The sequence below is a fragment of the Salminus brasiliensis genome, chromosome 8 (genome assembly GCF_030463535.1).
Source record: "Salminus brasiliensis chromosome 8, fSalBra1.hap2, whole genome shotgun sequence".
Taxonomy (NCBI): Eukaryota; Metazoa; Chordata; class Actinopteri; order Characiformes; family Bryconidae; genus Salminus; species Salminus brasiliensis.
In genome coordinates this window covers 25273330-25416197 of record NC_132885.1, presented here as the reverse complement: position 1 = coordinate 25416197, position 142868 = coordinate 25273330, and the positions used below count along the sequence as shown (strand labels likewise).

The following is a 142868-nucleotide window of genomic DNA, read 5'->3' as shown; positions in this document are numbered from 1 at the left end:
GATGCTAGTGTAAAATCTTGTAATATTAATCTGCCGCTTTAGCCCACATGCTTCTGTCACTTTATGCCAGTTCTCAGCTTGTCCAAAAATGCATGTGTAAAACATGTCCTTTAGGGGCGTCTCAAAGCGAATTCCATGTCCCAACTGTGAGGGGAGCCCAGGAGCTAGAAATGCCTTAACATTAAAAGAATTTCTATTCTTTCTAGAATAGAAATTCTAGAGAACGAATGTTAATGTCCTCAAAGACGAGCATCAGAGACTCCAGTGGATTACAGTCTTAAGAAAGGATCAAAAATAGATCATGCTTAATATAGCAGATATCGGCCCAGTAAAATATGCCTTGGTGGGCCCAGTGCTTATTCTTCAGACTGGATTGGGACACCTTTTACAGTTGAGGGCAGTGATTTGAAGTGGTTTTTGTTCTACTAATATAAAACATAGTAAATCTTTGAATCTTGAATTCTATTTTAAATTCATTCAGATTCAGCAATATTCTTAAAATTGTTTATTTTGTTTAATTATCTTTACTTTTGTGATTTATGTTTCTATACCACCCTATTCTTTCTCATTGTCCAACCACCACTTCCCCCCTTCTTCCTCCTTCTCCCCTCTTTCTTTTAGGATAAGAGCTCTCGTAGTGGAGTCAGTGTTGTGATCTGAAGACGCATCCTGCCTTGTCCTGCATTTTCACCCACTCGCGTCAGAGGATGCATACATTAATATGATTAAGTCAGAGTAATATAGGAGGTAGGCGGGGATTTCTGCAGAACTTGCAGCATTGTCTAGCAGTGGACTGCGCTTGGCCAGTGAGAACAACCTTACCCTTTCAAATTATCATTTTAAAACAGTTTTTCAGTAGATTCATAGATTCCCTGCCTTTTTATAGTTGTTTAAAGATGTTTGGAATGTTTATGTTTTATCTGTTTGCTTTTTTTATCTGTGTTGTTAAGTAGTGCTATGTTTAATACTAAGAATATATAATATGCTTCAACAAGCTACAGTGGCATGCAAAGGTTTGGGCACCCCTGGTTAAAATATTGGTTGCTGTGAATAGTGGATCTCTTAGTCCTAATATTTTAAATAAGATTGTTATTCTTTGTTTGTTTGTTTGTTTGTTTGTTTTTATTTCAATAAAATTTTAAAATAAAAAGGGTCCAAAGAAAAAGCTGGGGTACCCAGTGTGTACAGTATTTAGTAACACTTCTTTAGATGGGAGCTTGTTCAGCTGTTTACTTCTGATGACCCTCACATTAATGCCATATCTGTGCAGGTGTGGCTGCACAGTAGAATAGTGCACTGCTGAGTCTGCTGCACCTTTCTGAAGGTCAGACAGGCGAGTGCTAGACAGATGCTTAGAGGAGACCATGAAATCGGATTGTTGAAACGTGGTGTTTGAGGAGTCTGAGTATGTATATGCCTTTTCTAACAATTATTGTTAGCCACTGCCCTAACAAGCTAATCTTAATCTTAATAAAAAGTTAAAGAGCATAAATCGCTTGCAGTGCCCAAGTTTTATCATGGTTTGCTTTTTATTTATTTAGTTTTTATTATTAATTTTTTTTCTTCTTCGTTTACCTATTCACAGTAACAGCCCAAACATTTGCATTCCACAGTATGACTCAATTTCAGTTTGGGATATCTGTGTTTACAGTAATCTGGCCTGATTGGTGATGGGTTTTCGACACATTCTTGGTGCTGTTTTCTTGTCTACAATATAAATATTAAGGTTAGACTAAGTGCATGCTTGATTGTGCCTTACATTTCTCCTTGTGATGTCCTAACTGTTATTAACTGTATTTGCCTTCTTCAGAAACAAATGTGCTCTTGTGCTTCTTCTCACTCTCTTATAGCAGTGTTTCCCAGCTCTGGTCATGGAGGTACCCTGCCCTGCACATTTATTGCTAGTTGCAGTGGGAGTGTTTTTAAGCAGGGAAACCACTTAAATGTGCAGGGCAGGGAGCCTCCACGACCAAGGGTGAGAATCACTGCCCTATGAGGGTGCTCAAAAGGGTGTGGTCATGTATAACTTTGCTCCAGTTGTTTTCAACGTTTTGTTTGTCTCCATTGTCGTTCTGTCTGTTGCCATTGATTTTTCTTACGCAACAATTTGGCAAAAATACGTTTATTTTTATTTTTTTTGTATAAATACGTTAATGTCCTCTAAAGTGACACATATCTGAATATTTTATGCACAGTTACAGTTTATTTGCTTTAATTAATGTATTGGTGAAAAATAAAACAATCTTAGGTATCTCTTCACTTGGATGGTCCATTGTAGATACCTCGTAAATGCTCACCTGACATTCAACTGAAACTATTAATTTAAAATTAAATGTTGTTTATTGAATGTTACCCTAAAACCCAACCCTTACCTAGGGCTAGATTTATGTGCAGGGTTAAGGTTAGGTTTAGGGTTAGATTTAAGAGCAGGGTTAGGTTTAGGGTTAGATTTAAGAGCAGGGTTAGGTTTAGGGTTAGATTTAAGAGTGGGGTTAGGTTTAGGGTTAGATTTATGTGCAAGGTTAAGGTTAGGTTATGGGTTAGATTTAAGAGTGGGGTTAAGGTTAGGTTTAGGGTCAGATTTAAGAGCAGGGTTATAGGCAGGTTTAGGGTTAGATTTATGTGCAAGGTTAAGGTTAGGTTATGGGTTAGATTTAAGAGTGGGGTTAAGGTTAGGTTTAGGGTCAGATTTAAGAGCAGGGTTATAGGCAGGTTTAGGGTTAGATTTATGTGCAGGGTTAAGGTTAGGTTAAGGGTTAGATTTAAGAGCAGGGTTATAGTTGGGTTTAGGTTTAGATTTAAAGGTACGGTTAAGGTTAGATTTAATGGTAAGGTTTAGATTTAAGGGTTAGGTTGGCCTTAGATTTAAGGGTTAGGTTGGTTTTATGTGTAGGATTACATTCAGTAGACAACTATTTACATTCAACTTAAGAGTTCAAATACATTTAATAGACTTTCAGTTGTGTTGGTTGAATATCAGGTGAGCATCTATGAAGCATCAATAATCGACCATCCAATTGAAGTGATACCTAAAATTGTATGTTTAATTTTTAATAAATAGACATGCTCCAAAATTGACAGGAGAAAATGCTATATTTGCTTTATGTTTGTCAGTAGATGCTTTGTTCACCCATTTTCAATCATCTAAACACATGGACTAGGGGTGTGTACATTCTTCATACAACTGAATATTCCTGATCAGTTTCTCTTGCTCCCTCTGCATTAAAATGAGTAAGAGATTACTGTTTTTAACGTGAGGCAGCTTATGTCCGAGATAACGAGACTGGGGTTTTGTGCCACCTGTGAGGAAGATGGAGGTCAGTTGAATCTGTAACAAATGTAACAAAAGTAACAAAATGCAGCCTGCGTTTCTTCCTCGTGAACGGGGGGACCAGAGAGTTTGCACAAACCCTGTAATAGTCCTCACCTCAATGTTTGCCTCAGTGGTCTCTAACTCTGAAGTTGGATTTGATCTGGTCACAGATGACTTGCGGCTGAAGGTCAGACTGAAATACACTTTGGATTTCCAACAGATTTTGCACAGATTTAGCTTTCAAGCAGACTTTGCTACATATGACATATTTTACATTTATATGTTTTTTTGTGAAAATAATTGATACAATATGTAACAAATAATGAATAAACACATTTTTAAAAAAGCATTTGTCTCTTAAAATGAAAAGGAAGGCTTTTTGTTTAATTCTTTTTAAAGACAGCAAGGGTCATCTGCAGTGGGTTTATGCTGTTCTAGAGAAACGTACTAGGGAGTAGAGAAAACTTCACAAAAAGCTACCACGCTGAATGGTCATGAACACCCTGCCTGAAATGTGAGGCGTTGTTTTACACTAGTTTGGAGACCGTTTTTGGCTTAGAACATATCTTTGAAAATCCATTCATGGCAGTGAGGAACCTGTAGGATGTTATGAGGCCAAACAGTCCATAGGGAAGCTCTCATTTCTCAGATTTGCCACTATTTCATCAACATCACACATAAGACTCAAAAGATATGTGGGGTTCACAAGTCATTTTGGATAGGAGGGTCAGATTTAAGGGTGGGTTTGGGGTTAGATTTAAAGGTAAGGTTAAGGGTGTAGGGTTAGACAGAATGGCAGGATTATATTTAGGGGTTAGGTTTAAGGGTAAGATTAATGTTAGGTTTAGAGTTAATGTTAAGGTTGGGTTTAGGGTTAGATTTAAGGGTAAGGTTGAGTTTAGGGTTAGAGTTAAGGTTGGGTTTAGGGTTAGATTTAATGGTAAGGTTGAGGTTGGGTTTAGGGTTCGATTTAAGGGTAAGGTTAAGGGTGGGTTTAGGGTTGGGTTTAGGGTTAGATTAAGGATAAGGTTAAGGGTGTAGGGTTAGACAGAATGGCAGGATTATATTTAGGGGTTAGGTTTAAGGGTAAGATTAATGTTAGGTTTAGAGTTAATGTTAAGGTTGGGTTTAGGGTTAGATTTAAGGGTAAGGTTAAGGGTGGGTTTAGGGTTGGGTTTAGGGTTAGATTAAGGGTAAGGTTAAGGGTGTAGAGTTAGACAGAATGGCAGGATTATATTTAGGGGTTAGGTTTAAGGGTAAGATTAATGTTAGGTTTAGAGTTAATGTTAAGGTTGGGTTTAGGGTTAGATTTAAGGGTAAGGTTGAGTTTAGGGTTAGAGTTAAGGTTGGGTTTAGGGTTAGATTTAATGGTTGGGTTTAAGGTTAGATTTAATGGTAAGGTTAAGGTTGGGTTTAGGGTTAGATTTAATGGTAAGATTAAGTGTGTAGGGTTAGACCTAAGGGCAGGATTATATTTAGGGCTTAGGGTTAGGTTTAAGGGTAAGATTGATGTAAGGTTTTGGGTTAGATTTAATGGTACGGTTAAGGTTGAGTTTAGGGTTAGATTTAAGGGTAAGATTCGGTTTAGGGTTTAGATTTAAGGTTATGGTTAGATTTAAGGTTTAAGTTTATAAAAGACTCAAAAGCTGTGTGTCGGTTCCTTAGTCATTTTGGATAGTAGTCCTAAATAAAATGTCTGTATTTACATTGTAGGCCTTCGTGAGCCCAGCTCCTGTCCTATCATTACCACTGTATAGAGCCAGTCTGAAGGGCTGTGTTTGAAATCCCAGGGACTGAAATCTTGCATTTAGGTGAGCAATGTTAACCTACAGTGGCCTTGCAGTTCTCCTTGGCTGAGGGCGTGTATGGCTTACAGTATAGGTACAGTAAGAAGCCTCGGTATTTTTAACCGCTTCGCTTCACGGCTCCGTGCGATTGGTCAGCGGTGAGAAACGGGCGGGCCTGAGGGCGGGCCTGAGGGCGGGTCTGAGGGCGGGTCTGAGGGCGGGCCTGAGGGCGGGTCTGAGGGCGGACTACGGGAAAGTGAAAGCGGTTCAATGTCAAGCCTGCTCGAATCGGCAGAATCAGAGGATTGCAACATCCACCGGCGATAAACAACAGCCAGGAGACAGGAGCCAGGCAGCAGGTACAGCTGTCAAATCACATGCAGTTTGGAGCAGCTTGTGTTTAGGAGCGAAAGCGCGGCTTCTGGGTCAGCTCAGGTCATTTTAGCCCGTCTTCCTGGATCTGCTGGTTCTGTGATATTGCAGCTAGCGCTAGCTCGCTCGCTCGCTCGCTGATTAACAACAAGTCCAGCTTGTCTGAAACTGCCTTTGTCTGCTGTACTCTCCCTGTTATGAAGACAGTCAGTGTCAGCACGAGTAAACAACGCCTGCTGTCTCTTATTTTTGCGGTTATTTCAGCGGTGTGAGGCGCTTTAGGCCGATGTTTACAGTGTTTAGACCGCTAGCGCTAACTAGAGCTCGGCTAACGGTGGGCTGAAACCAGTCCGCTAGCTAGCTACTTCTTCTGGATGTACTAGCTTCAGCCGGATATCTTGACCCCTATTTCTATTAATTTATGTGTTTTCTTTTAGGAATCATGAACTCCATCTCTGGCAAAAGTGTGCTGTCTCTGTGCAGACGGACGTCAGGCGCCCTTTGGTCTCTGTCCAGCCCGGCTCCGGCTGCTCTCTCCGCCGGCAGCCCGCTGCTTCTCGGCGCGCTGAGAGATTGCCACTCGGGCGCGAGCACCAGGCCCAGTGTTAGCACCAAAAAGAGGGGCTATGATATCACCAGAAATCCCTACCTTAACAAGGTAAAGACCACACAACGGTCTTGAGGGTCAATATGTGTGTGTGTGTGTGTGTGTGTGTGTGGCAGGTCCAGGGATGCTGATGATGTTGCTGGAGGGCCCGTTTCAGGGGCTAAAACCCTGGTCCTCTGGGTCTCCTGCTTCAGCACACATGCAAGCCAGTGAATCTGATGCTTATTTGAAGGGTTTAAAGCTGTAAAGACTTTTTCATTATTATATATGTGGATATATAATAATAACATGGATATCATCAGTACTTAAAGAACAATATCCAACATGTACATTTCAGTAAATAGAGCTAAAAGTACGTCCTGTTTGACTGGATATAATGCAGCAATTTTTTCATTATAAATCATATATGATAATTATTTGACATCTAACACTACTTGTGTTGATGTTGTCTGGGTGTAAAAATATTGTCTGTATATCTGTACTGGATCTATCCTGAAAACAGCTTTAAGTATCATGGTGCAATTTGCCTTATTGCCCACCCCCCCTTTTTTTTGCAGGACCATGCAAGGGTGCTCTAGGACCACTGTGTTAAAACGTTGGGAAAAGTGTATGAGCTCCGTCATTATGCATGACTGATCGAGTTTTATGTGCTGCTATATAGCCGTCGTATTAGAGTTCCCACTGATAAGGCAAGGCCGAGATCACACCAGGCCTGACAATCACACTTAACCCTGTTCTGCTGAATCCGCACAGTCAGCGTAATGATGTCAGCCGTAATGGCGTTAAACGTTTTACACTCGGAAAGCAGATTCCCGTGAGCTTGCATATACCGTATTGATGTATTGGCCCCTGCAACTCATCCAGAATGCAGCGGCACGGGTCGTCTTCAGTGTCCCTAAATTCAGCCATGTCACTCCACTGCTGCGTTCTCTTCACTGGCTTCCTGTAGCTGCTGCCCGCATCAGATTCAAAACCCTGACACTGGCCTATAAAGCCAGGAACGGACCAGCCCCTCCGTACTTGATGGCAATGGTCAAAAGCCGATCTGCACCAAGAGCCCTTCAAGCTTCAAGTACGGCTCGACTCGACCCGCCATCCCTCAAAATCCACGGAAGACAAGCGTCCAGGCTTTTTTCTGTCCTGGCACCAAAGTGGTGGAACGAGCTTCCCCTGGGTGTCCGAACGGCCGAGTCACTCGCTGTCTTCAAACTCAGACTAAAGACCCACCTCTTCCGAGAGTACTTGGGCGAATAGAGTACTAAGGTCGCCTTATTGTATTGTGTTTAGCAATGTCTAAGCTTAGAGGTATCTTTGTATTATTAGTCTATTCTAACTAGCTAAGGTTTCTTTCTTGGGTAAATAGCAAAGCACTTTGTAAGTCGCTCTGGATAAGAGCGTCTGTTAAATGCCGTAAATGTAAATGTATTGTACTTATTTAATTATTCACTAGTAGTAGGCATTTGCATTATCGTCCCCTGCACTCTTATTTGGAAGGTGGGAAGCTGCATTGCAGGATGTGACTCAGGGGGTTTTAAAGAAATTTGACATGTCATGATTTTTTTTTTTTTTTCTATTCTTAAAAATGCTTTCAGGCACATTCTATATCCTGTTTTTAAACTTTGGAGGCAGGGAAAGTACTGAAACAAAAAGATTCAAAACAAGGATAGTTGGATCAAGTAGAGGTAGAAAGCAGAGAGGGAGTAGGCAGCGTAATAGGGGAGGGAGAGTCACTCACACTTTCCATTGGTCAGAAATAAATAGACTCAACATGTGGTATGTCTTTCCTCTCTACTGGGAGCTTGCCCAGACTTTGAGACAGACGCAAATACTGTTTGAGCACTTAATTTAAACCAGATTATGGGATGACTGTGTGCTTTTGGTCTGTAGACCTGTTTTGCAGTTGTGGTTAACAAAGGTGTGGTCCTGGACTTTGCAGGGCATGGCGTTCACCCTGGAGGAGAGACTTCAGCTGGGTATTCATGGCTTGTTGCCTCCATGCTTCCTCTCCCAGGACGTTCAGGTGCTGCGAGTCATGAAAAGCTACGAGACACGCACCAACCCACTTGACAAGTAATGTCCACCCATCACTGCGGTTTTGAACTCAACTGTTGCACCGTACATATAAACATAAATATGTAATTAATTTGCGTAATCTACTGATTATTTTAATTAGTACTCAAGGTCAAGCAATATAAATGAGCTTGACTAAACAACAAACCATGCATAGACTTTCCAAAATAAGTAAATGAGAAATGATTGCCTTTCAAACATTAAGACTTCATATATCTGTATATAAATACTGTTACAGTAAAAAATAATTAAAGGATTATTGTAATGATTTCTTAGAATGTTGTGCTTAATTAAATAGTTATGGTCTAAACAATGTCCTTCAGAGTGGTCAGATGGAAAATACTCTCGGATGTATAAAGTTCCAGAGTCAGAATTGTTCACAGTGGTGGTGATGGGAACCTGGTTTCTGACCAGTTAAAGCAACATTATGTGAAAATTTGCTACTCTCCCTCTGCAGTTGGAGAGTGTAATTCACTTTTACACCAAATGCTCATCATACTTTAAGCTAACACTAGTGGATAGTTACGTAGTGCAGTATTAGGGTTACAATCAGTGTACTATCATAGTTTTATAGGTAACATTGCTTCAATATGTTGCTTTAAGTGACTCTAAAAGCTGTAGCACAGCAAGTTTTTACACAAAATGGCTATAAATATGTTGTTGAATTCCTGAATCTTTTTTTTTTAATTGATGTCATCTGCCATTATTACATATAAAAACTCATAAGTCCTGTGTCGTTCCACTAGTCATGTTGTATGGCAAATAAAGTGAGATAATTGCATTGTAGACCTCCTATCTCCACCACTGTAAAGAAATTTGATTGGGTAGGTTTCTCAGCAGTGCACCATTTCACACCAAACAAAACTGAATAACACTGACAAACAGCGAACCAATTGTTGTAATTCCCATTTAAAATATACAAATTATCAACAAACCACTGCGGATTAGAGAGAAATTTGAATTTTGCATATATATATATATATATATATATATATATATATATATATATATATATATATATATATATATATATATATATATCATATTATACAGATTTCCCCCCTTTATTCCCACTCTCTTCCTTTGGTTCTCTTTGTTTCTCTTGCTCTCTGTCTCTCTCTCGCAGATATATCTTGTTGATGACCCTGCAGGACAGGAATGAGAAGCTCTTTTATCGAGTGTTGACCTCTGATATCGAAGAGTTCATGCCTATAGTTTACACTCCCACTGTGGGCCTGGCCTGCCAGCAGTATGGTCTGGCATTCAGGAGACCACGGTCAGACACATTCAAATCATACTAATGCACTTCAAAACACTTTAAAACTACACTTTATATTACCAAACACATTTTCATATAAACAAAAATGCACTGAAATTTAGTTCCCATGTTTTTCTTTCAGAGGACTTTTTATCACTATTCATGATAAGGGCCACATTGCCACCATGCTGAACTCATGGCCAGAAGATAACATCAAGGTGTGTTTATGCTTAATCTTATGAACAGAGCACAAAAACACTCCGAAATGTGGGTGCCGTGTGTTTTTGGGATGTTTAATATCTTGTTTATTTGTATGGTGCATCATTAGGCCATTGTGGTGACTGATGGCGAGAGGATCCTGGGACTGGGAGACCTGGGCAGTTATGGAATGGGGATTCCAGTGGGAAAGCTGGCTCTCTACACAGCCTGTGGAGGAGTGCGCCCTCAGCAGTGCCTGCCTGTACTGCTGGACGTGGGCACTGATAATGAGGTTTGCCATGCTCTTGGGTTCAATATGGTATTGGTCCAGTCTCAGCTAAAAATGTTTGGTAAGGCTGTCTTAAGGTCCTGTTCACACTTCTTAATCATCATTGCGAACTGATTGTGGATTAGCACCCAGTTACAGAGTATTTGAACTAGAGAGATATTGGATTTTGTTTTCCCCACTGTATGTCATGTCCATGTACCCCAATCGCCTTATTCAGCTATGCAAAGATCAACACAGTATGACTTTCTAAAAGCTTCTTTAATGCTGAGTGTAAACAGGGCCTTAGTCAGTGAGTAAGGATTACGATACTGGTAGAATTCCTATACTGGTAGGTTAATGCTGTCTCTACAGAGCCCAGCAGAATGTGCCTGTTTTGATGAACCTTTTATTTTTTTATATTTTCTGATCAGACTCTCCTGAATGATCCTTTGTACATTGGTCTGAAACACAAAAGAGTGAGGGGAAAAGAATATGACGACCTCATTGATGAGTTCATGCAGGCCGTCACAGACAAGTAAGTATCAAGTGCATCACAGTAATAAAGCGATAATGTTCAATGAATGATTAACCTTGCTCTCTTTCACAGGTATGGGATGAACTGTCTGATTCAGTTTGAGGACTTTGCCAACAGCAATGCTTTCCGCATTCTTAACAAGTACCGCAACCGTTACTGCACTTTCAACGATGACATCCAAGGTAGATATAGTGCCAGAGTTTAACAAAAGACAGAGCTCAGAATTCAGTGACCTTCCCACTAAAAATATCTAATATTTCTCTTTTTTAGGCACAGCATCAGTGGCTGTTGCTGGTATACTTGCTGCTCTGAAGATCACCAAAAATAAACTGTCTGACCACAAGTTTGTGTTCCAGGGAGCAGGAGAGGTACTGTTTACACCAAATGCCATGTGTTTATTTACTGGGGTGTTGTTCTTTAGCACACCTTAGAATGTGCTAAAAAAATGCTGTCTGAGAGTGCTTGTTGCCGTTTAATTGGTTATTATCAATCATGTGATCAGGCTGCTTTGGGCATTGCTCATCTGCTCATCATGGCCATGGCTAAGGAGGGAGTGCCACATGCGGAAGCTGTCAAGAGGATCTGGATGGTGGACTCTAAAGGGCTTATTGTCAAGGTAACAATTACCCTCTAACTACCATGCGGGCGTGCTTATGCTATCATCATTATGCTAAAATGTGGATGTCCTCCTACACTATTCCAGGAAATGGCTATTCATGGAGGTTTGATTAAGGTCTAACACATAAGTGCACCAGGATATTCTATGCACTCCTCCACAATCTCAAAGTAGCTGTTAAAATTGCCATTGCAAGAGAAATGGTGCCTTGTGATTTGTGCAGCATGTTAAACACTGGTTTTGTCATGTGATCTTCAGGGCAGAAGTCACCTCAACCATGAGAAGGAAGAGTTTGCCCATGATCACCCTCACATAAAGACCCTGGAGGAGGTGGTGGAGACCATCAGACCTACAGCTGTCATTGGTAATTAGCAATTCATTCGCACTTAACCCAGCATATAATATTATAATATAATATTGTGGTATTTTGTGGTAAGTAGGAAAACACAATACACACAAATGTGTATTTACTACATTTTAACATCACATTCACCACACTGATGAATATTGAACATTAGATTAGCGGCATAAATCATCATAAATGTACTTTTATGTTAGTATCTAACATTAGCTATATTATTGTGTTCTATTGCACTGCAAAAGTACAGTATAAAGTAATAAGGTTTGGTTGCTGATCTTCTCTGTTAAGTCACTGTAGGCATTTGTTCACTTCCACCAGCAGCTCATCTAAATTACTGAAATGAAGTACTGATTAGATTAATTAGGTATTGGTACAGAGTCATCAATATTCAGTACAGTTTTTGTCATCAATATTCTTTTGTGCAGGTGTGGCTGCCATTGGAGGAGCTTTTACAGAGAAGATCATCAAGAACATGGCCTCCTTCAATGAGAGGCCCATCATCTTTGCCCTTAGCAATCCCACCAGCAAAGCAGAGTGCACAGCAGAGCAGTGTTACAAACTCACAGAGGTAATGTACATCTTGCAGAAATCACACTTCATTAAAAAAATAAATAAAAAGTGCTCTAACATTGAGTGCCAGGTTCTAAAATGTAACAACAAGTAAAACCTGAAATTTATCCTGATCCCGTATGTCCATAGCAGTGTCATCTGCTAATTCTCATAGCTATTAGACAGTTGTTTCAGTGGTTCACTGGGGCTACACGATATTAGAAAGGACTGACATTGTGATTTATTAAAAAAAACACAGGAATTTTCACCTGATTTCTCCAGAAGTCAGTGTTTCAACATGTCATGATAAGCATCATGATAATGATGCATTCTGTGTATTCAAGATCAATAAACAATATTGGGCAGATTTAGTCAAGTTGTAAAGTTTTTTTTACTTTACTTGCAGCACTGAAATCATTCAAATCACTTTGTTTTTTGGTTTATTAACACAGGGTCGTGGAATCTTTGCCAGTGGTAGTCCCTTCCAGAAAGTCACTCTTGCAGATGGGCGCACCTTCTACCCAGGCCAGGGCAACAATGCTTATGTGTTCCCTGGAGTAGCACTGGGAGTCATCGCCTGTGGAGTGCGTCACATATCAGATGACATTTTCCTCACCACAGCAGAGGTAAACATTGTGATTACACAGTGATAAGTTTACTGCAGAAGAGATGTGATATACAGGAAAAGCTCATAAATTAAGCCACCTAAATCTTAATTTTATGATTGTTTTAATGTAGATATTTCAGTTCTTGATGCGTCTTAGAATAAAATAAAAGAGTAAAAACAATGTTTAGTTGGGGAGGGCCTAGGACCCATTAAACCAGATCATTTTGCCAGCAGCACCCCACGTGAGCAGACAGCTCTCGCAGTGTCAAGAACATTCCTTAAAGAGCACTGATTCTAATACTGGGTAGGGCCTCCATTCTTAGTGCCATGGATTCCATGGATTCCTTTGAGATTCCTTTACTCATTACATGCTTGTAATGGGTACATTGTGGCCGTTGAAGGGAAGGACATGGTCATCAACAACACTCAAATAAGCTGTGGCGTTTGTACCAAGAAACGATTGAGTGGTATTAACAGTCCCAGAGTGTGCCAAGAAAACACTCCCCACATTATTACACCGCCTCCATCAGCCTGGACTGTAGACACAAGGCAGGTTGGGTCAGTGGGTGCATGCCGGTGGCACCAAATTCTGACCCTACCATATGTGTGCCTCAGCAGAAATTTACATTTATCAACCAGGCTTCATTTTCCCAGTCTGTCCACTTTGATGAGTATGTGCCCACTGCACCCTCAGGTGTCTGTTCTTGACTGACAGAATTGGAAGCCAACATGGTCTTCTACTGTAGTTGCCCATCCAGCTTTTTGTCCAGCCTGGCCATTCTTCATTGACCCTTTCTCACAATCAAGGCATTTCCATCTGCAGAACTGCCACTCACTGGATGTTTCTTTCCTTATTACACCATTCTGAATAAACTCTAGAGACTGCTGTGCTGAAAATACAAAGAGATCAGCAGTTCCAGAAATGCTTAAACCAGCCCATTTGGCACCAACAATCACCTGAGATCACATTTTCCCTCCACATTCTGATGACGTGAACGCTACCGGAAACTGCTGGACTAAATCTGTTTGAGTTTATGCATTGCCCTGCTTCCATACAAATGGCTGAGTAGACAGTTGCATGAATAGGTGTACAGGTGTGCCTGGTAAAATACTTGTGTACTGGTGAAACAACATATTTACAGCAGCTTTACTACTTGCAGCATTCACTGCAGTATGTGTTTCTGGCAAAGCTTCAAGACTATGAGAACTAAGCTCTGCTGCCCTCAAGCTGTCTCCCAGAAAAAGTAATGTCACATTGGAAAATATAAGTTACACCGCAAATGATTTTAATGCATTTGCATATACAGCTCCAGAAAAAAATAAAAGACAGTTTCTTTAGTTTTATTATTTATAGACAGTGTGTTTACAATGGGACATAACCATTTGCGCCGTATTTTATAAACCATGGACAACATTTCCCCTAAATTCCAAATAAAACATATTGCAATTTAAAGCATTTATTTGCAGAAATGCCAACTGCTCAAAAACAACTGTTTAGTAAATGATTATAATGCAAAGAAGTTATTATTCAAATGTAAACAACAAACACAGTGCCAATATTTGAACTTTGAAAACATTCAGAAATCACTATGGTGAAATAACCTTGACTGCCAATCACAGTCATTGATGTATTGGCAGGCTCTCCAGTAGTCTTTCACACTGGTGTTTGGTGACATGTCATTCATAATCTGCAAATTCAGGTAACTCGGATTTGTTTGATGAAATGTCTGGAATAAAACTTCCAGAAGTAGTGATGACATCCACCACATATCTATCCACAACACTAACTTATCATAATGATAAATATTGCCCAATACTCTCTTAGTTTAGCCATTTTTGTAAATAATGCCATTCTAATAAAGGTGGTGGAATTGTGATTAACAGTGGTTGATATTTTGTGTCTCAGGCAATCTCAGACATGGTTACAGAGGAGCACCTGGCTGAGGGAAGATTGTACCCTCCCCTTAGTACCATCAGAGAAGTGTCCTTCAAGATCGCTGTGAAGGTTAGTGACTGAAGTTACCTGTAACTTAACTCTGTTTAATTTAAATGTTGGACATACATGTTGTCATAGATGGCATAACCCAATCTGTACCTGCAAGATTGCTTGGGCCCAGCTTGCTTGGACCCAACTAGCACTGGTCAATTTGAACCGATAATGCCCACAACGCCGACCACAGCTACGGACTATAATGCTGTGATGGAGACACAGTCCGCAAAAAGGGAGAGAAAACTACTTTAGATCTACTATATCTACTAACTCCTATTAAACAACAAGAGGAACAGGCATTTCTCATTTTGAAAAACAGTAGTAGTACGTGAAATCTTGTGAGCTAGTTGAAAGAACAAAGCTCGGTTCTAGATTTCTCTTAAATTCCATCATCTGCACACCTGATGTAGTATAATTAAGCACTGATTTGCCAAACCAGGTGTTGTATGTTAACTAGAGTACCAGGAGGAGAGCTTCGGAGATGTTTTACTGCACAGAGTGATGTTAAACCACTACTGTTTGTATGAATGTTTACTGCCCAGATAAGGACAAGGTTGGCAAGTATTTTTGCAGAGCACCGGGTGGTCATTTGTGGCATGTTTTTCCAAGTTTAGTAAACTGCTCAGGATACAATGTGATCAGTACAGAATCTTATTTCCTAAACCGTCCTTCAGCATCCCTCCCTTTCTTTCTCTTTTTCCAGATTGTGGACTATGCGTATAAGCAGGGTGTTGCCTCGTGGTATCCAGAACCCAAGGACAAGGAAGCCTTTGTGTTGTCTAATGTCTACAGTCCTGACTATGATTCCTTTACACTGGACTCATACACATGGCCCGTAGATGCCATGAAGGTCCAGGACGTGTAGCTGCTTTAGCCTCTTTAGCCTCTTTCTCCGCTCTCTGATACCCACATATCAGCACATGTCTCATGCCTCTGTTTTTCCTCTACTATGCTTTTACAGGTCATAATTGTTTTGCCTTTGCATTCAGCTCCCATGCGTTTTTCTATGATTAGTCTTTTGACAACGCTAAAAGTAGAACCACCCACTCTACAGACATCTCCCCTGCTCGCAGATGCCAAAGAGTCTGTCTATGCGAGTTTGCTGAAGCTGAAGATAGCTGTCAGTCAGCGGCATTATTTTCTAGCCTTCTGGTCAAAAGAAGGGCAGCATTCTGTCCCTTAAATTAAAGAAATGTTAAAAAAAAAAAGTTTTTAAACAGGAATGGGACAAGTTTTATGCCACTCCATGATTTACTCCCCTTTCTTTTTGTTTTGCACGTGTGCACACTGACTATTTATTTTTAATAAGCTCCCTCTCTTCTATTAAGCACTCCTTTGTTTGCAGTCCCCAAGCACTGACTCCCACTGACCCCATTGAAGGGAGGGAATTATTTTTGTACAATTATTGCTTAAAGCAGCAGGCTGGATGCCTGTAAGGAGTTGGATGTTTCCATCCAGAGGGAATTGTTGTGTTTTTAAGGTAGTGTTATATAGGTAGTGGGTTTAGTTATGCTGTGTGATTTTGTAAGAAGGGCCTTCTGTATTGGCATATCCGGATTTTGCCAAAGGATGTCTTGTCAGATATATTACACTCCAATAGCCGTCAATATTGTGTTTCTCCTCAGAAGGTCACTATTTGTATATGAAGTACCACCTTGGTCGTAAGCAGATAAGTAACCAATGTGTTTGTGCTCAGCGTGACCTGAAGAATCATTGCTATCTATTATCATTAATGAACATGCTCTGCTTATGAGTAATGCACTACGGAGGAATTCTATTTTCAGATACTCAAGGAAGGGAAAATGACTGTTTTGAATAAACAATGAAACCAAATCTGTTGTCTGTACAAGTAGTGATTGAGATTGTCTGGAAAGGGATGAGGGAACTTCACCCAAATCCATAAGTTCAGGAGCTTGTGACAATGTGGAAGCTCTGAGCTGGTTTCTCTCTTACAGCGATCATATCTTTTACACCACAACACATACTACTAGCTGTGCCCTTTACTTACGTACAGCACACGATTAAGACATTTTCAGTATGACTAATTAATAACTACATGGCCAACTCTCAATACATGTTGTGAAGCTTTGCAGTAAAGTTCTGCCTTGGGGTGTTGTGTTCACAAGCAACTGTTTAACAAGTTAGTTCGACAAATCACTTCCCTGCTAGAGCTGCCCCGGTAACTGTAAGTGCTGTTACTGTAAAGTAAACATTTCCAGGAGCAGGACATCGTCTGTTACACGACTTCTTGTCTGCGTCTGGAAGCAGTGTCAAAACAAGAACAGTTAATCACAAGATTTATGAGCTGGGTTTCCATAGCTGAGCAGCTGCACAATAAGACAAGGGTTGGCTGGATCATGCTTTGGGCTTGTGTTGCAGCCAGTGGCATGGGGAAATTGTAGAGTTCTTCACTTGTAGAGGAGGAAAATGGGCTGAATTAAATACCAGCAAATTCTGGAAGCAGAAATCACACCATCTTTAAAATAAAAATGAAAAGGATGAAAAAAGGATTTTACAAAGATAATGATCCTAAACACCTCAAAATCCACCTCGAGGGCGCAAGCTGGGCGCAGACTTTGCCACGGCCCTGACTCAACTACTTCATTTGGACACTGAGCATGTCTTGGGTGATCGACTGCACCTGGGTTAAGTTGTGCAAATAAGATTTTTTGCCAACCCCCTTCTTTTTTTTAAGCTTATATTGTCACTGTCTAGCAGAAACCTTGTATCTCCATTTTTGCTCCAGTTTTTCACATGTCATGATAAATAGATCAGTATACATGCTCCCAAAAGACCTGGAATTCAATTTTTTACCAATACTCCCATTGAAAGCTGATACAAGACACTGGTTTACCAGCATGGTCAGGCTGGTTATGCTGTATTAGACCAGCTTGGTAATGCTGGCCATGCTGGTAGACCTGCTGAACCATTCAACTCAAAATAAAACTAAATAAATACTCCATGCTGGTCAAGACCTAAGCTGGTCAAACAGCTTAACCAGGCTTATCTGGCCAGGCTGTTTTGCAGCAGGGTGTCTTCTGTAAAAACAAAAAATGTACATTTCTTCACATTTTAGTTTCTCAAATAAAATACAATGACAAATTAAGAAAAGGCACTTTTATCTGCTGTGCCTCCTGATATGTCCTCTAACCACTGCTTAGTGGTTCAGCGTCTCTGGGCTCTGTTATCCAGTGTCTGCCTCTTACTTGTAGCAGAACAGTGCGTGTCTCGTCCTCTGGGTGGCAGTGTTGAGCTGGTGCAGGGTTCTGCCCTTGGCTCTCTGCCTGCCTTCTGCTGCACAGCTCCACCAAGCTCTGCTGTCTGTCAGGCACCTCTACTTTTGGATTGGCCACCTGCAATGTGTGCCCATTTCCAGAGTGGTAAATTATACTGGGGCTTTCTTTAACCACCGCAAGAGCCACACTGCACCCGGAAGATTTTGTCACAAAAACATTTAGCCAATTTCACAATAATGGTGCAAATTGCTCCTACCTCAGAATATGCCGGTGTGCAAAGTGGCCATTTGCACACCAGTGGGACCCTGTTATTTCGGTGACTGCAGACTTAAAGGCTTGATTTCAGCTGGGCTTTCTCTGTAGGACGATCACTAAAATCTACCTGCGACTTCAGTGCCAGGCTAAAGTGATATTCCCAGTCTTCTGTAAAAGCACCTCAGTTCTGAGAAACAACAGATGACTGTCCAGAGTAAATGATCTACACACAGACGTTTCCCATCCAGAACGTCTGGCACAGCCTGCAGAGTAATGTGGAGTCTAGGCTCAGGATATCCTGTAGATACTGTGTGTTTGTGTAGAGATCTTATGCACCTTAAAGATACCAAAGAATATCAAATAATCATGCATATTTGACTATTTTTTATTTATTTTATAGTTATGAATAGAAAGTATGCAACTTTGGTTGGACGACAGAAATGCTCAGATGTTGTTAAGCAAGCTATTTACAACCCTGTTATTTTGCCTCAGCATAAAAAGCACTGGTGAATGGCTAGCGTATATGCAACGGCAAAGCTCACAGAAGGCCGAATACCTTTGTCTTTTATTATATTCTATAATAAAACTATATATTTTACAATAGTTGTAACACAGTAACAAAAACACTGCAATCATGCTGCATTCTTTATACCTCAGAAGTCGGATGTCTGAGCTGGGAATGACGCCACACCGGGTTGACCACACGCCAGTAAAAATATTCCGATAATTGAACACCATTTTAAAACCTTTCCAAAAAAAAAATACTTCGCTAAAGACTTCGGAATCTGACCCCGACTGCTTTCCTGGTCTTTTATGGTGAATCTAACCAAAATACGGCCCACGTTTTATCTCCTAGTTTAGCACTTAACAGTTAACTGATAGCATTGTGCATTATATGGTATTTTACAAATGCATGGAAACATATAGAGGTAGTCCACAGATAGAAGTTGGGCAGTACTGTGTGTGTGTGACTGATTTAATGAGACAACAAATAGACAGAAGTGCTGCTAAACTGTAGCTATAATACTAGCTACTGCTTGTACTACTGCTGATGTGCAGTGCGGCCATCCTGAAATGTGAACTCAGGGTTGGTGAGGCTCTCTGTCTAGTAGGAGGTTGGAAATCCAACCTGAGGGGTTGATCCAGTTGAAATTTTGTACGTGGAGCCCGGCAATTCCGATGTCCCATTTCAAACTCACCGGTAAAATAATACTAACAAATAGCTGGTGCTTTCTCTTCTGATTAGTTTAGCTCCAGCTTGGTTTAGCTGAGGTAGTTCAGTTTGGTTTTGATGGAGGGAAAATGGAGAGAAGAGATGCTAGGTAAAAGCTAGTGTCTGCTAATGTTAGCTTTTAGCTTAGCACGGATCCCTGTTAGCTCCCTCTGGAGTTTCAGCCCCCATATGGGAACACTGGCTCAGGAAAAGCTGAGGTCATGAGGCCTGGTTTGTGTTGCAACCTATATTCATATAACTAGAGTCTGGAGGTGATGTGCTGATCTCCAGTTTCAACAATACCATATTCTCCTTCGGCAGGTTTGACTAGAGCTTTTGCTTGACATTTTGGAGGTAAAATATGATCAAGGATGTTAAGTTGTAGCTTTGGAATCGAAAGCAACAGTGTTTGAGGTTCACAGTGTCACTTCCATGTACCTAAGGCTCATTATTCAGCTATGCCAAGGTAAAGTTACACACAGCTTGACATTGTTGGGCCCCTCTAAAGGCTCTGTGTTTGCATTGGTTTGAAGACTGATTAACTGATTAACTGATTAACCACAATGCGCCTTTATCAAGCAGCGAAAATAAACAAAAACACACCCGGGTAAAAGGTCAAATCAACAATTAACCCCACCAATTATTGACAATCACTAAATAACTCAAGTCCCATTGCACTGATACATGGTCTGGTGGCTGAAAATACTTACCGTCCAGGTCTTCAGTAAAAGTAAAAAGTGCCATAGAATGCATTCGCTAAGTATCTTAAGCTAAGTTGCTGATGTATTAAGAAATAATAAGTATATGACTTTGATTGGGGCAAACATCCCAGGCCTATTTACAACCCTGTTACTTTACCTCAAAATGATGCTGATTTTCTTTTTATGGTGGGCTTGTGAATAATAAGCTCTACCTTTATTGGCTGGTATAAGTGACCAAGACGGCTCACGGGCTCACAGCCATGTAGTGTACCCTAGTTGTTAGTACTGGAACAAGAACACTGTGTTTGTGATTATTAATGCTAATAACTAATGGACTGTTTTACAGCTGTTTTTGTAATGCTGGATGTCCTTGAAGTGAAGAGACGGCAGTGCTTGAGGTAGACTTGAGGTCAGTTTCATGTACTGGACTCTCATTATTCAACTATGCCAAGGAAAATAGTTCTCCACTCACCTTTAAACCTGAGTGTTACTGTTTATATAAAACACTTAGGTAGGCTTAGCCACGCTGGATCCCTCACTACCATCAGCTACATTTAGAAACATAAACAAACTAGTTGGGGGATTTAGATGCATTTCATTGAGTTATTTGGTGAGGTAGCCTTACAGAAGTGAAGGCTATCATGTCTTAGACCTTTTCCCTATTGAACTGTTTATTCGGGTAGCTGAAACTCTTTTAATACTTTGTATTAATTTAAACTTTGACTTCTTCTTGTACCTTTTTTGAAGTATCTTGTCGTAGATCAGGAATCATACACTGTGTGCAGAATTATTAGGCAAATGAGTATTTTGATCACATCATCCTTTTTATGCATGTTGTCCTACTCCAAGCTCTATAGGCTTGAAAGCCAACTACCAATCAAGTAAATCAGGTGATGTGCATCTCTGTAATGAGAAGGGGTGTGGTCTAATGACATCAACACCCTATATAAGGTGTGCTTAATTATTAGGCAACTTCCTTTCCTTTGGCAAAATGGGTCAGAAGAGAGATTTGACGGACTCTGAAAAGTCAACAATTGTGAGATGTCTTGCAGAGGGATGCAGCAGTCTTGAAATTGCCAAACTTTTGAAGCGTGATCACCGAACAATCAAGCGTTTCATGGCAAATAGCCAACAGGGTCGCAAGAAACGTGTTGAAAAAAAAAAGGCTCAAAATAACTGCCCATGAATTTAGGAAAATCAAGCGTGAAGCTGCCAAGATGCCATTTGCCACCAGTTTTGCCATATTTCAGAGCTGCAACGTTACTGGAGTATCAAAAAGCACAAGGTGTGCGATACTCAGGGACATGACCAAGGTAAGGAAGGCTGAAAAACGACCACCTTTGAATAAGAAACATAAGATAAAACATCAAGATTGGGCCAAGAAATATCTTAAGACTGATTTTTCTAAGGTTTTATGGACTAATGAAATGCGAGTGACTCTTGATGGGCCAGATGGATGGGCCCGAGACTGGATCAGTAAAGGGCAGAGAGCTCCACTCCAACTCAGACGCCAGCAAGGTGGATGTGGGGTACTGGTATGGGCTGGTATCATCAAAGATGAACTTGTGGGACCTTTTTGGGTTGAGGATGGAGTGAAGCTCAACTCCCAGACCTACTGCCAGTTTCTGGAAGACACCTTCAAGCAGTGGTACAGAAAGAAGTTGGTATCGTTCAAGAAAAACAGGATTTTCATGCAGGACAATGCTCCATCACATGCATCCAAATACTCCACAGCGTGGCTGGCCAGTAAGGGTGTTCCCCTGATCTGAACCCCATAGAGAACCTGTGGTCCCTCATAAAATGTGAGATCTACAGGGAGGGAAAACAGTCCACCTCTCTGAACAGTGTCTGGGAGGTTGTAGTGTCTGCTGCACGCAACGTTGATCGTAAACAGATCAAGCAACTGACCGAATCTATGGATGGGAGGCTTTTGAGTGTCATCGTAAAGAAAGGTGGCTATATTGGTCAGTGATTTGTTTGTGGTTTTGTTTTTGAATGTCAGAAATGTTTATTTCTAAATTTTGTGTTATATTGGTTTACCTGGTGAAAATAAACAAGTGAGATGGGTATATATTTGTTTTTTATTAAGTTGCCTAATAATTCTGCACAGTAATAGTTACCTGCACAAACAGATATCCTCCTAAGATAGCCAAATAAAAAAAAAAAACCCACTCCAACTTCCAAAAATATAAAATATTAGTCTTTTGGGTTGATTGAGAACATGGTTGTTGTTCAATAATAAAAAGAATCCTCTCAAATACAACTTGCCTAATAATTCTGCACACACTGTATGTTCACCGTTCACCTATCTGGAACACGTTCACCTTCTTGGTGTTGGGAGCTGAACTATAAACATTTCTCAACAGCAGTCATAACAGATAGTAAAGTTTACTGTGATGCAGCCTGAAGTGTGTACAGTTAAAAATTGAGATTTAATAGGATTGTCTAGCAATTGGTAACAAATGGCCAATTGATGGATTCAAACAAAAAAATAATTGCAAGTTCATGTAGTGGTAATGTCATTTTAAAAATATGTTGAAATATAAATGTTGATATGGTGCCTTTCATTATTAGTTTATTAATGATAATATCCTCTGACAGACAAAACACACAGATGTTTTTGCTAGTAGTATTAATTCTGTACAGCAAAGTTGACTAGACCATAAAGCTGGGCAATATGATGGTATTTTATCATATTGTGATTCATTTTGTTATGGTGAGAACAACATGCTTTTCCAAGCATATGGAGGATACTATTAGTGTTTAATAAACACTGATTCGCTAACAGTGGATTCATTACTTTCATTACTAACAGTGTAATTAGACTGGTTTAATTAGATGAAGTTCAGCAGATGTTGAATAAAAATCACTGTATTCAGTACAGGAGAGGATCTGAATAGTAGTTCTGTAATAGTAATCTGGTGCTACTGATGTTTATAGTCTGTGATTACATGTATCATAATATCACGAAAAAAGTCCTGATACAGTATTTTTACCATATCGCACAGCCCTACTAGACTGTTGCTCCTTTTTCAGCAGACTATTCCTCAGAGAAAACCTAGAGCAGGCAGGCATCTCACTGAATCACATCCACTCTACACACTCCATTCGTTTTAGTTTTAGCAGTTTTAGCATCAGTTTTATACCCCAATAAATGTTTCACCAGTTTTATGTCATGATGCTGGATCACGCTATTTCCCAGGACACGTTCCATAAAGATAGTGATTTCAATGCTCAACGGCACTAGATTGAATTCATCCATTAAGGTTTAGTAACAAAATAACATCTATGAACAGGCCACATTAGTGCTGATTCAAATTCTTGATTAGTCACATGGTCATGGCGTCACATAGGACCACCTGTCACACAAAGAAACACCCATTCACAGCAGATTTGGTAAAGGAGCATAACAGATTTATTATTTTGTGCAATGTTAGCTCATTAGTGTCAGTAATACATGGTAAAATCAAAATAAACATGGCGAGTAGGAGGTAATTTGTCTTAGCGCAGTAAATGACATGTACCCTCCCACAGTTACGCAGGAACGTTACACACCGTTTGGTAGGTTAACAGTGAGCACAGATATGATGCACATAATACTTTGGGTTAACATCCATTTGCATCGGTTAATGATCTGCAAAGAATCAACACGTCCAACATTTTATTAAACAATTTCAGTAAACTTCAATGAATATAATCCTCATTCTGCACATTTCAGAAATAGACAGAATGATATTTCTCACCATGACCCTTGTCTTTCAGCTAATGCTACCTTATAATAAATTGTTACTTATTTTCATTGGTAATACTAAGCAGTCCTCTTGTAAAGGATATGTAACAGGCCAACTCGCTGACAAGTTCAGTGACCAGTCATGAAAACTGCTCATCAGAACTGCGAGAACATGGTTAGACAGTGATTGGGAACTGCTGTTTCCTCACGCAAAGACCTCATTTATACCTGGTCCTTTCCTGAAGTGGTCTGAGTGATCAAGTTTAATTGGGTCTTGGGTGAATTTACACTCGCATGTTTATGTGGTTTAGCCTTATCCAGATATAATTCTGATACTCAAGACTCATAAAGTGGCCAGGTAAAAATGGGGTCAAAGACAGTACATTGAAATAATAAGGACAGAACATGAGGTGGAAGCCCAAATGCCACTAACAAAGAACTGTTTTAGAACTTGCATAATATGAAGTACAATAAACAAAGTGTCAATTTTCCCTTTTCTTGCTTCTACTGCACTTCTAACTAGCCACTGAACTGGCTGCTGGATTTACAACCTGTCAAAAAACTTGCTGGAGCCATTACTGCAGCACCTAATCGCAATCAAAAAGATCCAAACAGTCAATCAGTCAACTAATGCTCAAAGATAGAAATAAAAATGACTTTGCAGAAAAACGTAAAGCACTGACATTTGCTTAGCTTCCAGGAGTTCTGAGGAAAAGCTTGATTCCAGTTAAAGCTTATGTCTATAGCAAGCTGGCTGTCCCACACACTTCCACTGCTTCCCTCTACCCCCTACTAGGGATGTCATGATACCAGAAGTTTGGTAGTCGGTCCCAATACCACTCTGGTTCTTTATATCAATTTTGATACCATAACTGTATTAAGAAATTAAATAAACACTTTTTTAACATGACCTTTTTTTAACAGTAGCAAGAATAGGATGGAGCCTTTGGTTAAAGTGTTATCTGTTCTTTAAGTAACAAAAGTACATATGTTTTTTAAGCGGCTAAAAAAAATACATTCAAAACCAAAAAAATCATCTTTATGGTGGCATGGTATTTCTGTTGCAGTGCCCAGCGGGCCAGAAATATGCAAATAATAAGACACAATATTTATATAACAAAAACAGGCATGTACCTTAAGTATTTAAAAAACAGCACACAAAAAAACAGTACCGTGGTATGAAGCCTGTTATGGTACAGTACTGATACAACAGATGCCTGTGATGACCAACATCCCAATGGTAGTGATGTGGGGAAGAAATGCCGTCAACCCACGAAGCCAATTTTGCTCTCTCAGGCTCTGGCTGCTGATGGCAAGCAGCATGACCCAGCAATCGAACCAGCGATTCTCAGGTCACAGTGGCAGCGCTTTAGCTGGACCACTCAGAGCTCGTAGGTGAACTGAGCAAACATTTTTGATGAAACTCGCTGACCGTGAATTCTGTATACAGATCTGGATGTCCGTCTTTGCATCCCAATTCCTGATCATCGAACTCGACTCCCAACGCCATTCCACATGTTTTCGTTGTGGTTACCTTCTTTCTTATTCATTTACCCTACACTACACGAGGCTTTATGCTGGCCATGTCAGTTCTGGACAAATCACAATCTTACGTATCTGCGATGGCTGCGGAACTTCAGTTCCTTTCAGCACTACAGAAAAACAAGTTTCGAGTTTCAAGTTTTTGTATCGACTTGGTACCGAGCTATCAGTTCTCATGACATTCCTACTCATCCCTACAGAGAAAACAGATTTGGTTGTGAATGGTTTGTGTATACACAGTGCACCCCAACATATGTCTGCTTCTGCCCATTTTACTGATGCTCAGGACTATGGAAGGCAAGTAAACTACTGCTTTTTATGGTTTCGCTCTACCATGATACAGTTGTGGTCAGACGTTAATATGCTCTCATCATGGGCATGAATGTCATGGCAATATTGGGCTTTCAGTGATTTTTTTAACCATTTCTTTTCTAGGGCAGAATGCATGGGCTACATACATCTTTGGAATGCACAGGGTGCACAGGTTTTCTAGGGGGTTTCCTCAAATCAACACAGGGTCAAACGTATACATTCACCCACCTAAATTTTAATCTCAGTGGGTGTATGTATAAAAGTTCCTAAAAGTATTTTAACTTGTCATTAATCAACTGGTGGCTTAGGGTTTGTTTGACAGCACTCTTTGGCTTGACCAACACACGGTACAATGGGAAGGTCCAAGGAACTCAGTTCAGACCCTTTACTTTGAAGCAGAGGACTGTAGATAAGTCTCACTTAAACTTCAAAATGGACAGCTTCAAGCTCGACTGAGTTTTGCAGCTGAACCACATGGACAGAAAAGAGGCTATGAGACAAAGATAGAGTTGTTTGGCCAAGGGAGGCATTCAACCCCACGAATACTCTACCAACTCTTAAGCATGGCAATGGTAGCACCATGCTCTGGGGCTGTTTTGCTGCCAATGGAATAATTCTATAGCATAACCTGAAAGCATCATCCAGATGGTTAAAATGTTGGGTGTTCCAACAGGACAATGACCATGTGACCTCAATCTTGTGTCTCAATACTGTGCTCAAAATAAAATATCTTAATGGCTACCAAAAGTGTCTGTAAAAGGTGCAAAGGGACATTTAAAAAGTGCTGCATTTGACCCATCGTTGATAAAAAAGAAAAAATCCCCCAAAAATTTAACCTTGTGCCCCCAAAAAAAAAGTTCATGTAAACGTTTGACCTCAACTGTACATCACAGTTTAGCCAATTAATTATTGTGTAAATTTCTGTACCTGAAGTGCAAAAAAAAAACAACTAATGTTTTATACAAGCAGCCATGGAAACTCTGTCTCCTATTCAGCTAAAAACCACTGCTAAAAAACAGAACAGATGGCGGTTACTGAACGTGTCTTTATTTACCATTTAATGGCAAATAATTGCTTCAACTCTGCCTCTTTGTATGTAAAGAGCATTTACCTTCTGAATTAACCCAAAAATATGGATGGAAATTCGAGCATTGCAAAATCTTCATTGTTGCAGAATAAAAATATTTAATCAGCATCTGTGAAGCACAATGCTTCACATACAGCCCCCTCCTCAGTGTGTACCTTTCAGTCTTTTGCTAGCTCCTTTTCTTTTTCTTCCTGACTGGACAGATGTGAGACAGGATTAGGTCCACCATGTTTTTGATGATGGTGGGGGGGGGATGCAGCAGATGGGGATGGTGGTGGGCAAGCGTCATCTCCCAGGCGTCCAGCATTCGGACGTTGATCCCACGGAACATGGCGCGCAGCACTGCGTCCTGCTGCTGCGAGAACCAGTCGCTATTGAACAAGCTGGACTCTGGGTCCAGCTTCTGAAGGTTGGCTGTGCGGATGACCACCAAAGTGGCTGGCTCGCGGTTCAGGAGCCTCACTACGGCCCTGCGGATGTGCCGTAGTCGCCGGATGTACACCTCCACAGGGAACGTGCTGAAGTGAGACCAGACGCCCACGAGCACCACCGTGTCCGAGCCACCTCGTATCCTGTCCAGCTCGTTAGCTACGTAGTGCATCTCCGAGGAGGACACGGAGGTGAAGCGAATGGGCGGCCCGTGACAGCGGTAGCTCAGCAGTATGCTGTGTCCGGTGTCCACTGCCATGTACGGACCCACATTCTTAGGACTGTGAAGGTTGAACTCCTTCAGTTCTGCAGGAGAGAGATTGGTTCGTCATGAATGGACAAAAAAATGGACAAAAAAATGGACAAAAAGGGTAAGGAAGTAAAAAGTGTTGAACTTACCTGGAACAAAGGCGTTAAGGTACTCAAACCATTGCCGCACAGTGGAGTCTCCAAACATGTAGATAATCTTGCCTTTAAGACACTGCGTTATGGCTGAGGAGTCATTAAACTGGCGCATAACTATCCCACCTAAAGGCCTCCAGGAATCCTGATAGTAATATCCAGCAGGGGTGAATTTATTGCTTTTCATTTTGGGTTGTCCTTTGAGAAAGACACATAGATTAGGCATGAAATGTTATTATAAACTTGTATCAGACATAACATTGTGTAGAGTTTGTAGTTTACAGGTCTGAAGCCACTTTCTGACTTTATTTCAGTTGTAATGAAAAGAATGACTCAACAAATCAGAATATTCTCATAGCAAAGCACATGAAGAACACACTGATAGCAGCACATTGTACAAACTACTATTTAATATAAAACATACCTTTTCTTGCAGGCAAAACAGTCACATTGTCCATCCCTGAGGAATGTATGGGAACTTTGATATTTACACCACTGAAACCAGAAAATAAATACACATATTAAAAAATTTAACATCTCATTCTTGTTTGACAAAAGCAACAAGTTGAGTAAACTGCTAAACATTTGGTAAAATCATGAAATATAACAATAACCAAATCATCTAAAATCTGACATTTTAACAATTCAATTTTTTCCCCTTCTCTCTGAGAAAATTCCATTTTAATCTGGAGTCTTTCGACAAAACAGGTGCCATTTCCTAAAAAACAAACAAACATGTTTTTCCACCTTAGGCATAGAATTTTAATTAACATTATCCCTCCTATTCAGAGACAGAATCGTGGTAAAATGGCCACTGTTCTTAATGTGGTCAATGTTCTGCCCTAGCATGCAATTATGCCAACCAATTTATAATATTTTCTTTGCATCGGCAGCATATAATTATTATTTTAAAACATCAGAACTTGTGTGACAGGGTGGTAAGCCAAACTGAGGGATGCACACAAATCATAAACGAGATGACATCTTATCAACACACAAAATTGATTGATAAAAAGATGATATTGATTGATTAAACATAGTTACATAGTAGCTCACCTCTGGAAGAACTGGGTTTCGTATTTCGTAAGGAGGTTTTTCTTATAGCCACCTTTCGAGTGATTGATTCGGGTGTCGCAACCTAGCATTTTGGGCTTGTAGCAGTACCAGGGCTCTCCCGTTTGCGGGTCAGTGTAGTTGCAGAGGGGTTGCTCTTTCTGGGGCAGGCACAGGTTGCACACAGTGGTCTCGGAGAGGAAACCAGAGCGGAAGAGGCTCTTAAAATAGACCCGATCCGGGTGCTCCTCCCTCAGCCGCTTCAGCACCACCACCGCCTCGCTGGGGTGTACCATAGTAAGCTCCACCTGCACCACTCCGGCCCACAGCAGTGGGAAGAGCACCGTGTAGTTGCCGTCCCGATGGTCATGGACTTGGCCCACAACACCTGCCCCCAGCTCTGGAGAATGCAGACGAGCCACAAGGAAGTCACCCCCATGCTTCTTGGGCTGCCCCATGAAGTTCAGCATGTGGACGTCTACCACCAGGTGACCACCTACCCGCTGCTCCGCTGAGTCCCGGATCACAAAGTAGCTTTGGGCAGGGTCGCTGCTGAGCCGCAGGGGCAGCCCTGGCACCTGGGGGCCAGGCCATGAAATAGAATTGAGGAGATACATCTCTTCTCTGGCCTCCTGGGGTGTGGGCTCCTGGCCCAGGCGGGCGCAATACGTGTGGTTGAGCGCCACTGATAGTAAGGTCTCGGGGGTTTTAAAGGCTGAGTGGATGCTGTTTTGGATCTGGTAGAAGGTGGACATCGTCTGACAGTTCCACTTCTGCAAGCAGAGAGAGAGAGACAGAGGCTGTTGAATATCTCATGGAGTCAAAATGAAGCAGTCACAGATCTGCCCAACAGATTCAGTTGGCACACATAAAACCATCAAGTCCATATAAATGCAGGCTCACACATGACTCAGAACCATTTCAGCAGCATCCATAATTCGCTTACTGAGACATACATGTATCCTAATGCCTTATATTGTGTCTGTCCCCCTCATGCCTCCAAAACATCATTTGCTAAAAATAGAACCAACCCAACATGATCTCTAAGTCTATCCTCTGTTGACTGTTGCCAATGTCGCTTTGCTATCAGGGACAGGGGTCTGAGCAAGCACAGTTGACAATGCTTGCTCTGCCTGGGTAGATGGCTAGCATGTAGGCTGACCGGTGATGCCACAATAGATGTAGTTTGGTGGCTTTACATGTATCCGAGGAGACAGAGAAGTGTTAAGTCCTTACCATCCTAGTGCCAAGAGCATTGCTAGTGCCAGAGGGAGCTATGAACAGTTGGGTTAATTGGCAGTACCAATTTAGGAAAACAAAACAGAAACCTTTGATAAACAAACTTACAAAAGGGGGTCATCCCTTTGAGCTTGGGTCCTCTTAAGGCTGTTCTTAGTGATGTGCCAATACCCTCTCCCCGTTATGGCCGATGTATGTTCTATGTAATGTAAAACTGCATCCAACCACCCATGTTTTGTACTTCATTTAGTCATCAGCATTAAATTCTGACATGCTTCGATCTCATATTAAATCATATGAGAATGGATATCTTCGATACAAGCCTGCATTCAAACATCCCAGTCTGGCACGCAGTTTTCAGAGTAACTGTTCAAACTACTTGATACAGTTTCAGTGTTTTTAGCTACAGCCAGCATTTATCACTTAAAACATGTTTTGCTACTCTTGAATGGGCATTAGTCAAGATTCAAGAAACACAGCTTCTAGCGATGAAGAGGTGGTGAATAAAACAACACTGCAAAAACTCTTCCACCTTTAGATCTGCCTGTCCTTACCAGCCATGAACACGAATTACACCTCTAAAAGCTCTATAATAAAGAATTATGGTCTAATCATGCTCCCCATGCTCTCTATAAACCCTTCTTGGTGTAACGGTGGTGTTTGGTCAGAGCTGACATCAAACGTTCGTATCTGAGGGGTGTGAGAGTGATTTGTGGTGCTGCCCACAACGACATTTAGCTTCTTCCTAGTGGAATTGTAAACCTTTAAACACTCAGAATTTGTCTCACAGCAATTTGCAGCTGTAGATGTTGAAAGATCGAGTAAATTGGCTGTCTCTGTAACGAGTTCTCATTTTGCTAACATGTAATAATTCTCTCCATTTTGGAAGTCAAAAGGTCTTCCCACATTAACTCAGGTACAGGTTCAGATTTGAGCCATTCTAAATACTCAGAGTGACTCATGCACTTGTCCTTAGCACTTAGCTGCACGCTGCACTCACCTCCAGTGATGTGATGTTGCATATGAGCAGAACAAATCCTGATAGTGCCAAGAGAATGAAGATAGGGGCAAATCTGGGCATGTGTCCCTCCATGGCTGGGTCTCTGTGCCATCCTCCGGCACAGCAGCACTGCATTACAGCACGTAATGCCAAGCCATTAGGAAAGACCATAGAGAAGATTCACCACCTGGCAAGAGAAACAGAAAACCAGAAAACTCCTGAATGCGTGTTCACTAGCAGTGTGGCCAACCTACAAATAGGCTAATTCTAGAAAGAAAATGTTTCTATTAGAAAAGGTTTATTAGAAAAATGTATTAACTTTCAGTTGTTTGTAATAACCAATCAAACAAGCACAATTTAAACAGCTCAACACAACTAACAGAACAAGTAGGTTCTCTAAATGTAATAGGTTTGTTGACTCTGATTGACTGCAAGTTAGAAATATGACTAAATCAAGAGAGTTCTCCAAAAACTTCAGAGAGGAGACCACTGTCTTGCATAAACAAGGAAAATGATGCAAAAAGAGCAATGGTACTGATTTTTCATACAGATACAGCTGGAATAGGATGAGGAAGAGAAAGCAATCACTAGTCAGCAGCAGGATGTGGTAGCAGCAAGCACAAGGTTTCAGTCTGCACAGGAAGGCGCATACTGTATGCTAATTGTCTCCATGACCCAAAAGCACAAGAGAGGTCAGCCCAATCTGCTCATAACCACATAAAAAAGCCCCGGGTGTGGCCACATCCAGTCCACACCAACACTATTTCACACTCAACTACATCCAGTCTACATCAACACCATCATCCCTCAGCTACAGTCTGTATTAACACCAACTCTCAGCTACAGTCTGTATCAACACTCAGCTACAGTGTGCATCAACACTCAGCTACAGTGTGCATCAACACTCAGCTACATACAGTCCACACTCAATTAGTCAGCATTCACACTTCACATACAGACCATAAACACCCACACTGGACTATAGTCTGCATCAAGACCAACACCCAGCTACAGTTTGCATCAACACCAACCCTCAGCTACAGTCTGTATCAACCCTCAGCTACAGTCTGCATCAACACCAACCCTCAGCTACAGTCTGTATCAACACCAACCCTCAGCTACAGTCTGTTTTAACACCAACCCTCAGCTACAGTCTGCATCAACACCAACCCTCAGCTACAGTCTGTATCAACACCAACCCTCAGCTACAGTCTGTTTTAACACCAACCCTCAGCTACAGTCTGTTTTAACACCAACCCTCAGCTACAGTCTGCATCAACACCAACCCTCAGCTACAGTCTGTTTTAACACCAACCCTCAGCTACAGTCTGCATCAACACCAACCCTCAGCTACAGTCTGCATCAACACCAACCCTCAGCTACAGTCTGTTTTAACACCAACCCTCAGCTACAGTCTGTTTTAACACCACTCTCAGCTACAGTCTGTATCAACCCTCAGCTACAGTCTGTTTTAACACCAACCCTCAGCTACAGTCTGTTTTAACACCAACCCTCAGCTACAGTCTGTTTTAACACCAACCCTCAGCTACAGTCTGTGTCAACACCAACCCTCAGGTACAGTCTGTTTTAACACCAACCCTCAGCTACAGTCTGCATCAACACCAACCCTCAGCTACAGTCTGTTAACACCAACCCTCAGCTACAGTCTGTCAACACCAACCCTCAGCTACAGTCTGTGTCAACACCAACCCTCAGCTACAGTCTGTATCAACCCTCAGCTACAGTCTGTTTTAACACCAACCCTCAGCTACAGTCTGTGTCAACACCAACCCTCAGCTACAGTCTGTGTCAACACCAACCCTCAGCTACAGTCTGTTTTAACACCAACCCTCAGCTACAGTCTGTGTCAACACCAACCCTCAGCTACAGTCTGTGTCAACACCAACCCTCAGCTACAGTCTGTTTTAACACCAACCCTCAGCTACAGTCTGTGTCAACACCAACCCTCAGCTACAGTCTGTGTCAACACCAACCCTCAGCTACAGTCTGTTTTAACACCAACCCTCAGCTACAGTCTGTATCAACACTCAGCTACAGTCTGTTTTAACACCAACCCTCAGCTACAGTCTGTTTTAACACCAACCCTCAGCTACAGTCTATATCAACACTCAGCTACAGTCTGCATCAACACCAACCCTCAGCTACAGTCTGCATCAACACCAACCCTCAGCTACAGTCTGTTTTAACACCAACCCTCAGCTACAGTCTGCATCAACACCAACCCTCAGCTACAGTCTGTATCAACACCAACCCTCAGCTACAGTCTGTTTTAACACCAACCCTCAGCTACAGTCTGTTTTAACACCAACCCTCAGCTACAGTCTGCATCAACACCAACCCTCAGCTACAGTCTGTTTTAACACCAACCCTCAGCTACAGTCTGCATCAACACCAACCCTCAGCTACAGTCTGCATCAACACCAACCCTCAGCTACAGTCTGTTTTAACACCAACCCTCAGCTACAGTCTGTTTTAACACCACTCTCAGCTACAGTCTGTATCAACCCTCAGCTACAGTCTGTATCAACCCTCAGCTACAGTCTGTTTTAACACCAACCCTCAGCTACAGTCTGTTTTAACACCAACCCTCAGCTACAGTCTGTGTCAACACCAACCCTCAGGTACAGTCTGTTTTAACACCAACCCTCAGCTACAGTCTGCATCAACACCAACCCTCAGCTACAGTCTGTTAACACCAACCCTCAGCTACAGTCTGTCAACACCAACCCTCAGCTACAGTCTGTGTCAACACCAACCCTCAGCTACAGTCTGTATCAACCCTCAGCTACAGTCTGTTTTAACACCAACCCTCAGCTACAGTCTGTGTCAACACCAACCCTCAGCTACAGTCTGTGTCAACACCAACCCTCAGCTACAGTCTGTTTTAACACCAACCCTCAGCTACAGTCTGTGTCAACACCAACCCTCAGCTACAGTCTGTTTTAACACCAACCCTCAGCTACAGTCTGTGTCAACACCAACCCTCAGCTACAGTCTGTGTCAACACCAACCCTCAGCTACAGTCTGTGTCAACACCAACCCTCAGCTACAGTCTGTATCAACACTCAGCTACAGTCTGTTTTAACACCAACCCTCAGCTACAGTCTGTTTTAACACCAACCCTCAGCTACAGTCTGTATCAACACTCAGCTACAGTCTGTTTTAACACCAACCCTCAGCTACAGTCTGTTTTAACACCAACCCTCAGCTACAGTCTGCATCACACACACTCAATCACAGTCAACACCAACACAGCCTCGTGTTACTGTCTGCTCTCCAGACTCGGCTACGACGCTAACGGGGAGCAGCTGATGATGGCTTCCGTTTCTGTCCTGTAGGTCCACAACTGCGTTTCCGCTTGGCTACGTTTCTGAACTGCTGCTCTCAAATCCACGTTCCAGTGGATAAGGAGTGAAATCTGCAGGATCCTCTTCCTCTGCAGGCTGGTTCACACTCACCTTCCACGGGGATCCTCCGAGGAGCGCTGTTACGGGTGTGTCTCATTGCTAGTCGTGTTGTCAGGGATTGCTGCTGTGCTAAACGACAGTAAACACGTCGAGCGGCGTTCAGAGAGCGTCCTGGCGAAGGAAGTATCACCACCCCGCTTCATCTACACACATCGACCTGCACCGAGTCCACGGCCAGGCTGCAGCCATTTCTACTGTCCTCCAACCACTAAAGCTGCTCCTTCCACACGTCCTTACACGCCGCCCACAACTACTCCTGCACGCCCCGGTGAGGCCGAGGAGGGTCCGACTGCAGTCCCACGACAGAGTCTCCCCTCCCCTCAGGAGCAACCCTTAATGTGACGTCAGTGTTGGCGTAGATGAATAAATAAACAAATAAGGACGTAAATGAACATTAAACGACGTCATCGCCGAAAAATAATGTTATATATAGTCATATTTAAATAACCCCAAGATTAAATGGCAATATATTTACATTAAGCTCTCGTTTTTCTAAGCTCTAAAAACGTAAAAGTTAGTGCACCCCTGGTCAAAATTGCTGATACTGTTGATAGTTCAGTGAGAATAAGAAGATCGTCATCATTTCGAGCAAGATTAGTATATAAGAGTATTATTTTTGTTTTGTGCAACTGTAGAGTGATAAAAATGAGAAGAATGAGGAGAAGCATGCAAAGGGTTGGGTACCCCAAGAGATTTGAGCTCCTAGACAGTTTTCCCCAAGGTCTCAGACCTTCCTTAGCTTGTTAGGGCTGTGGCCTGTTCACAGTCATCATTAGGAAAATGATGTCAGGTCCCACCAATCAGCAGCCACGGGTTCCTCTAAGCAGGAGCTCATAGCATGCTTCATAAAGCAGGAGACACAAGTTAACAGGAACATACGAGGTCTAGACGACCAATAAAACTTTCAGAGAGAACTGCTCGTCCCTAGAGAGGCCTATCAAACCCCCCTGTTTAGCAGCAAAAGACCTTCAGGAAGGTTTAGCAGACTCTCGGGTGGTGGTGCACTGTTCTACTGTGCAGCGACATCTGCGCATATATGACCTTAATGGAAGAGTCCGAATGAATCCTAATGGAACATTTCCTGCATCCTCATCAGAAAAGTCACATGTTTTTAACACAACATTGTGCAGGATTTATACCTTAAAACCAGCTGCAAAAATCTTTGTGATGCTCCACTGCCTGTAATAAGGAGAATCACATCTATATCATGGCTACTGCACTATGTAACTTTGGAGACATGGGCAGGAAGACGTTCATGAGCACTGCATAAGCCAGCGCAACCTGAGTCTTAACCGTGGTAAATCCATTAATAATTACCGCACTAGTCCACATGCTTCTTTCACTTTCAGTAACGGTTCTGTATCTCTCAAAGGTCCAGCAATACATGCAAGCATGTCCTTATGTAGGGGAGCCTCAAAGCACGAATTCCACTTCCCGAATGTAGGAGGAGCCCAGGAGCAAGAAATACCCATTCTAACTGAGCGAAGGTAGGTTTGGAGAATTTCATGGAAAGAACACCTTTCCAACTGTTAAGCAAGGGGTGGACTGATCGTACTTTGGCCTTGTGTTGCAGCCAGTGGCACAAGGAACTGGTAGAAGGAAGAATTGGTTCATTCAAACACCAGCAAATCCTGGAAGCAAACATCACACACAGTGTGTAAAATAAGGGCTGAAAGTGAAAAGAGGATGGTGTCTACAGAAGAGTAAAGATCCTCAACAAGGTCCAAAATTAACCACCTCATTAGACGCAAGCTGAAATTTTTGCCATGGGCCTCAAGTTCCCCCAACCTCAACATCAGAAACGAGCAGTGCAGCGAGACGGCCTATGGATTTCACAGAATTAACCGTTTGCATGGAAGCATAGGCGAAAATCCCCAAAAGAAGAAGCTGTAATACTTGGGATTTAGGCCAAAGGGGTTGTTAGGGGTGTAAACACTTTATGAATCAGGTCGTCTTGTTCTCGCTTGACTATTCACAGTGACAGATACACTCCATTTCTAAAGGTTTGTGGACACCCCTTCTAATGAATGCATTCAGCTACTTTAAGTTGCATCCATTGCTGAATAAAGCAGTGCAAATGCGCACACACAGATTCAACCCTGTACAGTATGCCATTATATGTGGCCTTTGTTGTTTTTTTATCATATCAATGTTGGTATTACGTTAAGGTCTGACATGGGAGTTACACCTTCTTACAACCCCCCCCCCCCCAAAAAAAAAGGCAATAAATCATTCCCCTTTAATAAGTAAGGCAATAATATTCTAATACTTCCCCTTAAGAGTCGAAGTTGGCTACAAAATGCACCAAAAAGCTTTCATTACTTTGAGCATTTTTGTTTGTGTGTGTGTGTGTGTGTGTGTGCGCTGAGGCCAGTTTGGAAAGTGCTATAGTTTGTTAGAATGCAATTCTCAAAGCTAGTGCTGGAAAAGCAGATAAAGTCCTTACAGAGTTACGATAAATCAGAATTGTAGCTTCATAAATTAGAGTGAAAATGACCCTTAAAATGACCCTTAAAATGACCCTTAAAATGACCCTTAAAAGATTATGTTGAGAGTCAACACATGACAAACCATTCACAGACTTAAACCCTGACATTTGACTGGCATACCTTTACAGATATTTAGGCATGCAGGTGTTTACATTTGCCATGGAGGTTCTGTTAAACAGGACGTGACGTCTAATGACCCTGTTTTTTAAATCATGTAAAAATACACTCATTTGTCCTCATGAAAACCATCACAGAAATGGTCCACTTCGGCAGTAGTGGTGTGATGCAGCTGCACAGTAGTTTTTGTGGCATGTTTTAAGCGTTGGCCCTATCATCGGGAGATGGCAAGTTGACCCCTAGTGGTGCCAGTGGAGGTTCTGGACCATTTGAACTGGGGGATCTAGGCTGGGACCAGTGACTATGTTAGAGGGGCTAATCACTTTTCACTTCATTGTGCATTGTGGACAATGAGAGACAAAAGTCTTTTATTATATTATTTTATGTAATAATATATATTCTGGATTCTATATAATCTCATGTTTAATATCAATCACAATCAGGGAAATGCCTCATTTAGGGGGCCATATAGCCATGCTTGTTGTTACAGGGACACCATCCGTTGCTGGGAATCCACAATCTGGGTGGGTACAATGCAAGCTAATGTGGATGTCTGTTAGCTGGCAGTTAGCTTTATCCTTCAGGTATGTTGCGCTGTCCATTGATGCTACATTAGCAGCAGTTCAAAAAGGTGGCATGTGTCTCAGATTACTCATGAGTTGGCCTTCAACCTTCCAGCCTGGCAGCGTTGAGGAATAAGGGTAAGCAACTAGTGGATGTGAATGGCAACATTTAACTTTTTTACTAAGGTTAGGTATGTTGCATTTGAAGAACAAGACAAAACAACAAGATGGTAACATGGATGAGTCAGCCCCAAGAGACAGGCACCAGCTGGTTTACGGTGTGTGAACATTGCTGACAGGATATAGAGAGTATGGACATGTGTGAACAAGTGATGCTGAAAGAGAGAACAGTCAGTGGAGCTTGAGCAATTAAAACATATCCTACAGTCTTCCTGTATTGCTCTATTTTATCCCACTTATAATGTTTGAGCATTTCAAAAACAATCATTTGTATTCATTAGATATAGACACAGTTTCATTTTCTGTGTTTTTAAGATGAATGTAAGATAAATGAGATCTGTTCTGATTGAAGGTCCTGTAATCTGTTTTAATAATAAATAAAAAACAACACTCAGACAACAGTCATGAGAACTGCAGATTTAAACAAAAAAAAAGAAAGGAAAAAAAAGAAACTGCAGTGTATGAGTGGGCGGGGCTAAACTATGGTAGGCTGAATAGGCAGAGATATGTAAATAAGATGGTTCTAACAACGTGAGAAACAGTGTTGGTGACTGAAATGGAGCTCAAGAAGCCTCTGGTAGGCAGATAACTACGGTCCAAAGTTGAAGCCTGTCCAATAGGAATGCCTCTCTGCTTTTATTTACTTTCACTCTCACGTTTTGTGAAACACCATCAAGACATTAAAGAGATTAAAGAGTTCAAGAGAAGACAAATGTTTAGAAATAGAAAGCTTCTGACCAAGTTAGTAGTCCATTAGTCGATTTATTTATTTTCTTTTTTTTTTTCCAAAGTAAGATGACTCCATATTTTACAGTAGTGGATGTCAAAAGGTATGAATGGTGAAAAATTACATTAGGACCTGGATGCTCAGTGATATCACGGAGATGATTTATTAAAAACAAAATCTAAAAAAAACAAACAAACAAACAAAAACCCAAAACCTACAAATGCTCAATAAATATTTCCTAAGAAATAGTTTAGAGACATTCCTTAAACAGTATTAGATTTGCTGTGGTTAGCTACAGTTGGTACTATGATGGCAACTTATGGCGTACCTTGAAAAGCATCCCTGCTGCACCAAGCATGTTGGTTTGCTTTTGTTTTTTTTTTAAACAGAATATTTAACAAAAAATTTGACAATCGTATGTAAAATGTTGTGCGTTGATGACGACCATCTTCATGATATCAGTGGTTGAGGGATTAGAATGCTGGCATGAAACAATGACGTGGACTGAATTCTAAAACGGTGACAAGAAAATCACTAAAAAAGAGGAGGGGAGGGGGTTCTGGACTTTATGCTCATTGTGGACTCGGGACCTTTCGGCTCATGGGATGGTACAGACGTGCTAATGGGCTCAAGCCTCTACAGCCTTCTCCTTCGCCTTCAGTTCTTGTTTGTGCCTGGTGAAATAAAGATACAGTTAAAAATAGGTTCAACAGCTTTTATGACCAAATATCGGTTGGAACAGTTAACTTTTAACAGATCAACGTAGTGCTGAATATAAACATCAGGGACGACAGCACATGCTTCTGCAATGATAAAAAATGTGTTCAGAATGATGGGTCATTTAAAGTGTGTGATGCCACAAAAGAACCAAGTTTGGTTCCATTTTATAAAAAAAATAAATAAATGGACATCTGTGAGTTTACATCAAGTAAATGTTCTTCAGACCTTTAGAAGGTTCTTGACACTCACACAATTCTATTGCAAATAGGGTCCACTATGGTCAGAGTGGTTCTTCTATAGAATCAATTTAGCCTCAAAGAACAATCTGAAAAACCTTCTTTATAGGAGTTTAGAGTACACTGACATTTACCGCAGCTTGTTTTTGCTAAAACATGTAAAATGACAACTCTAGCTTCAGCACTGTTCACTGTAAATAAGTGACAAGCAAGTGATAGAGAGACACTGCGCAATGCCGATTTACCTGTTAATGAGCAACTTGCCTAATTTCACTTATTTCACAACGTCTTTGCACAATAATAAGCCACAGATTGATGTTTAAGACTCAGTATTAAACCCCTACAAATAGTAAAAATAATATATGACCAATTTCTAATGCAGCTGTAGCCAACAGTTAACGCGACAGCTTTGGGAGTTGTTTACAGCAGTTACAAACAAACAAACAAACAAAAACACAACAATGAGCGGTTACTGGGCTAAAGGTAAGTAGAGCAAGACTCTGCATAGTGACGCTAGGTAAATATTTAGTCGTTTTCTAGAGCTGGGAACTCACTTCCATATTCGGTAGAGCTGAGATCCACCTGCTCCTCCCACAAAGAAGTTGACAGCAAAGAGATTCCAGTTTTTAGGTATGATGACCAGGGAATACCTGGACCAAATAAGACCTACACACACGGGAGAAAGAAATATGACATGCTTGAATATGTACTTACATTAAATTATTAATATAATAATAAATGCATATATATTAAATACAGGCACACGGATATGCAAATTAGCTGTGTACCTGTGGCGGTCAGTACTGCAGACTGGGACATGCTAAGCTTGTCTGCTGGTCTGGTCAGATCTGCTAGGCCAGCCAGCACCAGACCCTGAGTGAAAACAAAGGGGAAGTATAACCAATACATGGAATTGTTTATGTGGCATTAAGCTTTTTACCAACAATATCACCTTTGGAACGAGCTACTGAACATGATGACTATGCAGCTATTTTTTAAAACAGTTAAAGAACTGATAATGTAGATAAACATATGATATAGATAAATATAGATAAATGTGCAGACGTATGCAAACTTTACAGTTTATCATAACGCTTTTTCTTGATTTTCTAAGTGACAATAAGTAGAAATCCTCTTCAGAGACGCACTTTGCAATGCACAGTTACCGTTTACTTTATTTGTGTGTTTTCTGTAGAGGACCACTTCACTTATTATCACTCAGATGACCAACAAAACATGTCCTTTGAACAGAAGTGCCTAAACCCTTGACCGCAGGACTGTGCCTTTTAAAAGCCAACAGTGCTGGAGTCTTTAAATCTTTAGATCTTCCACTGATAAATGAGAACAAGCACACCCCTTACATTAACAACATGTCAGTCATTAACTCCAATCTTTATTAAGAACCTAATGTTGGTCACATCATTTTGAATCTCTCTGTTTCCTATCCTCTCTTTGTATGAGTGTGAAATTTTCAGAGAGCCTCAGGTGATAGTAGAAGAATGCTGTGAAAACAAGTATGCTGAAGTCATCCATACCCATTTAAACATTGGAGCCCAGAAGAAAACAGTCTTGGGACCTAAAGAGAGAGACAGGAGTATGTTTAAATGTTTAACCTAATCAACACATTCAGTCCAGTATAAAAGCACACCAGCCAGACTGTTAATTAAGACTGCCGTACAAGCCGCTTTGGCCAAGGATGCAGTGTTGGCTTTCGATTTTCTTGTAAACTACTGGCACAAGCAGGAGTGTGTCTGTTTTTTTCTGTGTGATCCATGAAATACAGTTAATGTAGGTATTAGTGTAGTTAGTAACAAGTGTGAGAAATGCATTCAAGGTTTCCCTGCTCTGCAATGACAAGGTGGTATTCATTTATGGATTTATAGGGTAGAAAAGCTAGCTCTGGGTCCGCTGAGCTGTTCCAGACCCAGCTATGGGCAAATGTTAAAATGTGCAGGACAGCTGGTCCTCCAGGACCGGGGTAGGAAACCACTGAGCTAATGCATGGGGCCAATTGTTATCAAACCTCTCTCAGAGTATGAACGCTAATCTTTGGTCAGCTTTCACTGGACAGAATTACCTGAGCTCATGAGACCTGACCTCGGATCAGGCTGGACAGTCTTCATAGATGGATGTGGAGTTATTGAAGGTTGGAAAACCAACACTGCATCAGTGCTGAACTCATCATATTGCTGCTGTTAGGCAAAAACCTTGTGACTCCCAGTTGTTACCATTTGCCACTTTTGTGGACATAATTTGGATCTGGCAGTTGTTCTTTACACTGTGTAAAAATACGGATGCATAGACTAATAGAAATGCTTCAAAATGATGTGGAAAGAATCTGTTTATATTTACTCCCACTGAAAAACATTTTCCTCTCTACTGTAAGTTGCCTATTTGGAGATACCAGTTGTTGTTTTTTTTTGCATGACAATCACGAAATGGAGATAAACAGATGAATAATTCACTCAACATAATGCTTTCCTCTCTTTAAAAAAAGCTGGCTAGTTGGCCAATCTGTAGCCTGGATCCGGTGCTGTCCCATTTTAGGATCTCTCCCACAGGATTTCTGTCCTCTCCACTGGGCAAACTCAGAGAACATCACACACAGGGAGGGGTAACTCCTGCATTCAGCCCTCACAGGCATGCACTGCTAACAGAAGGGTTCAGAGAAACGTACTTGATCAGCAAGCCTGTAGCTAGGTGTTCAAACTGGATCTACGAGTCAAGTAGGACGTGTAACAGAGGTCTGCCCCCCAGACTGTCAGCTTTAGGGAGCATAGGCTCACTTCGCTAGTTGTTAGTTAGCTAACTGTTAGCTAGCATAACTATCTACCTACAGAAGCAAATTCAGTCATCAAACATGTCTCGGCCAGCTGACTGGTTAGGGGGAAATGGTGTAAACATGATTTCATTGCTAATGAATCATTCCTAAACCCATGGACGATGACAGTCGTACTGAAGTCGGCTAGCTAGCGTTAGCTAGTAGCTCTGTTGGTCTGCAGCTCTCCTGGGTGAACTGTTTACCGTCGATGCAGTGCTTCAGGGAACACAAGGTCGATGACAGGGCCACTGAACATATAGCTAGTGCTAGTATTCACATGAGATCCACACATTCAGTTTAGCTGGTGTTTACATTAGTAAGTCAGCTAGCTAGCTAGCTAGTTAACCAGCCTAGCCAACTAAACTCAGCGCGTGAACCAGGTCAGTGAGCGTCAGGGTCAAGAGCTTAGCTATGTGTATGATTCATAATCCACACATGGCATTTAGCTAGATATAGCTAGTAGCTACATTACCTGCAGGGTGGTTGTAGATAGGTCTCAGTTTGGCCGGTAGAATATGCTCGATCCTGTCCAGCACCCTGTGATAGGAGGCTCTCAGTCCCACCAAAGCCATGGCTGCTAGGCTAAATGAACGGCAATGAACAACAACGAGGCGAGGACGGCAGGGTCAAAGGCTTCGAGCTACTCCCCCGAGATGGCTCTTCGAGGCGAGTAATTGTTTACAAAGCGACAACGTTCATAGAAATGACCCCAAACAACATCCACCGCCTTGCCCTCCTTTCGACCTTCCTATGAACGATGTTGGGACTGCCTGTTCATGGGCCGGTAGGGCTGGGAGGAGGAGGAACACGGTAGTGATGTTCGACTCCTGAACGAGTCGGTTTGCTTGAATCGGTTCAATCAAACCGATACACCGAAGTACAACTGAATCTAAAGGTTTGTGTGGATCCCGGTACGCCTTGTTTAGCTACATTCGAGCTCAGGGCTTTCACCTTTAAAGATATTGGAATAGACCGTTTCACATCAAATAATAAAACACCATATTGGTACATATTCCGTTTCTCCCGTTTCTCATTGTAGCTGGCTTCATTTTAATGTAATGTATTTGACCTTTCAAAGTTTTAGTGCATTCATGAGTATATATTGCGATTTATGAGGCCTTCATTATTACCTTTAAGTGGAGTATATGAAAATGAAATTAACCTGTAAATCAGTTATAATTTTAATGGTGCAGCAATTATTATTTGAATCAGAATCGGTTCAGTAAATGTTTTTGAACTTTTGTTTCCTCTCGCCATTGACATGGGGAACTGTCGCAAGGTTACCGCCGTCACCGTGCAGCCCACTTTCTGAGCATCCTATTGGTTCATTGCACCCGACGGCTTGTAAGCAATTGGTCCAGATTTGTTTGTGGGTGGGACTCGATGACCGGTTTTCGGGTACGCTGTAGAAAGTATAGCAGCATATAATAATAATAATAATAATAATAATAATGACAATAATAAAATATATCATAATGATATACACACATAATAATATTATATAGAATAATGTTTACGTTATTTTGGTTATTTACGTAGCTATACTTCTGTATTAATGCGATAATATATGATTACTTTTTATTTATTTATTATTATTTTTATTTTTATTTTCTGTCCATTTTCATGCCGACCCCCCCCCCCCCCCTCAACTCAGAAACAGCAACCTCTGGCTTTTAGGTGCTGAACTACAGGCAAACCCACCTCACGAAGTATTTTGTCAGTACCGAGTTAACGTAGTATTTAAGTTACGGGATTTCACCAAGTATTTTCACGGGATTTTCACAAGTATTTCACCAGGTGCAGAAAGTGTATTATAAAAGTGCTGTGATCAGTGCAACCAACTGCGAGTTGTAGATTTACGAACTACATCTTCTGTGCTGAATTCATTCTTTAAATAATATTTGATATTAACAGTTGGAAATAAATTATAATGGTGTTTTAATTTGCCCACATGGGAGCGCCAAAACACAAAAAAAGTCTATTTAAAAAATGTCTTGCAGAAGTAATTGTATTTCTATTGAATATATAATGTAGATAGTTTAGCTAAAAGTAAGATAATAATAGTAATAAAAGTAATAATAAAAATAGAACTAAGATTTACTCACTATCTACATAAGCCTCTCAAAACCTTTGCAGGCAGGGAGCTTAACCAAACAGTCCCTTCTACCTACCTAACTTATAGGTCCAGCCCACTCTTGAGCTGTGGGGTGACGCCTGGTTGAGTATATATATATATGATAAAAAAGGTTAAATAGAGGATGATCTGAGCAGACCCTTTATATGGATTTATTGCTTTTGCTTGACATGTATAGAATAAGATGTCTGTTTAGGTGGCAGTAAGGGATATAAAAAGAAAGAAAAATCTCAGGTGGTTTTCCAGTAAATAATAATATGGACGTACTAATAGGGAAGGAATGATAGGGGAATAATAATAGGGAAATAATAATAGGGACGCTCATTACGCACCCTGGCCTGTAGATGGCACCAACGCCATTCGCTATTATCTTCCCAGGCCAATTGTCCGTTGTCCAGGGGTCCTTTAAGGTAATTCAGTGGTTTGTACTATTCTAATAGAAGTTACTGCTTTGCAGAATTTCATTTTTGTTGTGATCTCAGCCCGGGGAGAGGCTGAGGAGCCAGCTCCAGCTTCGCCAAGACTGGAGGACCTTGCAAAACTCAGACACACTCACAGACGAGGCGAGTAAAGCATGTTTTATTCACACATAAGTGCACCAATCACCCCAAAACACTACTCTCTAAACCTTCTAACTGAGGCTTGGGTGTGTTTTCTTTTCCGGACACGCTACTGCACACACTGAAGCAGCTACTGGCACCTCTGGTCAATAGCTGCTTCTGTTTCTGCTCCATTGTTCGACATCATGATGAGACAGAGGGAGTGGTAGTCTTGCAGTGACCCTGAAAGATTCTCAGTCTTTGTCTCAGTCTCAAAATCACCTTATGACAAATGACAAAGTGTCAGACTTTAGTCTTTTAAAAGTGTGGCCACGACTCCTTTAGGTTCCTTTATCCTCTACCATCTACCACATGACTTCATCACACCTGGAACAACAAGGACACTTGCTATTAATGGACTTCAGCATTCAACACTAGACCTTCTGGCCTCAGACAGCCAGGATCCAGAACAGGACATCCTGCTCCATCACCCTAAGCACCGGAGATCCCCAAGGGCCGTCTGTGCTCACCCATGACTGTGTTGCCAGAAACCACAGCAATCTAGTTTGCTAATGACACTACAGTTGTTGGGCGCATCTCCAGCAATGATGACACTGAGAGATAGGGCAGCTTGAGTTCTGGTGCCAAAATCTAGGACTTCACAACCTCACAGACAACATCTCCTGGTCTCTGAACACCTCGTCCGTAGTAAATAAGAAGGCTTGACGGTGGCTTTACTCTCCACAGGAGCCCACTGCTTCTACAGAAGCACCACAGTGAGCTTCTGGACCTGCACCACCACTGTCTGGTGAAACATCTCCATTCCACACAGGAAAGCCCTGCAAAGGTCTAGAAAGGTTTTCTTCTGATGACTCCTTCACAAAGCTCGTATTTTACCTCAAAACACTGTGCAAATGCACACATACACACACACTTCATTCCTAATGCCTGTTGAAAAGTACATCCAGTAGAATAGACCTCTCTGAAGCAGATACACAGGAACCTATTGCCACTCTCTAATGTCAGGTGTGGGCTAGAGGGGTATAAAGCCCCAGCACTGAGCTGTGGAGCAGTGGAACTGTGTTCTCTGGAATGATGGAGGTGCTCCATTCAGTAATAGGGATAAGGTGAAGTGGTGACTATCCATCATCCTGACCTCACTAATGCTCTGGTTGCTGAATGCAATCAAATCCTCACAGCAATGCTCCAAAAACTAGTAGAAAGCCTTTCCTGTACAGTAGAACCAGTTACTCAAAAGGAGGATACACTCTTTATTTAATGTACTTGATTTTGGAAGAAATAATGAATAAGCAGGTGTCCCGATACTTTTGTCCAAATAGTGTATACGAGAGAATGAGATTCAGTGTAAATCAATGGTAATGAATGGCATTGTCCTGACAATAAGACTGGAAGGACTTTATATGTATCTGTAGATCTGGTATTACCAGTAAATTCTGTATAATCTAATATTTATATATGAGATTTATGTCATTATTAGGAAAACATCATGAATTTGAGCTTGAATCCCTGGGGAAATGTGGGGCTAAATGGATTGCCATCCATACTTTTTACTAGTACAAATTATATTTAAAAAAATCATATAATAACTGATGATTTTAGGCTAAAACGACCTGCCAGGAAGCTGCATCCAAGCAGTTGGCAGTAATTGACTGAGGGTGTGTGTAAATCCTGCGCTGCCTCTTTAAACGTGTAAGTTACAGAGAGCCGCTTGCGTGTGGAGCTGCGCATACTTGATGGTCTTCAGAGCGCGCTGGAGCCTCACAGCGAGAGCAGCTCGAGTTTCAGCGGCTCAGGGGAGAAGAGGCTGAAGCAGCTGCGCTTAACTACAGCCATATATTTCTGCCTTTTTATTCATTTTAAACGTCCCAATGATGGTCCTTAAGACTGGGGGTCGATAGTTGTGGGGGTGAAGACTTTCTGTGCTTCCCTGCTGTATGTGTGTGTGTGTGTTTACTGCTGCGATCAGACACCGGAGCAGCAAAGAGGCGTTTCAACGGGACATTAACACTGGGTCGATTAAGGTGGATTCACCCTTCTTTTCCTCTCTCTCTCTCTCTCTCTCTCGCTCTCTTTCTCAATGCTGCTTGCCCCAGAAGAAGGGCTCTGAGAGCTGACTAATAATGTCCTGCACTGGAAACTTGATTTGGGATGTAAGGAAGCGCTCCATCGGCTACAACGATCCCAACGCTGTCAGGGCGAACTATTTAGGTAAGACAAAAACACTAATCGAGCAAGTCCGGGTCCGGAGAGTGAAGATCCACCCCAGGGTTTCGTTCCAGCTGCCGTGCGGTGGCTCTGCTCCCGTTCAGCTGCAGCGGAGCCACCTAGACAGCTGGGACGAAATCCCGGAGTGGCTCTCTACTTTCTGGACCTGGATTCCCATGTCGACTGCTATGCGATGTTTTTGGACTGTGTTCGTGCTTGTGGTCGTTTACAAATCACCCTAATGTGTCTTTTGATAGCTTTTGCGATAGTTCTGTGACCGTTTGTTGACAAGAGAGAGAGAGAGAGAGAGAGAGATGGACAGTGAGAGCGACCAACCAACACTAACACACAGCTTTGTTGGGTAGCTAGCATTGTAGCTATAGCTAGCCGTGTTTGGTCCTGTGCTGGGGGCTGCCCTGGTGAAAACAACACAGCTACACGCAGCTTCTCAGAAGTGGGTCCACATGTAGGCTGTTTTGGTTGACTACGAGTAAAGCTAACGTTTGTTTGCCCACCAGAGACCAGCACACCGTGGGGGGCATGGCTATGGCAGGCTAACGTTACACACAGGCTAAGCGTTAGCTTTTGGCAGGGCAGTGGGTTAGCCTGCTGTAATCCAGCTAGAGCTCCAGGAGCACAACAAACTGACGCTCTTAGCGGGGGTCAAAGTCAACCTGAGAAATAGTGTTGGTCAGCAAGACCACTGTCAAGCCAGATGAGGCACGGAAGCTGTCAGTGGTCGGAAATGGACGCTGTGTAAAGTGTTTTGGCTGGCTGGTTTCTGTCTCCATTTTTATCTGCGCCTGTCAGTCCTCCTGAAACGGGCTGGGAGTTAAGAGGGGCTTGAGTTGGTGTCCCTGATGCTGAGTGGGACAGGAACGTCCAGAGATAATAAGTGTGGAATAGGGCTGGGGTTGTTGTCATACTGCCAGCATGGTGTGTTTTTAGATCGCAACTACATGCATGTGTGATAACCTTCCTAAAAAGAAGGAGGACCACATCAGAGTAGCTGTGGAAATGGGGTGAGAGGGTAGAGGAGCTGTAAGATCAGTGTCTGTAAGATCAGTAAACTGTAGAAGTTTAACATGTACCGGATCATGTTGCATAAATAAATTGGATCTGCAGGAAGCAATCAAGAAAAGACCCTAAAAGATCCTGTTTACACCTCACACCTCACTTCATGCGTCCTGGGTAAGGCCTGGCCACGTCAAAAAAGTGCAAGTCTGAACACACCCAAGACCCAAGACAAATCTGATCACTCAAAACCACTTCAGCAGGAGGTCTGAGCTGCATTACAGCCATGTGTTATTCCAGTGTAAACACATTCGTCTCTCAACAACCAAAACACCAGTAATAATTGATGTGCAAAAAGCAAATTTGTATATTCTGTCCCACACAGTAGTTGGATGTCAGTCTGAATATAATTGGGGATGCAATTGACTAAGTGTAAAAGGATGTGGCTAAAATGGTATTGGGATATAATCCAGATACTGAAGTGACCAGGTGTAAATGGGGTCAAAAACACTGGATGTGGGGTAAGTATTATTGTGAAACTGGAAGCAAGAAGGTATATTGGGGTTTTTGTTTTTCCATCAAATCTTAACATGAACAGGCATAACATGAAAACACTGCATCATATGTATGAAATCTGAGTAAAAGAAAAGTTTACTTTCTATCCAGTCAGAACAGTGGGATCTGCTATCCCTGCTAACTCTGCTATTTAGCCATGATCTGGCCATTTGCCTTGTCCTACCTCTAATACACAAGTCTCCACAACCCCATTATCAATTAACATGATCAATGTTCAAACAACATTTATTCTGCAACTTATATAATATGTGTATATATATATAAGTTTTATATATTACACACACAATATACCTATTATTATCTGATTTAAAAAAAAAAAAAAAAAAAAAGTAGGGGAGGTAACCCTAGATCTAGGGACGCACCGATAACACTTTCCATTCCGATATCGATACCAGATTATCAAGCCTATAGTCTGCCGATACAGATACCAACTCTAATTTAAATACTCCATAGATGGCTATAAAGCCTAATATTTGTTGTGTTCCACTTTTTATAGGTTGTACTATTTATATTGTATACTAAATAAGAAATAATAAGCTTGAAAGAGCAGCATTTACTGGTTGAGTAACTGTACATTTGAAAAGTTTCAGAGCTATGAAAAATTAGAAATTGCCACAATGCAGACAGACGTGCAAGTAAGGGAAGCTTGCTAAGAGCTTTTTTAATCATTATTTAAAATTCACATTTTAGAGCAGTAAATGCCTGGTTAGGAACAAAAAGTGCTTATGCAGCGATTTCACATTCAGGTGCATCATGTCTCTGTGCTAAACTTCAATGTGTGGCCTTTAAACAAGCTGCTGAAACTCGACGTTTTCAGAAAAATGCTAACGCTTCATTAAACGTGTGTTTAATGGTAATAACTAATTATGACTGCCTTTTGTTAGTTGTTTGTTTTAAATGTTTGGTTTCAGAACAAAGTATGTAAACAAAAATGTTCCTTGAGAAAAAAAATAAATAAATAATAGGGCTTCTTGGGATCTGTGCTCTCTATTGCCGATACAGACACTGTGTCAGTATCTGCGACGATGCAGATACGGTATCAATTTCTATAGAGGGACCCGTTCTTTAAAGCACAGTTGTTGAAGAAGTAGTTCTTGCTGTTGTAACCAGAGAAATCATGGTGTAAACTGTTGCCATAATCATTAGGCTGTGGTTCTATTATTTCGTGCTTGCTGTGAAAGAAGCATTGCCTATATTTTAAGAAACTTTCATAAGTATAATTTCTCAAGATTTAATAGGTAAATGACGTTAATATGTTAAGAGTGGGTTATCTTTTTATAAATAGCCAAACTCTGAATAAAACCATCTCAGTGCATGTCCCAACATTAAACATTTAACCTTAATTGTAGTTGGTTATATATTTTACATTTGTGGACACTTAGCATTTAGCGTTTTATTAAATAATTTGCTGCATTGAGTTGTTTCTTTTCAGGTAGTAGACAAATATAAGTTTTTATAAGTTTAAAGTTTTTGTAAAATACAGTAATGTTTAAAAGAGGAAACCACTGTCTATCTTAATAACTTCCACCTACCCTGACTGTGACCTGTCCAGCCCTCTGCCTACCCCAAGCACTGCTCTCCACCTGCCTTGGTATCATTATTTTGGCTTTTGTCTACTCTTATAAACTCATTGTAGATTCGGCATACTCTGTAACTTGTCTTGGCCTCTGCCTTTCTGAATGCTGTCCTTGGTCAAGTAGAACGTCTTGGTCAGCTATATCAAAAGGGAGCTCTGAGATCTTGGGGAAACTTGACGGACAGCTTGCCTGAATTTCAGATTTTTTAATCACTCAAGAAGTGCACTGAAATGTTCTGAAAAATTAAATTATGCTTATTACTACTGAGAAAATCTGTTAAATGAATGGATGTGAGAATTGAAATGTTTAGGCCTGTAGTCAGCTTTTTTTGTCTTTTAGCTAAGGTCATCAAACAAAAGCTGTTTTGTTTTTTTCCACACTGTAATGGTTGATGGACAATATTTGGGATATTTAAGCAAGAATTATTGATTTATTTTTTTATAAAATGGAAATGGAAATCACAGCAACTTGATTTTAAGCATGATTAAATAATGCATTTTACTCTGTTGCTGAAAACGAATGGTTCTCTACAAAAGTATTGGGTATCTGAGAAAGTATGTAAAACATATATGTAAAACTGGACAGTAATTTTATTTTTTTTAAATACTAATATTAACATAAGCATTTAAAACACCTACACATAAACAGTGCACTATGTATGAGTGTTGGCTTAACAATATTCAGAAACACTTTACAGTTTCCAATCATTACCTTATCTACTCAGTCCTTCATTACATCAAATATTATATGATTGTCATGATATATCACTTTTTCATGATACTTATTGATATTTATTGGTCTTCGTGATCCCCAAAATGCATCAGTAGCCGCATGTTCGCTATTTAGACACTCTCCCATACCTGGTACAGTCAATGTGCTGCACTTCAGCTGGTTAACCAGGACTAATTACACTGTTTGTAGTGAAATGTGCAGTTAATCAGTGTTATGAGTAAGCACTGAAGATATCCTCAATATGCTTAGAAAAACATATGGTTTATCACAATGCTATAAGATATCATCATATTGCCCACCTCTGGGTGTGTGTGTGTGTGTGTGTATGTGTATGTGTGTGTGTGTGTGTGTGTGTGTGTGTATGTGTGTGTGTATATATATATATATATATATATATATATATATATATATATATATATATATATATATATATATATATATATATATGTAAGAAATCCCATCATTGAGTTATGAGGCAGTTTAGGCCTGCCTGTGTGCACAGTGGGAGGTTGTTTTGATATAATGCTAAACTGACATTTAAAGGAGGTGGTGTCATTTTTACTCCTACTACTAAGGAAACAGTGAAGCCTGCTACCCGCCCTGACGCATCTGTTTCTCGCATAAGCAGCGAGCTTAGACTGTGTTAATTGTTGTCTAACCAATCAGCTAAGGTTTTGCTGTAATGTCAGGCTGCACCTTGTCCACAACTTCTGAGGTCTGGTAGAAGCATTAGCCTAGTTAGTGAGGTAGAAGGGTGGCATATCGTGTGTGTGTGTGTGTGTGTGTGTGTGTGTGTGTGTGTGTGTGTGTGTGTGTGTGTGTGTGCCGTATTTAGCTTGGCTGGGCCGCATGCTGTTAGGGCTGTTGCTGCTAATCGACGGGGAATACACAGAGCAAAACCTAAATTTAGTCCAAGGCCAGTGATTGGTGTGGGACCCTTCCACGCTGAAGTTCTGAAATCAAGTGACTGTGGCAAGCGTTAGCCCAGATTCAATTCTGAATGCACCGATATTACATACCCATCGGTACCCTTCATGAGCTTACAAAAATATTGGAACCCTCCATTTCTAATATTTGGTGAAGCCTCCCCAGATGGGAATAACATGACTATGGCAATTCCTGTAGCACTGAACGTGGTAGGAGAACACTTTTGAGCGATGCTATAGAAGAACCTCTTTTCTTGTCATAAGGAACCATGTCTGTATAGAGATGTGTGATTGAAAAGAACCTGTACACTGAGTGAAGTGTCTTCAGAAGGTTTTCCATTATGAACAATTGTCTTTTATGGAACTAAAAGTTGTTCTTCACCATTTGGAGCACCTTATTTTTTTTTTCCGGATCGTTGTTTAGGCGCCTTGAACCACTCCTCCATGCAGAACCTCCATTTCCGGTTTCTTGATAGTAGCTGCTTTCCAAAGCCTGGGCCGCAGCACAGGTTTGCTGCATTTCTCGGCCGCTACATCATAGAAGGCTGTCCTGAAGTGAAGGACCCTGCGTATGCAGCTTATGTTCGGAGTAATTTGGAGGATGCAACTCCAATGTGGAGTCCTCTACCGATGACTCGTCCTACCTTGGTTGCAGCCTAGGTTTTGGAACGCAGCTATTATTGAAATTTTGCTCAGGGGGAACCTTCTACAGTACACACCACAGATTTTTGCATCGGGTTAAAATGTGTGTTTGGGGTCATCATCTTGCTGATGTTCCACCCACTAACAAATCTCCTGACATTTAGCTTATTATGCTATTAATTCTTTTTTGCAAGACCCCCTGGACCACTAGCAGCAAAGCAGCCCCAAAGCAGCGGTGATACACCACCAGATTTGACAGTGGGCATCAGATGCTTTTCTTTGATTGCTTTTCTTTTACTTATGTCAAATTTCTCAATGATGTGCATGACCAAGTTCAGAGTTTCTCATCTGACCGCCCCCAGACTCCAGTTATTGTAACAATGGCATTGAGGTGCTGCATTCTGTGGTTAGGAAGGCAGTCTTCTTTTGTGGAACTTTTCCAAAATGCTTCTGGTCATGGCGGTGGTGGTGTCTGACGCGGAGTTTTACAATTGGACGACTCCAATTCTCCAAAGAGTCAGCTAAGCTGTGCAGCCTGGAAACTCTGATCTTTGGGTTTCTCCACTTTGCCTTTCTTTCCGTTCTCCTGACGGGTGGCAGGGTGGTGTGTATGGGGAGTACACATAAAAAATCTTAATTGTTCCATGCTTTTAAACTTTGTTTCTTAAACTACTGCCCTGATTGTGCTCGGTGGTATATTGTAATCTGTTCAGGCCCTTCTGGACCTTCTGTCTCAGTTGAGTTGACAGCTCTTTAGTTCTGCCTGTATTGATGGATGATAAAGTTACATATGTGACACATCATATTTCCATCCCATATATAGACCATATATATAGACTAGGAGCAATACAAAGGCACCTATAGTTGTGTATCACATGTTTTTGAAACAATATACTGAAAACTACTATAAAATATTATAAAACTATAGAACACTGCTTTTTAATAGTTACCAGGTTCCCTCTTTATGTTTTATCATAATTTTTTGCCTAGTTTCAAGGAGGGGTTGCCAATAATTCTGGAGTTGACAGTCATGGCTGAGATTGTGGACTTTTATAGATCAACAGCTTCTTGCACTACCTTATGCTTAAATGCTTAGAATGGGGGTAGACAAACTCATATCAGGCCTGTATTGGCAGGAAATGCTGGATGGGACATCAAAAGAAATCAACGAAGTACAACGAATATGATCATCCAGTCCTGTATCTGATCTAGCAGTGAAACGCTGTCTGATGTGATGTTAGCTGTGCCTGTCTTGCTGTTGAGTAATAGTTTGAGAATGATGGTCCACATTTAGACGCTCATCTGGCTGTTGCTCAAGATATCATTAATGTAGTATCAGTGCATCTCTAAGTGTGGAATAAGCCCCTTGTAGCTGATTGACAATACAAAGGCTTCAGCACAAAGACTGCAGGATTACTAACCCTAGGACAGCTTTCAGTTTCCTCTGGTAACTGATGCAATATCTTAGTGTGGGCAGATGCAGCTGGAGAGCTAGACTGCCACCAGTTCTGAACGAGAAATCTGCATCCAGTTCAGAACAGAAAACAGCTCTGAGAAAAGTTGTTGAGTGTGTTGTCAGAAAGGACTTCCACAAATAGTCCATCAGTCACATGAAATTGGAGGAAGCACATTCTGCCACCCCACAAAAATTAATGAACGTAACATTTTTTGCAATTAGAAATCAGCTTAAATCAGTGTATAAAATGTGCTAATTAGTGTTTTAGCAAATTTGTCTGGATCTGTCATCGTCCTTATGCATATTCATGAGAATGTCAAAAAGAGAGATTTATACCTTTTTATTTTTTTTTCCCCCTCCGCAGGCAGGAGAGAATTTGTGCAGCGTCTGAAGCTTGAGGCCATACTCAACGTGCACGATGGCTGTGTGAGTATCAAAAACTCTTTCACCTTGGTTCATAGATCCGAGTCTGCTCACTGATTTCCCCCCTCCAGCAGAGTTTTTCTTCTTTTGAGTTCAGATTGAAACGTCTTAGAGGACGTGTCTCTCTGGGTTTGCCTGATTGTGTGTGTGTGTGTGTGTGTGTGTGTGTGTGTGTGTGGCCTGGAATTCTCTTTTATCTGTTAATGGCTTGAACCTGGAGGCTGATAGACACCAGACTGTGCCTAGCGCTGTCGTGGTCTATACTTGAGCAAACTCAGCCCCAAATGAAAACACATCACCAAGGTGGCCTTACGCCATTTGTTATGTGGTGACGTGTTTTACAAGGTCTTGGTCTGAAATTTAATTAGACTCTAATTTTGATGTATTGCTTGCAGTCAAAGAGATGGCAGTTTGGGCAAATTGTACACTGTACATGTCATTTTCCTATTGTTCTAGAGGAGATGCTGTGTTTAGATCTGATGATCATTATGTTTTATTATATTTACTATTGAGATTTTAACAGAAGCACTATTGGAAGTGGAGCTAACAGAATTGTGGCCTAGCTGGGTGTGCGATATTGCCTTTTTTTTTTTTTTTTTGAGCTTCTTTTGATAACGATAATTAGACAATACTTTTTATTCTTCAAAAGTATTGCATTGTGCTAGCCTGTTATGCGTATTTACTTAAAACTGAAGCATTCAAGTAAAAAATAAATACAAGTAAAAAATCATACTAAAACAGTGCTCTATTTCATGTTATATTGTAATTTAATATGAATGTACTAATATAATTTATATTTCATTTATTTATTTCTTTTATTATATTATAATTAAATTTTTTATGTTTTAAGTTTTATCATTTTTATTTCACTTAAACTGTAAATTACGTGACTGCACTCTCTGACAGTCACATAATCTGACCATGTCTGTCCCTGTCAGAATATGTAACTGCACACAAGTAGAAATCTCTGTACCAACTCACTGAGCTCACAGAATTAGATGGTCACAGATTACGGTCCAGCAGGTCCTTGGCTGGTTTCGGGCTGTAGTGAGCTGCGGACTCCTGAAGTTTTTAATTATCTTCATATTCATTTTCGTTTCACGATTTACGAAGCATAAAATACGCCTCCAAGCTAGTGAGGACGAGCCAGGCCTAGCAACTAAGTCTAATGCCACAGACTGGCAGGGTGTTGGTGTGTGTTTTTTTTAATTTTTTTTATTTTTATTTTTATTTTTTTGGGGTCTCCTAGTGACTCCAGTCATTCCTAGTGGCTGGCTTGTGTTGTGGTGAACATGTAGGCTATGTTAGCACGCTGCATGCACTCCATGCACATGTGAAGTAGTCTATCCTATCAGGCTAACGGGCGCAGTGAATATGTAAACTCTTAAGGCGTGTTTTTGAGTGGTTTCCACAAAGTGAGTGACATTCTCGATAATGTCTATTTGCACATTGTTTTAAAACAACAATTAAGATATCATAGACGGTACATATCGCACACCATATCGCACATGGTTTGGTAATTTTTATCATTAATGTTTAAATAGTCTGACCAGAGGAGGATGGGTCCCCCTTGTGAGTCTTGGTTCCTCACAAGGTTTCTTCCTCCAGCTCTGGGGGAGTTTTTCCTTGCCACTGTCGCTGTTGGCTTGCTCACTGGGGGTCTTTGACCCTTCACGTCTTACGTTATTTCTTCTTTCTTCTTTGTCTCTGTCTTTTATTAATCACTATTTATGTAAAGCTGCTTTGTGACGACAACAGTTGTAAAAAGTGCTATACAAATAAATCTGACTTGACTTGACTTGACACCCTTATTAGCTGGCGTAGCTCTGTGGTCATGAGAATCTGTAGTTACCTTCAGTAACTAATTCATTTACTTTGGTGAATTGTCTTTACCTAGATACATTGTCTCTACATACTTTCTGAAAGTAGTAGCATAATATTAGTTAAGTTTGAATGTACCATTTAACTGGTTATTATCTCAATAATAATTTAAAACACAAAAAAAGTTTTTAATTGTATTTAGTGCTTCACTTAATGCACTAAATGTAATTAAAAAGACTGATTTTGTTGTCCTTGTACAAAAACATGTACTTGTCAGTGTTCTGGAAGTACTGACAACAGCAAAAGTATGTTGCTCTGATAATGTTAACATTTGTCATATTAATAGTAAAATATCGTCCCATTGCTTAACCCTAGCTGTACTTTTGCGTGTATGCACATAATAGTAGCAGATTCTGAAAATTGGTTGTTTCTATCTGCTCTCAGCAAACCGTGCTATTAACTAATACAGATGTAGCGCTGGGCGATATGACCATAGATTAATTTGACAGTTAATTTAACATGTTATCTAGATTATGATTAATGAACGATTGTATAAGATGCTCAAGTTGATCAGTTGGTGCATGTTGCTTCCATGACACAGACTGAACGTAGAGGAGTCACGGGACTGCACGCATGCGGTAGTATGTTTTTTTTTTAGTTTTTTTTTAAGGGTCAGTGCATAACACACATAGTGAGGAAAGTACTATCAGAACTAAAAAAAACTTTTAACAATAAAAGAAAATCAACATAATCCGCACAGGCAAGATTATGTTTGTTAGAAGTTCTGAATGTGGGTTTCTATTAATATTTGATTATTTGCCCAGCCCTATACAGATATTCTAGGTTCCAGCTATATAGACACTTTCATACTTTCATTTTTAAAAGAAGAATTTATGAATTATTCATGTAGGTGCATTTGATTTGTGCACATACATACTTTCACACACAATATTAACTAGCCAGCTGAGCTGCATTTCACTCGGTAGAAGTACTCGTCAGTTTGTGCCAGAATGCCTTTCTGCTTGTAATATCCTCAGACTGTGATGCATCTAATAACTGATTATTTCTGCCACACATATTCCTCATTTTGTGATGCATAAATCGATAAATCACCCTTACAGGCCAGCCTAAACCCAAACCTAGAAGCTCTAGCGGAGTAATCAACTTTAGGCCTGTTACTTATGCCTGATTTCTAAATTTCCTGGCAGTTTTCTGCAGCAAAATAAACGCTTCTAAAAGTTAAAAGTTTCTGTGATCTGTCTGTTATCTTGCACCATTTTCAGAAATAGAAATATGTGAAGAGTAAAAAATAGTGTCTGCAGTGCACTTTCCTTTCCATAAGATGAGTGTGTCTTATCAGCGAGCTGAAGATAATGTTTCGGTTTTCGTTCCATCACATCCTTCCCACATTTAGCACAGCCTGTCTAGCGTCATCAACACGTCAGCCAGGCACAGTGACCGTGTGGTAGAGTGGGACACAAACTAATGAGGGGTCAAACGCAACATTTTTTTTCTCTGTTTCAGTACAAATCAGCTTTTTCTTGTTATATCTATATTTAAAATATTTATATCTAAATTTGAACAGTAATCAGACACCTATGTCTTTAATGACTATTTAAGCTTCAGGCCTTACATGCCTCTGTAAGCAGTTGTTCGTAGAACACAATTTTCAGCAAATCCTAATGAACAGTTGCTCTGTCTTTCATACTTTTTGGCAGAAATCACAGCTTGCAAATGCTTTCTGTAATGGGCTAAAAGTCTTTCAGTTCTTGCGGTTGAATTATTTTCACATCCTTATTTTCACAGGCCTCTAGTTCTAAGATATTCTTGGGTTATCTTGCTGCAAAGCTTGTTAAACCTATATCCACAGATTGTCTGTGATGTTTAGGTCAAGGAATCATGAGGGTCATGCCAAAAGCTTCAGTTTCTTTCTCTACAAGAAGCCAATGGTGGATTTTGGAGTATGGAATGCTAACCCAGGCAATGCTGCACAGTGAAACTGTGCACCACTCTCTTGACTCTGATTCTTGGCAGTCCTGTGGGGCTCAATTTGGCTGTCTTACCAGCTTTTGAACAGTTCTCTCTCTGACCTCCACGACTCCCCTAACTTCCTTTTCTTTTACGTTGTAGAAACCTCAAGCAGAGAATGTTTGGATTTCTTTTTTAAGCCTTTCTCTTCATTGTGAGCGTTTTCGTTTTCAAATTTACTTTCGTTTTCATATCTTTAGACACTTGCTTAGAGGGCCCTTTGGGTGCTGAGTGTTGGCCCAGTTTTGTTAGCAAGGTTTGAGAAGGCAGAAAATGTACAAAGCTTGTCTGAAAATTTAGTCAATGCCATCTGATTTGCTATTTTATATGTGGTATAAAAGCCAGAGTGATTGTTATTTAGGGTTTGCTCTGCTGAAATATTGCTTTATTTTTGATTAGCCACAAAGGCTGTGTTTACTATGTCAATGTTAAAAAGGGCCAAGGGTGCCCAAACTATGGCATAAGACTGCACCAGCCTCCACACGGTGGGGTTAGTTTTAACTTGGCCTTCCCCAAATAAACAATATGAGAATTGTATATGTCCCCATATGAATTCAGGAAAGTTAATACGTCAGGGACGTAAATTTTATTTATTTATATATATATATATATATATATATATATATATATATATATATATATATATATATATATATTGGTTTAAAAGCTCTTTTAAACCAAAATATTTGACTCGAACTACACTGTATTGAATTAAAATCAGTTGGCCAGCTGTTTTGGCACCTGTTACATGTAGCCCCTCTATCTGTTATACAGATGTGCAGGTAGTTTGTAGTTTGTACATGTGTAATTGTCTTTTTTTTTATTTATTTTATTTTAATCCAGAAGTGTACTGGGTGAAGATAAACATGGGGAAATATGAGAGGTAAATGTATTATAGTGGGCTTTTACTAGAGCGACTCGGGTCAAATGGAGCAGTCCAGTGTAATGAAGTTTTCTGTTCTCCCAACACATTTGTAACACCAGAAATGGACCAGGGTACATCAGCCTCTGCAGGTTGAGTTAATGAACTATTGATCGATGCTTCGGTTGACTACTGCATTGTGCTTCACTATATTTCACTACCAGGACGCCATTGTGTGTATTATTGCTTTAGTCCAGGCTACAGAATTGGAAGTGGCACACTGTGGCAGAGTGTGCTATTAAGTTTAGTGTTCTCCATTTAAAAAGTGCCCACGGACGCTTGCGTTTTACTGCAGAGCTTTTCTGTCCTAAGTGAATTCTGTGTGAATTGGCTAGTTCAGCAGCTGTCTGTTTCTCTGTTTTTTTGTTTTTTTTTTGTTTTTTTAGGTTAACACCATATCCTGGAATGACACTGGAGAATACATCTTATCAGGATCTGATGATACCAATTTGGTTATCACAAACCCCTACAACAGAAAGGTAAGTTTAGGCTGAGGGGAAAAAAACCTGGCATTTCTATTTTCCATCTTCAAAACTGCTTTTACATGCTTTTGCAGTTTGCAATTTAGCAACTGTAGCCCATAACAAACAGTAACAATAACTTTACACACATTACTGTGTTGTGATTTACAAAATTATTAATTGAATGTTGATATAATTACCTGCTGTTTTTAAGCTGGTAGTATATTCAGGCTCATGCAGATGGTGTTGCTATAAACACCTGCGGGGTGTGTGACAGGACCGGATTCCTAGATTGAGAAGACGTGGTACAGTGCAGTGAATGTCTCGTTGGATGTGTGGTGATTGGTATGCTGACTCTGCAGGTGTATCGACGCATACGGTAATGCGGGTCTACCAGCAGTGGCAGAAATCCCTTCTGCAGAAGTACCATATGTTCATTGTATGCAGTTCCTTGTGGCATGTTCTTTCAGAAATCGGGTGTGAGGGACCTGCGTTGCCTACTAGAACCAATTCTTGCCTGGAAGCGAAGCGATTTTAATTTACCACCCATGAAACTGGTCCCTGGTGGGTTTTTTTTTCTTTTTTTTTTTTTTTTTCCCTTCTTCTTTTCGGCCACAATACTGGTAAGAATTTAGACTGTAGACTGGGATTTCTGCCACTGCTGATAGACCTGTATGACCGTACCTTCACTGCACTGTGCCACCTCTTCTCAGTCGATCAGTCCTGTCCCACACCCTGGAACTATTTCCTCATGCGGCAACATCTGCAAGAGCCTAAAGCTACTACCCCCCTAAATACTTAAGGTGACTTATTGTTTGTCATCGGACTTACATTTTCATTGTATAATTGGTAGTCATTTGTAAGTCATGTGAGGTCTTTTTATACCAAATTTTACTGAGGTTAAAAGATTTTAGGCCCTCGACTTCATTTTGTGCCCAACATTAACTCCATGGAAGCACAACCTCTGCTGGCATACTGTTTTAATATAGAACACTGAGGTGTTCTGTCACGCATGCTATCTGTTAGCTGGGCAACGTAAGCCAAAAGTCAAGACTGTGCAGCCACTGTGGCTTATCCTGGCTTATAGAGCAATGTTTCATGGAATAAAGCAGGTTCAGATGTAGGGGAAAAAAAAAAAGTGTGTGTGTGTGTGTGTGTGTGTGTGTGTGTGTGTGTGTGTGTGTGTGTGTGTGTAAGCCTTATTAGTATTAGTAGTAAGAATCTGTTTAATAAGAGTGAGGTTCATGATTTGTCAGGCTCGAACATGTTCCTGGTAAGGCTTCATGAAACAAAACCAGCAAGTGCTTACTTGTTCATCACTGAGTAACTGGTGTCAGTAACTGGTGTTCTGGAGCTTCTACAGGGTGTTTGTCAGTATTTGTTATTTAGCTGCTTACTTAGTTATTTAGGTTGTTCCAACCTTTTTAAACCCTAATTGAGCAGTATTGATGGTTGCTGGATTTGTCATAAGTAGCTTATTGCAGCTGAGGCGCAAAACTTTTGTATCTTAAAATGGCAACTTTACAGCTTGAAGGAAAGCGCCTTCTTAATTTCCAATAGAAGTCAATGTAAATAAAAGCTTTGGATTTATTTTTAAGCATTTCTGTTGGCCCATTCATCATGAAGCTTGAACACAACGTGAAGAAAAACAGTCAAACAGTACAAATCAGCCAAAATGGGCATTATTAATTTTTTTTTTTTTTTTTTGGCAAAACTATTAACAATGTTGTATTCCCTAAGAGAGTACCATGAAAATATTATACTTTATTAAACTTTATTAAATAGAGTCAGTAGAATCAGAATGATGCAAACCAAAGACAAAAGTCTTTCATTTTTAATATGGCTGGCGTCCAATAAATATCCCATCCTACTGTTTTTCCATCAGGTTAAAACAACTATTCGTTCTGGTCACCGGGCCAACATCTTCAGTGCAAAATTCATGCCTCTCACCAACGATCAGCAGATTGTGTCCTGCTCAGGAGACGGCATCATCTACTACACCCACACGGAGAAAAGCGCAGACATCAACAGGCAGTGCCAGTTCACCTGCCACTACGGAACTGCTTATGAGGTGTGTAGATTGTGCAAGTAGTGTTAAGGTGCTCGGATTTTCCATAAACATGGGGGGGGAGGTGAAAGCAGCAGAACATGCATAGATATGCATTCGATGTCTTAGTCATTATGATTGTGCATAGTCAGTATTGTCCTACACTTAGAAATCTCTCCCTTCTTATCTTTCCTTTTTCTGTAGATAATGACCGTTCCAAACGACCCCTACACCTTCTTGTCCTGTGGCGAGGACGGCACAGTAAGGTGGTTTGATCTGCGCATGAAGACCAGCTGCACGAAAGAAGACTGTAAAGATGTGAGAAGATCATGACTATGCAGTTTAAATCCCACAAGTTCTCCATATTAACTGTTGCACGAGAATGCGTTCACTTGAGTTCAGGTTCCTTATACAACACCAACTTAATTGTCCAGTCACACGTTCCGTCTGGACCCCGTTTGGAGTTTAGCAGGTCTTACCCTTTTCTTCATAATGCGATGGGTCCCAGGAAGAAAACATCATTAGCTTTGATTTTGGCTGCCAAGCAGCATGTTCAGACACTCTTTAGTCTCTGTGTTGTCCCTATGGCGATTTGCAGCTTTTCTCATTAACTTCTCTCAGGAGGTGCTTCCTGCTCTGATCTGAGATCAGGTCCCCTCGCATAACCCTAATCTTTGTCATCCTGGCTGGAAAAGAACAGCCATGCCTGATCTTCTCTTGTGGGAGGCACTGAAGCATGCTGTACGTTCAGCCTACACCCTCTACTTCACAACTTTCTCTTCCTATGATTATGTGTGAAAGTTGTTAAAGTGAAAGCCTTTTTTGAGCAGAGCGTTTTTTCTAAAGCGGTTGTTTTGGTCAGAAAGTGTAGTTTTCACACCCGCATGCTCTTGGTCTCAAACTCTCACTGTCCGATACATCTTCTGCAAACACGTCACGCTTTCTACACTGGGAATGAGCCTAAGTCACCCCCCATCTCTACACATCAACAAGAAAATCAGTTAGTGCTCTCCCGTACTCCGACTCCAGTGCTGTGCATTATTGATTAGACCGATGTACCGTTTGTGGAGAGGAAAGCACTTGTGTCTTCTTTCTCCCTTACCTTAGTTGAGCACACTCGATGCTGTTAGGGATTTTAGATTGACATATACTTATTTAACCTAACCCCCCTGTTTTTATTTTCACTTGTTTTTGTTCTTTCCTCCCAAAATATCAGGATATTTTGATAAACTGCCGGAGAGCTGCTACCTCGATATCCATTTCTCCTCTGGTGCCCTATTATCTTGCTGTGGGATGTTCAGACAGCTCAGTTCGAATCTACGACAGACGAATGCTTGGCACAAGAGCTACGGGTGAGAACGTCTTGTGCTCTACTAATTACATTCGTCTCTATTACACAGAGTGTATGACCGCAGTGCCATTAATCGATTTTTGAGAACTGGCCCATTTAAGTCAACATCAGTTTCTTAGTACCTGCATGGCATGAATACCAAACTAAAAAGCTAAAAAGTCTTGCTTAAATAATAGGGGTGTATGGGTACACCGGGATTTGGACCTCATGGTTCCAGGTTTCCTTGCCTTAATGTTAAACAGACAGTCTGGCAGGTTACAGTTTGTTACCCCTGAGGTAGTTAATACAGCCTGTTGTGAATTAAACAGTAAAATGTTTCAATGTTAGCATGCCTGATGTTTTCCACACACACACACACACACACACACACACACACACACACACACACACACACACACACACCTCCTACAGCTGTCCAGTGACTTGTCTGCTCCTCCGTGAGTTAAAGCAATTGAGCGTGGCGTGACTTGAAATATAATATTTATTATTATAAGCTAAAGTTTTCTTTTCCTGTACAGCTGCTATTTTAGATACAGGGTTTTTGTGTGACACCCACAATATAATAATTAGAGAGCAGAGACTACATAAGGCTCATTTTGCTTTTGGATGAATTGCTCCCTTTGTCATGTCTTGATAAATTGCTAAAAAATAACATAGCAGAAGCTCCAGGATGTGTCTCTAGCTTTTATTCAGTGCTTGCACAAAGCAAGCTGTAGTTATAGCACTTTATAATTAACTCGGTAGTCACAGTACCAGTAGTTGAACTCAAACTACAGGTGTCAAATGTTACTTTTCTTTTCACAATTGCCTTTTCTTTGACAATATCAAGAGATTACAAGAGGTGGAGCAGTAGATCGCAAACGATATTTCAGGGAGTCTCACAGACATGCGCACACACAAAGGTTAACCCAGTAGTCTTCTGTGATTTGCAGGATGTTCTAGCTGATCTAATAGTCCTCCAGTGAAATGGTGACTGTATATTTGCACTTAGTGTATCATCTGGTTTGAATGGCCTGCAACCACTGTAATGTTCTGTCTGACTTGGTCAATAATGGTAGGCAGTGGCTCTCTCATTAACAATTCTTTAACTTTTGCACTCTGGCACAACACAAATGGTCGACATTGTTTTTGTGAGTTGTCTGAATGAGGTCTGTGGAGCAAATTGGAGCTGCTCTGCCTGTATTTCACTCCGCACCCCCCCCCCCCCCCCCCCAATGTTGAGATATTACCTGAGAGTGGTGGCTGCTGCAATGCATCATGAAAGTTACTGTATTTGAAAATTAAGCTCATGGAGACCTGTAAAGAAACAATATATGGATTTCTTGGGCTGCACTGGAACAATTTGCAGCACTTTTGTAATTCAGTGGCAGAAAACTAAAAAAAAAAATAAGTTTATAAATCAAAACTGCAGTCAGTCGAACTTTTAAAAAATAAAGAAACCACAGAAATGTGTGATGCTATAGAAGAACCAGGTTCACTTCCAAATATTATAAGACATCTGCACCAATGCATTATTTCCTATAACTATTCATCCAACCATTTAGGACCTATATTTAAGAGTAAAAAAAAAAAAGTGTACTTCCATGTTGGTGTTCAGTGGTGGAAATGCTAGTCTTGACCATGGCTGCACAACATTGAACTAACAATGAACTAATTCTTACATGATTCTTTACCAAATGTCACACCACCCTGTTTCTTCTCTACCTCTGTCATCACCTACAGGTAATTACATGGGCAGAGGGACAACAGGCATGTGCGTACGGTTCGTCCCTGCCCACTTGTCCAACAAGTCGTGTCGCGTGACGTCGTTGTGCTACAGTGGAGATGGACAGGAGGTCCTGGTCAGCTACTCCTCTGACTACATCTACCTGTTTGACCCCAAGGACGACCAGGCCCGAGAGCTCAAGGGCCCGTCTGAGGAAAGGAGAGAGGAGGTGAGGAGCATGAGTAGATGTCATTTGGGAGTCTGAAAAGCTGATGAAATGGCATTATCGGAGATGTGCACAGTATCTTCTCACTGATATATTATTTGCAGATAAATGGGGTTACGCCATCAAATCTAGCTCCCTATTTTTAGCACAAGCTCGCACTGACCTATAGGCACAAACAAACAGACAGTTACTCAAACTGAGTGGCAGAACCAATTAAAATCTCCATTTCTGCTTAGGGGACCAAACGTTTCCCACAAAGGTTAAATCTGCATGAGTGTGTGTTCACTGAGAGAACTGCCACTGCTCACTAATCCTGTTATTGGTTTCTTTGCGATGCGCGACCTAATATTTATGCACTTCATGTCAGTTGGACTTATTTCTTGCTGCCACCTTGTTAAGCTAGGATTTGATGTTTGGAAATGTGAGCTGAGTGAAGAGACGTTTTCTGAGCAGAGCCCAGTGAACCCAGCAAAGGATCAGAACACTAGACTGATTTGTTAACGTTTATTGGCGTGTTGTCATGTTATCATATTATTACTTAAAAGGGGTTCTTCAAGGGTTTCTTTTCTCAGCTGTACGGCACTTTGGTCAGCCATGGTTTTTAGATGTGCTCTAGAAATACATTGAAATTGAGTTCTGTAGTAAAAGACAACAGCTCCTTGGACCATGGCTCTATGTAGTACTAAAAGTATCCCTTAGTTCAAGCTAGCCAGTGTTTGGTCAATTGGTCCAGTTTGTCAGTCAGTGAAAAACTGCTGTAGCATGCTTTAGCAATTAGACATCAACTCTGCTTATACTCGCTCCTAAACCTAAAAAGTGTTGAGTGTTTGGGCTAGACTCATAATGTTAAACTCTACCTGGTGTCTGTTGAATATTGTAAAATAATTGAAATGTCTGATTTATCTGCGCTAACAGTGATCCATATCCAATAATGTGTTCCCAATTTGCCTGCATCATCTCTCCCTTTTTCTGTGAAGGCTTTTTTACTAGATATTGACACATTTGCTGTTAGGAGTCACTTGCGTTCAGTCACAAGATCATTGGTAAGGTCCGGTACAAATATCGGATGTTTAGCTCTGGATCACAAACTTTAGCTCATCCCAAAGATCATTAGATGGAGCTTTGTCACTCCAGAGAACACTGTTCGCCCAGTTTAGTGTACAGTGTGTGATAAATAGTGTGAGCTTGTTTGTTTGGTGCTATCTGTTTCAGCCAGAACAAGTGGTTCATTATTGGTCATCATTATATCGACCCCAAACTTTCCTATCATCCCTACATTATATACCAAGGCAAGCTCACCAGACTGTCTTGCAGAGATGAAGCAAACACAGGGAGTTGTCCTAAGTAGTTGGGTTTGGGGGGAAAGCTGCATTGCCATATGTTAACACAGTATATTAGCACAGGCCTACTATGAGTCAGCTCTATGCTGGCCTCCAGGGAAAATGGTGTTGTTGCTTTTTAAACCTCAGTTAGCTGCAAGTGTGTCATACAAATAGGACCCATCTTTCCTCTTTGTCTTGTATTTGCATTTTACTTTTTGTTCTGGGCTGATTGTGGCCCTTAGTTGACGCAGAAGTTCCTAGATGTTTTTTCATGGGTGCAGGAATGGCTTACCACTTATGGTCTGTACAGAGCAGGCCTCTGGAGAGGAGCGATGCATAATGGAAAAGTGCTGGAAAGAGAGACGTAGGGAACCAAATGCTAGAGAGAGGTGGCTAAAATGAGTTAGGTGTGCAAATGAAGCTCTGATCGACTTTTTTTCCTTTGTCTCTGTTGAATCAAGGTGTATCTAAAGCAAATTTTACACCCAAATCTCCTTCTTGCCACTGGATCCTCAGAATTACGAGATCATTAACACGTTGAAATACAAAAACTTTACTACATGCAGCCCTAAGTGGTATTTTCCCAAGATGCGGTTCCCAGTAAACGAGACGTGGCTGCCTCAGCATGAAACCCAAGCAGCTACCTCATTTTATGAACTAACAAATGTTGTGCTTTGCCGGCCATGCTGTGTTACTTTTGCACGAAAGCCACCACGCATGCATATAGGGTATATATATAGATTTTTTTTTTTCTCTGAAGATTTACAAAATGCACTCCCGTTGCGTTTTCAATCCTGAACAAAATTGAAATGCATACTTTTAAAAACTAAAATAAATTGTCTGTTATCTAGTCTTCAGTATCCCTTGCTCACATATGAGCCCTCTAAGTAGTTACTGAGTATTTGTGCTATGCCTAGCCTGATCTGAGCCCGATATGTTTTGTTTTGTTTGTTTGTCTACAGAATACTACTGGTTCATGTCTGAATAATCTCACAGCTGGGCTACATGCAGGCTCACACAATGCATTGAAATGATGTGAACTTTAACAGCACTCTAAAATGTATCCATGTAGAGCGTGCTGGTTTGTTTTGGGTATTTTGTTGAGGTTGGCAGTCTTGTGATGTTGCAACATTGTTTGCGTGCTTGTTATGTGGGTATTTTGAGTCGATAATGGCCTTGTAGCTTTGAGGATCCAGTGGGGTTCAAGAGGAAAATGTACAAAGAACAAAACGTACTGAGCTTGGAACATGGTTGATTCAATATCAGAGTGACTGTGTTTGGGGGCCAATTACTTTTTTCCTTTATCGTGCATTGTGGACAATGAGGGACAAAAATCAGTGTTTAAATATAATTGAATGTTATTTATAGATTTGACTATATTAAATTCTGTGCTCAAAAGCTTCTCATGGTTCATACAAAGAGGTCAACAAATTGCAAAAGAGGAAACTAGGTCCTTTACCTAAGTGGGTCCGACTGGAAAATGTGTTTTTACACTGGTGTGCACCTTTGTGGCTGTGTGTTTGCAGTGGTGAGGTGACTAACACATCATTTAGGGGGGCCACAGAGACTTGCTGTCGCAATATATAGATGAATGTTTTCTTGTTAGCTAGCATTAGTCACATATACAAATTTTAATGAGAATGTAATGCATAATTTATGCACTTATTTATAACAAATGAATGAGCCATAGACAAAAATGTTACCCATGTGTGCAAGCTTTTTCTGTGTTCATGACTTTGTAAATAAATTACCGCTTGCCGTATATTCTAGATAGTCATAATTTAACTCTCTCTGAAACCACTGAGCCTCACGTTCACGTAATAACACCTACAGTATTTACAGAGGGATTTACAGTTAGTATAGTACTAGATGTTGAATAGTACATACAGTAAAGTATGTAAAACTGATAGATACATTCAGACACTATATTCATGGATCAGCAGTTTGGGAATAATGCCAGACGCCACACATTCGGCCCTTTGGAGTGTTCGAACTTTCTTACAGATCAGCGTTCAGTCGTCACGTTTTACTCTTAGGACTTCAACTTCAGTTGCCAGTGGATTACATAGTCAAACCTTATTCAGAATATTTCAAGAGAAAAGGTGTCCCTAAACCTGACTGGCAGTGTTCCTCTGTGGTGTGACTCTTGTATCATGCGACCTTGTGAGCCCTCCCTCAGACTGTTTAGGTTTGACTGAGAGCCACAGAAGAGCTGTTGGCGTTTGTGGATCTAAAAAACAAAAAGAAGGGTAAAATGTGCTGGGTCACTGATCTAGCAAGCCCACCCCCTCTCCCGTCAGCTGCTGCTCCGTGTGTTCAGCAGTGTCCGGATCCCCCACGCTCACATTCTTTTCCAAATAGAGCTGCAGACGCAGACTGTGTTCCACTGCTGGGACAGAAATAGACTTGTAGTGCACAATGGCAGCCAGGGAGAGAGAGAGAGAGAGAGAGAAAGAAACCCTTGGGTCTCTTGCAGTCTCTTCCCTTTTTTTCTGCCCTGGTGCATCAGTGAACACATATGGAAACTTTCTGGAAGTGCCAGATTCATGGCGGTTCCTTTGGCAGAATGGGCAGTACTTAAACGATAGAGCTGCTTCTGTAAGGTTCCTTCTCCAGGAGTAGTTTTATGATAGAATGATCTTTATAATTTCCTGTTATATAGGTGTAGGTAGTTGGTTCTTCAGTAAGGGATTTTGTGTTCAGCTGTGGCTGCTGTAGATTACAAATGACCCTGACCTGAGGGCGGTCGCAGCGCTGGGGGAAGCTGTCAGGACTAAACGTTTGTTAGCTCCGGCATTCGTTAAAACACAAATTCATTCTTTAAATTAAAGCTTAAAATATGGCAAACCCCAAGCACTGGTTCAGCTTTGCTGAAGACAGACATCTGATGAACGCAGCACAAATTCATACAGTGGTTTTCACAGCATCACATTAGTATTGTTTTTTAGGACATTTTGGTACCAGCCATCTTTTTTGTAGATATAGTTTAGTAACCCCTATTTCCAAATCCAACATAATAATAATAATAATAATAACAATAATGTATGTATATATGTATTTTTATTATTTATTTATTTATTTATTTATTTTTTAATAAGTTGACATAGCATGCCAACCCAATGTCAAGTCAAGGACCACTTTTTGAATAATGTTTTTGAAGCAACCAAAGACACAGTGCCAATCACTATGTCTTATAATTAATAAGCCAAACTCAAACCCAGCCCTTCTCTTTCCCTCTGCTCAGCAGTTTCAGCCCTGTTCTTATCAGACCCAGGGTCAGGGCATCCCATATGGATTTGTTAGTGGCTTGTGATGTTATCTGCACCTGGCATTACTATCTCTCGCCTCCCTGGGATGCAGACCCTGCTTTCGAACTCTCCAAGAACACTGTGAAGCTTTTGTCCACTTAATCAAGCAATGTAGGCATTCTGCCTAGTCCTAATTAGTATTTTGCTTGAAAGATCTTTAAAAAAACCCCAAAAAACTAAATCCATCAATGCATTCATTAGCAGTGATTAGCTCCTAGATGCACCTCCCAGGAGAATAGTTTAATCTGTTCTTACATCTTGTTGCTGTCAAAAAAACAACAACATTCAAAAACATTTTTGAGATACAAGGTTTGTGCAACAGTGTACTGCAGGAGTAGGTCTGGCCAATTAAGATCTGTCCCTGCAATTCTTTAGTACGTATGGCACTGTTGGTGGCCTGTTGTTTGAGGTTGGTGACTATGCAATGTTCTGGCAACTTGGTTTTCAGACCTAAGTGTGCTGACTGAAAGCTGATCAGTAAGTAATGTGTTTGTGTGTGACATGTGGCAGGGACAGAGTTGCACTCCCATGTAGGATCCAAATAAGTATCACATTAAGTGTCCTCTAACAGACTACACTCTCTGTGACATTCAGATCAAAACCTCACATGTGCTCAAGGCTGTGTAGAAGGAGCAGGTGAGGTGGACGTGAAAGAAGCGTGGTGGGGTGGAGGCTGTGGTGAGACATTTTTGAAAGGCCTGGAAGAACTCTTGACAGTGATTGACAGTGATTGATGTGTGTTCCCCGCAGCTGAGGCAGCCGCCAGTCAAACGGTTGCGTCTGAGGGGAGACTGGTCAGACACAGGACCCCGCGCCCGCCCTGAGAGCGAGAGAGAGCGAGATGGTAAGACGAGACGCCACATACCCCAGGTCAAAATCCTCACCACCACCCCAAACATTATACACACACAAGCTCAAAGAGAAGGACACACAGATTAATAAACAAACCAAACACCAACTACACCCTTTTTATTGGGACCACTATACTAATACTGGTTAGGGTATCTCTTTGCTCTCAGAACAGCCTCACAAGATGGAAATATTCTCTTGAGATCCTGGTCCATTTAACTTAACATCTTTTTGCATCCTGCAATTTCAGCAGATTTTTCAGGAGTGCTTTCATGCTGCCTGGTGATCTGGTGACTGGAAAGGTCACTGAAGAAGACTGAATCCGTTGTCATGTTTATGAAACCAGTTAATGGAGACGTTTGCTATGTGACATGATGCCTTATCATGCTGGACGTAGCCACTAGAAGATGGGTAAATGTGACCATAAAGGGATGCACATGGTCAGCAATCCTAGTCAGATAAGCTGTGGTGATGTCAAGTGATTGTTGGGTGATATTAACAGGCCCAAAGAAAAGACATTCCCCACTACTTCCTTGGGTTTACGAATTCATGCTGTTGCTTCCAAATTCTGCCCCATCCGTGTGCCTCTGTCCAGTTTTGGTGAGTCTGTGCCCACTGCAGCCTCAGCTTTCTGTTCTTGGCTGACAGAAGTGGAACACAATTTGAGCATTTTTTTCTGCTGTTGCAGCACGAATAAACAAATAAATATTTAAATATGACCTCACTCATCAACATCTGATTAAACCCTAGAGACTGTTGTGCTGGAAATATTCAACCCAGCCTGTCTGGGCCCAACAGTCATGCCACGCAAACAATCATGTGGTTAAAGTGAACATTCCCTTCAACTTTTGTGAGACTTGTGCCACAGTAGCCATCCTGTCAATTTGGACCAGACGAGATGTCCTCAGATGCCCTCTTGCCCTGATAAGCCTTGGGTGCCCACTGTTCTGTCGCAGTTTGTGGCCTTGCCACTTCAGAGCGGTCATAATGTTTTGCCTCATTGGTGTATATTGTTAATGTTTTTGGGGGGTTTTATTTGCTTTTCTTTTTAAGTATTCTTCAGCTTGATGCTTATTATTGCATTACTATTGAATTCTGCACCATTTCAAGCACTACAAACCCACACACCCTGCTTCTCTCTTCTTCATTGCTAATCTCCTCCATATCCCTGATAATGAGTGTATTGCCATGAGTGTCGAAGGACCTTTAATCTCTCTTGGTAGTTCTTCAGAATATCAATAAGGCCTGATCCTTCTAGAAGGAGCTTGTTAGTTAGTGAGAGTCAGGCCTTATGATTCAGAGTGGGATAAGAGAGTGCTCGCCTATATCCCTGCCTCCGGTAGAGCTGTCTCCAGAATGAGAGCATAGATCTGAGGGGTTTTCCTATGGGTAATTCTGACTTCTCAAGAATCTTATGTGGTGCAGTACTGAGATCTTTTTCTCTTTCCTCCAGGAGAACAGAGCCCCAACGTGTCTCTCATGCAAAGGATGTCGGACATGCTGTCGCGTTGGTTCGAGGAGGCCAGCGAGGCCCAGAGCAGCAGAGCTCGTCCACAGACTCGGCCCAGAGGTACCAGGCATATGCTGTCCAGCTTGTATTAGTTCTGGTTATGAAAACACATTCTGGATGACTGGCGACCGGGAAAATGAGACTGCTGGTCTCTATGCTGTTAATCTAAGGGCTTAAATGTTTTTTTTATTTATTTCTGTTGCTGATGAATGTTAAAAAGGCTTGAACTTGAATCAGTTGCTACTTGTTTTTTTATATACTGGGTAGTGATGTTGCTACGTTGCTATTCACTAACCAGGGAAGTAGGCAAGTCTTGTCTTTCACTCATAACTGCAGAAATTAGCAAGAGACTTAGAAGCTGTGAGTAGGGGTGCGCATTATGATGATATTTATTGTTACTATGATTGATTACATACTTTCTCAGAATAAAGTGGGTCTTGGATCCTGTCAGTTCTTAAAGAACACTCCATTACAAAGAGGGCACAGTTGGTCCTGTTTAGTTAGATTTTGTGCAGAGTTTTATTTAGAAATGGTAGTTCAGTGGAACGGTGGAGGTCAAGATGAGATCTGGAAGAGACTGCTGATCATATGCTGGTAATAAAGGCAAATCAAAACCCTCAAATGACTGCCAAGAATCCACCCTCTCAAGAGTGGTGTTGCACCGTTCCACTGTGCAGCTTTGCTTTCCAAGAAAACCTTACCTGTGACCTCGTCGTAGAACTCTGTGTTTGAAGTATGCTACAGAACACATCTACTGGTCACACCTACTGGTTTAGCCAGACCCACTTCCTCCATAGAACCTCTCTTGTCTTGACTACTGTAATAGGGTGGATGTTTTGGGGTTGTGTTGCATGGGTGAAGGGAAGAATCCACAAAATGCACAATCCACAAATATTAAACCATATGTGAAATGATGTCTGTTCCTCCGTAGGTACCGCAGCTCGGCCAGAGGGAGCTGCCGCAGCCTCAGGGAGCCCAACTCAAGAGCCTTCGGGGGCCGAAGGCCCAATGGAGGTGGAAGCAGCTGCCCCTGAACCTCCCAGCACACCTGCCTCCGCTTCAGCCTCTGCAGAGCCTCTCCCGAAATCCATCTCCTCCTCCTCTTCCTCCTCAGGTTCTTCCTCCACTGTGACAGCCCCACCCCCTTCCAGCTCCTCCTCCTTGGAGAGCGCTGCCTCTTCCTCTTCTCTGCTCTCCTCTCCAGACTCTGAGCAGAAGAGCCAGGCTGAGGTTACGCCCACTGGCTCAGCCACGCCCACCCCCTCCACAGAACCTGTCTTGTCTGGTAAGAGTACCGTGATTCACAAAACAGTGATGTTATTGGTCCGTATTGATGATGTGGTGATCATTTGTTTTATGTGCGTTGAGAACAGATGACTGTGTTGAAGTTTGCACTCACAGACATTGAGCTCATCACATAAACATGATAAAACAATGATGTGCTTTTATTTGTTTTTTTTATGGCAAATGAGGAGTGGAGGCTTCATTTATAGAAGAGCTAATGAGCTAATACTACTAACCAGTGGCAGTTTAAATCCCGAGCCATGCCGCTTTGCCATCAGCGGCCGGAGCCCGAGAGAGCACAGTTGCCCAGTTGTTATTGTGTTAAATTTTATTATTGATTTGAATGGCCTTTATATACAAACACTCCTTTTACATCTGGAAAATGGTTGAACCCAGCTGTTTGAACATGTTTGAGTGGTAATCATCTGAGTTGTGATGCAAGCTTCTCAAAATGGTGGTAGTGAGAGAACCAAAAGTATTTTTCAGCAGAGAAAGTAGGGATTGATTATAACTGTGCTCATTTAACCATTTCAAAAAATCTCTGCCTTGCAGCTCAGTATTGTTTGTAAGCATCATCCAACACCTGGTTTGGCTAATATTTTCTTATTGTATTAAAATCAAAAAGTGATGGAATTTAACATGTTTAACATTTACATTTAACATGTATCATGTGTTGCATACAAGCCCCAGGAGAAAGAACTGTTTTCTTTAAACTAGCTCACAAGCCTTTATGAATAAATGAATGATCCTATAGAGATTTGTGTATGTTAGCTGAACTTTTAGTCTCTTTGTTGTGCATGTTAATTAGGAGTGAATCAGTAGGACTGGACTGCTAAGACTGCTAAAAAAACAGCACAATCTATGTTGACAGATCATGAGAAGAAAATTAGGCCACTTGGCTCGTTGAAAAAAGTCTAACAAACCTGCTTCTAACCAGCTAATGACAAACTTGTGTAGCTGTGTTAGCATACCGTGTTTTTGCCTTTACTTTACCCTCACAGTACAGAAAATCTTATTGTGTGTGTTTTATTTAGTTAATTTGCCTTGCTGTATATTCACATAGCCAGTGATGGGCATGCTGGCTCTTTTCAATGGGTTAGATTAACTGGCTCAGTTCATTATTAATTCAGAAAGTCGTTTAGGAGACAAATGACTTGGCTCTTAGTCAAGTTATTGACCATGAATTAGTGAATCAGATTAGCAATATTATCATTTACTTAATATACTTTCTAATGATGCATGCAATACATCAAACTGTCAGTCTGTTACATTAAGAAATGTCTGGCAAGGCCAAACTAATCTGGGACAAAGAAGAAATACTTTGTGTTGCTTTGATAAAAGACAGAAAAAGATGACGGCAGAGCAAAAAAAAGATATTAGGGGTGTTAACTGACTGAAAATGCTGGTCCTAACCTTGTCCAGGTAACCCTTGGATAATGTAGGATTGCTCTATTAACCCCTTAGATTCTGCATGTGCTCGCACTGTAGTTTTTCGAACTCATAACTACATTATTGTCATAATTAGAATCAGTTTCATAGGCCCCAAAATAGAAACCTGTGGGACTCCACAAGATCTGCTAAATCAAACATTTATCAAATGATTCACACTTTCTCCATACAAAAAAAGAGGGAGTTAAAAGGTTATACTAAGTTTGTACATATTACGGTTGTGGCAGAAACTTACCATATAATTAAGTCAGCTTGTGGCTAACTGATTAGATAAGGACACTATAAAGCAAAGCTATTTTTTTTCAATATTGTACTTAGAATATTTCTATAATAAAACCTTACAATACACATTTTCAGCATGTCCTTATTGCGCATCTGTCTAAAGACACCACTATGGTATACAAGTCAATTCTAAATCTTGTAACACAGTAATACAGGATTGTAACAAATTACATCACATCACTGTTTTACCTTTTCATTTTCCAGAGATTATTGGATCCCCAAACAAATCTCAGCTTTTCACATCAGTGTGGAGTCAGTGTTAATCTCAGCCTAGAACGGCATGCTGGAAATTGACTGTTAAAATATAAATCTCTAATTGCTCCTCCCCTTCGTTCTGTGAGTGCCTAAGCTTAATAGATATGTCTTAGTCTAATTTTCCTTTCCACATAATCATATCCGTGAGGATCTAAGAAGAAAAAGCTGCTATTCTACTCTTCCACCGCACAGCTGCTGTGCTTAATCTGCTGTAGACTTAATCTTACTACTAGAGCAGAGCTGTGCAGATTCTCAATTCTGTGTTCTGGTTTAACGTTTGTATCAGTATTATTTTATTTATCTTACGATCTCAGTGCTCAGTGCTTTATTAACATTAATTCAGAATTCAGTTGGCTTTAAACTCTCCTCGGCCCTCTGTCACAGCCTATGATACAAGGTACCACCATTAAACTTGTGACAGGCTCATTGATGTGATCCATGGAGGCCCCAACTTACAATTTTATTTAAAGTATCAACTGCTAACGTCTTGGTGCCAGATACCACAGGACCCCTTCAGAGGCCTTGTGGAGTCCATGCCTCGAATGTTTAGATCAGTATTAGGCAGGTGGTGCTAATGCTATAGCTGAATGGAGTAGATAGCAGACATGGTCCTTAATGGAACCAAAAATAGTTAGAGACAGTAAATCATATAAAGCTTCTTATGTGGCTTTTCATACCTGGTTTGTTGTTGTTTACTTTACGTTTGCTGCCCATTTGCCAGGTGGGAGCATACTATTATTATTGGGATGCATGTTTCTAATAATGTGAGAGGCCTGTGGCAGATGAAGCCACATTCTTTACTTTTCTTGTTGTTGTTGTTGTTGTTGGCTTCTTTAGTTCCGTTGTTTTCTGTTGCATGGCATCTTCACTGTGAATGTCTGTGATTGTGTCTTTGTTGTGATCAGTTCCTTCGTGTGTACTTTTTGTGTTGAAGAGTTTAAGCTGTTTATTGCATGAGTGGTTAATTGTCTTGTGCCATTTGCGGGACATCTTCAAGGCTGCTGCTTCTGTACTCTTATTTTGGATTTTACTGCACACCAGTCCCTCTTGTGTATGATTTCTATCCCACCCCATTGTTTTCCCACCCTTCATACGGCCTCCTCTTTCTTTCTCTGCTCTCCTGTCAGAATATGGCCCCCACAGGTTGCCGGTAAGTTTAGTGTGTAGGCGTTTGCAGAGGCTGCTGCTCTTGGCTGACCCCCCCGGGCAGGGTCTGCGGTCAGCCTCTCGAGCCTCCAGAGCCCCCGGGGCCTCCAGCTCCGAGAGCCCAGCCCAGGGTTCTGCTGCTGAGACCAGTCCCCCAGCAGGTTACTATTCACTTCACTATTAGCCATGAACCCTGCCCTATTCCAGCCCCTTTCCACCTAACTAGGGCTGTCACTGTTCATATAAGGAAGCCGTATGATTTAACTGCTGTAATTATGAATATACACTATATGTAAAAAATGTTTGTGGACACCCCTTCTAATGAATGCATTCATACTTTAGGTTGCACCCATTGCTGATGTAGATGTACACATGCACATGCAAACACACAGCTTGTCTAGTCCCTGTAGAGGAGTATTAGCAATGGAATAGGACTCTCTGGAGCAGATAAACATGAACCTGTTGGCACCATGCCTAATGCCAGGCTTGGGCTAGAGTTTATACTGCCCATTAGCATTGAGCTGTGGAGCAGTAGAACTGTGTTCCCTGGAAGGATGATGCTCCACCCAATATTTTTGAAATGAGTTGGGGGTAAGGTGGGGTGGTGAACATCCAAGCACCTCACTAATGCTCTTGTTGCTGAATGCAATCAAATTCTCACAGCAATGCTCCAGAATCAAGTAGAAAGCAATCCCTGGACAGTACACACAGTTACTCAACAAAAGCAGAAGGTAAAAATGTGTATATATTTGTATATATACACATATGTATATATTTTTCTTTGATTTAGGAAGAAACAATGAAGGTGTCCCAAAACATTTGCCCGTATAGTGTATGATGGCCATGCATATTATTATTATTATGTAGAAAAGCAAAAGAATGAAAATGAAGTACTTATCTGATTAGTGCCAAAGTGATGAACCTACTTTCTCTTAGCACCTGTATGATATTAGTGGCAGTTTGAAAAGATGAGGTGGTGCTTTAGAGGAAGCATCTGCTAACCTTTTACCAGCACTAATGGAGCTAGAGTGTAGGAAATGGCAATGACCAAATTCAGAGAGAAGAAATGGGGGGGGGGGGGGGGGCTGTTCTTGAATGTAAACATGTTTTAAGGTAACATATATAACTTTTACTTTGTATGTTGCAGTTTTACAGTGAATCCTTTAGTAACTGCCAAACCAATGAGCAATTTGATGTTTACCTCATATAGCCTACACGAGTGGTGTCTGTGTAGGTGGGTATACTGGGATTCCCATCTCATTCCACATGATTACATGCTCTCCATGCATAGAATATTATGTAATCAGGACCTAAAGCTGGTCTAAAAGACAAATATATTGGTATAAATTTATTACAGTATATTGCAAGTCAGCGCAGCACACTATTTGACTACACCATAGCTATTGGTGGTGTTATAGTCAGCCTTATGCATGAACATGCTTCACAATCCAGATGCTTCCTACTATACTAGGTAGGCATACAGTAAATGCCATATGTGGTCATGCCTGCATTTACAATAGTATACTCAAATGTAAGCGTTGCCTGTAGTTTGCTGTTCATCAGGATGTCTTGATCATTTAAATGACCAGCTAATCGTTGCAGATGTGTTGAGAAGGTAAATGTTTTTTAATCTAGTAGTTTAGTCAAGTAATAGTGACAGCCCTACACTTAACCCCACCCCCTGCCTGCTTGGTTTCCTCTCATGGCTCTGGTTTGCTGCCTGGCTGTGGCGTTTTTGAGCACTGCTTCTACCCCCCTCACACCAGAAACTTCATGTACACATATGCACTGTGCACACACCACTCAGATCTTTGCATTGGTCACTAGTAGTTGTTCAGACTGTCAGTTGTTGATATTCTTTTTGAATACATCGAACACAGATAAATAAATTGCTGCCCTTTTTGTGAGTCTCTAGGAATTTTCACCCTTTTTTGTGTATGTGTCTATATATGCACTGTTGCATACAAAACATACACATATGTGTATAGACAGTAGACAAAGGAAAGCCCCGTGTGATATTGCTTCAGTGTGCCTTGGCATAGATTTGTAAGTAATTATTACAAAGGATAATCCCTCAGTTGGTGTTTTTATGATGGTGGTCCAGAAGGCTGCCTAACGTGTAGGTCTGTAGCTCTGTGATCATGATGAAAATTCTTGCTATTTTAAGGGGACACACAGTAAATCCCTCGCCTCAGAGGTGATTACACACCATACAGCTGTAAATACACCCCACAGCCGTAATGGCCTACAATGGCATTTTCTTAGGAACACCTGTGAACCTTTTCATTCATGCAATTGTCTAATCAGCCAGTCAGGTGACAGCAGTGCCTAAACCATGGAGATAAAATGGAGCAGCTTCATGAATATGTTTACATCCTCCATCAGAATAAGGAAAAGGTGTGATGATTGTTGGTGCCAGATGAGTCGATTTGAGTATTTCTAGAACTGCTGATCATCTGGAATTTTCAGGACAACAGTCTCTACAGTTTACTCATGCAAAACATCCAGTGAGCAGCAGTTCTGCAAGTGGAAAAGCCTTATTTGTGAGAGGCCAACAGAGAATGGCCAGACAGAACATGGGCTGATGGAAGATGCTTCAGGCAGATGAGCTACAACAGCAGAAGACGGATTTGAGTTCTGCTACTGTCAGCCAAGAACAGAAAACCGAGACTGCAGTGGGCTCATCAAAATGGCACAGTTGAAGACTGGAAACATATAGCCTGGTCTGATGAGTCTTGATTTCTACTGAGGGACACAGATGATTGGACCAATTATTGCCACAAACTGCATACATGAATGGACCTAACCTGCCTTGTGTCAGCAGTCCAGGCTGGTGGAGATGGTATAATGGTGTGGGAAATGTTTTCTTGCCTCAGTTTCGTCCTGGTTATACCAATCAATCACAGCCTATTGGACTATTGTTACTAATCATGTGCATTCCATCATGGCCACAATTTAGCCTTTAGTCTTCTTTCCAACATCTTGTGGAGTTCTTGCCATGCAAATTTGGACCTGTTTTGAGGGCAGAAGCGGACCCCATCCAGTATTATTGTAGCCATCCTCTTCTGTTTTTCCCTGCGTATGGCACTAAAATGCCTCCCTCACTGAAAATGCACTTTCAACTACAGCTTCCACACCTGCTGTCTTTTTCCATAGCTCTAAGAGCAGAGGTCTCCGGTCCTGTTTAAATGCTTGCAAGAAGAACAGCCTTTGTGACTGAAGCTCCTCCTGTCCATTCCCCAATAATGAACCCTCTTTTAAAGCCATGCAGCTCTTTTCCCCTTGCCATCCTAAGCCAGGCAGCCTCCACTTATTTATTCCAGATGTTTAGAGACTGATTTATTCAGCTTTTCTTCACTTTATCTTCTTATCAAGTAGTTAATTTGACTAGCAAAGCCTCGTTTAAAGCCATTATGTATTAATGTGCTCTAAAATCCCTTTTAAGAAAGTCAAGTTTGTTTTGATGGAAGGGACACATAACGGGAAAGCATATTAAGCCTGGAAAAGCTCTGTCAGTGGATGCCTTAAGTGTCTGGGTGTTAGGATTTACTAGTTGTTGAGTGCATTGTTTTTCTGCTGGGCACTCTTTCCCTTTTGGCTGGAACCTGCCTGCATTGCAGTGGGATTGCTGTGTGTGTTGGTAGTGTGAAGAACCTTGGTCAGGCCCTTTTTCTTTTTTTTTTTTTTTTTTTTTTTTCATTTTCTTTTTGTTTGTTCAGTACGTCTTGTTTTTCTTTGTGTTCCAGATTCCCCCTCATCTGTGGTAAACAAACAGCTCGGATCCATGACTCTGGATGAGCAGCAGGGTGCGTCACTTCCTCCCTTTTCCCCCCCATTTTTTTTTCTCTTATTCCTTTTCCTCCCTCTTTCCCAATATCTTTTTGTCAGTGTTGCAGAACTATCTTCCTGAATTCATCAAAGTGAGAATCTTACTCTCCACAACCTCATCAGTCATCTTTCATAGTCATACGATTCTTAGTTGGGTTGATTTGGTTCTGTTGAGGCCTGTTTTGAAAGTGAAGGCTGTGGACTTCATAAGCCAACTTTAAATATTAAAAAAAAAAACTAAAACTTGACTTTAATTATTTTCATTCTGGCATTGTTCTTGTCCTTTTCCCTCTTGTGTGTATTCCTTTTTCTCGGTGCCTAGGACTTTCTTCATGCCACACACTCATGTCAGAAATTAGGGTATAATGGCTTTGTTTGCTTATTTATTTGTAGAATTCAACGTAAAAGCCCATTTAAGGACACACATTCTCTCAGCCATCACTATACTTTTTCATATCTGATTAGCGTTGTCTTGTGGCCGACCGTACTAATGAATGTGTTCTGAACTGTTGAGATGTTCAGAGAAAGCTTCAGGATTTCCCTGATAATTTGTGCTTTGGCTGATTTGTGTTTTTCTTACCAGTAAGCCTTGCTTGAAATGGTCTTTCCCCATGTGTATGTGTTGCTTGCTGACTCGTCACAGTTTGCTGTAGTGTGTTGAAATGCAAACCGCATGTTCCAGTGTTGTAACTGTGCTCCCTGTACACGTCTTCTCAGTCTTTTTCTAACTGGACAGCAATGTCGTCTTGATGAAAATATTTAGATATCTCTTCTGTATGAATAAATACCACTATGATGTTAAATCATGGTGTGTCAAATGGACACCACTAGTCTGCTCTATTCTCTGTTGCGGTATGTTTACAGGATGCAGAAGCCATTGCCTTTAGAACCAAATCATTGCTATGAGTGTATAGCGAGTCAATGGCCAATGTCATTAAAACTGGACTTATTTTTTATTTATTTTTTTTGCTTTTTAAATAAAAGGTTTGACAGGGTTTAAACTTTTTGAACTGTATTTAAACTTAAAGGCACAGCAACAAAAACAGTTAAATTACAGTAAAAGTCAGGTAAGAAAGTGGCCTTATAAAAATCCTGACGCTTCAGTACACACTACTATAACAAAAATCACAAGAAAAAATAAAATCCATCCTTTAATCCTTTTTTTGTTTACAATTTTTTTTAGTAAAATTTTAATTGATCTCCGCTTCTCTCCTCTTTCTCTGTTTCTCATTTTCTATTTTAGGAAGCGCTGAAGCATCAGGGAACGTATGCAGTGATCTGCAAAAAAATATCAGCGAGGCCTGTGCTGCGGCTGAAGAAACAGCCTCATCCCCAGCAGCCTTGGCGACCCCCGCTGGCTTAGGCGGGAGCGGAGGTGGAAGTGGAGGTGGAGGGTCGTGTCCCGGTCGAACAGCTCCAGCATCCAGTACAGCCGAGCCCGTCCTCAGCCTGCACTACAGCACTGAGGGCACCACCACCAGCACCATCAAACTGGACTTCACTGACGAGTGGTGAGGAAGCAGCTCTCACACACACACACACACATACTTGGCCACTACTGCCACCTAGCTGTTTCCAAGCATGCTGCAACTGCATATACTGTACCACAAATTTGGGCACATCTAATTTTACTCTTTTCCAGATATGGAAATATTTCAAATAAATAATTTTGTTTACAAATTGAAAGTTAGTAAATAGCTGATGGCTTACGACTGGTAAAAGGCCAGTACCATATTAACTCTATTTATTAAGTGTAGTTTCATAGCATGGCTTTAGTTTAATTCTGTAATATGGAAAATAAAAAAAAATGTTACTTATTTTTTCCAAAAGTATTCTGCACAGTATGAAAGAGCTCCAGTAAACAGTGCAGTATTGAAGTAATTGGCATTAACTGTGTTTCCATAACTGTGTATGTGTGTGTTGGTGCAGGAGTAGTCCAGGGTCTGGCTCCAGAGTGAGTGGTGGAGGGCAGAAACCTGCTGAGACTGTAGAGAGCCAAGAGCCTGCAGGAGGGAGCCCAGAACAGGGTGAGCCACCGCAGCAGTCAATTTCACCATCTGTGCTCACTGTTGTGGGATTTTTTTTCCGTAAGCTTAATGTAAAACTGTTTAATAATGCAAAACCAACAGGCTTGTTGGTGGCTGGTGGTTATTTTTTAAAAAACAACAAATGAAACTGGCCTAGACAAAAATGATGGAACCCCTAGAAAAGATTTAAAATAAGTTGACCAAGTGGACATATTAAACTAAGGTGTGTCCTGTAATTAGTATCACAGGTGTAATCAGTTACTCTGCCTATTTAAAGTAGTCCCTGTGTCATTTGGTTTTATGGTGTGTACTGCACTAAACATGGACCACAGAAAGCCAGGTTGTCTCAGGTGATTATAAGGAAAATTATAGACAAACATGTAAAAGGTACAGGCTGTAAGACCATCTTCAAGCAGCTTGATGTTCCCATCACTACAGCTGCACATATTAGTTAGAAGTTTACGATCTGCAGGACTCTAGCCAACCTCTTTGGACGTGGCCGCAAGAGGAGAGTTGATGACAAATTGAAGAGACAGATAACAACAAGAATGGTCACTAAAAAGCCCAGAAGTGATTCAAGGTGAACTCCAAGGTCAAGGTACATCAGTATCAGATCGCACCACCCGCCACTGTCTTAGCCACTAGGACTTAATGGAAGACAACTGAGAAGGAAACCACTGTTGAAAGCAAATCCTAACAAAGCGAGACTGGAATTTGCCAATGCCAATTTGAAAATGCATATTGACAAGCCACAAAGCTTCTGGAAGAATGTCCTTTGGACAGATGAGACAAAACTGTAGCTTTTTGTTCACAGATGCAAACATGAAGCATACACGGAGCTGAAACTTTAGGAGCATGAATAGGTGTGACACAGAGCTGAATTGGTGGGCATATGTAAATGCGAAGGCCTTTTTGTGACACTTTAATACACAAATAGGTCTGTGCATTAATACGCTGTGCATGTGTGTCAAGACTACATCATCTCATTCCTCTGCAGTATCAGCAGGGCCGGTGACAGACAGCAGGCCTGCCACGGTCCCAGAGGAGAGCGAGAGTGCAGATAGCGGCACCGAAAAAGCCTCGGGCAGCTCTGAGGGCAGCACACCACTGCAAGGTCCGGCAACCGGGGGCCTGCCTCCACGTGCTGCGGAGAGTTCAGCCGGTCCAGATGATCCGCCGGCAGCAGCCTCAGAGTCCACTGAGGGGAGCAGGAGGACACAAGCAGCCAGGGAGGGCACTCAGGGGTCCACACAACCCTCCCGCAGTCACCAAGACTCAGACGACAGCGATGACGACCCAATCCTCATCCCCTCAGCCAGGTACAGAGGAGCACAGGGACAGAGGTATGGGCTTTCATTAGTCAAGATGTAATAAAATAATGAGTGAAGTGTAGTTCTCACCGAGCTCAGTTATGTACAGTGCATCGTAGAGACAGAATGTTTAATAAAGCCCAACCTACTCTTCAGACCGATGAAAAGAAATTGCACAAGCAAGTAGGGGTCATGGAGTATTGGTGGCTCAAATATTTATTTATTTACTAGGGGTGTAAAAAAAAAATACACATTTAAGTACCGCAATATTATATTTTACAGTACTGTATTGATTCTCAAAAACCCAGTATTGATTTTTAATTGATGGTTTATATATAAAGATTGGGGGCAGACAATGGTTCAGATTCCACTGCTCTGATTGGGTAAAAAGTCAACTTTTCTATCACTTATATACATATTTTGTTTTATACTGTGACAGATTCCCTAAATTTTGATAAAAAAAAATAAATGGCAATATATCATTTTGCTTGCAGTATTGTTTCATTATGTGTGTCAAATCACCAGGTTTTTGCCAATACACAGCTCAGTGATTTGCATATAAACTGTAAAATATAGTTCTTATCTATTAAGTGTAGGGATGACCGCTCATACTTGGATCTGATAATTTAGTGCCCTGTTTAGCTTGGGGTTAGCCTAGGAATGGGATGATGTGGAGCAGCTGCACATGAGCCCAAGGTCACCCTTTTAAATGTCCAGTGTTGGCTAGCGGAACGGTGGACCTGCATTCTGAGAAATGATTGAGCTCCATCCAGTACCTTTGGGATAAGCTGGAGTGCACCAGAACCTGACCTTACTAATGTTCTCATAGTTTAAACATGGCCTTGCTGATTTTTATGCATTCAGCTAATTGAAAATGTTCCCTGAAAAGTAAAGGGAAAAACATACCATTCATACCCTTGATTTCAGAAGAAACAGTTAGCTTATGTCAACCTTTTAAAAATCGTGATGTGGAAAAATGAGGACACCCATTAAAATCTTTGTCTTTATTAACATATTTAAATAGATGGACATTTGATCTTCAATTTTACAATTTTGAGAGATGGAGGACATATAACTAATCACATAAAACTGAAGAAATGAAGATAAAATAATTTGTAAAATGTAGTTAACAGAAATGATTCAAAGTTAGGACAGACCCATATTTATTACTACTTAAAATGTCTCAAATTAGAACCAGGTGCAGCACATCAGCTGCAGATGATTAGAACATGGTCAGAGGGCCGTGTCTTAGGGCCTTGGCTTATTTCAACCTCAGACATTTAGGCTTCGTTCAGACTGCAGGCAAATCGTATCTGGTGAGATTGGATTTTCAGCAATGTCTGCATGACCTGCTATGGTAACGACATAAGCGCTAACAAGCTGCTTTCATATGCGGAAGCAGGAGAGATGGTGGTCGCTCCGCATTTGACTTGGTCGTTGTCTATTGCGATGCGAGTGATGCAAGAGAAACCGTGAAACCTGATTTGAACTACCGGAGCATCCAGACTGAGACACTTCTTTACAAATCCGACTTTAGTTGCATTTCAAACCACCTACAAACGTGTTCTAGATCAGATTTGCAAAGAAATTGTGGTTTCATGATATGTGGTATCAAAAATCAGTCTGGATACAATCTAGATATGCCAAATAATCAGATTTGGGCTAGCAGTCTAAACATAGCCTTAGTGTGGTTTGCTCTTGATTGTGAAAGTGAGAGGTGTCGCCATAGCCAGATCCAAGTATCTCACTGAGACCTGCGGAAAGAAAGTTGTAGATGCAGATGAGTCTGGTAGAAAGGAATTTTTTAAAATCTCAGACCAATTAGAAATCTGCCGTTGCACTGTCTGATAAATACTTCAATATTTTTTTTTGTTTAGTTCAGATATCACCTCCATCTCTCAATATTGCTCAAATAAAGATCAAATGTCCATATTTTTGAATGTTAAAAGGTTTTTACAGGGTGAACTAATTTTAATGCATAGAGTATTGACCTAGAAAGTTCACATTGGTGCATCAATCTGTCAATCTTTTATTTAGATTTAATAAAGAACGAGATTGTGAAATTCTGTTCTTCTTGTTAGATTTAATTTCAGAGGCTCCTCAGTAGGTGAAAGGATGATCAGGTATTGTAAAGGATGTCTGTGTGCTACTAAAATCATCTAACTGCAAGGGGTGGAAAGTTTTGTTGATTCGGTCATAAATTCAGTTTGAAAATATGTTTGAGATGCAAGTGGAGTTTCAAAAATGCACAGTGCTCATTGTGTTTTTTTTTTTTTAGTTAATAGTGATGAACTGTAACCTTTTGCCTGAGTGTGCTTAGAAAATGTGTGGGTAGGTTTTAATGACACTTCAATCAATGACTAACCCGGCAAATCAGTGATACGCATGTGTTTTTAAACATGACTCTCCAGCAATCGATGCATCAGTCATATTTGGTAGAGTGATTCTAAACTGACCATGTTAAGTATTAGTCAGTCAGCCCAGGCATTAACAGAATTCAGTGTTGGACTATCACATTGATGTAGTCTGTTTAATGAGTAAACAGCAGCACACCTGATTTATGAGCAGCCTTAATAGCAGTTTGGCCTTGACTGTTGTGTAAATGACAGAATGCTTAACATCAGGGAATCCAGAATGGATCCAGTTGCATGGAAAACGTTGTTGGAGTAACGTAATGAGATTTGGGGTTGTTTTGAAGTTGGCTTTTAAAAGGCTGCATGTCCTGATTTCCAAGTCTGATGTGTCCGTCTTCAGGCGCTCGGCGGCAGCTCGTATCCAGGAGCTGTTTCGCAGAAGAAAGGAGAGACGTGAAATGGAGGAGAGCGAGACGCAGAACATCAGAAGACCTTTGGTCAAAATGATGTACAAGGGCCACCGCAACTCTAGAACTATGGTGAGTGCCACTGGATCCATTGGATTTGGGCTGTTCTGTCCTAGGGTGCAAGAACTACTGTTAATGGCCAACAAGACCCGATCATATCTTTGTTCAATTAACCTTGCGATCATGAACATTCATTTTACACAGAGAGCACATTTCCAGCAGTGCTTGAACGTTTATGAACCCTTTAGAATATTTGCACAATTTCTGCATAAATTTGCATAAAAGTAGAACCAAAACAAAAAACAGAGAAAGATGTTAGACTTTTTCATTTCTTTATTAAGGACAATGATTCAGCAAATTCAGCAAAAGTATTTGGGTCTCCCTATCTACGTTATAGGACTGATTTTCAGGGAATTATATATATATATATATATATATATATATATATATATATATATATATATATATATATATATATAATTTATTTATTTTTAGGTAGGAAATTCTAAAGGGTTGCCAAACTTGGTCAACACTGAATTTGGTCTATTGTTAACTCATCAAATTCCAAGCTCATTACTGCTAAACGTAAGAATCTTCATGAAATCTTTATTTTCTTATTTCATCTATCATACAGTCTTGCTATGACATGACTATTCAATAAATGAAGCTTATATTTAATCAGTGTAAGTCATGTCATTTACGTGAGCTATAGGTTTAAGGCGTAAACTAACCTTACATTTAATTTTCTCTGCGGGTACAGATTAAAGAGTCGTGTTTCTGGGGGAATAACTTTGTCATGAGCGGCTCTGACTGCGGCCACATCTTCATCTGGGACAGGCACACGGGAGAGCACTTGATGCTGCTGGAGGCTGACAATCATGTTGTCAACTGTCTACAGCCTCACCCTTACGATCCCAGTGAGTTCCACAGTGCTTGGATCAGTGACAGCTCATATATATATATATATATATATATATATATATATATATATATATATATATATATATATATATATATATATATATATGATTTTTTTTTTTTTTTTTAATTATTTATTTATTTATTTATTTTTAAGAAAGATGTTGGAAAATTATGTTTACATGATCTGACCTTACTTTACATTGCATCTGTATGTGGCAGTTCTCGCCTCATCTGGCATCGACTACGACATCAAACTCTGGTCGCCGCTGGAGCAGTCACCATCATTTAACAGAGACCTTGCTGATGAGGTACAGTAAAGCTCTCCACTGAATTGCTGTGTAGATGTACTTCTAAAGTCATTAAACAGTTTATTCTACAGTATCACCAACCCAGCTCCTGGAGGTCTACAGTATTTTCAGACAGACTTTAGCTCCAAACGTCTGAATCTGGATCTGTAACCTGATCCACATAATGACTGTATTGAGATTTAGGCTGGAGGTCAAATCTGCAGAACTGCTGAGGTCCAGAAGAAGGTGTGGTGACTCCTGACTGGCCACCACACAGTACCACAGTATTACTAAGTCCATTGTAACTGTGAAAGGAGGAGTTCTGTTGATTGTGTGGCAATTGCCTTTGACAAATCAGTGGTCTTAGCAGTTCTTGCTTTACCCCTATGTTCTAGTTTGGTGTTCTGGGTGCCCTGAAGGGTAATTACCAAAGCACTGTTGAATGTTGTAGGATCTCTAAAGGGCAGTAAAACTTGACACATCCTTGTCTGGACGAGGGACTTGTTTGGAATGTGTTCATTATAGAGGTTAACTGGTTCACAGTGGCGTGTCGTTTGCTCTGTACCATTTGCCAGTCACTGTTTTTATGAGAGATGCTCAATGTGCAGGAAATCCATTCTCTGTACACCTTCAATACAGCAGCTTTAGAACATTCCACAAATGTAGTGGTTTCCGATATTATGACCACTCCTGGTTTGGAATGAACTCAGCCTGGCATATTACAGAAGACATGTGTCCGGGTTTGCTGCACATATGAGTAAGCGAGCACACCAGTCAGTTGTAGCAGAGTGCAAGACTATCGTCATGGGCAAAGGTCACAATTTGACTGATATCCAGATGGGCAAGAGTGGCATCATCTCAGAAATGACTGACTTTGCAGGATGTTCTGGTGCTGACGTAGTAAAGGTGTACTGAAAATGTTATATTTGATTAGATTAATGTTATACACACTTTAATTCAGCTACATAATCACCTTGTGCTTTGATCAGGGTTCATGGATCTTATCCACAGAGGGCTGGTGTGGATACAGGTGTTAATTTCGACGAAAGAGGAGCACATCTCAACTAATCAGTTGTTAGAAGACCAACATCAGCAGTGCTTTTACTGGACTGGCTTAGACATTGTAGAATCAGTAGAGGGCAGCAGAGGCTGACCTATCGGTGCAGGGACAGGAGTGTCCTGTTTGCGTGAGCTAGTTCAGCTGGAGTTGGTTTGTTGGTGTCAGTTGGACGGGCGTTGGGCGGAGCTTTTTTTTGGCTCTGTGTCTGAGACACGCAGAAGCAGCTGCATGCCTCTTCGGCTCATGGAACAGCTGACTACAGTTAGACTTCTAGACAGCTGGACCCTCTGCCTCACAGAAGACTCCTCTGTCAGAACGAACTCCCTGAAGTATCTCCCAGCGCTTGATAGCTTCCAGGAGGCTGTTGACCAGTGTCACATTGCACAGAGGCACGGTCGGGTGGCTTTGTAAACTGGGCACTAAAGCTGCATATAGATCAGCTGATACAGGTTGGTTTTACTCTGTAAAAAGCCTGGTCAGCTGTTCTTGAATCAAACTGTATTGGTCAGGGTCTAAAATGACAGATGCTGTACCAAGGGGCCACTTGGTTGCATTTAAAATCACATTAATTACAGAACATTCTGCTGGAAAAAATATCAGCTGTAAGTTACTGTTCACTACACAGACATCTTTGCTCTTTTGCAGGTGATCGCTCGTAATGAACTGATGCTGGAAGAGACGAGGAACACCATTACTGTACCTGCCTCCTTTATGCTCCGAATGCTGGCTTCACTCAATCACATAAGAACAGGTGGATTTCTCACTTCACGTTAGCTAGCATGGTTTCACAGAGAAGAATTACACAATTTTCCATTTACTGTAAAGGAAAAACACACTCTATCACACAACTATCCATGACCAGCTAGCCAATTAATCCCTCCATCTAGTTAGCCATCCATCTAACTACACACCATTCCACTCCATCCAACTAGCTACCCATACATGCTGCTAGCTATCTACAGATCCATGTATCCTTCTAGCAGTCCATTCCTCTATCTAACTAGCAATCCATCCATCCAATTATTCAACCATCTAGATGGTCATCCATCCAACTAGCTCCCCCTCCATACACATATCAGTCTCTTTATCTTATTAGCTCCAATTATCTGTCTGCCCAACTATCCTTCTGTCTATCTGACTTCCTATCCACCAGTCCATCCATGCAGTCCTCTATTTTACTAACTGTCCATCCTACTAGCTGTTCCATCTACCTCTGTTTTATGTGAGATCTAATGTGCATCCAAAAAAAACTTCGCCTCTGACCAGCCACTATCTCTTCTCTTCCTTCCAGACCGCTCAGAGGGCTCCGGGCAGGAGAATGAGGACGAGCAGTAGCCCTGCTGACATTGTTTCCCCTCAATAAGCTGTTTCTTTTGCTCTGAAACTGTTGAATATCTGAGATTTGTACAGATTATCATGTAGAATACCCCCTTGTTAGATCCATTTTTAGTACTCTTTTAAAAAAGAAAAGAAAAGGAAAAAAAAATGCAGCTTTCCTATTGATTAGTCCTAACAGGGGCGTGTGAAAAAAGACATGAATGCGAACAAGGGCAATATATAGATATATATATAAAAATATATATATATAAAAATATTTAAAAATAAAACATGGGAAGAGGAATGTAGATGACGGGTGCTTAAGAGAATATTTAAGTGCAATATATTTGTTGCGCAAATGGCTGAGGTTGTGTGTGTGTGTTTTTTTTTTTTTTTTTTTTTTTTTTTTTTTTTTTTTTTGTAGCATTGTATCACAAATACTTCACATACCTGGAGTATGCATGTCAAATCATGCTTTACGTTTTGTTTGTTGCTGAAAACTACGCAGATTTTCAGTTTTTCCCCCTCTGTACTCAGTGTGTGTGGTTTGTGTAAAGACAGACTGGCTTTTTCTATCCCACGGATTCTTCTTTTGTTCTTCCAGGAGCGACCTGTTTGCTTGGAATCAGATACCAGCTGCCTTGTCTACACAGCACAGGTGTGATCTTTAAGGTTTGAGATCAGAAAGTCGGACAGGGTTGTATTAAAATCGTGCCGCATGCGTAAAATGAAGCGAGTGGCAGGCGTGTTGGCGTACACCAATGGCCTTTGATTAATCGGTGCGGCCCACTGCTATCAGCTGAAGTGGTTCTGCTCACGGATATCTGGCAGCGCATTGTTTTGAACGTTTCACTAACAGGACAGATGGTATTTGTTTTGGCAGCTGCTGGCCAGAGCGCTCTGCTAAGTGGCCACTGATTATAGGGAAGCAGGAAAAAAAAAACTGCTCTGCATCAGCCCTCGTCCCCTGCGGTGCTTTACACCAGTCGTTTCACACCATTCAGGAATGTGAGCCGTCTCCTCCTCATCCACCAGTTTTATCCTCGCGAGAACTTTCAGCTGTACACAAAGTATAAAGGAGAGTATGAGTATTTATGGTATTGAATGTGCTGTGAGATATGGACACTGAACGCATTTTGAGAAAGTACCTTTTAAAAGGATTTAATTACTATTATATTTGAAATGGACAAGCAAAATGTTTCTTTTGGATCGCAATAAACCATTACAAGAAATCCCAAACTCCAGTCTCTTTATGACATTGCTTTGTTCTGAAGCCAAATGTACAGCACCACGATTTTGGTATAAAATACTTGATACACAACGCATTTTCCAAAACATTCCACAGGAATTCATTGAAAATAAACGGCATACCCCTTTGTTTCAGTTGGAACATACTGAAGCCAACAGGGCATGCACTCTTTCCTTAATCTGACAAACAGCAATTTAATAAAAAGTACCACACTTCAGAAGCTACACACCAATTTCAAGTGCAATTGTACAGTTCAGGTCAAAGACCTTCCAGTCAGAACAGCCATTAGGTCATTCATTTTTCAGGTTGTATTTTTGAGTAAATGACAAATTTGTCTGAAAGGGATTCTCAAAGGAAACTAGGTATTATAGATGACCAGAACCTCCCCATCAGATTAACATAATTTAAAGCTTTCATTCTTGAGAAAGAGACAAAATTTAAGTACAAACTAATTTCTGAGAAAAGGAAAAGAAGTCCACCACTGGCAAATCAAACCGCTACAGCTGCTGCTGACTTTAGAATAATGTACTGACCACAGTCCAGACCTCATTATCACTGAATGTGTTTGGGATTAGCTGGATGGTGAGAAGCAGAAAGTTCTTGAACTTCTAAGACTGCACTCTGGAGCTGTGGAAAAACCACCCTGCAGACAAATCGCAAGCAAGCCTCTTGAAAATAACAAATGTGGCAGTAAAGAAAATCAATACAGTGAGTATTGCAAATCATATCACAATACTTCGATATACCGACATTTTCTAACATCTCTATTAAATAGGTCTTCTGATTGGATTCCTGTGAAAATGAATAGCTTCTGCTGCTGTTTTGACTGTACATGAAATGAATGAATGATCTCTGACTTTTGCACAGTACTGTTTGGTACTGTAGGGAGCCTCTTATGTTTTAAGGCATGATGCCACACAAGCTCTATAATTGAAATATGGCTATTCCAGAGTATGGTTTTGAAACGTGTTCAGAATCAGAATACTGCTCATACGGCACCTCATGGTTACTGGTTTTCTTTTTTTACACTGTGAATAATCACCCAGGTGGTGGTATATCCCTCCAGGGATGCCTTTGCATGTAAACAGGAGTACAAGATTAACTGTTTAAAAAACACAGCTAGCATAGGGTCTCCATACAAAGTAAATAATACAAATATCTAGCATAATACTGAGCCTACTATACAGTATATGAGGAATATTAATTTTATACTGTAACTGCTAAATATAGTGGTCATTGTTCCTTGTAAGAAAATGGTCAGCATATGGGCATAGTACCAAGGCAGTTCCAAAGTCTCGCCGTTTTTCTTTAATACCGTTTGACTGCGGGAACGCAACAGGTGGACACATCTCTGGGCTCCCTCATGTGCTACTATGAGCTGCGTACCACTGCAGCATGTTTCTGTTTTTGCTTATACAGATGTGTCTGCCTGAGCACCCAAGACAGGAAAGCTTGTCCACACCAGACTCTGTGTACCTTGGGCCAAGGATGTGGAACTCCTTGGAATACAACACACCTACGTGTACAGGGCTGGGTATATTCTGTACAATATAAGGCACCAATATGCACAGTGAGTCGGTTCAATACTGTACTCTAAAGTGCAGTAGATGAAGACACTATACAGAGCCATCCTGGGTGTTGTCTTCTTCATCTTCCTGATCATTATCTTTGACTATTCCTTCATCGATGCTCTCCATCCTGAGTCTCTGTCCATTCAGGTAGCGAGGCCCTCGCTGTGTGTGGCGTGTCATCAGCAGACTGCTTGGGATTGCTGTGCTCTCACCAAAAAGCTGCAGCTTTGCATCGCTTTCTATGGCCTTGGCCAGACATGACGCAAAGCTGTCCAGAGACTTATGTATATCCGCAGTGACATGGACGGTCAGGCTGTCACCTGAAAAAGATCAAATTTTGGGTGAGACATGGCTTGCCATCAAGGATCAAAGCCAGTCCAGCTGTGCCGACATGATGGGAAGACCTGTACCTGCATCAGTAACACATGCTATTATGAAATAACAGCCTGACATTTGATAATCATACCCTTTCACTTGCTTTCTGTACTGCCTGTACACTATGGCTGGTCCATGAAGTTTGAACACTGGAGTATGTACTTTTGGAGTACTTTTTTTCTTCTTCTCCATTTTGTATTTAGAAACGTCTTTTGTAAAAAAGACCAGAAACTGTAGCCCAAAAGGTCACTGAATTTTATCAGCAGACACTTTTAGATAAGTTATTTAATCAAGACTCTCTTGCATTAGTTGCAAGCCAATGTATATATTTGGGACTGGAGTAACAAACAATATACACCACCCCCCCCCTCATATAAATATGGTAAATAAATACATATACAATTGTTTTTTGAAGGAAGTGGGGATTCATGCTGTTCAAGCCAGCTCTACTGGACACAACATCACTGAACACTGAAATACCTTTGGAAGGTTGCTCCACTTGATCCTCAAACGTGACCGAGCTTCTTCTCTTAATGCCACTATAGTGTGTAGAGTGGGAGACGTCTGAGGGGTAGTTATCTAGTAGCATGACATCTGTAGCTGGAGGGGAAAAAAAAAAAAAAAAAAAACGAACAGTGAGGATCACTTAATACCGGTCAGACATAAGTCTTAACATAACACAACAGCCACACTGCAGATGTTCAATACATCCTGATTACAGTCTGACAAAACAGCAGGGTTAGTTCTAGGTGTTAGTGCTACGTGCTTTTGTGTTCAAGTCTGTATGTTCTGTCTAGAATATCCAGTCACTTTTAAAATTCTAATGATGTACAGGAAAACAACACATTTCTCTGCTCTGTAGCTTTGCCAGCTGTGGATAAAAGCTCTTTCAACTGTAATCAGTGTTGGGAGTGGTGCATGGCTGAGTGAGCTTCCTGTGTTGCAGACATACCAGAATCTTGAGTATAGCTGAAGCCAGTGTCGCCCGTACTGCTGCTGGGCCCCAAAAGCTGCCCTCCGCCCGCTAGCATGGCCGTCAGGTGAGGAGACATCCCCAGATCTGAAGGAGAAAACATTGTGGTATGCTTGAGACAGACATACAGTATTTTATAGGAATACAGTAAGGCAATACATCATTTGTTGTAAACAGCTGCAGGCTGAATAGTCAAATATACAAATGCTTTGGTCCATCAAATATCAGTTTGACATCTGCCAAATAACTGCCAATAATTGTTTTCTTATACTGATTTGAATATGGGATTCTTCAGGTATCCTTACTGCAAGGTATATCAATAACAGTTATTTTGAGGAATCTAGTTTTTATTTTAGTTTTATTTTAATTAAGAATCTAATTATAATAAGATTTACAGATACATGTCTATGCAAATGTCTGGGCACTTCAGCCAAATGACCATTCTGTTTTTGTTTTTCTTAAGTTATTGAACACAGATTCTGCAGCTAATTAACCATAAACTAGAATGTTTTCCTAATGTAGTCCTAATGCAGTGTTACTTTTTCATAACCAAACGAAAAAAGGGAAACTCCTCAACGTGGCCTGTGCATACGTTTAGACACCTTATAGAATCAGTACTTTGTAAACCTGTAAAGCAGTTGCTTAGAGGAGCCCGTGATTGCTAAACATTAAAGAGTTAGAGGTTTTATAAATCTTGGAAATTTGATTTAGTTGACAGTTCTTAAATTACAACTGATGACATGCTTCATGCCTGATTTGCTCAGCCTTTGCAACGCTTAGGTTCACACTGCTGCATAAGGACTCTTTGAAAGTCTTGGGTCAGCTACTGAGGCCATTTGGCCAAGGGTATATAGTAGTGATTGGCCATTTTTTTTTACCGTGCATTCTAAAAGAAGTCCAGTCTTATAATTTGAGTGTGAATGGCTGAGGCTAAACTGCTATAAACCGTATATACTTGAGCTTGTTTTCAAAACATGCTGTTTCTGCTGTGTAGTATCTATTTACAGCACTAGGGACTGAATGGCACATTGTAAAACTTGACATTTTAAACTGTGGAACATTTGTTTTTCCATGTTATGAGCCTGTTAACTTCACTGCACAGGGACAAAGTAAGCCAGTTGTTTTCCACCCACCTGTGATCCGATTAGAGATACTGAAGAGTCGCGATGTCCGATGGCGTGTAACAAATGACTCCCTGTAGTAGCGCCCCCCGAAGCACATGCCCAGCAGCTCCTTGCGTACTGTCTTGTTCCACAAGCCGTAGATGAGCGGGTGGCAGGCTGCGCTTGTAAAGGACAGCCAGGACACTAGCGTCTCCAGCTGTGGAGAAACACTGTCTTTTCCCCAGTATGCCTCGGTCCCGATCACCACCACATAGGGACCCCAGGTGGCCAGAAAAGTCCCTACGACCACCAGAATAGTGACAAAAGCCTTGCACTGGCTGCCCGAGTATACAAGGCTCTTGCGGCTGCCGCTGGATGAGGTGGAAGTGTTCGAATTCTTTCGGCCGTTCTTCTGTGAGCCGGACTCCTCTTGAGTGACCACCACTGTCCCACAGTACACCTTCCGCGCTTTAATACGAGCCACACGGAAAATTACTCCGTAGCACACTAGCATGGCTACCAGAGGAAGCAGGCAGCACCACGTGATCCAAAATATGGTATAGCCGAGTTCCCTGTGCCAGGCCGCCGTGCAGGTCCACTTGAAGCGATCGAACTCGAACGTGGACCACCCGAAGAGTGGCGGCAGGCAGCCCACCAAGGAGTGAAGCCAGACATAAACAATGGCTACAACAGCTCGGTTTCCTGTGATCTTCATGGGGTAGATCATAGGATACAACACAGCGTAATACCTACAATCATGAATAGAGAGCAGCATTAAAACAGTTGCCACATTTTCCTCACAAGAAGCACATGAGTCAAAGGAACAACATCTCCCAGATGGCTAAAATGTCCACACAACATCTTTGCTGAATATACCTTCTTTGTAAACCAAAAGTAGCCGAAAGTATGACTCCCAGCATTGAGTATTGGCTCTCTCTAAATAGGTCTGATTCTCTCAGTGTGTATTTTGTTCACAAACACAGAGAACCTGCTGAATCTAGTCTAGCTGTTAGTGAACGCTAAATGGATTAGGCCACATGAACAGAGCCTCCATGACTTCAGACAAGCAGAGCATTCTTCAAGCCATGTGGCATGTTTGGTCTACCAGATGAACCTACAAAACCTACTACATTAGTCTATTTATCCAAGCATGAATACAGCCCCCCCCCCCCCAAAGTGTTTATTTAACTTCTACCACCAGAGTATTTATTAAGCTAATCATTTTATTTAAAACACATGCCATCACCATTAACCCACAGTTCACTCACCTGTCAATGGCAATGGCTCCTAGTGTGAGCATGCTAGCTGAACTGACCAGCAGATAAAGCAAGGCAGTGAAGTTGCACCACACCACACCAAACATCCACTCCCTCCGCACCGAACTGGCGACCACGAAGGGAAGCGTCAGCACAGAGAGCAGCAGATTAGAAAACGTCAGACTGAAGACGAACTTGTTGCTGGGTGTCAGCAGGTAAGGCTTCTTATAGAGCGTGGCCACGATGAGCAGGTTCCCCAAACAGATGAACAAGGCGATGACGATGATGGAGGCTGACTCCAACACTACCGTCCCCTCGGCACCCAGACTGCCGGTGGCGTTCCCCACCCCTGTGCCGTTTGTCCCATTCTTGCTGTTGTTCATAGTGGGACACTGCTATGCACCTGGAAGGAAAAAGATCTCATGAGGCAATGCTCAGCACTCAAACGTAACAAATAACAGCCTTCTGTATTCTGTAAGGAAAATCCTGAGAAATCGGTGTGTGCACAGAGCAGCAAGGAGCGACCAGCTGACGTATTCCATTAAAAATCCCAGAGGATTATACGTCTGGTCACACAATGTAGCATTTGTTTCTGGACTCAGTTCACCTATTAGGAGGTTTAGTGAGGGCAGATCAGCTCACAACATGACTAAATGCACAGAATACAACAGTTTCCAGCTACACAACTAATCTGCAATGATATGTAGAGGGAGGCCCATTGCTGGCTGAAGCATGTATTAGGGATGCACAGATACCACTTTTTCCCTTTACGATACCAATACCAGATTTTCAAGCATCTGCTGATACAGAGTACCGATACTGACTCTGATTTAAATACTCAATAGACGGCTATAAATCGTGATACTTTTTAAAAAGAACATCAGGTACTGGTTGAGTAACTGCACATTTGAAAAGTGTCAGAGCCATGAAACAATGAAAATCCCCACGACGCAGAAAGCAAGTAGAGAAGCATAATCTTGCTAAGCTCGACCAAAAAGCTTTTTATTTAGTGTTTAAAATTAATTTCATTACACATCTCTATGTAAAAAGATACTAAAGTTCAGTGTGTGGCCTTAAAACAAGCTGCTTAAACTCAACTTTTGATTTTAGAACCAAAAACACCACAAAAAGTGCCAAAAGTTAAATATCTGTTTATTAGTCATAACTATTTATGACTGGCTGTTTGCTGGTTGGCTAAAGGTTTGGTTTCATAAAGTATGCAAACCAAAATTTGTTACCCAAAAAAAATAAATAAATAAATACGGCATCAGTAAGCTTCATGGTATCTGTGCTTTGCATTGTTGATACCGTTACAGTGTGCCGGTCCTGTATCGGCGCCGTTACCAATACAGTATCGGTGCAACACTAGCATGTATTAGGTATTTTTTAAATGAAATCAAATTAATATATAACTAAATTGAGATCTGCGTGTTGTACAAACTGTACAATGTGCTAAAAGTAATGTACAATTCAGCAGGAGGTAATATAATAATTCTGTTCTATATGTTGACTGCCCAGTGAATTGTCCTGTATGCAGTCTGGTAGACCTAGTATATTATTATTATAAAAAAATACATATGTATGCTTTTATAATAAGAGGTACACTGACACCATCGTATCGGTATCGATACTGACACAAACAATATTGCCAATAGAGAGCAGATATTATGAAGTTTACTGACGCCCTATTTTTTTCATAATTATTAGATTTTTTACATTACATTTTTGTTTGCATACTTTATGAAACCAAACGTTTAAATAACCAGTAAAAGCCAATCATACATAGTTATTACCATTGAACAGACACTTAATGAAACTTTTAGCACTCTTTGTCTTCATGTGGTGTTTTTTTGGTTCATGATGACATGATGTACCTGAATGTGAAATTGCTGCATAAGCACTTTTTTTTCCCCTAACCTGGCGTTTTTTCCACTGCTCTGAAATGTGAATTTTAAACACAGATTAAAAAAAAGCTGTTTGGTCGAGCTTAGCAAGATTATGCTTCCCTACTGGCACGTGTTTCTGCATTGTCAGGCAATTTGTATTTTTATAGCTCTGAAACTTTTCAAATGGGCAGTTAGGATAAGATCTGAAAAAGCTAAATATATTTATTTATTTATATACATACATATATAAAAAAGATAACACACAATAACTATCAGGAAGTTTAGCCCTCTATTGAGTATTTAAGTCAGAGTTAATATAGGCAGATCTGGCTGAAAATCTGGCATGGGTGCATCCCTATATACACACAGGAGCATGTCTGAATGGATGCCCCTCCACACTCCCACCATGTATCTAGTGCTCACTGCTATTTCCTCTGCATTTCTTCCTGTGAGCTGGTGAAGCATTGGAGTGCTTTAGTTACTTGAGCATGGCAGCTTACCTTTTAAAGTAAAGTAAAGTACTTCTATCAAAAATAGCTGATTTAAAAGCTTAGTAAATCAGTATTGATGTCGGCCAAGGCACCAAGTTTTCAGTATCGGACAAAAGCGTGGTACTGTTAGATAACTAACTCCGCTCCCTATATGAATAATTCAGTAATAATAATTCAGATTCCTCCTGCATGAACATTTTAACAGTACATTTTAACATCCTTACCCATTTTTTGATTTCTGATCCAAATGAAGTAGATATTAGTTATTTGACCTTGCTGCATATATCTCCGTTATATTTTAGGGTGGACGTGAACCCCCCAAAAACACGCCTGTACAGGTAGCTAGCGCTAGTTAGGTTATATAGCAGCTAACGTCCGTGGAAAGTTCATGTGTTCATGACTGTGATTAGTACCACAGTTTTAGCTAGATAAACTGCTTACTATAGAAGCAGGTAATTTGGTGGAAAAGCATGGTCAATTACTTTATTTCAGACTCGGCACCAGCTACTAGCTAGCTAATCTTAGCCTCTCACTGAAGCAGCCGTTAACGTTAACTCGCACCCAGTAAGTGGACGCTCACTAGCACTAGCTCAGTTAGCCGAGTTAGCGAGCTCTCTGGCAGCGCGCTTTTCACAGGTTTTATGTTAAAAGATCAAGTTTTAAAAGCCGCCAACAGTTTTCCAAATTATGAACCAACTCCACGTTTATTTTTCCCCCTAAGTCGACTGAGAGAAAAGTCCAACTGAACAGCAGACCGAGGCAGAGGCAGCTAGCTAAGCTGGTTAGCTGCTTTGTATTATAGCTGGAAGACGCTGAAAACTTTCTGCTCCTCGGTGGTCTCTCACTCTTACCTCCTCCTGAGAGATGCTTCAAACTATCATCGTCCCATGTTAGCTAGCTAGCGTTTCCAAGTCCGAGACATGTTTACCGCTGAATCTACCGTCTGTGCGGTACCCGAAGTTATTTCCATCCACCGCTCCGGAGAGAAAGCCCTTTTTTGTGGTCGGTGGTGGGATAACGAGGACGAGCCTGAAGTTCGTTTCACTGGAATTTTCCGTTCCACCTTAAATGGAGCGGCAGTTACACGCTGCTGCCTGTAGGCGCCACAATAGGACGACTCTGGACTACTGCACCATTTAAGGTGGACTGGACAGAGAGTGGCGGAAAAAAGGGCAGACCCTAGTTTACAATGGCGACGGAATTGCCGTTTTCCCAAACTCCCGTCTCTGCTCTCCACTCTGACACACCAACACTCTCCTGCACCCGTGGGTGGTCTGGTGGTCTGGTGTATGCGCAGTTAAACTGGACGTTTTACTGACGTTAAGGAAAGGTAATAGCGGAAAGGACTATTTTACTTGCCGGTAAAGGACACATAGTTTATAGTTTATTTCCCACGGCATTTAAGTGCCCCTCTATAAACCCTAAACCAGAGATTAACATAATAACATAGGTTTAGGGTTTAAATAGTGGTGTTTATTAAACATAACTGACCCAGATGTTGATCTAAGTGCTAACCTGTGTACAGGTTTTTGTCAAGAACACATTATTGATGATTCCAATGCAAAATTACAGCACCGTGGACCACCGGAGTAGATCAAAAGTTCCCGCAGTATTTTGATGACGGATCATGTGTAATTGAGGGCCAATCACATGTAAGTGGGCGGGCTTGGGTCTGGGCGAGTAGCTCACCTCCCCACTGGGTGGAGACAACACACCGTGTTTACCTTCAATAAAAATGAGACCACCTCTGGCACTGACAGCTTTAATACAGAATGATCAGAGATAATAATAATAATACAAATATAGAAAATGTCCACGAATGTGTAGTCCTCGACACACTGAAGGAAAACTTCACAATGTCCATCATTCAAAATCACACCCAAGCAGCTCTACCCTCATGGTGATGGAGTTCTGCCATATTCTAGGAATAATCCTGATAAATCTGGAGAATATCGGAGGGTAGATATAATTTTTCACATGTCCGTTGTTATCTGAGTTTCCAGTGAATGTCTGAAAACAGAAGAAGAACAAGGGCGTTAGATCACTAACAGTGACTTCAGCATGGACAGGCCCCATTCATGAAGTGACCTGTGCTAAGTGATCTTAGCACTATCAAGTGTAAGGCCTTGATAGTAAGATATGCACTGTGACCTGACCCCTCAAACCACTTTCAAAAGGGGTCAGGGACCCATATGGCATGTAACGTGTAGTCTAACCACTAAGGCTAACCACTAACCACTTTTTGTTAGCACTAACCACAAGTTGTGTTAGCAGTCCAACCTGCTTCCTGCAAGTTTCAGCTCCAACCTAAATCTAACACACTCCCTATAATGATTTGTCCTCAGGTTCCACATTGGCCCCACATATGGATGCCCACCAGTGATTGGTCAGTAATGGGACCAGAAAGGGTTAAACATTGGCTCCATCTGGGTTGTACACTAGTTGGGACCCGTATGAGATTAAGGTGGGCAGCAATGATGGAGGAAACCCAACTGTATCCCAGTAAAAACATATGTAGAAACCCACTCAGAGCCCATGCCCACCTTGAACCCACCTAGCCTTAGTTCTACAGTTAGTGAGCCCCGTATGAGCGTGTTGGCTGGGTGTTAGCAGTTAGCCAATTAGCTGCTGTTATCTGCTGAGCATCCATCATCAGGCCTTATACGTATGCCTAGATCACTGGATGTTGTAAACAGGGCCAAATGGAATTTGCTGGGGTCTGATGGGGAGTACCTTCTGCTCACAGTCCTCATCATCTGTGTACTTAGTCCATCGCTTGCCATCATCGCTGTACTCCAGCACATACGCCGTCACAAACATCTCTGTGCCTAGACTCTTTGCTCCCTGGGTCACAATTCCTGTGATCTTCTTGACCACCTTCAGTTCAATCTGAAGCCATGGCTGCATGTCATTGCTCTGTGAATGGAAGAGATTACCAGAATGTGACGGATAACTGAATTTGGGGCTTGAGTGTGTATATAATACAGTTTGTGATGTATCTGTACCTTGGCTTGCCAAGCATTGACAGACCCTTGTTTATCTAGGCGAGCAAACCAAGGGTGCCAAGAACCTGAATACCAGTTGGTGGAAACAGAACTGGCTGTGATCTGATGGTCTTTGATAACATTGCGCTGCATTCCCAGAGGCACAGAACATCCTGCACACATGCAAGTAACCCTTGTTACAGTGTAGTCACATGAAGCGCAAGGTACATTCTCTGTTGTTGATTTAAAAATGATGCAAAAACACTGAATGTGTTTGATTTCCCCCCTTACCGTCTAACTCGCAGCCGTAGAACTCCATGCGAACAGTTGCATAATTATATGAATGGGAAGGGTAAAGTCTTATAAATCGTCCAATGATTGGTGGGAAGAAGATGTTCTCCTTTACTTCGTGGACTTCTTTGTTACCTTCAAAAGTCTTTGGAGAATTGAAAAAGGCAAATCAGTATTTTTAAAAAATGCAGTACAATTGTAATGTAAGGTAGTATGTGCTGAAGCAGCCACTCACCTTTCTGGCAGCTTTACTGTCTCCCTTGTAGAAAATCCACCTCTTGCGGTCTGTGCTGTAGGAGACGGTGTAGTTCAGCACAAAGTGAGAGGTGAAGAGTTGCTTGGCTCCCTGCGTGGCTACTTTACTGATCACCACTGGCCTTTGGAAGTCCACCTGGACAGCACAGCACAGTTACATCTTCATGTAAGTGACTACTGTACTTTTTAACATGTCTGCGATCATGGTGGTAGAGGCCTTTAGACAGTCATTATGCAACAGTACCTGAATCCATTCTCCTGACTTTGTTGTACTCCAGGCATTGTATTTTCCTGTATTGTGCAGTCTGGCCAAACTCGGCAGCCAGTAGCCTTGAGCACAGAATGAGAGGGATTGCATTGTTAAATTTGGTTGTCATCAAGCTTTCTGAATTATGTAATGTGTTAGAAAAGACAGTGAATGTGGGCCATACTTCTACTGTCAGATGCTGTTATTTGGCTGTCTTTCACTGTCCCAGAAATAAGACCAAGAGGGTGCCCACACACTGCAACATGACAAGAAAGACAAAAAAGAAAACTTTCAAATAAAAAAATGCATAATTTTAAGTACCGAAACTCATTTAACACGTCAAGTGCTCACTGTAAAAACTGTCTAACTTGTGATGGTTTATATAACGTAGTGAGACGAAAGAAAGACCGCCAGTGGGTTTCATTCCCAAGTCAAAAACACCTTGCTATATCAGAAAAAGTCCTTGTGCAAGACTCCCAACATTACATTCACCTAATTCTGTAAAATGCCACAAATTCTGTATGTCCAAACATTTGTGAACACTCATTTGCACCCATTGCTGACGTGCAGTGGGTGTAATGCAAATGCACACGCACAGCTTGTCTGTAGCGAATGCTATTGCCAATAGAATAGGACTCTCTGGAGCAGATAAACATGAAGCACCATGCCGAATCCAGGTGTAGGCTAGAGGAGTATAAAGCCCCCCAGCATTGAGCTGTGGAGCAGTGGAACTGTGGATGATGATGAAATGATGATGGAATGATGATGGAGCTCCATTCAATGCTTTTGAGATGAGTTGGGACGTTAGGAACGAGGTGGGGTGGTGATCATTCAACATCCTGACCTCACTAATGCTCTTGTCGCTGAATGCAATCACATCCTCAAAGCAATGCCTCAAATCTAGTAGAAAGCCTTCCATGGCAATAGAGCCAGTTACTCCAACAAAAGCAGGATAAACTCTTTTAATACCCTTTGCTGTGGGAAATAGCATTGAAGGAGCAGGTGTCCCAATACTTTTGTAGGCTTAAAATGAGAAATAATAACTGAACAATACCATTGTCTAACACTAAAAACAGGGTCTGCATTCCCCTCTGCTGAGAGATTCCAATCTCAGACTCCAGTAGCCACAGGCCTGGCTTTGAAGGCCACATCTCCAGGGTTGCAAAATTCCCTGCATAGCAGAAGCAGATGCAAAGGGGACAGTTAGTTATTAAAAAAGTAATTAATAAAGAATTTCCCAAAAAATGAAAAAAACAACAACAAAACAAAACAGTAACAACGAACCTGGTAAAAGTGGATAGACGGCCTGTCGTTGGTCATGCGTGTGTTTGTTTAGGAAGGTTTGGCCATGAAAGTGAATACTGTGGAAATCTTTGGGAGAGCCCATGTTGATAAGATGCCACTTTACCAGCTGTTTAGTGTACATGCGCAGTCCTTTAAGACTGTATATAATCCCATTGATAGCTGAAAAGACATACAGAGGAAAGAAGAGAGCAATAAGTCACTAGTCGGGACCTAATCTATGGGTGTGTGCGTTTAACCTGAACTATTGCGTGTGTAAGCTTGCCCAGCTGACGGTCACTGTTTTTGAGGAGACTCCTTGTTGTGGTAAATTACTCAATACAGAAACAGTCATGGAAATTACCATCTGGGTAGAGTAGTAATATTTTGCAACCGTATTATGGTTGTCTATAAAAAAAAGCCTTGTGTCTCCAAAAGCGTATAGACACAGGAGAAGGACAAACACATTCTGAACTTTTAAGAAGACAAAGTAACAAAAGTATGTTTGGACTATTTCTTTTCATCTAAGTGATTAATAATATCAATGGATAATTGATTGTTTGGGCATGCTAACCAGACGGCATCAGCTCATTTGCTAAGATTGCTAAGGGGATTTTTAACTTCTAACCAGCATCTGACTAGCAGTTTGCAGGTATGGTTATCACCTATTAAAAATTAGTTTTTAAAATATCCAATATTATGGCATTGAGATCAAAAGCAGCTATATGAACACATAAATCTTTGATCAGTACCATGAAATTTATTATTGTTGCCGAATTCTGGGTCTCTGACAGCTTTTCTCTCAGCCTTCTCAAGAATCTCCCGGTTGTTCTCATAGTACCAGCTTTTTCTCTCATCAAATGTCATGAAGAGCAGCATGAAGTCTCTTGAGTCCATGGAATTTTCATTCAGCGTCCCCTTCCTACAGACCATAAGAGGTCCAATTAGCCCGGAGTGTATATCTCGTTCCTATATGGTAGAAGAAATCAATTATTGTTAGCCAAAATGAATGCTGGGATTCAACAAGGCGGAGGAGGCCTCATTTGTACTTACAGGGTTCACTCCAGAGTAGTAGGCCCATATCCGACAGTCAGATTCGCTTTGTAGCGGTCCAACTTTGGCATTTACTGTCCACATGTAGGTGAAGGTTGTGTTGGGTTGAACTGCATCATCCTGCCGGTACCAGTAAGGGGATTCATCTTCATATTTCAGTCCCTCCATATTCTTCCCATACGACACCCCATTGGCGTGCATGGAGTACGGACGGCTGGCAAGATTCCTGAACACTATCTAGAGTGGAGGACAGACTGCGGTTAGGCTTTATTGTAGATAGAAATGTTAAAGTCAATGAAAGGTAGTATTTAAGGAGTAATATTTACATATATGGTTTCATCAACTTCAGCCTTAATGACTGGGCCCAAGATGCCCAGATGTTCGTCTACTTCTCCCCGAATATAAGGGGTGGTAAAGGAGCTGTCCAAGTACTCCCTGAACACCACTTTCTTGAATCGTGTGGGTCTCTCATTTTGTGAGGATTTATCCTCCCTCCTTTAAAGTAGAAGACAAGACACAAGCTAGAATCTCCTCAAAAGAACCACGACAATAACAGGTAAAAGTCTTAGGACACTTCCCTGAAACCAGTGACTATGTAGACAATCCTGGCACTGCTGATCTACACTGTAAACCTGCCTATAATCCCTTCTTAATTCCTTGATTTCAATGTTTTATACAAGCAAATGAATAAGAACTTCAGAGCGGAATTTCAAAAGGAAATCTATCCTAATCCCAATGGGAGGATTTTAGTCTACAGTCCAAATCAACAGTCCAAATCAACAAACTGCAGTGCTGGGGGGTCAGAGTCCAGAACAGTTTAGGGATGTTTCTACTGACATCCACCTGATTCATCTGTAACTTGTCATGTTTAACTGGTTTGTTAAGAGCAGGAAAATCACCAGCATGCCTAGTTTTAAATGGCCTATCTTAGTTTCCAGTGCATGTACTAAGACATTTGACTGGTACTGGATATCTTTCTGAATCACAAATTTGAATCCCATCAAACACACAAGTGTGGAACTATGTACATGATAACATAATAATAATATTTGTTTTGATACAACTTGTTATTGTTGTAAAATAAAAATCCATAGACAATAATAAGACAATACCTTTGCCCATAGCCAGCATAATCCCAATCCACTTCCTCAGCAGTTATGAAGTAGGCTCTGGCCTTGCTGCCAGCCATTTGCAAAGAATATTTAGAAGCTTTATCAAGCACAATGCTTTGAACGTCTCCCTGTTTTCTGTATGGATCTTTGTACTCAACAAATTCATACTCCTCTGTGTTATCTGGGATGTTCTCAAAATCATAATCCTGCTCTTGTTTGGGAACATATAAATCATAGTTATTGAAGTCTGTCCTGGGCACTCCTATGACTATAGTCTTCCCTAACAGACTCTCCTCACTAGAGATGGGCCTGGTTCCCCTTGGGTTTAACACTGATGGAGCAAAACCTCGTGGAGAGAAGCCCTGTGGAAAGACGGCACTGCGAGGCTGAGGTTTGTAATCCATCCTCTTTTTTGTTCTCATGCCAAACCCTTTCACTGGGATCACCCTTTTTAGATCTTTCTTCTTCTCTTTCTTTAAGCCACTTGATGCGTTCGGATTCGCTATTGGTTTGTCTGTAATGTATTTTTTTATGTCATTTGGCATCTCCATTGGCACCAGCTTATGTTTGCCCTCATAGCTCCAGTTTTCTCCTTGTAGATCCACGAGGCTGGTGAGGATGGCCTCAGTGTTGTTGCTGTTTTGCAGATAGATGACCCCGCTTTCTTGAATCTCTGGCATGGCCTCCTCTGAACTGCTGCTTGGCACTAAGGTGTCAGTGAGCAAAACATTGCTTTTTTCCCCTCCAGCATCTGAACCATTACCCCAAATGCCATTTGACAAGTTCTCTGAAGACGAAACAGTGGACGTGTCATTAGAAAGGGAAGTATTTTTCTGGCTTTGAGAGCTGGACTGCTCTAATGAGTTCCAGTCCTTTCTGACTTGAAGTGTTGTTTCATTATATGCAGGGAGGGACTCAAAGTCAGCTGATGTCATGTTATGAGTCAGGTTTCTATCCTCACCCAATTCAGAGTCCTCTTGGGTGCTGCTGGATTCTAGAGTTTCATTATCTTTCAATTCTGGCTCCAACTGGGTGGTATTTAATTCTTGAATCATATCCAGTGGAAATTCAGAGTTCTCTTGGGTGCTATTGTATTCTTGAGCTTCCTCATTTGTGAATTCGGCCTCCAACTGAGTGGTATTTAATTCTTGAATCATATCCAGTGGAAATTCAGAGTTCTCTTGGGTGCTATTGTATTCTTGAGCTTCCTCATTTGTGAATTCGGGCTTCAACTGGGTGGTATTTAATTTTTGAATCATATCCAGTGGAAATTCAGAGTCCTTTTGGGTGCTATTGTATCCTTGAGCTTCTTGATTAGCGAATTCTGCCTCTAGCTGGGTGGTATTTAATTCTTGAAACTCCTCCGCTGGAAAGTGTAAGTCCACATGTGTGTTATTTAATGCTTCGACTGTTTCATTTGTCAATTTGGAGCTCACTTTGGTGTTGTTTAACTCTTGGTCATTTATTACATTCTGAGCTGTGTTCTCCAGCAGTTCCACAGTGATGTTGTTCGGAGGAACTGGAGATGAGATGCTGTACTCCACTATATGGTCTTCGCTTTTAATTTCCACTTGATTACCGTCTTCCAACAGCACAAATTCTTCTACCTCTTGGAACTCTGTGATATTGACACGGGGGTCAGGAGCAGGCACACTGTAAATAAAGGTGTCACGTGACCTGTCACCATCTTCTTTTATTTCCACAGTGCTAATGATAGACCTTTCCATTGCCTGTGCCTCGGTATTGTTCTCTACAAGACCCTCTGAGGTTTGAGATGCCAGCAGTGATGTTGCTTCTGTTGCCGTTAGTGATCCACCATGACCACTCTGTACTGTGATGTTTCTGAGATGATCCTGAGGAAGTGGAATGCTACTGGAAGTATTGGAGACACTGCTAGACCCACTGGAGTCGTTTAGCATTGTGGCATTAACTGGCTCAGGAGTGACACTGAAATCGAGCAATATCTCTTTCGTGCTTTCATTTCGGACGCTCTTACTTGCAAATTCCTTATCATCAAAAACACCTTCTGACAGGATGGCAGCTGTCTGGTTCTGTTTTGAATGTTCTGGCTTATGACTGGTATTGTTTTGGATCTGATCAATGACCTTAGCTCTACCATTACTGTTTTCTTCAGGCAGTACTCTCTCATCATGATCAAAAAAGGAAAGGTCTAGCTCCTCCATATCAGTTGTTCTGTTTCCTGAGTTACTAAATGTCCTCAGACCAAGATAATCTGCATAAGTGTCTGTGTCTTCGTCAACAACAACGTCTTTGGTGATTGCTGGTGGTTTCATTTTCATTTTGATTGCCTCGCTCTCTTCCTCGGGTTTCCACACAGAATAGGATGCTTTTTTATGATAAGATTCTTCATCTTCTTCATCATCTGTGAAATAGTCTCTAAAGCATTCGACATCCTTAAACTTCAGCCTCACTCCTTTGGTGGTCTCATGTGTGTTCAGTGATGCCAGTAGCCAGATTCCTGTATTAAGACAAGGCAAGAATTTGGTAAAGATTACATGGAGTTGATATGGCAATTGTCATGGTGTTGTCATATGTACACTCATCATAAAAATGCTACCAACCCATGAGCTTATTTTCTTTCTCCATTTCAATTTGGCAAATTCTCACAAATATAACAGCAAAATGTAATTTTGAAAATGTACAGTTAAATTGTTGGTGTAATAAAATGATTTGAACACCAGCAAGGAAGTTTGAAGAACATTAAAGGACTAAACAACATGTACATACTGACCATCATTAGCAATTTTCATAGAGATGGTTTCTCCTGTCATGGGAAATAAACTGAGGATATCTTCTTCTCTGTTGTTTAACTCAAATGTGTGGCCATAAAAGGTGGCGGTCTGGATGCCATCTTGTTCCCCGACACTTGACACATGCCACGTCACGATCTCTCCATTGCAAAACCCCAGGACTTGTCCACTTTCATACACATAACCATTGATGGCTGTGGAAATGTATGAAATAATACACATGAATTAACATGAACGTGATGTACAAAAATGTCTGAACTGCTAAACTACTTACTGTGCATGACATTTGATCTGTGGAACTCTGGGTCAACTTTTTTGACTCGTTTTGGATCACCACAGTAGGTGTTGATGTTTTCATCCAGATACCAACTCTTGTTCTCATCAAAAACTGCAAACATAGCATGCTGCTCCTTGTCTGACCTAAGCTGGGAAAACAAACAAACCAATCACAGTGTTATAAGTTTGCTCTTGCCTGCATTATGTTAATGTAAATTCTGCATTATGTTACATTTAATGTTATCAAACCATATTCTGAATCATCGCAATCCCAGTTGTTAATGTAGAGGTTGGATTGTGTAGTTGATAACCCCATAGCGCTGTACAGTACTGTGTATCAGTAGGAGACAATACAGCACAGATATCTTGCTATTTTACTGATTGATTTGAGAATGAGAATGAAGAATAGCTCATACTGCTGTATAATGTTCTTAGAGAAGACCACCTGGTCATTTGCCCCCAGTTACTTTGTGTTTTACACATCTTATCTCGAGTAACCATAACATAAAGTTGGAACTGGATACCTGGACATTCCTGGTGTTGAGAGACTGACTCTTGCAGATGAGAAGTGGCCCGATGAGGCCAGAGGCGATGTCTCGTGGTGTGTTCACTGCACTGTGGTACATCCTGGTGAGACATCTCGAGTCATTTTTCAGAGGCTCATCCTCCTCAATGACTCGCCATACGTATGTGTAGGTCTCGCCTGGTTGCACCGCATGGCTCTGGTTCCCTACCAGATAAAGTAAGATGTGGGGGGTGGGGACAGGACACGTTAACGTCACTGTTAACGTCAATCCTGTTCTCTTTTCAACAAATGTCATGTTTACTCAAAGCTAGGAAAAAAAATATTAATTAATAAATAAAAATAAACATGGCACAATTTGAAATTAAGAAATTTAGTAAATGCATAACATTGTATGGTGACATTACCATGAGTTTTCTACAATAAAATTATCTCAACTGAATTCAGTTAAATTCACTTCAGTTTTACTGTCATTATACGTTTGCATGTCATCGTTGTCATGCAGAAACCTTGTAACTTTTTCAGTTTTTATACTTTTGACCTAATATGAATCTGGCTGTGGTTTTTGCACAGTGTCAAAAATGGTCCAAAATAACTTTATAAAATCGTTTAACATCGACTTCCATTGACAATATACAGAAACATGAAAAGCTTGTGATTGTAAGACTGTGTAAGATCTTCATATCAGGCTCAAATTAGTATGACACACATGTGAAAAATAACAGTCACTCTGCTGACCTCCCTCAGGATAGTTGGCTCCTTCAGCTGTTTTATCGATGGTCAGTCCATGAGGGTAGATGCTGTATGGTCGTGATGCTTTGTTTTTAAACACAATCTGTGAGCACAGACAAACAGTTGATCAATCCTGCCTTGCGGAAGTGCCACCAGCCTATAGTCCCAAATCAATAGATGCATATAGAGTCATGCCATTGCCAGGCTATGAACATGTGCATTGCTGTAGTTCTACTTACCGTTATAATGTCTCGGATCTGTGCTCTGATCACAGGGCCGAGAATCCCCACCTCCTTCTTCCTCTGCTTGTGCTCTGCTCTTTCTTTAAATGTCTCGTCCTTGTACAGGGTGAACACTGCCTTTTTGTATTTCTTGCCTATTCGTTCTGAACTCTGTTTTAAGTATGTAAACCGGAAATCCCTGCGTGAGAAGGAATGAGAACACCACGCCGGTTAAATCATCCTACACAGCAAACAGTGTGTTCTGTCAAGAAGTCATTTAATGCTGCTGGGTGTGTATACCCGTCCACGTTATCTGGCATATTTGGAGCGTAATCCCAGACGACCTCCTCGGCTGCTATATAGTAAGTCCACTCCTGGCTCTCTCGTGACTGCTGGATGGTGAGCTGTCGTTTAGGTGCAGGGAACTTCTCACACATGTTAACGGTCAGGAAGCCGTGCATTCCAGCTGAAAGGGTTAAAAGTTCATTTTAGCTGCTTAGAATAAGCAACACTATCATTGTATACTCATCTTCGTAATCTTTGTCTACGTAGATATAGCAAGCACTTATTTATTAGGAGCATCTGTACACCTCTTTCTCCTCTTTCAGGTTGTGTAATCATGGTGTGGGGAATGTTATCTTGGCACATTTTGGACCTGTTATTACCAATCAATCATTGCTTAAATGCCACAGTCTATTTGAGTACTGTTGCTGACCATGTGCTGACCTTCATGGCCACATATATCCTTAATCTAATAGCTTTTTCCAGCATGATGATGCATCATGCCACAAAGCAAAAGTCTCTCAAACTGGATTCATGAACATGACAATGACTTCAGTGTTCTTCAGTGTCCTTCCCAGCCTCACCGTCTGAATCCAATAGAACAAAGAATATTTGGGATGTGATAGAACTCTAGGTAGAAGTCTGCAGGAATCACAGGATGCAGGTCAACATGGATCTGAATCTCAAAGGAATGTTTCCACCATCTTGTGGGAGAAAGCCTGGTGGGAGGCTTTACCCACTATTAGTAGCGTTTCTTGGTGAGTGTATAAGATTAGATGAGGTTCTATGGTTAGTCTTTTAAATATGAATGCTGTTTTTATGTGTTTGGATAACAATAATAATAAGTATAATAAGTAAAAACTTTACAGTAATGTAATTATTTTCATATTAATATGTATTGCATTACATCTCATTTCTGCCACTGCTCTGCAGAATACAAGAACTATGCTTCATGAGATACTCAAATTTTCTTAAAAGTGATCATCCATCTGTAATGTACATGCATGTGTCAACTGACTAATCCATCAGGCTAATCATGCTCATCTAATTATGCAAATAGTACACTGATGTAAGTCTTCAACTACACTGTTAAAAGGATAAAATCCTTGAGCAACCTTTGGAGGTTCTTCAATTTGAAAATGTGGAAGAAACCTTTTATGGTACTTCTATGGTACTACTAAGGAACCTCCAAAAAATGTTGAAGAAAAAGGTCTCTTGAAGGCAGCTTTAAGAGATGTTCTGCCATAGTTTCAAACTGAAGAACCTCCAAACAGTCCTCAAGGATCTTACACTCATATACAGTGTATACAGACTAGGCTAAGACACTTAATTCATTAAGATTGTCTTTGGCGTTTGTAGGTTTTCAAACAGCATCAGCTATTCCTCATTTGCCTGTGTGTTTAGCGAAAAGAGTAGTGGGCCCTTTAATCCTGTGTACCCATTGCTCGTCCTTTCTAAATAGAGCAGTAAAGGGGGCCATTGTTTTTTTTTTTACCTTGTACTTTTAAATTGCTACAGACTTTTAAAAAGTAACATAGACATGAAGTATGTAGTGAGGTTACCTTTTCTAGGACATCATGAATGAAGTTAACCCACTATACTTTGGCTATTAATTAAAAAAAAAATTCAAATGTAATTCCCATTTCCATTTACACACAGATGTTCTTTAACCAATGCATAACAGAAAGCATCTCTGTTTCTTTTTAAAAAAATATCCAGACACTCTCTCACTGTCTATCAAAAACATTCTGTCTAGCAAATCAGCTATAGAAAGGGCAGAGAAAAAGCACAGACAAAATAGAAAAGGCAGACAAACGGCTGCTAATTCTGTTTTCATCTATGACACATTTTCTTCTGTAGAAGACAGCACATCATACAGCACCAGGAACCACACAAGGAAGTCTCAGAACTCTCAGATTACTTAACAACTCAGTGCAGTTTGATGCAAGTGTGTGATGATTTAGACATGCAGTTTGAACTGAAAGTATATCGTGTTCTTCTCCAGATCTAAGTGTGTGCACACAAGTAACTTTGCTATTACTTGTTAGCCTCGTAGCTCCTGTGCTGATCTACTGAGTCTGACTGGCCAGAACTGGGAGAGACGGTAAACTACAAAATGTGACTTTTTATCATTGCAGTGTGAATCAAGCTGAATCAACGAATCAAGCATGTTATTTAAACTAAGCATTAAACATGAAGCTCAGTCATACACAAAAGAACATCCTCAGAGTTTCTGTATATTATTATTGTTCTTTGACATCATATACTACAGCCATTTAACCAGGCTACAACCATTTAAGCATGGTTCTTTGAGCTGAGGTTGCCTTCACTAACCCGTTCTTTAAGAATATAGGTTCCTATGATAATCACAGGAAGGCCTATCAGGGAGGTCTTACCTTCAAGGTGTTTGCTGATGTGAGAAGAGAAGAGCCAGCGTCCATCGTGGACTGCAACCATCTCTGCGCTGGTGGCTGTGCCACTGATGATGCCAACCGAAGACACCTTGTGCCCACCTTGCTGTAGAACATGCCCATTGAAGTGCACAGAGTAAAGCTCCTGCTCAGAGCTCATACCCAGGAAGTGCCAGCTTACTTTGGAATGTGCGCACACACTTAGATCTGGAGAAGAACACGATATACTGTCAGTTTAACCTTTAAAAATACATCTGAAGGAAACATTGCAAAGAACAAAAGCAACATGTATCATCAGTTTAAACCTTCAATTAATAGAATTAATTAATTAGAACTGTGATAAGGAAAAATAAGGTCATCCCCACAAGAGAATGGCTAAAATGGCTAGAACCAGGTGCAGCACATCAGCTGCAGATGATTAGAACATCATTAGAGGGGATTCTGGAGGAGCCTGTCTTGTTTAAACCTCAGACATTACGTAGGGGGTGAGTAGGATCACAATGGTGAGATCCAAAGAGCTCTCTGAGGCCTTCAGAAAAAAGCTTGTAGATGGGGATGTTTTTCAGAGGTTTTTTCATGGGGTGTCCTTATTGTGTTCTGTTGGATGTTAAGGATCATGTTATACCTCTGAGGGAACATTTAAGCTCATTTCAGACATGCACGGTAACCCAGAACCTTTCCAGTCATTACCCTGACATAAACTGTCCATGTCAGTAGTACTGGACACTACCTGGTTCTGCCAACCCCCATAGTAGAAAGTACTGATAATATCTGCATGAGCCCATGTGTGAATAGAGCAGATCATTTTCTGGAGAATCCACAGTGAGTGGGATGTCGATGACACTTAAAACCAAGATCCTATGGTACTTTTTGCACTATATCAAGCATTACACAGGTTCTGCACCGTTCCTAAACCACACAGCATGTCTAACATGGAAAATCTCTGACTGAATGCTTCATGTGTGAAAGGGCAACTGTCCAGATAATGTCCAGTCATGATTCTCCGGAGTTCATATCTGAAAAAGCTTATATATTATTTGTGCCTTGGGGAATGAAATGCATCCTTTTTAATATGTCACACTTTTCTATTCAAATACACTAGACTTTGAATGCAATTTGAAGTTGGTAAGTGAAACATCGCTTCTTTATTTATAAAGTTTTTTTTAGTCTTAAGGGCTTAACTAACCCGGGACAGAGCCATTAGTGAAGCCATTGATGGTGTATTTCAGGTTCTCTTTAGTTGGAGGGCCTCCTTTGCTGTACCAGCTGTTGTTCTCGTCGAACACCCCAAACAGCAGCACGAGCTCTTGATGAAACTGGATCTGATTTCCAGAGTCACTGAGGCTGCCTGCAGAGCAAAAGCACATGCCACGCTGACCTTCTGCATAAACACTCTTATCTCTGACACTGGGTCCTCTGATCCTCAAAAGGGTAAAGCACAGGGCAGATGTTGCAACTCACATTTCCCGTAATACCCTATAATGCATAATCATGGATTAGTGACAATTTCCATAATTAATAATTAAGGAAATTAAGCTACTTACCTTTCTTACAGATCAGCATTGTGCCAATCAGGCCTGTGTTGTAGTCTTTGACGATGTCTTGGTGGGAGAAATACATGTAGGTGACACAGGGGGGGTCTGTTGCTTTCGGGACCACATCAGAACTCACCTCCCAGGAGTATGTGTGCTCTTCGCCAGGCTTAATGACATCATCCTCTTTTTCAAAGTCAGAGGTGTTGTCAAAGTACAAAGCGCCTGCAGGATTAAAGATTTGGAGTGACAAACGTCAATGTTTCGCCAAATGTTGGGTCATATTCATCTGAGGTGGCAGGGAGAACATTCATACCATACACTGAGGAACAGAATCAGATCTGTGAGGGGTAAACAAATGCTCATTCTTGCTGTTGTTTTGGACTTGGTACAACCTGTGGTTAATATGTACGAAAAAGGTAAATACACCTGTTTGTGCTTGCAGTTAGGCAACTCAGAGTAGTTACTCAAGTTGTGCTGAACAAATAGCACTAAAATAATAAACTGAAACAGTCTAGGAAGACATTATAATGTGCTTATAAAGCATTAACTAGGTAATTAACTAGTTATTATTACATTATTTGGGAAATAGGCTGAATTAAGTACTTGTAATGCTCTTATGAAGCCTTATAAAGTCGGTCTAGGCCCTGCTTAATAATGTAGTAACATGTAGTCTATTAACAACCAACTACTGCATTGGTGAGGCTTAATAATTGCATTGTAAGGGCATTAGAATGCCCCCCATGCTAAGGTGTTACCAAATAATATACAGCAATACATCATCTATTATATTTTCAGATTTTCCCCAATTTAGTTATTTCTAATTCCCACTCAGTAGCTCGGACACCCTCTGTCGCACAATGCCATGAAACGCTGCTAATGCAACATTATTGGACGGCACCGCACGATTGGAGGAGAGCACTAACTGCCAGTTCTGCTACATCAGCTATCAGTCAGCTGCGCTAGATAGCATTGCACGAAGTGATGGGGGGGAGAGGGAGGGCAATTCTACTCGCTCAGAGAGAGTGAAGCCAATTGTGCTCTCTGGGACTCCAGGCCACAGACGGCTGTGACATCACCAGTGATTGAACCTGCGGTCTCCCAGTAATTGGGCCAGCATTGTATTTATATTGTGGTCTTTATATGAGACAGCATAGAATCACAATATAACTCCAGTATACTGACCCTCTGACTGTTTTCCATAAGCGATACCATGCGGGTGGATGCTACATGGATGATCGGCCATGTTTCTGAACGTGACGGTGATGATGTCATCCTCTTCACCTCTCAGAGTGGGCCCCAGCAGCCCTTAAGACATAGTTATTCATTATCTGTGAGTCTGTGAGTGTGTTGGACCTTAAGCAATGTTGACACTCACGTTGACATTGACGTGAGTGTCTATTGCAAGTGTTGTGAGTATACAGTGAGATCATGTTAAAAAGAGAACGTCAGCCTTGAATCAGTGTTTTAAATACCTGACCACGAGGGATGAGTCTTGGCCTGCTTGAAATGTGGATCGTACTCCCTGTAGACTGCTTTTCTATATGTGGGACTACCCCTGCAAAGCCAGGGAAATAACCACAGATATTTACAGGGAACTGTACAGTACAGGTGCAAATACTTTTACACATATTCGAAATTGAGTTACGAAGCTAATATTAGAGAAATGCAAAGTAATACAAATAAACTAATAAACAATACATTGGGATTGTATGTGTGAGTGTGTTCGTCTAATCATTTCCATTTCCTCTCCTTGAGGAAGTCACCCACAGTTACCCTTTAGTTCCTAGTTTATCCAATCAGTCCTTCATTACAGTAAATCAGGTGAACTGCTGAACAAATCCATACAGTGTCTGAAGTTCACAGAGAAGTCAGCAAACAAACCTATATTTGCTCCTAATCTACTTATCAATAACTTTACTGACCAACAGCACATTCTGACTGCTAGATTCATGTTCAGTTGTATTTGCAGCGTGCCATTTAAAATGCATTGTTACATATATTTGATTTATTAAATTGACTTGACTTAGTCTAAATTTTTACACTTTTGCTACTGAAAGAAATAGTTGTAAACAATGTCTGTGACTTCCATAGTATAGATGACACTCTTCAACATCCCCACAACTTCAGCACATTAATAATCATTGTTGAGCAAGTGCCTTGCATCTCCAGTTTTGCTGTTTTTTTTTACTTTTGACGTAACGTGAATCTGGCAGTAGATTTTTGCATTATGCCAAAAAATTCATGATGAATTGACCAATAAAAATGCTGAAGAATGACTTGGAATAAGACCTTTTTACACTGACTTCCACTCAAAGTTAGAAAGCTTTTTTTCTATTTTAAAGTTGCTGGTTTGGAGAGACAAGGTCCCCAACCCTCAACCTCAATATATTTCTAATGGACATGGTTACCCAATCGTAAGAGGGGTAATATTAAAAGCCATTTTACAATTTATCTTATTTAATTTCATCAGACTGTCATTTCATATGAAACCCTATTTTGCTGAATGAAGAAGATCCTTATTCTACAGTTAAAACACTAATAAAAAAATCATCTTATAGCAGAAATATTAATTATACGCAAACATCATGATCTAAAAGTATAACTAAAATAAAATTAACCTAAATTAAATCAATTAGTGATCTTGCTTCAGACTATTCAGATAGACTCAGTACCTCTGATTTCCATTAGCGTTGTAATCCCAGTTAATATTCACCGCAGCAATATAGTAGTGCCTCTCCACTGCTGTAGCACAGCCAGTCAGAAATGTTAGGAGGGCCAAAGCGCAGGGAGCCTCTGGCCTGGAGTAAAGCCTCATATCTCAGCCTGGAAGCCCCAGGTAAGACCCGTCTGTTCTAAAGTGCAGAAGCTTCTGATTTCTCAGTAAAGGCCGCAGATAGCTTTATCTCTCCCTCCCTCTTTTTGTCCTTTCTCTACTTCCACAGCCAGACACAGACACACACCCACCCACACACACACACGCACACAGACACACAGAGTTTCAACATTTTGTCCCTGGGCGATGAACTATGTTCTTTCGTCATCACAAATCTGAAACCACATTGTTTATTTTTAGTCATTAGTCGTAGCTTTATTAGAAAGTACACACACAACCTTCTCAAACATATCAAAGGCAAAACAGCAACGTGCCAATCCAGCTTGTGTTGCAGTTGTCACCAATGTCTTGTTGGGTGAAATACGTATAGGTGACACCTTATCTTTCGGGGTCCTGTCAGGAGTCAACTCACTGCCTGGAAGAATGACGTCATTTTTTTTTACAGAGGCCTTTTTAGAGGCCTAAAAGCTTAAAGGTTGGCAGTGCCTAATGTTAACATTTCACCAACTGTTTAGTCAAATTTAGTGGATAATATCAGTCTGAGATGAAGGGATATCATCTACATTAGACAACATTAGAGGATACGTCAAATCTTTGTAGCAGTGAACAATTGATTTTTTTTTATTTTGGACTGCTGATTATATTAGGGAAATAATGTACATCATGTTCCTGCAGGAAGACAATTTTTTGAATGTTATCATCCCTAATGGTTACTAAGAACATTCACTCTTAGAAAGACAATTTAGGTGCTTGAATGCTTCTTTTCCTAATTAACTGATTTTTCACACAAATGGAAAACCTTTTCTATATGGTTCTATGTACCAGCAAAAGGGCTTTTCACTATTAGTACAAGTCGAAGAATCCAAAAGAATTATGCCTAGACTATACAGAATAATGAACAATGTCAAATGAGGGGCATCAAAAACTCCTCATATAACATTACCCAAGTAAGGTAACCCCTTTCTTCCACAGGAAATACCCTAAGCTGAACACACAGTGACCCCCCTCCTAAAAACGAACAAGTACAGATAAAAAAAAAAACTTCATCATCAGTAAACCCACAACTCAAATTAATGATGGACATTAAAATCATTCTTAAGGCACAAAATGATTAATATACCAGCATGCAAAATACACAAGTTGTGTAAGGCCCCTTTCCCTACCAGGCCCCTGCTGTGGCAAGAATGACAACAAACACTATAATTATTTATTAGAAAAGCATGTGCAAAGCTACATAAAGAAAATAAATAAATAAATAGTGCGGATCAAGAGGTTCCTACTTCCTGGTAGTTGCTAGGCTGTTGCTATGTGGTCTCTAGGGTAAACTGTTTTTGCTAGGTGACCAGCAGGCAATGTTGCTAGGTGGTTATACAGTATGTTATGTCTTATATGCTAAGTGTAATCTAGGGGGTTGTTGTAGTGTTAAGAGATGATTGATAAGTGGTTATTAAGGTATCCCAGGTGGTTGATGTGGTATCTCAAGTGGTTGCTAAAGTGTTAAGGTATCCCAGGTTGTTGATGTGGTATCTCAGGTGGTTGCTAAAGTGTTAAGGTATCCCAGGTGGTTGATGTGGTATCTCAGGTGGTTGCTAAAGTGTTGACAAGTGGTTGCTGTGGTACCCCATGTTGTTGATGACAGAGTTGTGGGTTCGATACCCAGACTCGGCAAGCTGCCATTGTTGGGCCCTTGATATAGGCCCTTCAGCCTCTCTGCTCCCCAGGCACTGCAGCATTGGCTGCCCACTGCTTCGGCACATGTGCTCACTGTCCACTGTGTGTGTTTCACTGATGTGTATGTGTATGTGTTGACTGAAGCTAAATTCCGTCTGTGTCCAACACAAATGGTAAATATGGTTGTCTTGTTGTCTTGTCTTGTTGGTTGGGTGTTACTGGTATTTATGTATCATCGTGACATCAGAAGGGTGCTCAATCTTTGCACCCCATTAATTCTTTTGGAAACAATTTGGGGAAAAAGGATGTTGCTACACAGAAACTAAGCGTCCAATCAAAAAGCTGTGTGCTTAAACGATTGACACAATGAAAGCGTATAGTTGGAATGGTGAAATCTCGAAAACGACAGGGTTACTAACGTGAAACAATGTTATAAATTGAATATCAATATAGTTGCAACGCAATGTGCAACCATATTAATATGCTAGATTTTTATGGTGTCTTTCTCATACCCAAGGACACTGTACAATCAAGTGATTGTGTACAGTGGAACTGTACAAACACACCAAGAAAAAACTGCATAGATAACGGATAAAGGAAAAACCTTGGTGGCATTAAAAGAGGGAGGAGGACTTAAGGTGGGAAGAAAAGGAGAAGCTGGGTCGAAGTAACAGAGCTTGTGATCCATGTCACTGGGTTGATCTACCAAGAAACTTGTAATGGAAGACCTCAGCGGACAGGAAGCAGTGTAGGGGAAAGGCAGTCAGAACTATAGGAGGGGTGCAAGGCCATTCAAGGCCTTATATGTCAAGAGCAGGCCCTTGAACTGAAAACAGGATCAATTAAGGAGCCAGTAAAACTGTTGGAGAACCGGGTTGAATACTAGAACATGAGCAGAGAATTACAGTAAATGTCAAGTATAACAATGGGTATATGAGTGAGTGATTAAACTTGTTGGAAGATACTGTAACTAAGTAACTAGGCAGCTCTGCTAGGAATGCCTTACTCTTACAAAATGTCTTGCAAAATCTGTCACTGTAAAAGAAATTACAAGAATAGACACAAGCTGTATTCCTGTCAGCGTGAACACATTTCCTCTCAGCAATGCTCTTACTGACACAATTACAGTAACATGCATCACAGACCTTCCATGACACAAAATTTTAATTACTTGCAATTTCATCGGTATCTGATGGAAAATACCCCCAGGGCACTTCGCACATCTGTTAGGATTTAAAAGGTGGAAGGTCACTGACATGCCCAGAAGTGGTGGAGAAAGTGGTGGAGCACTGCTAATAAAATGCTTCCTCAATAAAATCCTAAAATGTAAGGGAAACCTTCTATAACTTAGAACAAATGCACTTTCTAGCAATGTTTTTATTACTATAGTGATATTATAATTATCTTAATGATACAGCGTGTGCCACTAAACCTGTGGATGGGTGATATGTCAGTGTTTATAATAAACAACAGATAAAAAACAGATGAAGTTGCACTTACAGCAATAATAAGATATTAGAATGTCGTAGATACTGACTCTGACAATATTTCTCCCTGTAACCTGTGGCTTTGAGTACTACAGGCATTATTTGATCTTTGGTTCTCCCAATCTGTCTATCTAAGTTATCGTAGTGCATTTAGAAGACAGGTTCATAAAGACTCACTTAGATTATAAAATGTTGATCATAAATGATTTATATTCATTTTTATGGTGTTTTCAAATATGTCTTAACAAATGTTTTGGCCATTCAAACTAAATACACAATTAAAATAGTATATATATTAGTAATATATATATATATATTCTAGTAGTATATATATATATATATATATATATATATATATATATATATACGTAGTAGTAAGTATATATATAATGGATCAGGAACATATCTAGAAGTATCTTTATATGCTCTAGAAGTAGAATTATATTTATGGCACAGCATCTACCCTGTACTCTGAACAACAGGCAAATACATGCTGTATGGTTTAGGAAAAAAAGGCCTATTGTATTCTCTGTTAGAGCCACTCGTACAAACTCCTACATAACTTTCAGAAAAGCCCAACTCACAAGGTTACCATCTAGGATATTAAAACTTCAGACTCCAAAAGGAAATGATACACATGGTTTTGTCCAAGACTAAACACGGTCAGTGGAGATCCTCCAGCGGATATCATTTCAGCTGTGTCTAGGCTATAATTTGCGTCCAGGAAACAGACTCAGGGACGAGCAGACTAACTTTCATAAAGTTATTCTCAGATTGTTCGGATAACTCTAATGAGAATCCTAACCCCTGTGGTCTGTGCTCCATCGTCTCATCTGGAGTGCTGTTGAAAACAGTTAGATGGTTAGGCTAAACTAAGCGGCCCTTATATAAGATAGTGATGGCATCCCTTAAGAAAATGTATCCTGCTTTTAAATAGTAATGAGCACCAATATAAATAACCATTGTTTTTGAAAGTGGAAAGAAAACTATGGTATTGTTACTATGGTATATCTACCGAAGGTTTACTATTTCTACAGTTTAGTATCTCTACTATATCACTGTTCTTTATAGTTTTAATGTATGGCAATCTGGATTACATTATTATGGTTTGTCTCATGTTCAAGGAGTTAAAAAAAAAATTCTATTGTATTATTTACATATCAAATTTAACAACAACAACAACAACAATAATAAGTAATATTATCTCAATATTATATGCATATTACATTAATAATAATACAGTATCATTAATGGGTACATTTAAATTATTTTGTAGACTATTTATAGATCATTGCACATGACAGGACATGTGTGGATGTTACTATAAGCTGTTAAACTCATATACAGACCCAATATTTCATATTAACTGCTTCCCACAATTTTTTTCTGGTGATATAAAAAGAACTCTTTATCTAGATAAATATTAGATTTGAATTATTTAATGAATTACTAATTAATGTTTTTTTTAAAGCATATAACCTGCAGTAAAGTGTGAAAATTCTGATTTATACAGCAGTAAATGATCTATATTTGATCATTTTCATTACAGACGTCTGAACTCAAGAAGGACTTTACGTGTGAAACTGCGCGCTGCGATGACGGCACTTTAACCGTGCGCATGCGCAGTAGCGTCACGGTGAGACGGGGACGCGTGTGAGCTGATGGACAGGTAAACACTAAAGCCACATGTGTTTTGTTCATGAAGTCGTGACTCTGATGTGTCTTCATGTGTATAAATCACTGTGAGTGTAAGTGTTGTGGTATGCGCGCTGTGCTCCTCAGAGCTCAGAGTCGTGTCCTGCCTAATCAATACTAACACAGACAGACTCCGGCGGCTATTTACATCTGAGGGTCTTCAGCGGCTCTTCAGCCTGGTTGTGTCTGTGTTTGGGAGTTTACTGGTTGCACAGTAGTTTGGCAACAGTGGAAATAGTAGCTAATATTGCAGTTAATTCTGTGTCTCCGTTCAGGTCATTTAGCTACGTTTTCACGTTTAAAATACTCTCTATACATCGCAAATCCAGCTAAATATGAGTTTCCTCCATGTTTATATTCTTTTGCCAGTTGTATCTATATAAATGATAATGCTACTGGTAGCTAGCTAGCTATACTACAAGTGTCGATTAACGCAGTTTGTGGGGCAGGGTTAGGACATGTCAGCTTCAGTATGATGTAGCTACCAATAGATCACCAGTACCGTTAGCTTGCTACAACAGTGCTTGGGTAAACTTTCATATTTTAATACTGACAGAGTCTGACAGAGCTTACTTTCACTTTCAGTTTCTCTGGTACGTTTTCCACATCTGCCTCCAGCTCAGTTCTTCTAGCAGTGAACTAAGTGTAGCCCAGTGTCCCCCATTTCCTACCCTGAAAAGGAACAGTCCTACAGGCTGTTTTGCTGGGATGCCAACCTTAAACATTTACATTTAAGGCATTTAGCAGACGCTCTTATCCAGAGCGTCTTCCAAAAGTGCTTCACTGTTTCCTCAAGAATAACCTCAGCTAGTTTGAATAGACTTAAAATTCAAAGAGACCTCTAAGTTTAGACACGACTAAACACAAGTCTGTAAGGAGACCCTAGTACTCTATTATTCGCCCAAGTAAACCTTGTAAGCATATCCTACCATTTCTCAGCAACCCTGTGCAGATTTAAAATGATGTGAAGGTGCACGTATTTGTCACTGAACAGTGTACACAACAGTGTCCTCCGCATTTAACCCATCTGGTAGTGAACACACACACACACACACACGTGTTAGGGGCAGTGAGTACACACACACACACCCAGAGCGGTGGGCAGCCAACTCCAGCGCCCGGGGAGCAGAGAGGGTAAAGGGCCTTGCTCAAGGGCCCAACAGTGGCAGCTTGCCGAGCCCGGGAATCGAACCCACAACCCTGTTATCAATATCCCGGCGCTCTAACTGCTGAGCCACCACTGCCCCGGGATGCACCGATACCACTTTTTCCTTTCCAATGCCAGATTTTCAAGTATCTGCCGATACGGAGTACCGATACCGATACTGACTCTGATTTAAATACTCGATAGACGGCTATAAATCCTGATACTTTTTAAAAGAACAGCAGGTACTGGTTGAGTACCTGCACATTTGAAAAGTGTCAGAGCTATATAACAATAAAAAACGCCACGACGCAGAAAGCAAGTAGAGAAGCATAATCTCGACCAAACAGCTTTTTATTTAGTGTTTTAAATTAATTTCATTACACGTCTCTATGTAAAAAGATACTAAAGTTCAGTGTGTGGCCTTAAAACAAGCTGCTTAAACTTTTGATTTTAGAACCAAAAACATCACAAAAAGTGCCAACAGTTCTATTAAATATCTATTTATTGGTAATAAGTATTTCTGACTGTCTGTTTACTGGTTGCTTAAACATTTGGTTTTATAAAGTTTGCAAACCAAAAAAAAAAGTTAAAAAAAAAGTACGGCATCAGTAAGCTTCATGGTATCTGGCCTCTCTTTTTCCAATACCGATACCGTGTGTAAGTGCCAGTATCGGAGCCAATACCAACACATATCAGTGCACCACTAATGTGAACATGCTTTATTGTGAAATACTTGTTGTTTTGCAGTGCAGTGCTCCTGTGTGATTTCCATGACACCCCCCTGTACTTACCTTGTATTTAGAAGCCTCTTATTTCCCCTTTATGTGTAGACACTGCACCACAACTCCACTGTTCAGGAGTTGTGGTGTCCTAGAAGATTGGAGTTTAGCACACTACCTTTTTTGTTTGGCCTAAATACATAAAAACCTGGCAGTTGCCAGATCAACTGAATCAATGTAAGGGCAGGTCAGTCTCCAGGACCTTTTGGATGCATGTTTTTGGCTTCTCATTTACTTATTAATCCATCAGCATTCAGTTCTCTTTCTGTAAGGGGCAATGTCACATAACGACTGCTGAAACTACTGCAGTTCATTGCTTACCTTTCTCATTTTTATTTATTTGATTTATTTAGTTGCCATTTCACCACCTGAGTAACCCTGTGTGTTTTCTTTCCCTGTTGGCCTCAGCCACCAAGCCGCTTCTCCAGAATGGCTCCTTCCTCCCTGTCTTCCTCCGGCTGCTGTTGCTGTCCACGCTCCTGGCTGTGCTCTCGCTCCTCTGCCTACACTCTGGCTCTGGGATTGGGCTTTGTCACACTGGGGACCAGTCGCATCATCCTGCTCAAACTGTCTGCCAATGAGGGTAAGCATTATTTATTATTGACATTTTGCTGTCGATCTCCCCTACCTCGCACATGAGCATGTGCTCAAATATGGTATAATGGTACATGCGACAGAATTCCTGGGTTTATTTCAGTGAGCAATCAATTACATATAATTGCAGAATGGTTACTGTAATTTACTCTTAAGACTTTTAAGACATCTTAAAAGTCTAAAGGTATTATCTTGGACCTTCGTAGTTTGCTAATTATCTGGAATTGTTATTTGTTTTTCAGAAAACACGTATGATTTTCTCCCTGCCTCTGTGAATTTAATGGCCGAGGCAGTCAAACTTGTCTTCTGTTTGGTGATGTCACTGAGAGTGATCATTCGAGGTGAGCTTTTTGGGACCTACCGAAGATACATATTCGACCACTAATATGACCAAGGCACTAAGTAAACTAGCAAAGGCCTCAGTTACGCTACCATAGGCTTTATGTATGCTAGCTAGTAAAATGGGTATTGATAACACAAGCTTGCAAAATGAGTGCCATGATATAGCCAATATATTATACTACTACTACTACTAATAATAATAATAACAAGAACAACTAGTAGTATTGTTAGGCAAGCAGAGTGGTACAGCTGTGCCCCTCTACATTCTTTGTGTGCCCCAGTACAACAAGTAGTCTAGAAACGCCCCTGTGTGTGCTTATGTTCTCGTCTATTTTTTATATTTGTGTGTAGAGTATTTGTTGATTTTGTAATGGTTACTTTACAGTAAAGTCACTTGTTGTTATTAAATATGCAATATGCATGACGTTGGTGTGGCGCAACAGATAACACCACTACATGCCAGTGAGCTACCACACCATGTGGGAGACTGGGGTTTGATTCCTGGTCTGGGTGAAGACTCCTAACACTACATGGGCCCACCTCTGTAATACCAGTAACCTTGTAAGTCCCTTTGGATAAGAGCGTCAGCCAAATGCCATGAATGGAAATGATGTCAATGTAAATGATGTCATTTGCTCTATTAATCACACATACATAATGCAGTTTCATGTTTACACCAGGTGTAAAAAAAAAAAGTAAAGATGCACGTATTTGTCACTGTACTATGTGCAGTGAAATGATAGTGTGTGTTCACTACCATCAGTGGTAGTGAACACACACACACACTAGTAAACTAGGGGCAGTGAGCACATACACACCCAGAGCGGTGGGCAGCAAACTCCAGCGCTTGGGGAGCAGAGAGGGTGAAGGGCCTTGCTTAAGGGCCCAACAGTGGCAGCTTGCCGAGCCCAGGTATCGAACCCACAACCCTGTCATCAATAGCCCAGAGCTCTAACTGCTGATCCACCACTGCCCCACATTTTCATGACTTTTCATTCCAAATGTTAGCTATTAGTTCATATTTACTGTTGCAGAACTGCTAAACATCATTTAATATTTGTAATTATATGTCCTGCAGTGTTTACAGTAAAATAATAAAGATTTTGAATCCTGATTCTTTTGTGTGTGTTTGTTTTGCAGAGGGTCGCTCATATAAAGACTTGGGTTGCTCTTCTGGTTCCTCTCTTCCTAGCTGTCTAAAGTGGGCAGTCCCTGCATTCCTGTATTTCCTTGACAACCTCATTATCTTCTATGTTTTGACCTACCTGCAGCCTGTAAGTAAGACTTCAGCAGTTTGTAATGTGACCTGCATCCGCTTTCTCGGATAGAGTTTTGAAATCACTGCTTACTGCATGCTAGTATGGGCCGCTTTCCTGCACCCCAGCTAAATAAACCATGTTGATACCCATTTATTTCACAGGCCATGGCAGTGTTGTTCTCCAATGTTGTCATTCTTACCACAGCCGTCCTGTTTCGAATTGTTCTGAAGTAAGTATGGAACTAATTCATATTTTTTACCATTTAAAACAGTTCACAGATACCTGCTGAGTTGATTCTGTTGTGTGATCAGGTCCAACACAATGTGCAATGAATGATAGGGCTGCAGTGAATGACCATTCTGTGATCATCAGTTAGTTATTAAATGTGTAATCGAAGCAATTAAACATTATTTTGGCATTATTCTGCAGCTTTTGGCAACTTTTATTAACAAACATTGATTGACACATTGATGGACCTAAAAATTAGGTGTTTTAACTGCAGTTTTAACAACTAATTATGCAAGCAGGTTGAATCTTCAGTAACATTGCTAAACTATTGCTAAACAGAAAAGGCTGAACTGTAGCCTTTCATGCCCTGAGCGTCTTTTTACATAAAATGTAAATGTGGAAGTTGCGTCAGGTACATGGCCAATATATGGCCAAATATTTATAAACACCCCTGCTAATGGATGCATTCAGCTTCTTTAAGTTGCACCCATTGCTGACAGGTGTACACAGGTGTACATATGTGTATAAAGAGGTATTTCCAATAGAATAGGACTCTATGAAGCAGATAAACATGGACCTTTTGTCACCAGGCTTAATGCCAGGCGTGGGCTAGAGAGGTATAAAACCCCCAAACATTGAGCTGTGGAGTAGTGGAGCTGTGTTTTCTGATGATGAATGATGATGTTCCATCCAGTACTTTTGGGATGAGTTGTGGAGTTAGTGGAAGAAATGGGATGGTAAGCATCCAGCATCCCGTCTTCACTGATGCTCTAGTCACAGAATGCAATTAAGTTCTTGCTCCAGAAGCCTTCCCCAGACAGTAGAGACAGTTACTCAACTATTTTCAGAACCCTTGATTTACCTGGAAGGAACAATAAATGAGTAGGTGTCCCAATACTTTAGTCCATGCGGTGTATTTTTACATTGGCTTCCATTGAAGGTTAAGAAGGTTTTATCCATCGCTTGTAATGTTGCCATTGTGGAGATAGAAGGTTTTGCATGACAGCAACAGTATATATCCCAGCCCCCTTTGCTAATTTTTTTGTCCTACTTTTTTCTTCCTGCAGGAGGCGATTATCCTGGGTACAATGGGCTTCCCTCATCATCCTCTTCCTTTCCATTGTGGCGCTAACTACAGGCACAGCCGGTAACCAGCATGCAAACGCCTCTCACATCCTGCACCCAGCACACCTCTCCACTCCCTCCAGCAGCTGCCTCAACTACACACATTTGGAGATGGAGCGGCACAACCTCAGCAACTCCAGCTGGGTGGACGGACTACCCCAGCAGCTTCGGGATAGCCAGCTCCTCCAGCGCCTGCACAGCTTCGGCCTGGGCTACGTGCTGCTCCTTCTCCAGTGCTTCATCTCACCGATGGCCAACATCTACAACGAGAAGATCTTCAAGGAAGGAGAGCAGCTAGCTGAGAGCATCTTCATCCAGAACAGCAAGCTGTACGCCTTTGGCCTGACCTTCAATGGCCTCACGCTGCTCCTGCGTGCAGACTATAGGGCTCTCACGCTGCACTGTGGCCTGCTGCATGGTCACAATGTCTACTCCATAGTGCTGATCTTCATCACGGCTGCCTTTGGCCTTTCTGTGGCCTTCATCTTAAAGTTTCGTGACAACATGTTCCACGTGCTGACGGGCCAGATCACCACGGTGATCATCACCGCTCTTTCGCTGTTCCTCTTCGACTTCCGACCCTCCCTGGACTTCTTCCTTCAGGCTCCAGTGGTGCTGTTGGCCATTTTCATCTACCACAGCAGCAAGCCAAAGGATGTGGAGTACGCGCTGCAGCAGGCACGGCTCAGGGTCATCAATGGGGAGGTGTTTGAGAGGTCAAGAGGGGTAAGTACCCAACCTCAATGTAGGAAAGCACTTTCACTTGATCTGAAATTTAACTGTTATGGCAAAAAATATTTTTATTATGATAATTTTTTCCAAACTACCACAATATTTGCATCCAGTTAAACATGTCTCAATACATTTGTATAAACCAAATGACAGTAAATGAATAATTAATTAATTGTTATTAGTTGTATTTATATGTATTTCTAATTATTATACTAATAATTAAGGCACTACTAGTTTGTTTTCCTCTGTTTCAACTTTTCAAACTTTTGAAGACCTAAATAGCATGAGACATTTTGTGTATTATGAAAATAAGGTAAATGAGTAGTGATACTGTGTGGTACTGTGTAATGACCACTCCTAAAGTGGCCATGAACATCTATGAGTACATTGTTTTTTTTAAGCTGACAATTTGTGTATTATTTTTAACAAAAAATCGTGTGTTTGTGGAGCAACAAGGTAGAACAATCAGCAAAAAAAGATGGCATAGTGGCATAATGTTTTGAAAGTATAGAATTTACTTTGTTTATAAATGTTTATAAAGTCATCTATCATGGTAAGAATGGCCCATCACCATACTACCTTCTCCTGTTCTGAATATACTCTTATGCACTCTTAGTCTGTAGTATGTTGCCAGCGGATTCATTACTTTTCAGGTACACAGAAGGATCTTTTGTAGACAGAGCCAGGCAACTGGATGGGAGATAATCCGATTTAGGAAAAGTGGAAAGAAGCCTGATTCCCTGTAATGTAGTTCTGATTTAGTGCAGCCCAGGCATACCTTGGGAAATTTTGTTAGTTAAATCAAGTGTAATATTTAGAGAAAGAGTAAGGACTTGGTTAACAGCCAGATGAATGGAGACATTGTTTAGCAGTGGTTTAGAAACTCTGTTGCTAAACCACTGCTTTGAACATATGAGGAGAGGTTATGAGATTGAAAGTCATGTTTCCAGGTTATCTGAGTCAGGTAATTACCTTAGACCATATATTTGGAACTAGACAGGTAGGACGTGATTCACATGGGATTCATTTTTTTCCAAATACGTATTATAAATTCTTCATCAGGGTGGGACCAACTACGGAGGAACTGCACTGAAGTCAAAGTATGAGTTCTGTGCCAAAATGTTAATCAGTTAAATGTAGTGGAGAGTAGAGCCAAAAATATACTTCAGTGAAAGTCAAAAAGTATTTACAAAATGTACACTTCTAGTTTGGGATGGGCAATGTGGCAAAAATGTGGCCACTTTAGAAGTACTGTAGAAGATTGCATGATACACAATATTTTTCATGATATGTTGTTTTTCTGACAAATCAGTTGGAACAACAAGAACCCACAGTACTGGATCCAGTTAAACCAAACAGTAATTGGCCAATGTTTGTTCAGTACTTTAAATATAAACATGCTGTAAGGTGATATTCCGATTAGATATGAGCAATATGACAATATTTCATTGTATTGTGATCATTTTTCTGACTGTTCTGTTTATTGGGTAAGCAGTTAATACCCTCACCCACCCTGCCCCTGCCGTCACCGTGCCAGACAAAAATCAGATAGTTCAGTTCAGTTCAATTTAGTTCAATTCAATTTTCATTTTACTAATACAGGGTTGTACAGTACAACCACCGGTTAGGCTAAAACTTCAGGTAGGATATGATGCAGGGACAAAAAAAAAAAAAGAATAAAATAAATTTTGAAATAAATAAATAAATTACTGTGATATACTTGGAATGTCAGATTTCCTGATCAGAGAAGACAGAGAAGAAGGGTACCAAATTGTGAAGCTGTTGATGTGTATTACCTTTAAAGTGTGTATCTAATATTTTCCAGGTAGATAAATAAGCTGATATCCATAAATCAGCTCTCAAATAAAGGTGGGGTGGAACTTTTCCACAGAATCAAAATAAGATGTCTAGCTAAGATGCAAAAGGAAAAAGATGCAAAAAGCAAGAACTTTGGAAAATTAGAAAGTAGAATCTCTGGGTGATAAATCCAATAAAAGTCCAAGTATAGTAACCAGGGAACAAGGTTCAGTTTGACAATTGAGTATGAAGGAGAAGCAGCCAAACACAGACTGCCAGAAGGATTTTAAAGCAGGGCAAGACCAAAACATATGAGACAAGGTGGCTGGAACTTGGCAACATTGATCACAAAGAATGTCAAGATTAGGGCTAAGATTAGTGCCCAACTTTAACTGGGTAAGTGATGAGCTCAAAATGATCAAAAATATGAATGCGGCAAATGATCTTGTCCCAGTCATCTTCCTTGAAATTGAACTGTATTTCCTGTTTCCACTGTTGTTTACTAACAGAGTATTGTAAAAATAAAATAATGTCATGATACACAATTAGCTTTTTTGTTATGGGTATATTGTGGATATTGTCAGTATTTAAAGAGTTATTAGTGTGATTAGTTCTAGTGTAACTGGACAGATAATTACAATGACCATGATATCAAAATATTATTAAAATCTTAATAAAATGTAAATGTTAAAACATTACATACAAACATATCGCCTGCCCCTTATAATGATAAAAATACTGCCACATTGCCCAACCCTACTTCTAATGGTGGGGTTCAATTTTCACATACTATTTAGTGTGGTAGCATGCAACTTTAGATGCAGACTGGCAAATCTGCCTCATCCTAACCATAGACACGGCTTTAATGTATATTTAAATGTTATATTTAATGTATATATTAAGTAACTTATAAGGTACAGTTACTCAAATTTCCACCTCTGATCTTTTTACACACCCAGTCTGATGTTGCTTGTATTTCTGTTTTTTTTTTTTGTTTTAGGACGGGGAGGAGTTGGAAAGACTGACGAAGTCCAACACAGAGAGTGATTCTGAAGAGGAGTCTTTCTGAGCCACTTGTGATCCGGCCTTCACCTGCTGTGGCTTGACTGTAATTATCTTGTAAATGATCTGTTAATGTGCCTGTATTTATAATGCTGTAATTATGATGCTAATGTATATTTATCATAATCTGTATATTATGGTATATTTATCATAATCTGTATATTTTGGTATGTCAAGTCTATTGAATGCCCATGGATGCTGAAACTAAATTAGATGATACAGCTTCAGTTAAAATGGTCCAGGTGAAGTCCGTGCATATGGTCTTGGTCTGCAACATGTTTTGTAAGCCACTTATCAAGGTATCATGCTTGCATTGTTACCATAATTGCTCATCACATTCAAGGTACGTCCATTCCGTTCCTATTACCTTTAACTACTACTGACCTGTTGTTTACAGTGTGCTTGATTTGCCTACAGTAGTTGTTTTACTGTAAATGGAGATGACACAGGCGGAGCACATGGAAATATGTGAAGTGTTGTAACTTTGAACTGTTTGAATCTTTTTCTCTTGTTTACATAATTTAAGTATTATAACTATTGTATATTGTGCCACTGCATTTTACTTTCTGGGTCAGATTTCTTTAAGAAATGAGTATGCATTGAATTCTTTCATATCAGGTAAACTACATGATTGTTGGTGAAGCTGCGTTGTTCTCAGAGGAACACCTATAATAAATCCGCTTGAGAAACATCACTCAATGTCTGTTAGAAGTAATTGTGTAAATATACAATATGATTTTAATCGGAGTGCCAAAATATAGAAATGGTCTCTTCTGGAGTTTAATAAGTGTGAAATTAAACATTGGTTTGAAATATCGTGCAAATCTAAACATGATTTTCACATACTGATGATCTGAGGATTACATTTTGTCTCGAAGCTAACAAGTATCTGTGCTGCTGAAAGGAGCTTTAATCTTGGGTAGCCTGAAGTTGGGTTTTCTTGCTTGAAATAGTATTTTAAGAGGAAGTGATGTGAAGATATACTGTGGCATTAATGTGTGTGTCAAAGTCTGTAGCTATAGCATGACACTACTGCAATGGTCCCAAATTCCCTATTGTTGAAATGCAATTGACAGTTCTATGCAGCCAATGGTGTTCCAGCAAAACAAAGCTTGCCTGGTCTTTCTTGTTTTTGGCATTTAGAAAAGCATTTAGAGCATTTAGCATTTATTATTTTTCTCCCAATTTGGTACAACCAACTGACCCACCCATAGCTCCCCCTAGCACTAGACATGCTCCTGATAGTACGGTCTTAACACACATCTCCTCCAATGCATGCAAAGACAGCCACCACTACTTTTCGAACTGCCACTGATGCTGTTTTTTTATTTATAGTTTAATTTATAATTTAAAAACTATTTTAATCTTAAATTCATAAATAGGTACCTAAATATGAGGTAAATATTAAATCCGTCTCATTCTGTGTTTTGTGAAGAGCAGTAACACTCCAAAAACCCTTTAAAATTAATTTTGTTGAAGAGATTTATATGACGAGGAAAGGGGTCTTTTAATTTGACATGCTTAGGGTTAGACAGGTAGGCAGAAAGTCACATAGTTGGTTGGGAATGGTGGGAATCATGGTGACAGAAAAACAACACCTGCCAAAGACAACTAGATCAAACAGATGGTTTATCTTTCTGCTGCAGATGAACAAGGTAAAATGATTTTATTTAATCTGTCATGAGTTGTGTTATAGAACTGTAACCCTTTAGAGAAAGGTTATGAGCCAATTGTTTGGTCCGTTGCTAAAGCACAGGGCATGTGGTGTCTTAAATTATTAGAAATGTAGAAATTGATAAATACTTGATAACATAAGATGAATTGAGAGTCTGTGGCTTAATAAAGCCAGTTACGTCCAGATTTATTGTATTTTTGTATATTTGTCACTAAATGATTTCAGGTACTCAGATGAAATGTAATCTAAGGCAAGGAGAATTGCACTGACTGTATCTGAGGCGAGTGAGGCCTGCAGCTCTTTAGGATGAGTTGTTGCTGCACCTTTTGAGGAATTTCGGTGGGCCAGTCACTTCTGGGAACATTTACCACTGTGTAAGGATAATGACTCTCACTGTGGTTTGTTAGAGTCCCAAAACCTTAGAAATTGCTTTGTAACCATTTCCAGACTGATCTATTTCAATAACGTTCTTTCTCTTTTGTAATTTCGGTTAATGGGGTAGTGTGCTGCTTGCTTGTTAAGGCTTGTTTTAGTCTACTTCTCATTGCTGAAAAAGTTCTACTTAAGAGATGCTGAGATTCAACAGGGCTGACACTAATCAAGCCTGGATGTGGGGCTGGTATAGTTGACCATTATCAAGTAAATTTGGTTTACTGGTTCACCTGGTAAATAAGGGGGCAATTACTTTCACACAGGGCTAGTTCCTTTAATACATGAAATGATCATTTAAAAACTGTATTTTGTGTATATTACAATTTGTTTGATAATCTGAACCTATTTTGTGGAAATATGAAGCATCTGGAAGGATTCTGGAGGGGGGCAAAGACTTTCACAGCAATTGTACATACCAAAGTACCAAATGTGGCTTAAGAAAATGCAGAGCTGTTATTGTCCTTAAAGCTTAGAAGTTATTTGCAGGTAGAACCAAAGGGTATCATAAGCACATCTTCCCCAACTCCCAGTTATGAAGGCCTTGCTGAACTATAGACTGGCCATCAGGGGGTGATGTAGTTAAGAAAATGTAGATGAACTAGACTGTTCCATACAGGCACATTCCAGCACTCAATTTCACTTTATTTTACTGTAAAAATGACTTTTTGCTAATGAACCAATGAGGCCGGTCTGAAATCAGGCTGTTTTTATTGGCATCATTATAAATAACACACAGTATATAAGCAACAGTGCATAAAAAATAGAGTAACAAAATCCAAACGAGAAGCGAGTTGTGACCTTCAAAACGGTCCATTAATTCAGAGCAAATGTCCAATAAATACAAAAGTATATCATCTTTATCTACAAAAGACTGTCAATAGCTGTGGAACACTATACAACCTCAGTATGGCAGAGGCTGTGGACCTACGGGAGAAAGGAGGAACGTTCAGACAGTGACAGCTGTAAATGATTAATGGAAAAACAGTAAAAAGAGGAAGTATGGAGTGTGACCTCTGACACTGAAACTCAGTCCAGTGGAAAATACAGCCCCGTCTGAAAAGGCCGCGGGCTGACCAACACCCCTCAGTAACCATATCCTTGGTGATAGCCCTCCTGGTAGCCGTCGTGGTAGCCGTGGTGATAGCCGTAGTTGCCATACTCGTCCTCAGGGCAGCGCATGCCTAGGCTCTGCTGGATAGCCATCTCCTGCCTGCGGAGCTGCATGGAGTCGATCAGGTCGTAGATGATGGCCATGGACCACATGGGGGACGGGTACCAGGACTTGACATTGCCGTCCTTTCCCACCAGCAGCATGGAGAAGTACTCTGGGCTGATCTGGAAGTAGTTCCTGATGTCCTTCACGAGAGTAGCAGATAAGCCCTCTCGCTCCACCGTGGCACTGCCTGAAACACACACACATGCAGAAGCTCACATGCATGCCAAAGGTTTGGGGACACCTTGACTTGACACAATTTGCAGAGTAATGATTACTGTTAACTGCATGTCTTGTTGGATCTTATGGCTTATTATTATGAAAGACAATGCAACCAGCTGATGTTATAGCAATGAGGTATAGATGTCTGGAGATGCTGGTGGGTCTTAGCCATTTCAGGGGATGAGAAATAATACCCATATTAATACTTTGCAATATTTATTAATATTAATATTCAGCTACATGTTAATCAAACAACACGTTTCTTCCTTCATGGAAGATGGAGCCTGGAACTACAGACACACATAAACACTACATGCATTAGTATTTTCTTCTGAGGATTGAAAATTGGTACAGATAGAGAATAGAGCACCATACTAACAAAAATCTATACAAAGATTATATCTGGAAAAGGCCAAATCACACAAAAATGCATAGTAAAAAAGACTCTTTCAGCAGGAGGCCTGAGACACATGTTACTCCAGTGTAAACATATCCAACAACCTCATTCAACAACCAAAACCCCTGAAGTGACCAGGTGTAAACGGGGTCAAAAACACTGAGTACTAAGATTTGTATTCAGTGTTTTATACAGTGTACCTCACTAAATCAAGTTAAACTGGACTTTTCATGCATATAAGTTTTTAATCTATAAATAGTTTCCTATATGAGTCTTGTTGCATTTTTAAACACAGGTGATTTGTCCAACAATAACCATTTTATGTCAGTAAGATTCTATTTTTGCTGTTCCAAACCTGGCTTGTTGACATAGATATACAAATGCACATACACACACACACACACACACACACACACACACACACACACACACACAGCATGTCTAATTCTAACCCTGAAACTGCAGTGTTTTACCAGTCTGAACATCTACAGGGGGACAAAATCAATCCGCTCATTAATGCAAAACTACGACCTATTTTCTTAATTGACTAATTTAATAGAGACTGTGGCACATTTAAAATGTTTAATCAAGCACTCCATGTGAATATTTAAGTGTTGTCTTCTGTGGAGGATTAATTCACTTTTTATCCTTTAGAAAATGTAATATTTAATATTAATATTATTATTATTAATAATAATAATAATAATGTCATTGCAAACCAACAATCATAAGCTTATTGGCATCAGAGCCTGTTTGAGAAGCTATGTCTCCAACTGTTGTTCATATGCTGATGTTAAACGCAGACATAATGTCCAAGGACTCTTAGTGCGGCCTGCTCTGGTTTGAGAAGGTAAAGAGGAGTCGAGGCTAAATGAGAGAGAACGAGAGAGTAAGCGAGAAAGAGAGAGAAAGAGAGAAGCTGTGTTGCCTTAACATATCCTCTCATCCATCTGTACAAACATTGTTCACAGCAGAAACGATGAAGGCAGCAGGCCACTCCAAAGTACTGAGGTGGCTTAGAAAGGAGCAATAACACCATAGGTGGAGCTTCTTACGTAAGACTAAAGTGTACGAAAACAGTCCCTCTCCACACATTTCAAAAGCAGACTTGTCTCTGTGAGCCTGACGTGCATCCACAGAATTTAGCCTTGCTTTCATGTCTTAAATGGGAGAGCCTTGGAGGGTTTTTTGTGGCTGCTTCTTAAGTCAGCCCTTTTAATACTGCTTACTCAAACAGCTGTTTGATCTAAAAGCATCACAGAGGCCATCCTTCAGACTTGCTGATGCAGCTTTTGAAACACATGAAAGCCTGACACTCGATGCAGCAGCAGCTGCACAAGCACATGGGGAACGGCTGTGGTTTCGGGGATGTGAAAATGATGGAAACATCTCCCTGCTTGCAGGTTTGTCCTGGGGTAGGTGATGAAACTCAAACTCAAAAACACAAATCACGATACTTTCCACTGCCTGAACAATAACGATAAATCATCATATACAAACATAATGGACACAGACGAGCCAACTCAATCATCTGCATGCCCCCAAAACAGCTTACTCTACAAGACCCCTGAAGGTGCCCTGTGGTATCTGGCACCAAGACGTCAGCAGCAGATCCAGTGGGTCTGACGCAGAGCCAGTGCATCCCACAAGTAAATGGCATCAGTGTACCAGACCATAGGCTCATCAGATAATGTGACCCTCTACCATTGCTCCAAGGTCTAGATGCTTGTCCAGATGCTTGTGTGCCCATTGTAGGCTCTTTTGGCAGCGGTTGGCATCGGACCTCTGACTGGTCTGCAGCTATGCAGCAGAATACAATGCAATGTGTTTGTTGTGTAGTTTTCCTCTCAATAAAAAACATTATTAATTATAATTTTTGTACCACAGTAGCTCTTCGATCAGTTCTAACCAGATAGGATTGCTTTCCTTGCCCTCACACATCAGCGCAGATGCGTTTGTGGTTTTTGATTTGTCCCTCTCAGACCACTAACAATTTGGTCCTAGTCACAGTTGCTTAGGTCCTCATGCCTGTAAATTTTTCCTGCATTCAACATGTCGCCTATGAACATTGACTGTTGAGTAACTGTATGTAACTCTATGTGAGTGGTGTTAATGTTTTTGCTCATCAGTGTAAAATTACATAAAATTAGAGATGCATGATGATATTTTACTGCATTTAAAAACCTATAGAAATACTGGGTTATATTTCTCTATCATGTAAATCCAAGTAGATTTAGCTCCAACTTCTCAATTATTGTTTAATTGTTTATGTTTCAATATTAGTATCGGCAACGACAGACATGAACATGATAAATCTCAGATGCTGGCCAGATCTGCTCATCATTCCTGTGAATTCCTACAAACAGTTGACAGTATGACAGTTACAGTCTTATGCAAATGTTTAGGCATTCAAATTTTAATTTGTTGAAGAAAAAAAATGGACAAACCTTCTAGAGGAAATGTATGGCATCTGTCTGCAAATGTTAGAACTTAATTTGTATATATATGCTGAATTTAACATATTCGGGAAAATACAACATGATCTGTACAATGTGCCCCTGTGCCATTTTATTTCTCCAATATGTTCTTTTAAAGCAACAGTATGTAATTTGATCAGGGGTTCCCAAACTTTTGCATTACCTATTTCTCAATTACGAAGCAGTAATCGGAACCAGCACTCTAAAAGCTGTGTGAAGGTTTAAATGGTTCATTACAGTTCACAAGAGTCATTCTACGAAATAGGTGCCATTTGTGTCCGCAATGTTTGATGAGATGCATTAAGCACAAAAAAGTGCCAGTGTGTTTCCAAAGGTTTAAGCTATGAATAGTAAATAAACAATGGAAAAAACGAAAAAATAATAATTGAATTTGTGTATGTCCCTTAATATCACTTATCATCCTGTTCTGTCTAGTAAAAATGAATATTGCTTTAAATGACACAAAAAAGAGGCAGGGACAAAAAAGGTCTTTTACATTGTTGATTTGTTGCTTTTTAATGTTAGACAGGCTCAGTCAAGCTTAACCCAACCACCCCGTCCCACAAAATAATTAAGTAAAACTGTTTTTTATTAAATGTTTACAGAACTCGTAAAGAAAAGGACATTTCAAATTGATTGGCTATGTGATGGGTCAGGAACTTGGCCACATGAAGAACTGCCGTCATTCAAAGTTACATTTTATTGTGAATATGCCTCCCATGTCTGAATACAAAGCGTAATATTAATAAGGATGTTCTGCCTGAAGTATTAATCCTCTAAAATTTTCTTTTGGAGGATTAACATATCATTTATGTTGTAGATTGTAAAAAAATAATAATTTAATTCTACGTTTTCGTAGAATGACTCTCAAATCTTGGGGATTTATCTATGATGTATAATTTAATAAAATCCATATGATCTAGGGGTGGAGAACTGAGAGCCAAGGCATAACATAGTTTGGTGATTTCCCTGCTCTAACATGTCAAACTAATCCTAGTAATTAACAGGTGAGTTAAATCAGGTGTGCTTGAGCAGGGGAAAAAAACACAACTATGCAGGAATCCAGCCCTCCAGGATGGGAGTTCCCCACCTCGATATAATCGGACAGCATCACAAGTGGTATTCAGTTTATATGGCAGTTTTGTAGTGTAAAGTATTACTTTCTTGGAGAAGGCTGTGATCCTTAACAAGCCCTCCAGGGCAATGGGTTCAACAGGAGAGACTGAATCATTGAGGGCGTGATCCCGCCTTTACTGCCTACCTCCTGTTCCTGTGTTACAGCTGAGCAAAGCCTTCCAGTGTCAACAATTGCATGCTGAGAAGCTCTAATTCGACCCTCAGACCAGGAGCTGAACACGTGGCTGCCGAAGTAGCCACATGTTTATTTTCATTCGTTTATGGTACGGCCCCCAAAGAGCCAGTTTTGCACATGGCGTCATCCATCAAGGCATGATAGGAGAGTCTCACATGTCTGTTCATTCATTAGACTCTGATACTGTCCCATTATTTTTGGACAGTTGCAACACTGATGACTCTGAATGCTTGGCAAATGCTTTGGATGACTTCCACCACCTACCATATAAGTCAGTCATAAATCAAAAGATGTCTTAGCATGATGATTCTTACCATTAATGGGGTACAGCTCCAACACTCCACCCATGTCCACCACCTCAGTCCCCACCAGCTTCAGGATCGATATATGACGAAGCCCTGCAAATACACACACACACACATTGCAATCTGTTACTGGACATATCTAGTGCCAAAACAAATCAACCCCTACATTTTCCCAAGTGTTCAGTAATTTCCCATTAGCCCAGCAGAAGGACGGTTCAGTCTTGGCGATTATGATCTGGTATGCGAGCTGCATGTTAATACACAGAACTGATTCTCATCGAGCTTGATTACGTTTATTTAGTCAGGACTGAGAGCCAAGTGCGGTAATCAATGCCAGGTCAGACAGAAAGGAAACAGAACTCTAGGCTTTTGTTTATTAGCCAAGCATGTGGAATGGGATTACCAGAATCGTTCTTGTTAGCCTGATCATCTTTCAAGAGGAATTTTCAAAAATTAAAAAAAAAAAAAAACTGATCAAGATTTCGTTCCTCTCTGACAACCTGGGGATAACTCGGTCAGTTTGCATCACTTCCCACATAGTTACTGAATTGTGTAATGTACCTGTATTGTCATTCATACATATATTATACTCATATGTACAGTACAATTAGATTCTTATTTTGTTGCATATCTCAGAAAACCAGGGTCAGAGCACAGGCTCAGCTACGCTACACTGCCCCTGGAGCAGAGCGGTTAAGAGCCTTTGCTCAAGGGCCTAACAGTGGCAGCTTAGTACACCTGGGTATTGAACACACAACCCCATAATCAGTAACCCAGTGAATAATAAGCTATAGAGTGTGAGCATTTTAGAAGGTATCATCCACTAAAAGGTTCTTGAGTATGCCTGACTGAATACTCATGAGCTAGCATTAAACAAACAAACGCCTCGACCATGGCAAAATGACTAACATAGGGCTTAAATTCCAAAGGTTCCTTTTAGCTTACGAGAGCAGTTTGATGATCGAGCGGTTCTGGGGGATTTAGGTGAGTGCATGGCATGCTAACTATGACCTAACGCTCATAGTGTTCCAAAAATCATTATCGAAATATCTTCATATAGCAGAATAATTCTGCTTTTTATCTTGATCTGAAAGCCCTAGTGACCAGGTATCGCCACTAGCTGATAAACATAACAATCAGGGCAAAGAACATGAAAAACAAAGGAAGAATGATGGATCTGTTTTTTCTGTTTTTGCTCAGACTGAATGTCTGAGCTGTCGGGCAGTGAGAAAGTAAATAAGACAAAAGGTCATTCAGTATAGTTTGTTGGCTAAATCTGACTTAATTTACTCATGCTTAAATGATTTGTTGCCTTAACCACCTAGCCATGGTGCTACTTACTTACTTTAGCAAATGCTCAAAATGTAAATGTGTTGTTTTGGCCACCAGAACCAACCGAAGCAGTTACCATATTAACTGTGTTGAATGTAACTTTACCTCTGTAATCTGATATTTCACACACATTTAAATCCAACTACTGACAGAAAATAAAATCTTTAAAAAATGAACCGCTCTGGTTTGTTTATGCTGCTGAGGCTACACCATTGCCAATCACTGTCCAGAAAAGCCCCTTTTCACTCCATCTTTAGTAGGATTAATCTTTAATACTTGCAATGAAGTGTGAAAACCCAAAAGCGGCTCTTCCATGGTGTCAGCACCAAGAACCTTTTTCTGGTTCATTTATTTTTAAGAGTGTCTGATCTTGCTAATGCGCAACCTGCTTAAATGGTTTCTAAACCTGCAGCGACTGTGCTGACTAATTTCATGCTGCTAAATCAGTAGCCGACGGGGATATCTTTGCACGATGATCTCCACAGCCATTATTTGTGGAATGTTTCTTCTTTTGTATCCAAGCCTTAGGCTGAAAGCAGCACAGCCCTGCTGTCGGACCCTACCATTAGCTGTTCTGAATGTGGCCACGCAAAAGCTAAGGTCATGTCCTGGGCCACTGGGAGAAGGATTGACAAGAAAAACAAGTGCAGCCATAGAAACGGTGTGGGGGCTCACCCCATATCTGTCCAAGCCCAGGATGGGAGCGCAATACATTACTCATAATTAAAGAGCCACATTTCAAATGTGCGTGGCGCAAAGATTTATTAGCCTGAGGCATGCGGCTGTCAGGATTACTGGAACACGAGGCAAAAGCGACAGCTGTTGCGTGCACAGTCAAAACCGTTCTCACTAAGCGTCCTGCCAATACTGTCATCTGGGAACCACTCTGAATTCATGCTTTAGAAATAATAAAGAGTGAGAAATCCCATGGCTACACGAAACGGACTTTACAAGGGCTGGCTAAGTCCGAGCTACAGTTAAAATGGCCTGGTTTCAATCATCCTTCACTGACAACCAAGAATCAGAGTCAGCTCTCTCTTTCAACTGTGCACAGATTTACCAGCTTGGCAGATTTCGGCATGTGAAAAACGGCATACGTACTGTAAACAGGAGGCTTGTCAGTTCTTGTTTTCAGCTGAGCGGTACAGTGGCTGGACATGAATATAACTACTACAGAACTGTTCAGTATTTAGCACAAATGTCAATATTCATGGGAAATCACGTTGACGCACCCAGGTTGCACGCCTGACTGGACAATGCGTAGAGCTGCTGCTGATAGGCCCACTCTTCATCGTTGGGAGCCGATATCACAAACAATCTGCGCCTCCAGCGGAACCTGAAATCACACAGACACAAAAAGAACTACCAGACTGTAACCATGACGACATGTCTGGGACCACAGCGATCATTAGGATCATTAGGGGAGAAATTAAATGTAATGGCATGATGCTGCCAAAAGGCTTGGGAATTAGACTGGCTTTTACTGTTCAAAGGGATTCAGGATGTTTTTATTTCTTATTTTTTATAAATAATTTGCTGATTGTGTACGATATGAGGTCTCAGCTGCATGTGCCTACACTGGTAAATGTATAAGTTCCTTGAGGTTCCTTTAATTGAGTTTGGATGTTCTTCAATTTAAAACTGTGCAGGGATCTTTTAAGGTGCTTTAAGGTTTTTAGAAGAAAAAGGTTCCTCGTAGGTTCCTCAAAAAAATGTGATTTTACTATTACTTAGTATATTTGTGAGAAAAATAATCTACTTCCTATAGTCATTTCACCAGTTTATCAAACTTTCTGCCTATTTCAGAGGTTGTGATGTCTGTTTTAAAATCTTTCAGAGTGGTGATAGTGTAAATTGTGTAAACCTGGTAATTGTAGAAAAGATTTTGCATTTCTTTACAGTGGTTGTGATTGGAACTAGAGTTTGTGATGGCTACGACCAAAATACAGCTATTCTGTTTCCTATCCAACATGACCAGCGAACCTGCATGTGTTATCCGAGTGCTTTTTCCATGTAATGTT

General features: G+C 40.7%; 9 protein-coding genes across 17 annotated transcripts in view; 4 read left to right on the top strand and 5 right to left on the bottom strand.

The window, feature by feature from the left end:
* Positions 1-3660, top strand: part of ildr1b (immunoglobulin-like domain containing receptor 1b) — a 12346-nt gene extending 8686 nt beyond the window's left edge. The window contains exons 8-9 of one of the 3 annotated variants that reach the window (XR_011980040.1): positions 622-2436; positions 2713-3660. Coding sequence is in view for 1 of the 3 variants with exons in the window: in XM_072686246.1 (XP_072542347.1) it covers positions 622-660 (39 nt within the window). In the remaining 2 variants the exon portion in view is untranslated. Of the gene's footprint in view, positions 1-621 lie in introns of all 3 variants that reach the window. The other 2 variants (XR_011980039.1, XM_072686246.1) reach the window with 2 other exon arrangements.
* Positions 3661-5341: 1681 nt separating this feature from the next.
* On the top strand, positions 5342-16364 carry me3 (malic enzyme 3, NADP(+)-dependent, mitochondrial). The gene is made up of 15 exons (XM_072686245.1): positions 5342-5459; positions 5910-6130; positions 8016-8149; positions 9276-9425; positions 9550-9625; positions 9736-9897; positions 10305-10408; positions 10481-10590; positions 10679-10776; positions 10911-11024; positions 11283-11388; positions 11811-11953; positions 12387-12560; positions 14448-14546; positions 15235-16364. The coding sequence occupies exons 2-15, from the start codon at positions 5915-5917 to the stop codon at positions 15394-15396; spliced, it is 1848 nt and encodes a 615-aa protein (XP_072542346.1). The 5' UTR covers positions 5342-5459; positions 5910-5914; the 3' UTR covers positions 15397-16364.
* A 6964-nt stretch (positions 16365-23328) lies between these two features.
* On the bottom strand, positions 23329-34453 carry nxpe3 (neurexophilin and PC-esterase domain family, member 3). Its single transcript, XM_072686244.1, has 6 exons — positions 34210-34453; positions 30731-30917; positions 28495-29264; positions 27863-27933; positions 27436-27636; positions 23329-27342 (listed from the first exon to the last, which is right to left on the bottom strand). The coding sequence occupies exons 2-6, from the start codon at positions 30899-30901 to the stop codon at positions 26777-26779; spliced, it is 1779 nt and encodes a 592-aa protein (XP_072542345.1). The 5' UTR covers positions 30902-30917; positions 34210-34453; the 3' UTR covers positions 23329-26776.
* Positions 34454-38313: 3860 nt separating this feature from the next.
* Positions 38314-42891, bottom strand: mpc2b (mitochondrial pyruvate carrier 2b). Its single transcript, XM_072685206.1, has 5 exons — positions 42544-42891; positions 40786-40826; positions 40039-40123; positions 39805-39916; positions 38314-38968 (listed from the first exon to the last, which is right to left on the bottom strand). Exons 1-5 carry the CDS (start codon positions 42641-42643, stop codon positions 38923-38925), a joined length of 384 nt encoding a protein of 127 aa, XP_072541307.1. The 5' UTR covers positions 42644-42891; the 3' UTR covers positions 38314-38922.
* Positions 42892-46524: 3633 nt separating this feature from the next.
* dcaf6 (ddb1 and cul4 associated factor 6) lies at positions 46525-91092 on the top strand. Of its 6 annotated transcripts, XM_072686235.1 has the most exons (21): positions 46525-46973; positions 54258-54319; positions 59474-59566; positions 61434-61619; positions 61800-61913; positions 62812-62947; positions 64669-64880; positions 70258-70351; positions 71810-71926; positions 72798-73151; positions 76264-76443; positions 80029-80088; positions 81354-81621; positions 82040-82137; positions 83135-83480; positions 85529-85570; positions 86202-86340; positions 87029-87185; positions 87409-87497; positions 89182-89287; positions 89828-91092. In XM_072686235.1, the coding sequence occupies exons 1-21, from the start codon at positions 46886-46888 to the stop codon at positions 89869-89871; spliced, it is 2985 nt and encodes a 994-aa protein (XP_072542336.1). In that variant the 5' UTR covers positions 46525-46885; the 3' UTR covers positions 89872-91092. The 6 variants fall into 6 exon arrangements, with proteins under 6 accessions (XP_072542336.1, XP_072542341.1, XP_072542339.1 ...); XM_072686240.1 differs by lacking the exon at positions 76264-76443; XM_072686238.1 differs by lacking the exon at positions 80029-80088.
* Positions 90816-99763, bottom strand: gpr161b (G protein-coupled receptor 161b). 2 transcript variants are annotated; one of them, XM_072686242.1, is made up of 6 exons: positions 99609-99763; positions 96393-96783; positions 95155-95873; positions 94001-94108; positions 93529-93648; positions 90816-92993 (listed from the first exon to the last, which is right to left on the bottom strand). In XM_072686242.1, the coding sequence occupies exons 2-6, from the start codon at positions 96761-96763 to the stop codon at positions 92719-92721; spliced, it is 1593 nt and encodes a 530-aa protein (XP_072542343.1). In that variant the 5' UTR covers positions 96764-96783; positions 99609-99763; the 3' UTR covers positions 90816-92718. The 2 variants fall into 2 exon arrangements, with proteins under 2 accessions (XP_072542343.1, XP_072542344.1); XM_072686243.1 differs by lacking the exon at positions 99609-99763 and adding an exon at positions 98982-98992.
* Positions 99764-100541: 778 nt separating this feature from the next.
* f5 (coagulation factor V) lies at positions 100542-117546 on the bottom strand. Its single transcript, XM_072685205.1, has 26 exons — positions 117404-117546; positions 116204-116286; positions 115914-116036; positions 114741-114953; positions 114383-114544; positions 113182-113403; positions 110804-110969; positions 110522-110702; positions 110289-110385; positions 109552-109757; positions 109026-109176; positions 108733-108945; positions 108097-108459; positions 105981-107667; positions 105195-105363; positions 104869-105105; positions 104568-104784; positions 103819-103998; positions 103589-103705; positions 102719-102790; positions 102532-102617; positions 102268-102423; positions 102033-102177; positions 101763-101914; positions 101491-101673; positions 100542-100767 (listed from the first exon to the last, which is right to left on the bottom strand). The coding sequence occupies exons 1-26, from the start codon at positions 117544-117546 to the stop codon at positions 100621-100623; spliced, it is 5871 nt and encodes a 1956-aa protein (XP_072541306.1). The 3' UTR covers positions 100542-100620.
* Positions 117547-122338: 4792 nt separating this feature from the next.
* On the top strand, positions 122339-132176 carry slc35a5 (solute carrier family 35 member A5). Its single transcript, XM_072685204.1, has 7 exons — positions 122339-122391; positions 124752-124926; positions 125180-125278; positions 126420-126553; positions 126700-126767; positions 127834-128617; positions 131421-132176. The coding sequence occupies exons 2-7, from the start codon at positions 124773-124775 to the stop codon at positions 131487-131489; spliced, it is 1308 nt and encodes a 435-aa protein (XP_072541305.1). The 5' UTR covers positions 122339-122391; positions 124752-124772; the 3' UTR covers positions 131490-132176.
* A 2104-nt stretch (positions 132177-134280) lies between these two features.
* The window catches only part of ccdc80 (coiled-coil domain containing 80), a 20991-nt gene continuing 12403 nt past the window's right edge, over positions 134281-142868 (bottom strand). Inside the window, exons 5-7 of the mRNA XM_072685203.1 lie at positions 142080-142183; positions 139525-139608; positions 134281-134992 (exon numbers count right to left, since the gene is read on the bottom strand). Coding sequence (XP_072541304.1) covers positions 134673-134992; positions 139525-139608; positions 142080-142183 — 508 coding nt within the window. The 3' untranslated portion in view covers positions 134281-134672. The remainder of the gene's footprint in view (positions 134993-139524; positions 139609-142079; positions 142184-142868) is intronic.

What these genes read in the sequence shown, in the direction of transcription:
- me3 (XM_072686245.1), top strand. Translation starts at nt 5,915, where the DNA reads ATGAACTCCATCTCTGGCAAAAGTGTGCTGTCTCTGTGCAGACGGACG. An exon ending in GAAATCCCTACCTTAACAAG is followed by an intron (nt 6,131 to 8,015) that starts GTAAAGACCACA and finishes TGGACTTTGCAG; the next exon opens with GGCATGGCGTTCACCCTGGA. An exon ending in CTAAAGGGCTTATTGTCAAG is followed by an intron (nt 11,025 to 11,282) that starts GTAACAATTACC and finishes TGTGATCTTCAG; the next exon opens with GGCAGAAGTCACCTCAACCA.
- dcaf6 (XM_072686235.1), top strand. Translation starts at nt 46,886, where the DNA reads ATGTCCTGCACTGGAAACTTGATTTGGGATGTAAGGAAGCGCTCCATC. An exon ending in GCTTGGCACAAGAGCTACGG is followed by an intron (nt 62,948 to 64,668) that starts GTGAGAACGTCT and finishes CATCACCTACAG; the next exon opens with GTAATTACATGGGCAGAGGG. An exon ending in GCCTCACCCTTACGATCCCA is followed by an intron (nt 87,186 to 87,408) that starts GTGAGTTCCACA and finishes TGTATGTGGCAG; the next exon opens with TTCTCGCCTCATCTGGCATC.
- gpr161b (XM_072686242.1), bottom strand. Translation starts at nt 96,763, where the DNA reads ATGAACAACAGCAAGAATGGGACAAACGGCACAGGGGTGGGGAACGCC. An exon ending in TATCTCTAATCGGATCACAG is followed by an intron (nt 94,109 to 95,154) that starts GTGGGTGGAAAA and finishes TTTCTCCTTCAG; the next exon opens with ATCTGGGGATGTCTCCTCAC. An exon ending in AGTGGAGCAACCTTCCAAAG is followed by an intron (nt 92,994 to 93,528) that starts GTATTTCAGTGT and finishes GATCTTTTTCAG; the next exon opens with GTGACAGCCTGACCGTCCAT.
- f5 (XM_072685205.1), bottom strand. Translation starts at nt 117,546, where the DNA reads ATGAGGCTTTACTCCAGGCCAGAGGCTCCCTGCGCTTTGGCCCTCCTA. An exon ending in CACTAATGGCTCTGTCCCGG is followed by an intron (nt 113,404 to 114,382) that starts GTTAGTTAAGCC and finishes GTTCTTCTCCAG; the next exon opens with ATCTAAGTGTGTGCGCACAT. An exon ending in AACAGCATCTGACAGTAGAA is followed by an intron (nt 102,618 to 102,718) that starts GTATGGCCCACA and finishes TCTGTGCTCAAG; the next exon opens with GCTACTGGCTGCCGAGTTTG.
- nxpe3 (XM_072686244.1), bottom strand. Translation starts at nt 30,901, where the DNA reads ATGGTCTTTCCTAATGGCTTGGCATTACGTGCTGTAATGCAGTGCTGC. An exon ending in GAAACCCAGTTCTTCCAGAG is followed by an intron (nt 27,934 to 28,494) that starts GTGAGCTACTAT and finishes TTCTGGTTTCAG; the next exon opens with TGGTGTAAATATCAAAGTTC. An exon ending in CCTTAACGCCTTTGTTCCAG is followed by an intron (nt 27,343 to 27,435) that starts GTAAGTTCAACA and finishes TCTCTCCTGCAG; the next exon opens with AACTGAAGGAGTTCAACCTT.
- slc35a5 (XM_072685204.1), top strand. Translation starts at nt 124,773, where the DNA reads ATGGCTCCTTCCTCCCTGTCTTCCTCCGGCTGCTGTTGCTGTCCACGC. An exon ending in ACTGAGAGTGATCATTCGAG is followed by an intron (nt 125,279 to 126,419) that starts GTGAGCTTTTTG and finishes TTTGTTTTGCAG; the next exon opens with AGGGTCGCTCATATAAAGAC. An exon ending in TTTTGACCTACCTGCAGCCT is followed by an intron (nt 126,554 to 126,699) that starts GTAAGTAAGACT and finishes TTTATTTCACAG; the next exon opens with GCCATGGCAGTGTTGTTCTC.
- mpc2b (XM_072685206.1), bottom strand. Translation starts at nt 42,643, where the DNA reads ATGGCTTTGGTGGGACTGAGAGCCTCCTATCACAGGGTGCTGGACAGG. An exon ending in TATCTACAACCACCCTGCAG is followed by an intron (nt 40,827 to 42,543) that starts GTAATGTAGCTA and finishes CTCTCTCTTTAG; the next exon opens with GTCCCAAGACTGTTTTCTTC. An exon ending in CAGCTCTACCGAATATGGAA is followed by an intron (nt 38,969 to 39,804) that starts GTGAGTTCCCAG and finishes TTATTTCACCAG; the next exon opens with GCACAAACAAGAACTGAAGG.